The sequence below is a fragment of the Sipha flava genome, unplaced genomic scaffold, assembly GCF_003268045.1.
Source record: "Sipha flava isolate LNK unplaced genomic scaffold, YSA_version1 271_pilon_pilon, whole genome shotgun sequence".
Taxonomy (NCBI): domain Eukaryota; kingdom Metazoa; phylum Arthropoda; class Insecta; order Hemiptera; family Aphididae; genus Sipha; species Sipha flava.
In genome coordinates this window covers 331,790-475,968 of record NW_020272935.1, presented here as the reverse complement: position 1 = coordinate 475,968, position 144,179 = coordinate 331,790, and the positions used below count along the sequence as shown (strand labels likewise).

The following is a 144,179-nucleotide window of genomic DNA, read 5'->3' as shown; positions in this document are numbered from 1 at the left end:
CATCTTATCATTCAGTGTAATTCAGGTAAATATAACAATGAATATCTAACATGATTTAATAATCGCTGTATTTGATGAATTTTATTTTTTTTAAATTTAGGACTCTGGGAATAGATCCAGTATAGAACAGCTTCATTATCAAAAGAAAAATACAAATAAAATAAAAAAAAAATTTGTTTCTATAATTATTAATTATGTTTTTAAATACATCTTTTATAAAATAATAAATGCATATTATACCGCATATTTTGGTTTTTTTTAGTGCATACGTATGCACATATTTCATGGTTTTTTAGCGCATAAAGTTCTGAGCTCTGCTGATAAGTAACAAGACGGGCTAAATCATTAATCGTAGATACGTGTAATAATATTTAATATTAGTATGCCCGTCGCAGTCGTTTCGATTGGTTTACGTCGCGTCGCGGAATATTTCATTTTATAATGGATAAATTTGTAATTCATTCTACTGGCACCACTTCGGTGAATGAACAACCAAAGAAAAAATCTAAATTAAATATCAGACGTTTATATCATGAAGATTATTTAAACATAGGATTTTCTTGGTCTGGTAATGTAGATGATCCACGTCCATGGTGTGTAGTATGTGGCGAAAAACTATCCAATGAATCAATGGTTCCAAGTAAACTAAAACGTCATTTTTCCACCAAGCATTCTCATTTGGTCGACAAAAATGCTTCATATTTTTAACGTTTACTAAAATCAGAAACACGACAATCTGAAAAAATGACAAAAATTGTGACCATTTCTGATAAAACTCAAGAAGCTAGTTATCTAGTAGCAGAACTTGTAGCTAAACAAATGAAACCACACACTATAGCAGAAAAACTTATTTTACCTGCTTGTCGTGAAATCGTAAAAGTACTTTTTGGTGAAGAAGCTGAAAAAGAAGTATTAAAAATTCCAATATCTGACAACACCATTAGTAGGCGTATTGAACACATGTCTGAAGATATTGAAGAACAAGTATTGCTACAATCCCGTGACTCTCCATTATTTGCATTACAACTGGACGAGTCAACTGATATAAGTCGACAAGCACAACTTTTGGTATTTATACGTATAGTTTCCGACGAAGACATAGTGGAAAATTTTTTGTGTTGTAAAACACTTCCTGAGACAACTAAAGGTGAAGACATTTTCGAAATCGTCGACAATTATCTGAAATTTGCAAATTTACCATGAGATAAATGCATTGGAGTATGTACCGACGGAACTCCCGCGATGACTGGCTCAGTCAAAGATTTTACTTCTTTTGCCAAGAAAAAAAATGAAAATATAATTTTCACCTATTGTTTTCTACATAGAGAAGTCCTTATGACAAAAACATTGGTAGGTGATTTAAGGGAAGTTTTGGATCAAGTTGTGAAAGTGATAAATCATATTAAAAGTAGTTCACTAAAGTCAAGGTTGTTCGAAAAAATGTGTAAAGGTATGGATTCAGATAACTCAAAGTTACTTTTTCACAGTGCAATAAGATGGTTATCAAGAGGCCGAGTATTATCACGTTTTTATGATTTGAGTGAAGAAATAATTGTATTTTTAACAATAGAAGAATCGTAATACGAATTTCTTGGAGATGAAAAGTGGCGGGCAAAAGTTTCTTTTTTAACTGATATTTTTGAACTTTTGAATAAATTAAATACAAGCATGCAAGGTTGTAACGAAAATATCCTAACATCAACTGATAAAATTATTGCTTTTAATGAAAAATTAACTCTGTGGAAAACTCAAGTTAACCAAAAAAAATTGACAATGTTCCCACGAACTGCAGAGTGAGATGTTGACGCCAACCTAGTATCGTTAATAAGCGAATCTATCATGTTACTGAAAGACAAATTGACAAAATACTTTCCCAGCATAAATGTTGAAGACCATGACTGGGTGTGGAATCCATTCAGTGTATCAGTTAATGAGGTGATTGGTTTGACATTTGCCGAAGAAGATAATCTTATCTCTTTGAAAAATGATCGTACATTGAAGTTAAAATTTAAGGAAATGACCCTTAACAAATTTTGGATCTATGCTCAAGCAGAATTTCCTGAAATATCTTTAAAAGCAATAACAATTTTACTACCATTTTCCACATCGTATGTATGCGAACAAGGATTCTCAGCAGTCACAACAATAAAAAGTAAAAAAAGAGAACGACTTCGATCCGTAGAAGAAGAACTGAGAGTGAGCTTGTCGACTGTTCGTCCTCGAATAAAACACTTGTGCAACACACGTCAAGCACAAATATCTCATTAATCGATGTATTCTTATTTCATTGTACAACAATATTATCTTAAAAAATAAATATTTCTGCTTACACATTTTTTCATCGTTTATTTTTTCATTTGTTTATTTATTTCACAATAATTAACCCTCTCATAAAGTATATCGTAAACAGTGTACCTATTCATGTATATATTAAATGGATATATATTTTATAAATAAAATATGCTTCACGTTTTATAATTATATGGATTGGTGTGCCGCGAAAATTTTGTAGGAGATGGAGTGTGCCGCATTGTGAAAAAGGTTGAAAATCACTGATATAAGTACTTAATACAATCTACTTATTCTACGAAATTGTCTAAGGATAACTTGTAACATGAATACAACCTGATCGTTAATATGTGCAGAGCCGGATTAAGGGGGGGGGCTAATCGGGCTATAGCCCAGGGCCCCCAAAAAAATAATATGGACTTGCAGCTTTTATACAGTTATAGATTTATAATTAGAAAAATATGATTTTAACAATATTTAAAGATACAATCATATTAATCATTTAAAATAATTGTCTGTGACAACTTGCATGTTATTGAATTAGATAGGTACATACACAACAAGCAATATACTGTGTTATTTAGTTTTATTTTATTGCTTTCAAAAAAACTTTTGAAGTTGATACTTTCTTTGTTATTATAGATAAATTGATTTCTGAACTTGACCGAATATTAAATTCTTATAATCTTTTTCTTTCTCAATTCAAATTTTTAGTTAACTTTAAAACTAACAATGATCCAAACATTGATTCATTAAATAACTATATTCTGTTTTACCATAATGATCTCAATGATAACTTGAAAACTTAAATATCACATTTTTATCATTATATCAAAACAGTTTCTTCAGATATTGACAATTGTGTTGCTATAGCAAAACTTCTATATGAATGACAACTTATTGTTTTTTCAAATGTATATATTGCACTGAGATTATACCTGACAATACTGTTGACAAATTGTGAAATAGAACATTTATTCTCAAAGTTGGCTCTAATTAAAAATCAACTAAGATCTACACATTGAAGATAGGTTGAACGCATTAACAATTATGTCAATTGAAAATGACATATGTAAAAAACTTTTATTTGATGACGTTTTAGATATTTTTGCATGAAGTAAATCTAGAAAAAAATATTTTAAATAATCACTTGCTTGTATTTTTGTGTTATTACCATATATTTTATATTTTAAAATTTAACTAAATTGTATTTTTTAATAAATTAACTGTGTAATGTAAATTTGCTGTCTGAGAAAAAATATTTTTCTTATTTAACTAATAAATATCAATTGGCATATTATTATAAAAATACTTTTTTTGTAAAATTAGGGCCCCGAAAATAAATTAGCCCAGGGCCACTAATTTCATTAATCTGGCTCTGGATGTGTGCATTATACTCATGTTATATATGAGTCGTCCAGTTCCAAAGGTAGTATGTCCATATTTTAGTTGCAAAAGGGAATATGTCCAATTTTAAATATAAATTATTTAAAAAACTACTTATCCACGATTTCTATAGTCTAAAAAAAGTAAAATGTTTTTTTTTACATATATTTATGAAAAAAAATGGTGACGTTTTATAAAATATTAATGGAAATATCAGTTTTTTGCTGTTTGTGAAAACTTTATTTGTTTGGACATACTACCTTTTGCAACTGGACGACTCATATATACAATATTAATTACCCATTTGTGTTTTATGCGTGTATTTTAGAGCGGTGAGCTCTAAAACTCCAAAATTGTCACTAGAGGGTAACAGAGTTTATTGTACCAACATTAACTCGACGATGGATGACGAAAAATTCGATATCGTATTGTTTTGTCAAATTTCCATCGCCTTTCTGGATTTGCAGCTGAAGGAAGCACCAGTCTATGGCAACATTGTCCTTTACGACCTACGATACGTCCAACTATCTCAATTTCTAGCTTTTACTCCTACCTTAATCAAACACTTATTAAAATGTTGAATAGTAAATATACTTTGTATAAAAAATATTTTATCACCTCTCAATAGTATCTGTTGTTGAACGATTCTTAAGTACTTAAGTACTCTTAAGACTATATGATTATATTGATACGAGTCATTACGCAGAGGGGATGAAACTACCAAACTCTTCTCTTTTTTTCATTTATTTCGTACACCCATATTCACTCCTTTTCTTTTTTTTTTTTTTTTTTCATTGCAAGGAGTAACATACCTACACCACTTTTGAATTATGTCATTGTTAATGTCCAACACGTTTTATAGATTTTCATCCATGATTCATTAGAAGAACTGTACCAATATATCCCGAAAAATGTTTTGCCTGGCATGTATGGTGGTGCCAGTGGAAGCATTGAAAAATTTGAAGACAAGTAACTTACCTTATGTATTGATTCATGTACACACACACACATATATATATATATATAATTTTTCACTAAAACATATTTCTAACAAAATTTTATTTTTGTTTTTATTGTGGTGGAACTAGAAGATAAAGTATTTAATCAGTATTATTATTTATACTGTTTTGAAATGAGTATCAGTAAATAATTATTGTGGTACTAAACTGGAGAGTAGTAATTTTGTATTTTTATAACTTTGGTGTTAAGGACCTTATTTGAACTATTTGCCAATAAAATAATAAAAGTAACTATGGTAATAGTTGAGTATATATAGTATATATACTATAAATAATATGAGATTTGAGGGAGTTGAAACTTTCAACTAGTTACCAAGCAAAATCAGCCAAGCAGTCAACCACGGAAAAATCAAAATGTGGAACATGTGGTCGATCAAACCACACACAAAAGGAATGCCGATACAAGGACTACAGCTGTAATATTTGCAACATCAAAGGTCATTTGGCTCCTATGTGTAAAAGTAAGAATAATAAACCAAAGTACGGTAACCGCTCACATAATAAACTTTTAACAGAAAATTCAGCTGATAGCTCGAATGAAAATATTCATGATGACGCAATCACGTACAATTTATCTGACACTTTTTTTAATATGATTGAAAATAACTTTCAAAATAAAGTAAAACCACATATTATCAATCTATCAATTGAAAAAAAAGATTTAAAATTTTAAATAGACACTGGAGCTGTACATAGTGTAATTTCAAAACAATTATATGATACAAGTTTTAATAATATAACTTTATTACCAAACGATATTTCACTACGTGATTACGTCGGAAATGATATAAGCCCAACAGGAAAAATAATAGTAAATGCTAAATATTTGAAAAAGTCTTTTAAAATGTGTATTTACGTAATAAAATACGGAGGACCGCCATTAATTGGTAGAAATGATTTAAAAACAATAAACTATTATCCCATTTATAACACTGTAAATGTAGACGAAAATTTAGAGAACATATTAAAAAATTTCGAGCATTTATTCAAAGATGAAATTGGCACCTTTAATAAATACCAAATATCGCTAAACATTAAAAAGGGGACTATACCCAAGTTTCTCAAGCCAAGGTCAATCCCTTCAGCACTAAAATCTAAGGTAGCGTCAGAAATTGATCGTTTAATAGATAAGAATATTTTAACTCCCGTGAACTACAGCGAATGTCCAATTGTTCCAATTCTTAAACCCGACGGTACAGTTAGAATTTGTGGAGGTTTCAAAATTACAATCAACCCCGTATTAGAAGGAACTGAATATCCCTTACCAAAAATAGAACATCTATATGCGAATATAAATGGCTCAAAATATTTCTCAAAAATAGATCTTAAAGATGCATATCAACAAATGGTAATTAAAGAAAATGATCGCAAATGCACCACAATAAATACTCACAAAGGCCTATTCAGTTATACTCGAAATCGATTCGGAATAAAAAGCTCAGCTGGGGAATTCCCAGCTATGGAAATATCAACCACAGGCTTAGAAGGAATCGGTATATTTCAAGATGACATAATAGTTGTGGGAAAAACGGTAGCACAACACAACAATAGATTAAAAAAATTACTTAACGTTTTATCCGAAGTTGGTTTAAGGGTTAAACAAAACAAATGTTGTTTTTTCAAAAATTCAATTGAATATTTAGGCCATAAAATTGATGAGCATGGTTTGCACACTTTAACTAAACACATAAATACAATACAATCTGCCTTAATTCCAGAAAATAAATGTTAAAATATGTTAAAATCATTTTTAGGTTTAGTAACATATTATATTAAATTTGTTCCAAGAGCAGCGGACATTCTTAAACCGTTATACTCATTATTGAAACAAGAAAAAAATGGCTATGGTCACCAGAATGTGATCAAGCATATAATAACATAAAAAATTATCTCAAGTCCTGTGTTAGCACATTATGACCGAAAACTTCCCATAAAACTCACGGTCGATTCTTCGTCATACGCACTAGGTGCAATTATATCGCACACTTAGCCTGACCACTCAGAAAGACCAATTGCATATGGATCACGAGTATTATCAGACAGTGAATGCAAATTTTCACAAATCAAAAAAAAAAGGTCTAACTATAATTTTTGGCGTTCAACAATTTTACGGTTATTTATACGATAGAAAATTTACATTAGTCATTGATCACAAACCGTTAATCTACATATTTAGAGAAAAAAAAAGAAATATCAGTTTATGCGGCAAATCGCTTACAACGGTGGGCATACGTTCTTTCTTCATTTGATTTTGAAATTAAGTATATTAAATCAGAAGGAAATACTGCCGATTTTTTTATCACGCATTAAAACACACCAATGTAACAATAATATTAATGAATATGATAACGCTCACATTAATTTTATTCACGAACAGTCACCATTTCCGATAGATTGGCACAAAATTAAAATTGAAACGAAAAGAGATCCAATTACCTCTAGAGTATTACTCGCCATAAAAACAGGTTCATGGAGTAATGATTTTTCAATAAATTCCGAATTAAACTCGTATAATACACTCAAAATAGAAATTACAGCTGAACAAGATTGTTTATTTTGGGGCTATAGAGTAATCATACCAACCAAATTTCGTAAGTCAATTCTAACTGAACTGCATTCTTTTCATATTGACATGTCAAGTATGAAAAGCATAGCGCGATCGTATATCTGGTGGCCTAATATAGATAAAGAAATTGAGGATATGGCCTGAAACTGTAATGAATGCATAAATACGAAACCTAATCCTCCTAAGTCAGTACTAACTCCGTGGAAATGGCCACTAAGACAATGGACGAGAGTGCATTGCGATTTCTTAGGTTCATACAAAAACAAAACATTCTTAATTATTGTCGATGCAACCACAAAGTGGTTAGAAGTTTTTCAAGTGAGTTCGATGACAGCACAAACAGTCATAAAAAAATTGTCAGAGTTAATTGCATGTTTCGGCATTCCCAGAACAATAAAAACTGACAATGTAAAATGTTTTAATGGCTTTGAATTCCAATCATATTGCAAAACACTAGGTATCAGACATTTGACAGGAGCACCTTTCCACCCGGCCTCAAATGGATTTGTCGAGTCAAGAGTAAAAATAGTTAAGCAATTTTTTAATAAATGTTCAACATCATTACACCATTTGAATAAATTTTTATTGATTTATAGAAATACTGTACACTCAGCTACAAATGAAACGCCAGCAAAACTTATGTTTGGCCGCTCAACAAGTACTATTTTTGATTTATTAATCCCAAATACGAATGAAGTAGTTATTAATAACCAAATTACACGAATAAAAAATTCTGGAAAAAGAAATATTAATGTAAAAGAGGGTGATATGGTATTAGTTGTATTAGTTAAGGATTATCGAAATAAAATTGAAAATTGGCAAAAAGGAAAAATAACAGAAAATATTAGTCAAAACACTCATAAAGTCACACTAGACGAGGGTTCAGAATGGATAAGACACACTGATCAGATATGGCCACACAACCAAATAAATAACCCACTGTCCCCTGTAACCAACATAATAAATTTACCCAATAATGATTCCACTTAATCTGATCTGAACAAACACATAATATTGCATCGATTGATACACAAACAACTAGACCATCCAGGATTAGAAAGCTCCCTCAACGTTATTCTCCTTCCAATTATAAATAATGAATAAGTTAACGCATTTGCAGATAAAAATAATAATTATAATTAATTATTTAATGTTTATTCCTTATTATGAAATATATATAATATATTAGGTAACATTATTATGATTATATAATTATTAGGATACATTGTAAATTTCAATTATAAATTGAAACATTCAGAATTGTATAATATCAATTATCAAAATATTTTTATAGGTGTTACGTATTAAATAATGTTTATATATATAAACGGTGGGGGATTGTCCTACCATACACGACGTGTGTGCCTCGCACGACATTCAGTTTACTTATGCCGTTTATACAATAAACAAGTTATTATAATTCATGTCTATAAATTGTAATTATACTGATTAACGTTTGATCATTGCATTTATATTAATGCAACGACACAACATATATCTAGAGAAATACATTTTTATCTTCATTTTAAATTTTCTTACGTTTATTTGTATGAATAATTACTAGTACTTACATTTTTTTTCAAGTTTTTAGAAGTATATTTTTAATTTAAGTTCGTAATATAAGATAGATGGTAACACTAATTCTAAATGATCAGCATTAAGATATCACTAAATATGAAATAAAGCACCAAAAAATATAATATAGTTAATTTATTTATTTATATATTTTTTATAGAACTAAATGTGGAATAAGCAATTATTTTATTAACTAGGTACACAGTGAATTATAATTTCAAAAATGTTGTTTCATTAATACTTTAAAATAATAACGACCTATACTTACAAATATAAGTAAAAATGAATATTATTTATTGATAAATCATAACACACTTTTATGAATATTTTAAACTACTACTATTTTAACTACTTAATTAAATACCTATATTAAAATAACCAACAGTTAATTGTATAAATTAATATAAAAACTACCAGACTTATGGTTTTCAAGCCTTTTATTTTTATAAAACTGATAATAATTTATTTAATTAGGTGTACCTACTAAAAATAATACATATTATTTACTTATTGATAGATAAACTATGACACAAAGTATACATAAAATAGTCAAAATAATTGAAACTTCAGTTTGTAAATATTTTTGAGTTCATATCATGCAGGAGAAATTTAAATAATAACATATAACAAGACTTAGTAAACGAAGAATGATTTCGGAGATTATATCTAAAAAAATCAATTTTTATAACAACAAAATTATTATCACTATGATAGTTCACAGCCTTGATCATACTACTATATATTTATATCATATGACCTAAGTTTACAAAAAAATGTTTCTGAACTTTATCAAAGATAGTATACAAATTACTTTGAAAATATTGGTCCTAATATTTCATCAGTACATAGATTTCGTAGAAAGATATTTTAGTATCCGAAAGACGACTACTCATTTTAAGGACATTCCCCTACTCAAATTATATTTATATTTTCGGTCATATTTACTTAATAATTTATAAAAAAAAATAATAATAATACTAATCTTAGATAAATAATACCAGGCAAAAAAACCAAACTGTATAATATTTATAACCTAACCTTTATATTAATTGTTTATTGAGGTGAATATTGATTTGGTAGTGGGTTCTGTGATATAGTTGGTATATAGTTAAATGTTAAGATTTGAATCCTAATTGGGTATTGCATTATCCATTTCAGTTTTTACTTTATTATATTTTGGTTTTTGCAGACGATGTGTTAGAATTTTTGATGACTAACAAAGAAAAAAAAAAGGTTGGAAAGTCGTCCAAATACTGACTTTTCAAGACTACCCAAGTATACAAAAATCAATAAATTGAATATGAATGGCACATTCAAAAAGCTGTAAATCGACTAACTAATTTGTATCATATAATGTCCACAGTATATAATAAACCTATGTAGTATTTATGTGTATACTACATGGCCAATAGACCAAATAAATTCTAGTTTGTATAAAAAGAAAAAACAATAATAATAAACTAAATTATTAAAAAAGAATAGTTGTATATAATTTAAAATATAAGTCAAAACTATTATCTATAATTTATAAATGCATATTTATATGCCAGCAATTCACAACATTTTTCAGCTGTGCATCCTTTTTTTGTGAAGCTTCAAAAAATGTTTAATATTAAGTTTTATTTTTCAGTGCTTAATGAAGTATATTATACATATGTATTAATATAGTTAGATTACACGGATTAGAATTACACGGCTTTGCCAGTGCGTAGTTTTTGCTTTCTCTAAATGCAGGGTTAGGAACAAGTCACTTTTTCAACTTAAAGTCACTTATTTTTAGTCACGTTACTAAAAGTAACTATTTATATATTAAAACAACTAAAGTCACATTTTAAAATTATTTCATTAGATCGTGCATACATTTTTTGGTCTATATGTATATTTATTTTTTTTATACTTGGATTATCTAATATTTATAATAACATATTTGAGTTGTAAAGATACATCATATAGGTATACTGAGTCCATGGTTGTTATAACAATTTTTATAATACACAAAATCATTTTATCGTGGGTATTACCTATTAACAGCTGCTACTAACTTGCTAACATAATATGTATGATAAAATTATTAGAATTGGTGAAAACTGATTATTTGAATGAATTAATCTTTGTTAAGGAAGTTGGTACCATTGTAATATTTGTAATATTTACTGGTGATAGTGAAATGGAAGTTGAAATTTGAAAATGTTTCTTATCATTATTTTTCATTTATATTTTTTATAATATATTATTATTATTTTTATATTTATTTTATATTTTATTATTTTCTAGTCTATTTTTATTATTTGTTTGTTATTTTGTTGGGTAATTCGCCTATATTTGTTATTTTATTAATTGTTATTATATATTTATTGTTATTTCATACCTAAAAATGGGAAAGTGTTCATTTAAAAAATCATGGTTACTTAAAACTGATGAAAGTGGCCATCAAATATCAGAATGGGCTATTAAACATGAAAATGGAGCATATTGTAAAGTCTGTATGACTACAATTAATGTTTCCAAAGGTTTTCAAGCTCTTACTAAACATTCCAAGACTAAAAATTACATGGAAATGTGTAAAATCAAATTAAGTACTCTACAACCAAGACTGACTAAAAGTAGTTCTGATTCAACAGTATCTAACAAACAGAATTCAGATATAAAAATATACTGTCTACGAGATTCAGCCATCAAAGCTGAATTGATGTGGTGTATGAAAATGATAAGCTGTAATTTCTCTGCTAATTCTTGCCTGGGAATAGCTGATTTGTTCAAGAGTATGTTTTCTGATGCCGTACCAACTAAATTTTCTATATGTCCTAAAAAGTTCAGGTATGAAAAATTCTAAATGAAAAATGTATTCTTTTAACTACCTCGGTAATTATGCTAATATTTCTAAAAATGTCTGTTATTTATATTTTATTACAGATATTTAGTATCTGATGCTTTATTTCCATTTTTTCAAGAACAACATTTAAATGATATGAATGGTCAATATTATTCACTATTGTACGATGAAACAACAAATAATGCTGGAACTAAAGAACTTCAAACAACTGTTCGATATCGGTCTCCGAGTCAAAGTCAAATTGTCAGTCATCATCTACGAAGTTTTTTTATTGGTTCAGCAACTGGTGATATTTTATTTATAAAAATTAAAATTGCTATAGATGATGCAGGTTTGTCTCTTTCTCATCTTGTTATGTTAGGCAGTGATGGACCAAATACTAATAAGAAGGTAATGCGTCTAATGAATGGAGAATTAACTATTGTTCGTAAAAAAAAAACTTATTGACATTGGATATTGCAACATACACCTTTTACACAATGCATTTTGTAAAAGTCTCTCTTTACTTGGTGAAGATGTTTCTAATTTGATAGTTTTAGTTCATTAATATTTTTATGGGTGGCCTTCAAGATGTGAAGATTTTAAAAATGCTCAGAAAAAATTAAATATACCACAGTTGTATTTTATTAAACATTCATCTGTTAGATGGTTGACAATAGAAAATGCAGCTGAACGTCTTTTGCAACAATGGGATGCATTAGAATACTATTTTTTTTAAATTTGTTCCGCAGCATAAAAATTTACTTTCGAAATCTGCAAGTTTTAAAAGAATTGTAAATATATTGAAAGAACCAACAGTGAGAGCCGAACTTTTATTTGTGTGTTCTAGTATTTACTAGATTTACTGGTACATTTCAAAAAGATAAACCTTTAATACATATAATTTTTGATGAAATAACAACATTACTCTTAACTTTACTTGGACGAATATGTAAGCCAGAATTACTTGGAAATGACAAAAATATAACTGAAACTGTTTTAAACCAGGAAAATCTTTTACCATTAAATCAAATATCAGTTGGAACTAATGTTGATGTAGCATTAGAAAGACTACAGGAACGTACACGTTTAGAATTTTATAAATTGGTACAAAAGCATTATGTTGCTGCATGCAATCATATTTTCAAGAAAGCACCCATCTATGGATCCCTTAAATATTTTCGTTATTTGAAACCTGATGAAAGGAAATCTAAAAGTTCATCTGATATTATTAAAAGTGCTAATTTATTTCCTTTTGATCAAAATAATAATTTTATGGTGGATAGACAGGTAGATGAACGGAAACTAATACAATATGAAAAATATCCAATTTATAATGCTGAATTTCGAATTGATACATTTTGGAATGATTTATAAAATAAAAAACCATCATCAGGGGAATATAAGTATCTTATGTATCAAAATTAGTTTATGCTTATCTTTATTAATTAAAGAATTACTTTTTAATACTAATTAAAATAATTACTTTATCTGTGTCACATGGTAATGCAATAGTGAAAAGACAGTTTTCTTCATCAGATAAGATAAGAATCAGGTAACTATTTGACAGAAGACAAAAGTAGAATGTCTGAAAGAGTTCTTAATGCTGTTCTGGTTGTAAAAGATACATTAAAGTATTACCACAACAAACCTGAACTAGTTCCGATTAGTAATAAACTTATAGCATTAGGTCAAACCGCTTATCGTAGCTATCAAAATTATGTAGACAATGAAAGAATGAAAAAAGAAGAAATAAAAAAAAAAATAAAGTAGAAGATATTAAAATTCAAGAAAAGGCCACTGAGAGTAATAGAGAAAACAAGAACAAAAATTTGAAAATTTGAACTTAGAATTAAAATTAAAAAGAAAAAATGAAGATTTATTAGATAGAAAATCTAAAAAATTGTTTATTGAAGCTAATGAAATATTAAAAAGGGCAATTGAAAAAAAAAATTTTGAAGAAGTTGACTTAGCTCATTCTATGCTGGCAGTAGTTTATACCATTGAAGATGATTAAGAGAAATCAAAGAAAGAAGGTGATAAAATACAGAACCAAATAAATTTTATGAAAATATAAGACTTTTATAATAAGAATTGTTTTTTTGTTGTGTTATTCAGGTTTACAATAGTTATGTTTTTATTTATTTTACTCAGTTTATTTTAGAAAAAAGGTTAGTGTAGTGTTATAAAGTCAGTTATAGTGTTATAAAAAGATCTCTGTTATTTAAATTTATTCTATTGTTATATTATATTATTTATGTTTTACTTTATAAATGTATGCTCATAGTACAGAAACAAATTAAGTTAATAGAAGATTATGATTTTTTTTTTTTTTTGTTACTTATTATATTTTACTTACTTTAAGACTTAATTATTATATAATAAAAATATTAATTAAATAATTAACTATATGATGTTACCTAGGTATCTATTTATATGTCATATTATTATTTCAAAGTTTTAAAAGTACAAGACATTCTGGTTAACCAATTTTTCAAAATAATTGGTCACTATTTTCAGATTATTGTCACTTGTTTCACTATTTTTTTATACTTTGTCTGTTCCTAACCCTATAAATGAAATCCTTAAATCAACAAACATTTTTATGTTTTAAGAATGAAAAAAATTGATTTTACTTAATTTAATCATGTGCTAAATAGTAGTAGTAGCTGGATTATAAATAATGAAAATTTTCACAAATGATTCTTATTATATAGATTTTATATACATATTTTTAAATATAATTCTCTAATCTTTATCCTTATATATAAAAGAACAGGCCTTTTTTATCTTCCAATTTTTTGATAATACTATTTAACATTTTTCCAATTTTATTTTTCACAGAGTGGCGCTAAAACACTTCTGAGTGTCACCACTTTGCCTGATTTTTTTTGTCTAAGGGGAGAGGGGATCATTTATCAGCAACATTTTATTTTGTTCCTATTACAGCCATTATCATTCAAATTTAATATCAAACAAAAAAATAATTAATCAAATATTTACCGCTCAATCAAGATCGCAGGGTTTTGTACAGGATACAAATTTAAACCTTCCTATAAAGTTATTTCAAAATATTAGCATATTTTTCTATATTTTTGCCTTTATATAAGGTAAAACATAACATTATATATCTTAATTTTAATAACTGTAGACTTTGATCAGCAACCTTTTTGCTCACTCGATATTCAAGCTTACCGTGGAATTTCAATCAAATATTAAATTATAATAATTTAATTACAATTATTCGATACACTCTATGGTTATATAAAGCTTTTCCTAAAAAATGTAATTAATTGCATTCTTGAAAAAAAAAGGCAAAAATATTGTAAATAACATTCAAGGATATTCAAATAAGTATTGTGTAAGTAATATTACACAATAATGAAATATACAAAAATACTAGTATATTTAATTGAAATGCAGTTAATTATAAAATTTATTTTTTCCATATTTAAAACATTAATTTGAAAAATATTAACACTAAAACACTATTAAAATACACTTATATTTAAATAATATTTGTTAATATTAAACAGATAAATATTATATAATAGGTATAATGAAGCAGAAACATCAGGATTCAAATTTAAAATAATATGATTTATGTCAGTTTTAGATAGTTTGTTAGACTGAGAAAAAGTGAAATTGGTCACATTATGAAGTAAACAAGATAAATTCTTTTTCAGGCAAAAAACCACAAAGGAATATTAAGATGCAAGAGCAAATTTCGCTTAGGACTAATGTTGAGATTTTTATTTAGAATTGAAAAAGAAAGTTAGTTATACTTGCCAATGAACATTTTTTTAATGCAGTCATTGGTAACTTTATTAAATTTAAATTGGATATAATAATATTCATTTCTATCAAACAAATAAGCAATTTGTCAAAATATTTATTGGTTAGCAAAAATGAAAACACTTATATTAGTTAATATTTGTAACAAATAAATTATATGTTTATGAAAAATGAAAAATAATAACCTAATATTTTAATTACATAGAAAAGGAACACAAAATTAAATATTTAAAAAAGTATAATAAAATAAAAATGTGTTATGTAAAAACAATATAGCTTGTATACCTTTTGTATAAATATCTCTTATATCTATATTTTTTTTAAAAAATAATAATATAGAGTGCAGTTACTTTTTAATACTTATATTAAGCTACCATAATTTTCAACTTCTATAATTGGATTAATTTTTAGTTGATTATTTTCTTTATTTGATTCATAACTGTTAGATTCACTTTTTCCATTGACTGATTTATTACTGTAAATAACCAAATTTGGGTTTTAGTAGATAGAATCATTATAAAACTCAATTGATTTTTTAAGAAAGTTTTAAATATTGTAAGATATTAATCTTTTTTTGAAAAGTTGTTTAGCTTAATAAAAACTTATAATAATATACTTTTAAACTATGAATATATATTTAATATTGGTTATTTAATAAATTGATTTAACTAATGTATACAATTTACAAAATGTATTAAAGTGAAAACAAAGTATAGTAGTATATTTACCTTTCACTGTCAATATCACGATTTCTCCGATAAGCAAATCGTCTGCGCATAGAAGGTGGTGTATCAATAGCAAAAGGACTGTACAGTTTAGTTGGCGTTCTGCCCAGGAGACATTTAGACCTGGTCTTAGGTGTATTGGGAGTCAAGGGTGACTCGTCCAATTTGAAACGACGCCTAGTAGGCGGCCGTAATTTCTGAAAGAAATTGTATAGGTCAATCTCAAAGGATTAGCAGCAATGCGGAAAAGCAACTTGCAACAGATAAATATTGTTGTAACTTTACAATATATTTCACTATACCTGAGTTGCCATTTTAAAGCCGGTCCTAAGCTTGTTCATGGACTTAAACACAGTGCTGACGCCGCGTCTGAGTGTCTCGCGTTTTTTGGCAACTGTGTTGATGGCCACTTGCCACACTTGTGAGTTACAATTAGTAGTCTTCCTTCTCGGACTTCTGACCACTGCTGACTTTCTGGTCAATGCGTAAGGGCATTCTTCGTCAAATCTGTCTCGTATTTGTCGTTGTATGTCAGACTCGACGAAGCACTCAGTAAGCGCAACTGGCTTGCAAAGGTCGCTACCAACGAAACTTAGCTTTCGACGCATCATCGTTGACGGAGTATGGATACTCAAAAACGACTTCACCTATAACTTACCGTTAATTTCAACTACAACAGTACAGTATTGCAGATAGGCGATGTACTCGACGTGAAAAAACGATGGCCGATGCTGTTCAAGGAAGAATACAAATTGAAATTGTTTTCAAAAGACCTAGATTGCTAAAGAACAAACAGTATGGCGGAAGAATTATGTAATGATGTTCATGTAATGGCCGGACGTAAGAATAATTGAAAATTTGGTACAGCACTGCACTAGCACAACTGCCCGTACAATGCGATGTGCCATTTGTTGTCGGGCACGTCGTAAACCGTTAAAATTCAAAACAATCAACATAGACGTGAAGAAGGATGGTGCCTCCTGCCGATGTTGATCAGTGTGATCAGATACACAACACGAAAACACCGTAGGACCCGATCGGTTTTTCTTGCAACATCCATTGCAGAACCAACGCCATGCAGTTTTCATGTTCTTGTCACGAGTGATGTGCATAATCAGTGGCGTCGAACCCAATATCCAAGTATGGCGATTGTCATAGTGAATTATGTGGTGGGTGGGTACTGGGTGCTGGGTAAATAATTTGTTTACTGCATAAATGCATAATAATGCCTATTACATTGCCTACAACTGATTAGTATGAACGTGATACATTTTAATATTAATAGAAATAATGGTGTAGACATAGGACTTATTGGTGAAGAGAGAGGCAGCAGCTCAATCGTCACCCTTACTGCCGAAGAGCATAGGAGTCGTCACTACTGAAAGTGTGAGCCGTCGCCGTCGGAGTTGAACGAGCCACCATCCGTACAGTGTACGTCGAGTGCATTATTCAACGTTGCTGCTCAGACCTCCACGTCCATCGTTTGCGATACCGAATCATCATCCACTCTTCACCCGTGTATTAGTAAGTACTAGGAGTCATTCGACGCGACCATAGGCTACGTTGCTATAACAGCGTAGCATACTATGGTCAGGACGGTTGACCTTCTTGTAAATTTCCTAGTACGAACGCTAATATCGCGGCATAGTGAGTAATACCCCGTAATATAAATATATATCGTGTGAAGATTTGTAAACTCGACAACGAGTATTATTATTATATATATATATTAATTGTACACCTGATTGTAAAACAACAATAATTATTATTATTCATTATTATTATTATTATTATTATTATTATTATTATTATTATGATTAAAAGTTAACAAAATAAAAAAGCTATACGGACTTTACGTTTTGTTACATAAGTGATTGGAACGCATAGACCAGACACATCGTGACGTTGCGGTTGGTAATTCTATTTTTACGGGAAATACGGGACATTTTTACGATATTTGATCTATTACGGGGACACCGGGACACTGTCATGAATTACGGGACATTGCCGTATAATACGGGACGTACGTAAAATAAATATTATTTAATATATAAAGTGAACACCTATATCGGCTATATCATAAATTATTGATGTCATAATATGAAAATAAATATAATGTTTATGTTTTAATATCAATTTTGAATACAATATTATGGTAGGGTTTCAACCCCTACCGTTTACATCAATTGGTAGGCGGGTAGGTACTATAAAAATTTAATATTTGCCATACTGCATTTTTTGTAGTTCGGCGCCACTGGGCATAATCAAATGATTTCAATAATTGAAATACCATTCGAGACATTTTTATAATCGAGAGATGTCTCGAAATAATCATTCGAAATATTAATAATCGAGATACGTGATTAGTGATAGGCATAATCGAATTATTTCAATAATCGAAGTATTAGTAATCGAGACAGTTTTATAATCACGGGATGTCTCGAAATAATCATTCGAAATATTCCATTGAAATATAATGTATAAATATAAATATAATTTTATTTATAAATGTTCTGAGAAATTGTTATTGTTTTGTGGTTGAGTAAATCAAAAATTATAGTTATATATTTATGTCAAACTTTAAAATATAAATAACTAAGAATAACCGTATACCCATAGGCGTGTTTACGGCTATGGGCAGACCTGCAAAATCCAGCTCAGTTTTAAATTTATACTTAAATCATTAAAAATAATTACTAAAAAGTAAAAAGAATGATTAAATAAAACAGAACTAAATAATAAATATTTTCACATAAATTATTATATAATATAATACAGGGTCCGGCAAAAAAACTCCCATATTTCAAAAAGTAATTGCAAATTAATAAACAAAGATACAGAACAAATTCTTTTATTTTTGAATTACACATAATATGCCATTTTACATTAAATACAATTATTACTTTGTTTTGAACATAACTTCTGTCAATACCGTCCGAATTAACCGTTACTTATAGTCCATTTTCTTCAAAAAAATACGGACCTAACACACCAAAATCAGATACTGCACACCAAACTGTCACATATGGGCTGTGAAGTGGCCGTTGATTAAGTTCTTGAGGATTTTCTACTGCCCAGTAACGGTAATTTTATTTATTAACAATACCAGACAAGTAGAAGTGGGCCTCATCAGACGAAATCAAAACTACCAGCGGGAATGTTCTGAAGAATGTCTTCATACACTGCTCTACGAGTTTCAAAATCTCTCTCACTTAGTGCTTGTGTAATCATCATTTTGTATGGGTGCATATGAAGATCTCTGTATAAGATTCTTCTTACACTCCTATTAGAAAGTCCCAGGGCAGCTGCATGTTTAACTGCTGAACGCCTTGGAGATTTCTGGATGGACGCCCTCACACGTGCGACATTTTCCGGTTTTGTTATGGTCAAAGGTCGGCCAGGCGTTTTTTTCTTCAGTGCAGAACCCGTTGCTCTAAAGTTGGACACCTAAACGAGCATTGTTTTTCTATCCCGAACAGAATCATGTCGGCCAAGTTTGAACCGGATACGAAATGCTCGCTGAGTAGAAATCGCAGAACCACCATTACGGATATACTCCTTTACAACAAAAGCACGATATTAACCAGTTCACGCCATTGCGCCTACTAAAAATGGCACGTACACCGCTATCGATCGATACCCTTTTCATAGTTGTACCAACACCACAACTCACACAGCGTAAGCTCTAAATACGGGAGGTTTTTTTGCCGGACCCGGCATTTTTGCCGGATTTTATTAACATAAAATACTTTAACCAATTTGAAATTTTTGATCAATTTTTATCATATTTAATTTTAAGTTCCAATTTTTCAATTTGTCTGTACCAAGCTTATGCTAGGTGAAACCGGCAACATTTAATTTGTGCATATGGAAAAATACACAAAATTATAAACATTTATAATCATTATGAGCAGATAATTCAAAATCCATAAGTATATTTTGAGGTTTTAATTCGTTAGGTTAGGTTAGGTTTTTATTAAATGCCACATTTAGGCATAAATATCAGTTGTTTTGGATGGCAACATACAATACACCACTTAAACATATATTTATTTATGTAGAACATAAACTGTATATAAAATTGCTCTTGGTTATGAAAATTACAATTTTTGATTCTTCATCTACATGACAAAATGTTTCATTTCGATTTGTAGTAATTATTAACAATCTTAAAATGAAACTTATAGTGTAACGGGTGCAATATTTCTTTTTACGCTTTTATCACACTACTAAGGTACAAAAGTGCAAAATTAATTTGCGCTTTTGGTCCATCGAAAAAAATAGACCATTTGCGCTTTTGGGTTTCACCGTCCGATAAGATAACGGATTCAAAAGACGATTAACGACTGTAATATGAGCATGTCCCGTTTCCCCCAAAAATCCGGTTCCCTGATTAACGCATAGTCCAATTTTGCTAGAAATGAATAAGGTATGATTTCCGTTTCCGCCAAAATGTATTTTTGTGAAAAGACGTTTGAAAACTATGTACAATTGTTACTATGTACAATTTATTACATATTCTTTTATTATACATTTTAATACAAGTAGACAATAATAATATATTAGTCGAATATGGGCACAATTACGAGTACATTAGAGTTTTTAAAATATTACATATTTTCATATTATAATATGTCCATTCTATTAAACTATTTATAAAGTATAAAACAAGCATAGATCAAATATTGTCTCGATAGAGTTTTGAAAAAACACATATCATCATTTTTAAACATTTAAAAATTTCACAAAAAATATAAATTATTATACAAGTATATGTCAAGTTTTAAAAAAATTACATTCGTAAGTATAGGTCAGGTTTTAAAAAATCTTATAATTAAAAGAAACAGTTTTGACAAAAATATATCTACTAATTTCATTTGAATTTTTCTTTTTTTGGAATTTTTTTATATTATTTTGAGCATTGTTAATTTTGATATAAGGGCGTACCTAAGGGGTGGTGTTCGGATCTAGACCTCCCCATTGAAATTTCTACATACTCAACTATTTAACAGTAAATAGCATAATAATAGTATATTGTGTATTTTAATTTCCCATTATCTTCAATATACAAAGTATATAGACATAGGCGCCGGCAGGAATTTTGTCAAGGGGGTGCATCGTGCATAGTATATGCCGATTTTTAAATAATGTATAAATAATTTTAGTTAAATACGTAGAAATATTTTTTCAAATTAAAGGACGATACAAAGTTATTTTTGTTTTATTCGTCAGAAGTAATGTCAAAGTAATGCGGGATATTGGCTGCGATTAGAAAATCCGATAATGATCGACAACTCGTAAGCTTATCGCATGCGATAAAAATGACCGATTTATATATTGAATATACAGACATACAGTGTATATTATACACGTGACAACTGACATGTCCTATACATCCATCGACACTATACGATAAAATCGGAATCATTATTAGTCGACAGTCGTGTGTCCGTGTGTGTATATCTCAACGTGCTTATTATTTTAGTTCTTACGTAAAATTATTAATATATAAAAATGATTGACATACGAAATTTTTTGCAAAAGAAACGCAAGATAGAATTAAGTCCATCAAGTATAAATGAAGGCAATCATGACATAGGTAATTTAAGTAATTTAAGTACTAATAGTTCTAATAGTAGCCAACAAAAAGAAGTGCCACAACTCCTTCATCAGTTGACTGTTGGTGCTAATAAATTAGATATTGGACTGTATTTGAATTCCTACGTTGATGACGAATTACGTTTAAAGTTATTGAAGGACCTCTGGGTTCCATCAAAAATATATGACTTCAAAAAAGATTTTACCAACGGCTCTACGAGAGTATTTCGTATAGAATGGTTTGCACTTTATCCATGGCTAAGTTACTCAGCTGTTTCTAAAGGCCACTATGTCGCGTTTGTGTATTATTTCGACCTCGAGTACATAGAGGTGTTCAAGGAGCATTCATTGTTTCACCATGCATAAAATATCAAAAATTTAACGAGGTTTCAAAAGCTCATGAAATTAGTATTTGGCATAAAGACGCAATTAATGCGTCACAACATTTTTTAAACTCAAAAGAGAGAAAACAATTGAGTGTTCATGAGCAAATAGATTCGGCATTTAATAGAGAAATAGAAGAAAACAGGGTGAAACTTCGTTCTATCATATCGTCAATCTTATTTTGTGCAAAGCACGATCTTCCACTAAGAGGTAAAAATGACGAAGGTTCAGTTTATACAGATTTATTACAATTCCGTGTCGAATCGGGGGATGAAGTTTTGAATAAGCATTTAAAGTCTGGAGCTAAAAATGCGTTATATATCTCACATGAAGTTCAAAATGAACTAATTAAAACTTGTGCTAATGTACTTCGACAAAACATTATTGAAGAAGTGAAACTTTCATCTGTTTTTTCGGTCTTAGCTGACGAGACTGCCGATATAAGTGGCACCGAACAATTGTCAATAGGTGTTCGGTATTTGTTTTACGACGTTAAGTTTCAAAAACACAAAATTTGTGAAGAATTTCTTGGTTACTCGCCTCTTACAAAACTAGATTCTAAATCCATTGCCAAAACCATCATTGAATTTTTAGAAAGTTGTAATTTAGATTTGAATCGACTTGTGGGCCAAGAATATGATGGAAGCGCTACAATGGCTGGCATATAAGTGGCGTTCAAAAATTAATTAATGAAGCTTATCCTATGGCGCTATTCTTCCATTGTGCTAGTCACGTATTGAATCTTGTATTTAATGATTTAAATAACGTAAGTGAAGTAAGAAATACAACCGGGATCATAAAAGAAATAATAAATTTTTTTAGAGAGAGCACATTGCGTAGACAAATTATTCCCAATATTCCTTTACTCTGTGAAACTCGTTGGTCAGCAAAATATAAGAGTATTAGCATTTTTGCTGACAATTTTATTGTTATTGTCAAAGCTTTGGAAGAACTATCAAAAAGTACAGCAAATTCAAAAACCAAAATTAAATCTTATCAACTCTTTACTGCTGCTACTACACCAGTTTTTATTGTTACATTGCAAGTAATAGCTGTTTATTCCGCTAAATTTGAACCAGTATGCAATCTACTTCAACAAGTTAATATAAATTTGAAAACGGTGAACAATCACATAACCAAACTAGTTGATACTTTGCAGTTGTATAGAAATTGTGCGTCCACTGAATTTACCGTATTATTTGCAAAATCTAAAGAAATCGCTGAAGAACTTGATGTTGAAATACGTCCACCTCGAGTTCCACCTCAAAGATCAAATCTTACATTATCTACAAACCATGAAGAGTTTTTCAGAATATCCATTTTCGTTCCTTATCTAGATTCAGTTATATCATCATTAAAAGATCGCTTTTCTAAAATTCACAATCAATCATTTTCTCTAATGGATCTTCATCCTTATGCTATGAAAATCATGAGTAAAGTACAGTTTATTTGCACATCAAATGATATTGTAAAACTCTATGGAAATATTTTGTCATCAAATTTTGTAACCGAAGCCACAACATGGTATGAAATGTGGAATAATGGTGAAAAACCATTAGATTCTATTGAATACTTAGATTTGATCGAAATGTCAAAAGATTTTTATCCAGCTGTAGCCAACGCAATCAAGATCGGAGCAACTCTTCCAACAACAACTTGCAGCATTGAACGTTCATTCAGTACTTTAAGACGAGTCAAAACATGGAACAGAGCCACTATGGGTGATAACCGATTGTCCGGATTGTGTATGATGAGTGTACATAGAAAAAGACTAGGAGAGGATACCAAATTCATTGAAAATTCAATTGAAGAATTTGGAAAAAAACCTAGGCGTTTACAATTATTATTTAAAAAATAATTATTATATTACATAATATAAATAATATATTATATGGACAATATTGTAAAATAAGTATAAATGTATAATAATAAATAATAGAAATAATGTAGATAATTATGCAAAATAAAATAGTTTTAATACCATTCAATTTTTTTAATTTAATTTTTTAATTTTTTTTTTTTTTTGTCAAGCCAAGGGGGTGCAAATGCACCCCCTTGCACCCCCCTCACGGCGCCCATGTATATAGATCATTTAGTATATCTATTATGTATAAACCATATTATAGTATATTAACAGTAATTTGTTAATATTGAGATAAACTATAATTATAATTAGAAAACAGATAAAATAAAAATTTTGGACACCCCCATAAAAAATTCCTTTGTACGCACCTGTTTTGATATATATATATATATATTTTGATAATATAATATTTAAACCCATCAAAAATCAACTTTGTTTTACCTTTTTTGCCATAAGTAAATGATTTTACATATTTCTTAATAATTCCATTTTTCCTACATATTTCAACAAATTAAATGCTTTTCCTCCAAAATAATCCATTTAACGTGTTTAGTACGGAATAGCAGAAACCATACGATCAAAATTGATAAAAGTAGGTAAATTAATATCTACAGTCAAAAAGATATTTTTAAAAGCTCCTAGCCAAATAGAAATATTTAAAAATATGTACCCCGATTTAAACCTCCTAGCAAATTCCAAAAATGCCCTAGCAAAATCTAGCAAATTCAGTTGAATAATTTGACATATTTTTTTTTGAAATCGAACATAGTGCCGGTGCGCCCACAAAGATAGCACCGGCATATTTGTTTGCGGATTATCAAAGTTTAGGGGCCCTAGCAAAATCTAGCAAATTCAGTTGATTGATTTAATATATTTTTTTTTAAAATCGGACAACGTGCCGGTGCTGATGCCAAATTTGGAACCTCCCCCTTGGACGACAGGAGCCCTAGCAAATTCCAAAAATGCCCTAGCAAAATTTAGCTAATTCCTAGCAAATTTTTGATACTATTTACATAACTCTAGCATAATGTGCCGGTGCTAACTTGACGAACATATGAAACTCCTCACAATAGTAGCCGTAACTAGCATTAGTCCTGGTATAATTACAAACAAATTTATTAAAAAAGTTGAAAAAAGTATGACTTATCAAAAAAACGATGATTAAATTTTAAAAAACCTACGTAAAATGTTTTATAACTACGAAAAAATTGATATTTTATTACTAAATCTTATTATTTATAGGTTTACACTGAAAAAATAAAAGTTGTTTTGTGGGCTTGATGATGATTACGGAGTTGTTGAAATGGGTTGTAAAATAATTGATATGCCTCATGATGAAAAGCAAAAAAAAAAAAATATATTTTTGAAAAAAATTATTTTAACTCCTGAAAATATTAAAGTGATTTAACGAAATACAGTTGGACAACAAGACAATGATATGTGCAGTGGTGTATATAGGGGGAGCCTAGTGGGCTACAGAAATGTTTTAAAAAACTTAAAAATTATTTTAAACGTTTGTTATATTTTAATGGTGCTTTATGCTTATTTAGAATTTGCATCCAGTGTCAAATTGTTTTGATTTGATCGTTGGTAATTTTAAATAATTTTAGAATTATTATTCTGTCGTCTATTTCGTCTATTCTGTCATATATTATTCAGCTAGTTCAGACTATACCAGTAATTTAGTCGAGTGGTAAGTGATTTACTAACTACTAAACAGTTTAGTAACTGAACATTTTTCAGACACAACTAGGGCTTAAAACTGTTTAAGTACTTTAGTAGTCGTTTTGGTACTATGAAAAGTGATTGTCAAAATGAATAATAGTTATCAGTCGGAAAAGAGGGAGGTGCAACTTTTCACTTTTTAATTTAGCAATTTTTTTATATTGGTCACCACTTAACCGATTTCTATTCGTACTCATATTCACAAAATAAATATGATATTTAAAAAAAAACCAACAACGATATAATAAGTAGACAAATAAAAGCGACGCAGCTACAGCGGTAAGAACTTTACACTACGCAATATGACCGGTACGCACAAATTGAATTATAATTAATTATTATCACTTCTCCAGAAATAAAATAAAAGAGCGTCAACAAAATATTCGTATAGAACCGGCGTGCATCTTGATATTATTAGATTATACTATTATCATTGATTATAGAATAGATAGATAGTCCATGGTATAGAGATATTAGGCTACTAAAATTATGTTTGTTCTAGCTGCCGATAGAATGCGTTGTATAATAGAAAAAATAATTATTTTACAATCTGTATAGATAAATACAGAATGAGTGTTAAGCGCTGCCGCACTGGGCGGGGCGGGCCACGGGTGCTCATAACTCAGTATTGTATTGCGCCATTGTGGTCAGAGTTATTTATACATTTTATTGATATTTAATTCCTAGCACTCGTACCTAATGATTTACTATTTTAAATGATATGATTAAATTGATAATTAAATATGATTAAATCCGTTTACGGCGGAATTTTACAGATTTTACCGAAATTACTCAGTTTTTCAACAGTTTCTCACAATTTGTTCTAGTAGATGTGCATAAAGAAAAAATACAATTACTTCTTATCGAAGTCCTAATCGTTCTGGCTGTTGGATTCTTGTTATAACCACCCTTTTGTCGAAAAATACTAAAAAGATTTTCTAATACATCCTGATTCAAACGGTAGGTCATTAAAAATACTATATAATTAGATTTTTCTTCTTCAAAAAATTGCAATACACCATGGTCTGCTTAAAACCTTTAAAACAGGGTGATTGTGTTAATTTTCCTTTTTTTAATTTATGTAAATCTGTGAAGTATTGCGAAACTTCTAATAAAAAATGTTTTACAGTACCTGAATCAGTTAATGCACAGAGATATGGATTATGGCTATATAAAGACCGGCTATTTAAACAATCAAATAAATTATTAATAAACTCAATAAAATCTGCTGTGTTTGAAGCAGTGCTATTTAGAAGTTGTCCTGTTTGTATGCAAGTTCGGATTGTTGCTGACATTGAATTGCTTAGTAATTGTGTGGCTAATTTAACACGCATTTTTTGAAAAGAATTTGGATAAATATGAGCATCTGTTATTTTAATGAGAGACCTACTTTTGTGATTTTTTATGTCTAACTCATAAGTTTTTTTATGTCATCAAAGGAGATTATATTATCACCTTTAATAAAACGGGCTTCAATTAAATTATTTCTTACACTTTTAATTAAATGTGGAACGTCAAATATAGAAAATATTTTATTATTATCAACATAAAAATATGGGCTATCTTCTGAAATATTTAATGATTTTAAAGTACTTTGATTATTTGTGCCTTGATTGCATACAACAACTTTTGAACACAATCCTACTTCAAATAAATTTTTAAGGACGTCAATTATTAAATTTTTTAAATTGATTTTGTCAAAACCAGAATGAGAAAGAAAATAGGCGACTGGAAATTTCCACGGTGAATAAATACCTCGAGCCATAAACACCAGAACACAGTTAGCACTTTTATTTGTCCTGCCATATTGACCTAAGTCTTCAAAACCTTCAATGAAATCAAATTCTTTGGAATATTCTATAAATTCTGTTATATACATCTAATCGAAACAAACAGTGCATACTTTTTCTTTATAATCAGTTGATTCAATTTTTTTTTTTAAGATGACTGAAAAATATTTGATTAAAACCTGGTAAGAATTTTGATTGACCTATCCAATGACGAATTGTTGAAAGTCCTGGTAAATTTACTTTTTGGGAACGTAAAAATTTATATGCACTGGGTGATTTATAATATAAATTTAAAGCCAATTTTTTTTTATTTAATGTCTATGGACGTTGTCTATCTTTTAATTGCATAGTCACAATTGCTTTGGAGTTAATTGATGAAAATTTATGTAAATTTATTGAATTTTTTAAATTATTATAGCGATTAAAACATCTACCTCTTTTTTTTTAATTTTGAAATATGTGTGATTTTATTATGAATAATTTTATTTTTTTGTTTTAAAATTAATTTTCTAGGAGTATCTTTTTCTAACAAATCACATTTCCTTTTTAAATTTGAGTCTGGCATTTGGATTATATCTGTAATTTTAGTTTTATTAGGAATAGATAACGATGAAGAGGAGCTAGAAAAAACTAACTCTACCATGTCTGATTTTGTGTGTGTATAAGTATTTACTGGAGTTGAAATTGTAAGACATTCTTGTTCAGATGCATCATTTTGGTTAAAACCTAATAATGTAGATGGTTGTTGTTTTTGCTCAGATTTATATTTATATGGAAGAGCAGTGCTTACTAAACGGATTTTATTAAATATATTTGTAAAGCTCTCGGGGGGAAATGCTCTTGACAAATGTACCTATTGTGAAGTTTTTCCTGTTCAATTGAGAACAAACTTGAGTTTCCTGTAGACGTAGAGATAAACCAAATATAATAATTGTTTGAAAATAATCATACATAGGTATTATGAAAATTTATTGGTGTAATGACCATACTAATTATACAATGTTTTGATAATTAAGCAAGAAAAAAAAATAAAGTATCCAACTATTATTACTCCAGTGTAATAAATAATACTTTTTTTGTTATGTATTAAAGCATTATTAAAATACTTTTATAAAAATATTTAAAACAAATTTTAAATAGGTATTATTTGTTTTTTATAATTAATTAATTAGTACTTAACATGAACTTTGTGATATAGTTTTTTTATATAGATTTACCTATATTGTTCATTATAGGTACCTAAACCAAAACTCCAAAACAAAAAATCAGTTTATATGTGTTTGATAAATAATATACAAATAACAAAATAAGTTGCTAATAATGTTGTAATAATGTTCACAGAGTAAATCGTAAAATATTGACGAAATAGTGATAATAAAATAATAATCACTAATTTTATCGATTATAATGGGAATAAATATAATGGTACTTCAATTTTTCATTATACATGAAAAATAATTCTATAAATAGAAAGACGGTATTTTTCGCCGACCCCACGTAATTGCCTTCCCGTCTTCATGACTATCTATGATAGAGGTACCACCACCTTGCATCTAGCACCCACCGCGTTCGTCGTTCATCTACCTATGATAGAGGTACCACCACCTTGCATCCTAGCTCCCACCGCGTTCGTCGTTCATCTACCTATGAGAGAGGTACCACCTCCTTGCATCACAGCGACGCCAGCGCTCCATAGCGGTTGCATCTTACGAGTAGTCGCCAAATATTAACATTGCGTTGACTATTTATCTATTCTATAATCAATGCTATTATTGTCAATAATTATTGTGAATATTCCCAAAAGAAGGCGCGCGGCGATAAGAAACTATAAAAATAGTAAATTCGAATTCTATTTTAATTCAATGCCATTGTTTTCAATAATTTAAAATAATCTTGTAGGCTGTTGTGGATATTAGAGCATTTTACAATAACAGAAAACGATATAATAAGTCTCACAAAGTCAATATACAATACCATAATTATCGAAAAAAAAATCCCTTAAAAATATGCCGCTCCTCAAAATTTGCCGCTGTAGGTACGTGCTTATAGTGCCTGCATATAAATACGTCACTGAGTATAATACAGAAGTGTTAAATATGTTGCTCGTTGACGCCGTTCCTGCGAATATGGCGGTTGGCGGCGACGACTCGTGAGGTGTTGGGTTTAAGTTGGCCAGTCGTAATTGTATATAATAAAATAAATAAGTTTTTGTTGTTATTAAATGACAGCACCAAATAGCACCGCCTTACTATTCAAGAACAATTAAATAATACAAAAAAGACAGGGACGGGCGCCCAAGGAGGGGAAAATATTAATAATAATAACAATAATAATAATCATGGTAATACAAAATATATAACTATACCAACAAAACGATGTGCCGTATGGGCAATAATACAATAATGAACAATAAACTATCCAAAATGCAATATTGGCAATAACGCACATAAATCGTATTATGTATATATATATAAAAAGGCACCACCTGATCGGTTGACCACTGCAAAGCACTCGAGCCGAAGTTGCCCTTTGGATCACTGGAACGTTCAATCGTGCACGCACGGTGAAGAAACGTCCACTCCTATAAACACGGCACTACGCAATCACTTTTTCATGTGCCCACTGTAGTTCCGGCGTATCGATCATAACTAAATTTCGTTACCAAAAAGAAACAGGAAAAACTCGCACAGAACTGTGGCACGACAGCCGCGAGCCGGTCCTCGCCCCGCGATCACGTGACTTTCCACGACAGCGGCCTAAAACGTCCGCACAAAAACCAACCATGACGCCGCAACGATCGAGAAAAGACAACCGGGCTGATTTCACCAACGGCTTTTGCCTGCCGTTGCTTTAGGCCGTATGTACAAAGGGGGGAAAGTTGAACCGCAAGGCATTATCTCCAGTTGAGCGGGTTAAGCCAGCGGGAATTTAACTGTGTTCGAATATCCTCCCCCCGTGTGCCTTGCCTCACATAGCGAGAGAACCGGATCACCTTGGAGACCAGCGTGGTAGAATTGAAGTAATGGTGTCTTGATACGTTTGTCAAAATGGTATATGCCGATCATGTGGTGAGTGCTATAATTTTATAAAAAAAATTACATAAGACAGAACAAAAGAAGTGAACATATGGTTCGTATAAAACAAAGTACATGTATAAAGGCAAATATCATTAAGTTAATAAGGTGACTGATCCCACCACTCACATGTCGTGCACCCCAAGTTAACAACGCGGATACCAAGTAGTGACGAAATTGTGAGTATGTGGGAGTGATGTGTTGATCGCGTCCTAAAGTTGCTACAGTGTTTATAACTATATCAAGGACGTGAAAAGAGCCATGGTTAGGTTAATCGGTGAATAATGGTACAAGTTTGACCACTGAGCGGGTGGACACTCCAGCACGCGTTAACACCCGAGCGACTCGGACCTGACCGTCAGTCCTCGGAGCCAATTCAATTACACGGCCGAGTCGCCATAAAAGTGGCGGGTTTTGGGTTTCCATAACCACAACCATGTCGCCTATTTTAATATTTTTGGTTTTAGCGGTCTACTTTGATCGCTCCTGCAACGACGTCAAAAACTCGACTGACCATTGGCGCCAGATCGCCTGATGGCATTGGTCCATTAGTTTCCACCGGTTGAACAAATTGCGCTTCGTATCTGAGGTGGATCTCGGCGGAACGGCGAGCATCGGTTGCCCGATTAGAAAATGTCCCGGAGTTAAACAATCCAAATCGTGTGGATCGGTGGACGCGGGCGTGATCGGGCGCGAGTTTAAAACAGCTTCTACGCGCGCTAAGATCGTAGTAAATTATTCGTAAGAAAAAATGTACGTGCCTATTACACGTAATGATAGTGTGGTATTAACCGCGCGACACACAGTCGGCAGGATTATTCAATGAATCAATGTACTGCCAGCCACAGTCGGGCAACAGCGTACGGATTTGGTGCACACGATTCGACATGTACACTTTGAATGATTCGTGCGGGACAGTTAACCAGGACAACACTATCGTTGAGTCAGTCCATGTACGCACTCCGACAATGTTGAGCAACGGTGCTACTATATTCCGAATACGGCCTAACCATCGAGCTAATAACACCGCAACGTTTAACTTTAGCCGAGGGATGGTTAGTTGTTTTACGGGAGCTAATTTTGTTTTAGTTCCGATTAAGAACACCGTTGTATCAGCAGATACATCGGCCATACGCGCTTATACAACCGCGGCGTAACCGAGATGAGATGTATCACAAAACCCCAGCAGGTAGCACGGCGCACCTTTTCTCGCATTTATGTAACGGGGTACACGGATCGTTAATAACGCCGGCAGGTCTGAAATAAAAGCGGACCATTCGATATGTATGTCGGCATCCCACGACAGACTGTGTTTCCCCGTCCGTTGCATTATCGTTTTGGCCAAAAACATCACGGGTCCGAACACCACTAACGGATCGAATATCCGCGCGACCAGAGATAAAATGCCGCGTTTTGTAAATACTTGTGACGGTTCAAGACTTAGTGTGCAACTCAAATAATCGCCATCGAGGTGCCATTCTAAACCAAGAACCTTTGTACCGTAACTTTCGGAATTTTTAAAAGACATAGGTGCCCCCACCTTAAACGCTAAATAATGTGACCATTCTTAATTTATTTAGTGTTGAGTAATAATAAGTTATGAATTTTATTGTATGTAAAATTAAGAGTGTTAATTTTACTTATTTTTAAAAAATATATTTCGTTACTCGTTGTTTACTTAATACTAGCTATCACGAACTCTCGTACAGGGTTATTAAATGTCTGTTCTACTTATGGCAGAAAAAGAGACAAATTAAACACAACTAATTGGTAAAGGCATGTAGAAAAATGTAAAAATAAAAAAATGAAAAGCTCTAAAGGCAGAAATTGTGACATTTCGAAATTACTTGCTTCATATGTCTTAAAATCTACGGAAAATTCAGGTATTTAAATGCATTATTATTAAATATTATTTACCAAAATTACCCAGATCACTATGTTATAGATGAAGAATCTTTTCAAACCCTAAAATCTGGTAATTTTTATTTAGTTTTATTTTCTTAAGTACTTCAAATTGGTTGAAATTAACATAATATTATATTTTAATGAATAAAAATAGTAAATATTATATTTACTTTTAAGTTTTAAAATATTTAAATTATAAATTACCACCTATTATAGTTTTTAACCATCATATCTAATTAATATTACAAAATAAAATTTAATATGTTGATTTTATTTTCAGTAGTACCAAATAATGATCAAATGATAATAGTGAACCAAACTAATATTAAAATTTATGTTGATCAAGAATACCTTTCATTACTAAGTACAGGTAAGTACCTACTACTTTTTGCTGATTTGCTATAACTTATTCAGATCATTTTATTAATTATATGTATTATATTATTTTTTAGCGAACCCAGATCACACAGAGTACACAGAGAACAATGTTGCTACTGATGAAGAATCTCTTCAAACTTTAAAATCTGGTAATTTTTATTTAGTTTTATTTCCTTAAAATGTGTACCAAATTGGTTGTAATGAGAATGATTTGTTTTTAAGTTAATCAAAGATTGACAAAAATTAATTTTATAATTTATTACCATCATAAATATTATTATCTAATTGTTATTTTAATTTTATTTTCAGTTTTAACAATTAACGATCCAATTTAAAATGGAAAAATGACCCGGCTAAAATTAAGGTCATTAAATTTAACTCCGAATTGATAAATGTAGTATTGGGTTGGAGTTCATGTCAGCCGTCTAGTAAAGATATACCCAATGGTAATTTCCCCAAGGATCAAAAGAATAAGTAATTTTTGCTATAAGTGGGAAGGGATTTTCATGATGTATTGTGAGTGACATGTGTTACGGACATACATAAATGTAGGTCCTTATAACTACCAATACATAGGGGGATCACATAAATAGTAGAAATCGGTGAACAATATAGAAAGGAATGATTAAGACCCCAGGGTAACACGAATATGAGCTGTCAGGCTACATTTCAAAGTATTATAATAAATGCAATTAATAAAAGCGCATAACAAAATATGAGAAATGTGCGAATAGTAATATTACCGAGATCAACCATTTAAATTACAATTTAGCACCTCAGGGTAGTAACAATAATTGGAAATAATTTATTACATAGAAATGCGCGGCCAATTCCCACGAGACCTAAGTATATAAGGGGGTTGGGAATAGACCAATATTCAGATGTGGTTTATACGTGTATTAGTGAGCACCTCCACGCCAGATCATTTGTTAAATTAATTATCCTTAGAGAAATTTCAAATAAACAGTTTAACTTAGATTGAGTATTTTATTTGGAATATTTCCCTAAATCATCACCATCTTTACGATTGAACGACGGCAAGCAACACATGCATAATTAAATAATGATTTCATGACATCCGTATATATATATTAATCGACTGGACGATTTAACGTTGATTAAGTATATTAACGGTTTGAGATTTTGTCACGTTACATACTTCACTGAATGGAATAAATAGATTTACTCATGCCATTGCGAACACGATGATCGGAATCGTATGGTGATTTTATTATCATCAGATATAGATATTATTGCCCCAGTGTTGCAGCATTCTGTATTTATGGTATTTTTTAAAGATATTCTTATTTTATATACATTAATTATTAGTGATCGGTATGTATTGTTAAATTTCATCTTTCATCCTAAGTTATCCTAAGAACAAACCCTAGGATCGTCCAAGGATATATTGTTAGTACGAGGCGCGTAAATGTAAGCACATCATGCAACAGGCTATAACATAGAACGGACAGTCGTGTGTTGTGATGGTTGCGGGAGCAACGGGGACAGCCGTCGTGTCCGTCACCAACGTCAACGGTGCGTCTCGCGTTCGAGGTCGCTCAGTGTGGCGTCCATATCGATCCACGCCTGGGCGGAGCCGCCGCGGCCGCGCTCAGATATCACGCGTCACTATTATCGGTCCGGGTCGCTACCGTGGCTACAGCATCTCGGGTCATACGCGTGCGCATGCTCGTACACACACACACTGGCATGCGACACGGTCGCATACACGAATAGAGGGACACGCGTACGCACACATACAGTGTACAAATAGTGATACGCGCGGGTACAGTGCGAACGCGGCCGTTGACGACCAAATCTTGTGCGAGCCGTCCGCGCTCACGTAATATCATTTCTTTTGTTCTCGTCGGCGTTGTCATTGTTGGTAAAAGTAGTGGTTGTCGTCCTCGTAAAGATATACACGCAATCACTACGCTGCCGTTGCCGAGCGTCAAACGCCGAGCGTGTTATGTGACGCTCGAGCGTAGTAGATAGCATTCGTCTCGCGGACCCAGCGAACTCCTGCCGTCAGTGATGGGTTCGCTACCCAACTTGCACGAGCTTTGCAAGCAGCAATTGGTGTGTTCGGCCGTGCCGTCTAGGCTGTCCCCTAATCCCGACCGCGGTGGCAGCAACTCTAGTAGTCGCATTCAGCACAGACGGCTGCGGCAGACCAACAGCCTGTGCACAGGAAATTTTTACGGTGTCATCGATCGGCAAGTCGACATGCAGATCAACGAGGTAATAATAATACAAGATATACGAACAAATTTGAGCGTTACACGATATTATTTTAACTTCCTGTATTTCACCATATTGATGATGGAGTCAAATTTGTGTTATCCGCCGTCTGCTCATGGTTCTGTGTAGATTTTCGTTATTATCGGTTACTTACATTTCGGTAAACATTGATATGATAATAAATCTTTTTCTTGGTTCTTTTGAAATTTAAGTTTATTCACTGCAGTAGGTATATGCACGTATGTACATATGACTAATATTTAAATCGAGATTTTGAAAGTTTGAGTGTAAATACATTTTTCTCAGTTATAGTAATACATTTTTTGTTATTAGTTTTAGTTAGTTTTGTTTTTTTTTTAAACTCTAAATTTGGGAATCATAAAATACCTCCAAAAATAAGTCAAATTCGATAGTACCTAATCTGCAACAAGCAGACAAGCATTATACATATACAAATGTGTTTGAGTGTCTTATATCACGTGATGTGACAAACTTTACTGATTAGATATTTAACAGCTATTTATTTGATGATTCACAATTTTCACTTCTTATTATTGCAGAAGAGCAATTTTCATACCCAACAAAAATTAATGACCTGCAATCAGGACCTAGTTTAATAAAATTAGGGCCAAGTGCACAATTTTTTTTGGGGCTCTCCAAGTCGAAAAAATGTTATAGAAAAAATCTACATAGATGTATATATAAATAAAATCTATGTTTATATGTTAAAAGTGTTAAATACCTATCTCAAAACTTATAAAATTTCAAAATTTAATGAAATATAAATCAGTGGTTCTAAAAATAATAATTCTGTGAATGAAATACTCATAGCGTCTGTAAATACTGGGATCGAAATTCGAGTCTTGAATAAATTTATAAATAGTTATTAGGTATCAAATATTTCCGATGTTTAAACAATTTTCTATTACTATTATTGTAATATTTTGTGATGGTAAATGATTATAACTGGGGTGTGAAATGACAAAAATAATCAATATTCAACTGACAATTTAATGATAAAAATATACTGAACTCTGAACATTAACAGTTGGTATTACATATTAAAAAATAAATGTTTGTGGAATTAATTTAAAAATACTATTTTCTACAACTTAAGGAGATCGGGGAATCCCAGAAATTGGGGACCAAATACAAGTACTCCATCTGCACTTGCGTAAATCAGGGCCTGTCTGCAATCTTCGGAATTCCATTCAAATTATAACCAATAATTTTATGAAGAACATCCAAATCATTAACATTTTCTCCATGTATAGATGGAAAAATCAAACGAAAATCATTTTAAAATCAATATCGAAATCGCAAAATTTGAAGTCCGATATTGGAAACCCAATAGGAAATCAAAAAAATGTATACTTAACCGATATTTTAAATCAAAATCGCAACCAAAAAATATGAAAACCGGTGTTCGAAACCAAAATCAAATTTATAAATATGTATAACCGACTTTCTAAATCAAAAATATGAAAATCGGTATTTGAAACCAATATAAAAATCAAAATGATTTTCAAAACCGAAATCGGAAGCAATATATTTAGGTTAGGTTTAGAATATATATTAAAATCGTTAACCAATATAATTAAAAAGTGAGAATCGGTATAATATTTTGGTGTGTATTTTAGCTATATTTTGCACCGCCATAATAGTCGTCGTCGACGATAAACGATATTCATAACTATTTTCTTAATAAATAGTACTTATAATTTTCGTATAATAAAATTACGAAAATAAAATATATTTGATAACGTCCCAACTATGCCGAATGGTGTTAATCGACAATGTCGGTGGACATGTAAATTTTCAACTTGTCCAAATTAACTTATGTGCAGGGCTTGCACCCGAATTAATCGGAACCCGTAACACCCCTACCCTTAAAAATCAAACACCCAAAACCCATATAACCCGAATAATTTTTTTTTTAAACACCCGAATCAACCAAAACCTGAATAAAATATTGGTTTTAACCCGAAACCCGAATAATTTTTTATTTTACAATCTTTATGTGACATATCACTTTGTATGTATTTTTTGTGGTTATTTGAATTTTATCTTTAGTTGTTTAGTAGTAAAATTATTATTCACAGGAATAATTTCACAAATATACAAAATTGTTAATTAATCTAAATGTATCTAAATAAAGACAAAAGCAATATATCATATTGACAGGTGTGCATAATATGGTGTGTATGATATGTTGAATGTTCAAGTGTAAACAACTGAGATACTATTTTTAAAATTATCCCGAACGGATACGTCGTATTATTATAAAATAATAGGTAATAGGTCTTCTACGAATCAGAGTCGTTATTTATTGCAATACTGTAAGTCTGAAATATAATTGATACCTCGTTTATGATTACCTAAATTGTTGTTCGCGTTATTTGTATTTGTTCAGTGTATGGTGTGTAATACACATGTCTATGGCGTGAATTGTCAATTTTTGTTGGTGTAATAATTTCATCGTAACATTCATAAGTATAAATTATTATTATTTTTGTATTACGCTATGTCCTAGCTATTGCGTTTTTAGTGTGTGCACGCTCCACAAACCATAAGCGGAAAAATTATTTATTTCAACAAGGCAATTTACGAAGTTTGACAATTTGACATTTTTAATCAACAATTTAAACAAAAAACAATTACGTGCCTTATCTTAAACATTTTTGGAGTAGGTATTCTAAACAGAAATTATTAATTAATTAAATTAAATAACCTATACGGGTATTATTACATATTATTAATATTACATTGATTGCGATCGTTCCAAGTCATGACAAGAAGTTTGTAAGATCTTACGAATTTGATTTAATTTTTATCACAGAATATTTTTTTTTTAATTCAGTTATTAAAAATACATTTTACAATTATATTAATTTTTGTATTTTAGTCACATAACAATTTTTAGGGCTAAGAGGACTAAGACCTGTACTTTATATTTCTGGGGGACTTAGTCCCCTCAAGCCCCCTCCCCCCGATTTCCGCCTATACCACAAACACAAACGCAGAATACAAAATAGTTTATTTTTTGTCGAATGCGATATGCCCGCATTAACTAGAAGTAGAACATAGTGTTTGTATTTTTAATTTTAATAGATATCACAATTTATAAGCTTCATACTCATGTAAAATAACACCCTCTTCTCCGAAAATAAATCATAGCTACACAATTGCTTGAAATTAACATAGTGATAGTTTGGTCTAAAAAACTGTTGCACAGTTGTATAAGAAATTAATATTTATTACATAGGCGGGTAACGAAAAATATAAATGTTTCATTAGTGGAGGGGGGGCTCAGCCTCCCCACCACCAGTGAAAAATAATATTTTTCCTTGACTACTTAACACCCGTATTAACCAATATTAACCCGAATAATAACGGTTATTAACACCCAAACGTTTGTTTAAATGTTGTATTGTGTTGTTTGAACACCCGAATATATTCAAAAATTATTCAGGTGCAAAGTCTTGCTTATGTGTGTTAATTAATCGACGGACACAAGTGCACCGACATGATATTGAGTGTATTTTATGGAACGTTTTTTTTCTTTATATTAAAATCATAGTATTTATATGACAATTTATACATAAATAAGTTATTCAGAAGATTATCATAAGAGATTATAAATTAACAGGTTCATCGTCGCCGAGCAGGTTTTGTGGAGCCTTGTCCGAGGCAAAAAGAAATATAGTACGGATGGATTTATAAAAAAATTATTACTTGATGAGGTTGATTAGTTGAGCCTAGATACAGATGTGACTTGAGCATTCGAAACTTTTCAAATTAATAATTCCTATTTTAAAAATATATTAAGACACGTCATTCAGACAAGTTATTCTAGTGAGCCAGAGTCTTGCAGTTTTGTATTGCGTTTTTTGGCAACTGGAGATTTCATTAGGGTATTTCTTAAAGATATCAAAACAAAAACTCAATATCAAAACTCCGAGTTTTTCCGACTCGTTCTTCTTTTTATTTTTTAAATTGTTTTTGCAAATTTTTATTTTTTTTTCTACATTAACTTTTTCAATGCCAAAAGAAACCGCCATTTTAATTAGTCTATAATACCTTTTGTTTTTATTTTTGTATTGTAGATCAATTGGATTCCACAATAAACTAAGTTCACGATACATTTCAATAAAATAAATGGTTTGTCATTTCAATTCATCATGAATTAATGGTAAACGACAATTAATAAAATGCAAAACCAAATAAATGCACCCAGCAAAACAAAACTATATACGAGTTTTTATCAGTTTTTGAAGTTGATACAATTCTGTGACAAATCAGTTGTAGCTTAAAAGTCGAGCAACATGCTTCATACGTCCATACTACTGTTGTCGATTCGATTGTCTTTGATCCGTACCAACTTGATTCGGCCCAACATGTTTCAACAAAGCCGTGTGACACACACATTTTTTCGAAATTGTCGATCAACACCATTCGACATAATGTGGACGCAGCTTTATAAATTATGGTATTGGTGCCAACTATCATATCTCTGTCATCGTCAATCGATAAACCGCATCCTGAGAAAAATAGTATATAATTTAGCTATATTTAAATATACGGGAATCAGGGATGGACTGAGGCTTAAAAGGCCCAGGTGGGTATAAGTTTTACAAACTAACAAACAAGCGACTCGTGTTACATGGGAAATTTTTAGTTGAGGCTTAAACCTAATATTTTTGGAGAATCTGGGTGGGTATGGTCTATGGTGACCACCTACCCACCCTGCCGGACTGCCCACGACGGGAACCGACATTTCATTTACTATTATCAAGGAGTACAAATAAAAACAAATTTAAAATCTAAAGGTTCGTTCTTAATTTTAAAAACTCTAATTTTGTATTTTTTTTATTTTATGGATTAATTAAATTAAATAAATATTTAAATTATTTAAAATTAACGATTTAATTCATATGAATAAAATGTTTGTATAAATGATGTCAGTATTGTAGTAATACAGAAAAGGATAAAATATTGGATGAACTTTAATAGTCCTAAAAGTAATTCTTACCTTTATTTCACTTCTCGTATAATATACAGATCTTGAATTGAAAAATATTTTATAATAATTGAACACACTTATGAATATTTAAAACTCAGATATGATTGACAAGTCTCGTCAATACTCCGCAGGCGTACAATAAAAAACGTGTTAATCTTCTTTGTATGGTGACCAGTAACCGATCGACGCTCTTGCTGGCAAGACAGGCCTATTTATGCCCTTTGGAGTATTAACAAGATTGCCCTTCATACCGTCATTTATTGATAATTATTATAATTGTTTTTACAATTTTAGAAAATGTCTTAATATTAATAGTGTAATATTTATGTTGTTATCTTTTGACATTTATTTGATTATATTGTGTGATGCTAGCCGACATCAATTGGGAATATGGAGGTGATTTTGATATAAATGAAATGTGTTCATTAAATAATTATAATGTAACTATCCGATGGTTTATTGTTGCCGCTTTAGACAATTATTTATTTTTGATAGATTTGTTATTATATTAAATGTCAAAAGATATTATTATATAGTTAAAATTAATTTAATTTACTAATTATTAATACTATTATACATATGAGTAATATCACTAATGTTATGTTTTACAATATTATAACAGTATAAACTCATATTATATTCTTACATAATTTTGACGATTAGGAAGTCATCGTCTCCATTAAAATAAATTAATTTGAGGGTCGTGGATTAAAAAAGGTTACGCACCACTGTTCTACATTAAAGGAAGCCGAACCGACTTGTTTAGTGAAGACACGTTTCGGCTCAATTACAGTCGGCATTTGGTGTATTCAAAACTTTTATTATAGTCCACTTATTTCGTTTTGTTTTTATTAAATTCATATTTAAAATATTTTTTGAAAAAAATGGAAAGGAGTGATGATAAAACTAAATTTAATAAAAATGTACCGCAAGCGTCTTTCAGTTTGGAATAGTCGTCTGACGGATTACAATTATAAAAATAAATGTCATCATGCTTTGATTGAAATAAGAATTTCTTTTGAAATTGATAAATATGAAATTAAAAAAAAGATTATAATGTATTGTTAAATAGGTATCTTCAATTTACTCAAAATTAATTTCAATCAGGCTTGGCAAAATACCCAAATTTGCTACTTGGTATATAGCAGGGGCGGCCAAACGGTTGATCGCGGATGATTTCAGAGTCGATCATGTGTGAATTTATTTTTAGGCCACGTACACGAAAATTAATCGTGGTGGTTATAAACAAATTGTCGATACATTTTATCTGTATAGTTTTTATCTTTTATTTTGTTTTATAAAAAAATTTTCCAAGAAAGTCGATCTTCAAAGGTTAAGTGTATTTTTAGTAGATCGTGGCCGAAAAAAGTTTGGCTAGCCCTGGTATATAGGGCTATAATAATGTTTCTATCACACCTATGGTTTCATAAACAGCATTTAACTAGGTCTTGCATCATTCGGGTTTCTAGGCTTAGATTAGGATACTATTTATTTTCTACTTATGTCTTAATTCTTTCTTTAATTGATTCTCCTCTTTGTATACGCCATACCGAGAAAGTTAACAGTGAATTTAGATTTCTTTCACATTTTCTTCAATTGTCTATACTTACTAATTCACGTATAAAACTATTTAAATTTTTACATAATTACAATATGATATAGTTATGGAGTTATAGTACAGGAATTTTTTTTTTGTATTTTATTTACTAAATTTTTCATAATTTGTTCTTGGTTTATTATTTAATTAATTTTTTTTCTTTCTTTTGGCTCTTTTTTTTTATTTATATAGTTTATATAGTTGTAATTTTTGAGCTGTAATAATTGTAAAATTGAAAACGTATAAAAATAAAAAAAATGTATTGTTGTACTACGCGTATTGTAAGCATATGATAATAGTACGGGCGCCCGGAACATCTAATTGCTAACACCATAAACACCTAGGTCTTAAATATATGGAGGACTAGCTGGGTGTATGGTAGTATAATAGCATGAACAGCAGCGGTCGAGATCGCCGGGCAAAAACTGTCGAGCTATGTGGGACGTGTTGTGGAATATATGTATTAGGGTCTAAATGTATACGTGTGTGGGTGTGTTTACAAATAACTAATAATAAAAAATGGTAACACGTTGGTAAACTAACGTTTCAGATAAAAATGAGTGCTGTATTATATACATATTAAATAATATTTACGGATACAAAGAATATATAAAAATCACAGTAATGTCAAGGTATAAAAAATATAGTAATAATAAATCATCCTCTTATGGCTGAACAGGATAAATATCTGATTATAAATGTACAGTCCTTGTGACCGACAAAATAACAGTATAATACATTATGGCCTTTCTGGCCTTACAGAGGAAAGGTATAAATGTATAATAATAATATAATAGCTATTAGAGCTGTAGCCGTATAGCTTTATTATTAATATAAAAAGCAGCCGGGCGAGTCCGTTTTCGACCAAATATAAAATAATAATGTACAATGTTTGATTATGATGGAAACTACTATAATATATTTATGACCATGAGATTTTAGGTTCACTTACTAAATAATTGTAAACAAAAAATATAATAATAACTCACAGTTTGTGGAACGCAGACTGGCCAGCTAGTCCTCCTGTAGCTATACAATAAATTATACTAAAAAAAAAATATATATATAACTAAATAAATAATTGTGTGATTATCACAATGACGGTCTGCATATACGAATCGCGAATATAATGGTTATAATATAGTAATTAAATGGCTCTTGTGGTTCTTACAGAGAATTATAAATTAACAACACTAACGTTTTATACAAGTATAGAAAAAACGAATATGATAAAATTATAATAATTTGCACACGCACGTCGGTCTTTACACAATGACGTATGGTAAAAGACAAAAAGTCACAGCGGCCGTGTTAAATAATATTCATGTAGCCGGCGTAGTGGCATACGATAATAAGCCTTGATTATCTATAAAATGTTATATAATTCACACGGGACACAATTAAAATCATACAAAAATAAAACAATATAATAACAACAAGTGATTGTGTGAATGTGACCAGCTAATCTCCATGCCCAATATTAAATAAACTTTATTATTATGTTGCGGCGGCAACACGTATATGATATCACAGATTTGTATAATTAGATACCCAACTCGGCTGACTCCTATATACAACAACAATATTAAATTATGATGCTCGACGCCATTTGCAACTTTGGCAAAGTTTACAAATTCTTATAATTTTTTAATCGTTTTGATATCATGCATCGTGATACAAATATTTCATAATATAGGTACTCAAAATATAATTATTTTTTCATAAACTTAATTTTATTACAAGTATACTTATACAGTTATACATTATTATCCCTTGATTGAATTTCGAATTTCGAAGGGATAAATTCTTTTCGACCTACTGCCTTTATCCATAACTCATTTATAACTGTATCTATAAATGGAAATCTATTAAAAATACAAATTAAATAAGCAAATACCTATAATATCTAATAATAATAAATTAATTTTATAGTAGGTACATAATGTTAATAAATAATATATTGATCCTTAGTTTAAGAAAATTTAAAAAATGTTAATTATAATGGTTTAATATAATACTTTCGAGAAAAAGTGTATTTTTCTAACTTCATTTGTTGAATGTCTATTCGTGCACAAATGTACACTACATGAGGTCTCCACCTTAAATTATTAATTATACAAAATATACAATAATCGCCGAAAAAGGGTTAGTAGCCAGTAAGTTGGGCAATAATTGTATTGTTATTCATTGTTATCATATTATTATTTGTAAACATTGCCAAAGTTGTAAATGGTTACCAGCGTCATTGCTAAGAAGTCGGGTATCTAGTCATTATTCATATCTGTGTATAATATACATAAGATAAGATAATATTTATTGGCTAAAAAGATAGATATAAGAATAATTAATTACATTACATACCGTTTGGCCCAATGCATCACTAAGGTAGTACCGTAGTACGTATTGGTGATACTGGAGTTTCTAGATAATACATAATACATTTAATTAGGAGAAGGTTTACCAGTTTATATGTTTGGTATTTAATAATTAAGCTAGAATATATTCTAAACATATTCAAAATATTAAAATATGCGTATTTTTAAAAATAAGCAATTATTAAAATATTTAATATAAAATAATTTAATAATAATTATATTTTAATTAATCTATCTTATTTTAATTTTAAGCATTTTGCTTTTTTTTCGATTGGGAGGTCAACTTCAAGCAGCCCTCACACTTTTTTGTCCTATCGACTTCAAGCTTTCACCAATATTTTGGATCTATTTTAGAACTATTTGGAGCTAGGTTTTCAAAACTTGGAACTTCACCATTTTCCTGGAAAAAAAGAATTCAGTTGGTGGAGAACAACTTCACGCATCCCCCTCTCTTAAAGTTTGAAGTCGATAAGATAAAGTGGGGCTCCATATTTTTTATGATAAATTTCATGAATAAATATTAAGAAGATATAGTGGAATATGAATTAATGAATTTACATATATGTACTTGAGTGCTTTTTCGTAAATCCATATATTGTTACATAACCAGATTTATAGTATCCATTGAATTTAAAAGGTTTTGATTGTTTTAATGAAACATTTTATCAAAAGGGACATCGTTTTCATTATTAATCTCACATGAAATGATGTGATCTTATGCAGTGGCGCCGAACACGTACTCTAGGTATTTCAATTGAACTGCCTAGAAAATTGGAATGTTAAAAAAAAAAAAAAAATAATTATTACAAATTTTAAATTAATTTTTTTATATGTTAGGTACAGTGATGGGACTTATCTAGATAAATTTTTTGTTATCTTTTATCTTATCTAGATAAATAATGCTAAGTTATCTTATTACTTATCTAAGATAAAATTTTTACTTATCTAGATAATTGTCTGTATTCTTGCCAAGATTAGAGTTATTTTTATTCTTGTATGAAGACGAATCCAACAAATCAGAGATCATTAAAATCGGTCGAGCCGTTCTTGAGTTATAAATTCTGTAAATAACCTGACTTTATTTTATACATATAGATTTTGTATTCATAATCATAATTCGTGTATTATTAATAAGTAATAATTATTTCTTGGTACCTATGTCATTTTGTTTGTATTTTCATGTCGGGAAAATATTTTTGGTATTTTTAAACTTAATTTCTTATTTTTCCATGGAAGTTCCAAATATAGTATGTATTTGATTTTAGTATATATACGTAACTCATACGCTGAATAGTCATTACTTCACTCTTGGAACTCGTTAAGTCATAACTACTTATAAAATAATGAAAATCATCAAATTAATGTTATATGGAAAACAATATTGTTAACTTAAAATATTTTTTTATGTATTCTGTATTCATCATGATACGTACAGAGTAATTTTCATTTTTTTTTTTTTTTTTGTGTAACATTTTAGTGATTAACTGTCATTAAATATTATACATTATTTATAAATACTGCTTAATGGTACACTACATTACTACAATAAACATTAAACACCTAGGTACCTATTGATAATAATGTTTGTAATTAGGGACGTATTTAAGGGGTAGGCCCATGGGGCCCATGCCCCCCATTCACCGTATTTTATACTTTATTTATTATTGTAGGCCCTCTTATTTTTCAAGCACGGGCACACGGTGAAATACTGGAATATCAATATATCATGATCAGCGGCAGACTGGCTCACCGGGATAACGGGAAAGTTCCCGGTGGGCCGGTAGTCGTATTATAACACTGGGCCGATGTACTTGGATTAAAAATTATTTTATAAAAATAATGTATTTAAGTATATTGTATGTATAATAATATAATTGTATGATTGTGATAAAAACCCAGTGTAAACGTGATGTAAACAATTCTAGGAGCATTTAATCTATGAATAAAGGAGACTTTTATGGACAATTATTATTGTTGAATGGTGAGCCGGTCATATGGTGATTTCCTGGGCCGAAATTTTTAGCCAATTCGCTGCTGATCATGATAATATGATACCATCGAATACACCCTGAAATATTATTCAACTTTAAGAAGTAGTTGATGCATATGTTAATAGACACCCCAGACGTCTTCTGTTAATGTAATTACAAAAATTATATTTAAAACTATGTTTTATTATAAATTTGTGTAATAAAATGTTATGTTTCTATCAAACACATGTATTTTAATTATTTGGTTATGAATAACGACAGTTTTTTGAGATGGAAAAGGTATAACTATGTGTACTTTGAACTTTTTGTTTGTGCCCCCCTCTACTATAAGACATTTTTAAATACGCCCCTGATTATAATTGAGTCTTCATAGATATTATTAGAATTTGAAATATTTTTAAAAAATGTTATTTTTTGAATATATCTTTTTGTTTATCTAGATAAAAATGAAATTATCTTTTATCTTTAACTAGATAATTTTAATTTTTTTTATCTATTATCTTTATCTAGATGAATTTGGACATATTATCTTTCATTTTTATCCTTGAACAATTTTGAATATCCAATCCTAGAACAAATCCTAAAATGTAAAACGTCATTGCGTCTAATTGAAAACTTATTGTCAGATAGAAAATTTAAAGTCCATCTAAACGGGAAAGAAAGCAAGTACAAGTTCCTTCAAAATGGTCTACACCAAATGAGCTCAGTACTCTCCCCTATTTTGTTTAACATATACAGTATACACATTGGACTTCATAAAAATCTCTTCACGTAAATTTATGTACGTGGATGACGTGTGGTTTGCAGCTAAAGCAAAATCAATCGAAGAAATGACTGATATATTAAACGAAGATCTAGCAAGAGCCCAAAAAAATATTTCAAATCTTGGTTTCTCACTCTTAACCCCAAACATAATGACAGCCATAGTTTTCCACCTGAACAACAGAGAAGCTAGTAGAAAACTTAATTTTACAGTTTAGGGCACTAAAATAATGAGTGTAGATGCCCCAAAATATCTAGGGATCAAATTGGATGAATTGAAAACCAGAAATAATATCATAAGTAAACTAGTGGGAACAAGTTGGGGTTGTCGAGCAAATGTCTTCCGCATATCGGCCTTAGCCTTGGTATACAGCGTTGTGGAGTGTTGTGCCCCAGTCTAGGAGAGAAGCGCGCATACAAAAAAGGTCGACACTCAGCTGAATAACATTATGCGAATTATTACAGGATGCGTCCGAACTATCAACCTACAATAGCTCCCAGTCATCTTGAATATAGTCCCACCGGTGGCTTGAAGGCATCTTGCAACCGTTAAACTGTTAGAGAAAATCAATAGATCTGTAAGTCTCCTAGTATACAACGACATAAATAACGCACCCTCAAAAAGATTAAGATCGAGGCATCCGATCTGGTCGATAAAACATAACACTGACAGAATAGAGGACATGTGGAAACGCTGCTGGGAAGATGGTAATGTAAAAAACAGATCTGATAAGTGATCCCACTAAAAGAGTCCCAGGTTTTGAATATTCAAGAGCCACGAGGACCAATTTAAACAGAATATGAACTGAGCAGGGCAAGCCTACCTATTACACAAATAGTAAATATAGATTTCGCCTCATTGCGACTGCAGGCAGATAAAATCCATTAGACACATCGTGAAGGAATGCCCTCAAACTAGATACAAGGATGGAATTGAAAGACTTCACAAATTTGATGACGAAGCAATGAATTTGCTATCAAACACTTTCGTTCGCTTTTAGATAAATTACGTATTATAATTGTTGTTATTGTTAAACTATAAGTTTATATACGTATATTTTAAATTGTTTCTATGCCATTATCTATATTTAAGTTCTTATAAAATCTTTATATTTTGTTATATTAATGTTTAATAAGGTTTGTTTTTCATCAATATACAAACGCCATATGCATTAAAAAAAAATGATGATTAGCTATATAAATGCACATCGAATTCAGTTGACACTGCTCTAGTGTATGAAAATAAATACGTTCATATAAACTTTTGTACACATCGTATACGTCGTATAATATTGCTATTTGTTATTGTATGTAGATATTCATTCATATTAAAGTCTTTTTATGTCTGCTAACATTAAAGTATAAGCTTAATGTACATATATATATATATTCTAGCTGATCCGACAAACGTTGTTTTGTTATATAAATTATTTCTAGAGAATATTTTGTTAGAAAAAAATAACTAATTTAATATAAGTGTGTAAGGATGTGGTATATAAGTGGAAGAAATATGGAGTGCTGTGAACGGTGACGAAGTATAAAAAGGAAAAAACATCAAACATTTTTTTTTTTTTAATAATTTATTAAAATTAATCCTTTAAAATTATATAAATCGCTAATTATGATAATATTAGTAAAAAATAATATAAATCCCTTAATGCAACAGAGTGTACAATATTTTTTGCTATCCCATTTTTCGCCAACACAAACAAACTGGATGGTTCAAGAGCACGCCACGTATAATTGACCTTGTGAAACACATGATATGCTCAAATCCAAGCCACAAACAGACATCGTTTGGCCTTAAGACTTATTGATAGTCATTGCAAATACCAATCTAAATGGAAATTGAAGGAGTTTAAATTGTATAGGCACATTTGTGGGTATAATAGGAATTCGCGGTAATAATATATTTTCACCTCGGAATTTGCCATTTAAAATGATGGCTTCAATAACATTTTTCATTAATTTTTTAATAACTAATCGCGTGCTATTGCACAACCGTGGTGGGTTCAAATTACGAAGCAAAATAATCGGAGATCCATCCTTCAGTTGTAAATTATGCGGTGGCATGCCTGGTAAATCCAATGTGTTTAAAAACTCTGATAATTTACAGCTTCAGTAGGATCGCAAACTGTATCAATAGATTTGTATGACACCAAGTTGCCTGGTAAAAAATGTTGTATCTTGAAATTTAACAATTGTTTTAAGAATCTTCCACACGCAGCTTTTTTTGATTGAATCGCAAGTATCGTAATCGTTCGCTCTCTATCTTTACTTACATGTTGACCATATATTGTTGACAAAGCTCACGACATCGTAGAATAACGTTCTTATCACATCTAATCATCAACCGGTATGCATAATAATCCTTCGAACTACCATTCTGGTTTGTTTTGGCACCTGTTGCGGGATCTTATTGTTTAATATTTATGCAATACCCGTCATTTAATACCAAAAATAAAATTAATAGTTTTTTAATAGTTTCATTTAATAATTCATTTTCAATTGCGCAGTCAAAAATTATTAAATTAAACTATGATTTATTAAACAATAGCAGTTTTCCAAAAAAAAAAAATTTCATAGAAATCTTCCTGGCAAATAACCTGGCAATTATGAACAATTGAAAAAAATTTGAGCCAAATCGGCTCAGCCGTTCTCAATTGATGAAATGTTAGACATTTTTGGCTCCATTTTTATATACGAGGTGTGTTCAATAAATACCCAGACTAAAATTATTGCAGAAAAATATTTAATGATATCGATAATGTTGTTACACCAAAATAAACTAGAGATAATGACCATTATTTCAGTATATAATAATAATCATTATCTCAAATCAGTTATCGACAATGAGCGTTTAAAGTTGGTCGTTTTGTATAAAATCGCGATTTCACGATGGATAATATTTCGAAGCAATACGTGTGTATTAAATTGTGTTTCAAAATTGGGAAAAATGCGACGGAAACTTTTGAAATGATAAAATTGGATTTTGGAGATGTTGCACTAAGCTGTTGTGTTACTTTTGACTGGTTCAAACGAAGGTCGTATATCCATTGAAGATGACCATCGTCCTGGGCGTCCATTAACATCAAAAACAATTGATACCATTACTTTAGTTCGAGACAAAATTAGATACGACCAAAGATTAACTGTCAGAGAATTAGCCAATGAAGTTGGCATATCAATTGGTACTTGTTATTCGATTTTATCAGATGTATTGGGTATGAAAAGAGTGTCCGCAAAATTAGTGTCAAAATTGTTAACCGAGGAGCAAATGGAACATCGCGTTGAAGTGTGCTTGGATCTAAAAAATCGGGTTTCTAATGGCCAAGTTTTATAAAATCAATAATTACGGGCGATGAAACATGGGTATATGGATATGATCCCGAAACCAAATTCCAATCATTGCAATGGAAGACTGCAAATTCGCCTTGTCCAAAAAAATTTCGTCAGGTCCGGTCAAACATCAAAGCAACGCTCAGGTTTTTTTTTTGAGTTTTATGGTTTAGTCCATTATGAGTTTGTACATACAGGTTAGACAATAAATCAAGTGTTCTATAAACAAGTTGTCGCTGATATCAGCTCTTACACTATAAAGCATAAGGGTGCCTTAACAGCTGTATAAAAAGAAAAAGGAGGAAACTATTATGCTGTGTAAATAAAAACAAATAATTTTTGAATAAATAATGAATATAATGTTATAGGGCTTGAACCAACAAATATAATAAAAATACGATATTATATGTGGCCCACGTGGCACACAATATTAATGATAATTAATGCCCTATAGCGGCTACAATACAAATGATTTAAATAAATAATAAAAATAATATAACAATGTGGCCCACACAGCGCATACGAAATAATAAATGTTTCATAATAATTTGCCTACGACGGCTAGTACAAAAATAATAATAATATAAATAATATGCCTACGTCGGCCAATGCAAAATAATACAATAATGTGGTAGATGCCTATGTCGACCAATGCAATAAAAAATAACAATATAATGTGGTAGATGCCTATGTCGGCTAATGCAAAATATAATATAAATAATGTGCCTACGACGGCTGAGGCCCGTCGGCCTTTAACACAATGAAACAAATATGGTCGACCAATACTCACATGTGATGACTGTAATTGGTGGCGGATTTTATCCCGACGTGACCGCACCAGAACTATGACTACAATTGCCTTAGACGGCACACCGCAGTGTTTAAAATTATACAAAATAAAAATGTCACAGTCTGGTACGTGCGACCACCGAATCACAATCACCAACGACGACAGCAACAAACGTAAAAATGAAACAAAACGTGAATTTAACGGAAACAAAAAATGAATGAATTTTGGTGTGCACACTACGAAGACACGGAAAAGACGAGACAGATGGGGCCGACGACATTTCCCACGAAAGCTAAGGCCGCCGGACACCACAATGAAGATAAAATGCCCCAGTGCCACCACACAAAATAGAAAAACACTCGAAATTAATGAACTTTGTGGCACTGAGAGCATGATTTGAAACTTTTACAAAACATAACCGACAATTTTTGAAAACGTGGAATAACAATCATTAACGTGCAACGATAACAGCGCGATAACGTATCCGGCCGGTCGCACACGGAGGCTTATCACCGCCGCCGACGAGGGCTGCGAATACGCAACGCACCGCTACGCATCGCACGAAAATGATGACATGAACAAATTTTACAACAAATATACAGCGCGAACACAAGTACTAGAAAGATTAAGAAAGAAAGTACGCCGTAAAAGGCCAGAAGCGTGAAAATCAAAGTCGTGGTTTTTGCACCATGATGCAAAAATGATGCATCGGCGCATTCTGCACTTTCCGTACGTGAATTTTTGACATCTAAAAATATTCCAATGGTACCTCACCCACCATATTCACCTGACTTAGCTCCCTGTGATTTTTTTTTTTGTTTCCGAGACTAAAAAGCACCCTCAAAGGCCACAGATTTGAAGACGTTAACGAAACTATCCATAACGTGACACAAGAGCTAAAGGCTATAACTATAGAAGAAATTCAAAGGTGTTTCAAAAAGTGGCTGGGACCGTTGGGAGTACTGTATTGAAGCTAAAGGACACTATTTTGAAGGTGATCCATTTAAATAATTTGTAAGTTTGAAATATAATTTTTAATAATTTTAGTCTGGGTATTTATTGAAAAAACCTCGTATATCCATTAGCGAGCTTAAATCTAAATTTATAAAACTGTTATGGTAACTCGATTTGAAATCATTAGACCGTAATATAAATATACCATATTATGTACCATAGAACGATAAACAAAGATTTACATTTATAAAGCATATATTTATTTTCGTTATAAATGTTAATGGCTTATTTTGTGTAATAAGAAAAATTATTTATTCAAAAATAATGTACAAGTTATACATTATTACCGTACTCTGACAATTATTTTAACTTAATCTTAAATTATTTGAGATAATAATGGTATTGGTTGCAGTCAAAAAAAAAAAAAAAAACTGTACCAAAATGTTTTCATAAAAATTACTTATCTATTATTATACTGTACAAATTGATTCCCGGTTAATAAATAGTCAATAAGTATTACACAAATTAGTTTCGACCGACAATTTTTGCTTAGAATTATTGACCAACATTAGTAATTTCCTTCCTATTTTATAATTTTTTTTTTTAAATTCTCGCCATAGCTGGCAAGTTATTTATAAATATTTGAAAGTCTATTTTTAGAATTCACAAGTACAAACTTTGACCGTCAATACAATAAAACAAAATTTTTGGGCTTAAATCGCGTTGTTCATAGGATAATTTTAAGTTGTCCTAAAATTTTGAAATCCGTATCAATCAAAAGTTAATGATTAGCAAGTATTTAAAAATCCCTTTTTTAGCCGTTATAAGGAAAATAACTTCTGCATTTTTAATATTTGGTAAAATTGAAAAATACAGAATTACTAAATTCATCAAAATAAATATAATGTGGCACAAAAATTTAAATTATATTGTTCATGTTTTCAGTATTTAGTCTTTTCCAGTATGCTTAGAAAAGTAAACATAAATTTTTACGTTTATTTCCATATAAAATATATGATCCGTAAAACTCTTTATATACATTTTCTATCTGAAAATGTACTTAAAAAGAAGATGTAAAAGGAATGTATGTAAGACTAATAGAGTCCTAATCAATGGTCACAATATGAAACAATATGTTTATCTAATTTGTAAATAACGTTCATTATATCTTTATATTTATAATATGAAAAGTAATTATTTAAAAAAGTATTAAATAGATACTTTATGGGATTTAAAACCATACATTTACAACAATAACATTAAATGAAGACTACGGTTTAGGGTTAGGTAAATAAATTGAGTATTAATTTTTTGTCATTATTGCTTTAAGATAACAAAATCTAGTAAGATAAGTGGAAGTTCATTTTTTGTCATTTTTGCTTTTGGACTGTATAATGATAATGGGTGTTTTGAATTTTAATGAGATTATAACTCATTTATTTAATAAAACAATTTTAAGCAAAGCTTCAGTATAAAAATAACCATTTATACATTTTACTATTTTTACTCTAATAGTCTGTAGATTTTTTTTTTTAATTAACCTGTTTAAAATGTTCTTGTTTGATGAAGGAGAAATTTTTTTTTAACCAAATATTAAAAATAGGTTTTATATCTGTATTCAAAATTTAATTTTGATTGAATGGATCAAATCTTTTTAATAAAAATTTAAAGTTTAAAATGTATGTAAAAATAGTTGATTCCGTAATAATTGTATACATATTTAATTAATGTTTATAAAAAGTATATTGTCTTAAAATGTTTGCATTTTTTAAATTTAAAATTTAGATTCAATAAATTCAAGTAAAAGAAAATTGTTCAAGAAAAAAACACAATCAATGCCAATTGAAGCAATCGCATTAGTAAAATCACCCGATGTCCGGGTCTCTATTCAATTTGTCAAATATAGTGATGTTGATGATGACGATGAAGATGATAATGATGATGATGATAACGATGATTATATTGACAATGATGACGATAATTTTAAAATTAAAATAATAGATTTTTCTTATTTTGTTAATAAATTTAATAGTTATTTCTGTATGACTTTTTATGTGTCTGATGGACAAAAATAAAAATAATATTAATTTTAGGAATACATTTTTTTGTTTTATGATTTAATGCCTACTTTTAAATCTCATTGCATTACTTTGCGACCTCTATATTTTTATACAGCGCGAAATTCAATTAGTGTGTGTGTGTGTGTGTGTGTGTGTGTGTGTGTGTGTGTGACCCACTTACAATTGCTTGTTCAAAAACACTTACCATCCATCCGAGAAGCCGTGAATTGCATTGTAAACATTATAAAAAAAAGAAAAAAAACATAACTGAAACAGGATTATTTTGCGAACACCAGAAGTAACATCAATAGTAATAGACTTAATACCGTGAACATCAACAATTCGCTGACAATCTCAAAGATATGACTGAAACCAAGACAACAATAGCTTACCAAACCCAGAATTAGCAAAACCTCAATAAGTAATGTATGATCAAAGAGATCAAACGATTTGGAAAAATCTATATATATATAACATCTACCTGGGAACGTTTATTAAATGCATCAAATACATAATTAAAAAAAGCAATGTTAGCCTACAAGAGTTAGTTTACCGGCCAGGATGAAAACCGTGATGCTCATCGATTAGAATTGAATTGACTGTAGGTTTAATTGATTTCAAGACTAATGAATCAAATAATTTAGCTATATGATTTAATAAGGAAATTGGACGATAGTTGGCTACATTAGATTTATCCCTCATTATATAAATAGGTTTAACAGTATTAAGTTTTAAAATAACAGGATAGACACCTTCACGTAAGGATTTACGAAATAAACGTGACAATGGGTAGGAAAATACTGGTTGCAGCATATACAAAAATTCACCAGAAAGTCCATCAAGACCAAATTACTTGTCACCTTTCAATTTAGATAAACCAGATTCAATATAAGATATATCAAAACAGCAATTACCAGATAAATTATAGAATAAATGTAGTATAGGTGAATTATTATTAATACTGGGTTCAGTGTAAACAGAACTAAACTGCTTAGCGAATAAATCTGAAACTTTTTTATCATTAGAACTACTCGTAATTGTACCATTAAAATAAACTGCTTTTGGTAAATTGTTGCATGATTTATTTTTCTTTATACGTTTTCAAATATCTTTAGAGTTAGCACAAAGTTGAGATTCAGTAAGTTCTATAAAGTTTTTATGGGGATATAAACTTGAATTATCACAGTATCTATTGGTTTGGTATCTAACTTGACTAGAATTATTCTATCGCTATATTGCACATAGCCTTTTACCTTGTGTCCCATATTTTTTTGAAGAACTATTCTTACTCCTTTTGTACCCAACCTTCCATCTTCTGTTCCCGAATAAATCATTCTATATTCTCCTGACCAAAAATCACCCGATTTAAGCCATCTTATTTCCGAGACGCCCAGAATATCTATTTTCTTCATTTCAACTTTTAGATTCTCTAATTTCTCTGTCTGCAGAAGTGTTCTGACATTCCATGTACCAACTCTCTTGATATCATGACCTTTTATCTTCATTCTTAAAGAATTAACTTCTTGAGTAGTCCCCACCCGGAGATCCGATTGGGGGACTATTTTACCTCCGGAATTTTTTACTGTCGAAGCATTCATACTTTTAAATTGCTGATACTCAGGATATCTATTAAGATCTTTAATGCGATAGTTTCCTCTTGCTTTTCGCATTCTATGCCGTTGACTAGAAAATTGACTCGTTCGTCCGCCTTTAAGAGCAATTTCTTACCCTAAGGACAAGAGAGTACCCTTCCATTTACTAGCGTAAAGATTTGCTCCTTATACCGGGAGTAGTCCGGTTTAATCCCACTGGAATCTCCTGCCTGAGGATTTCCGCCAGTGGAGCTCGGGGCCCCGGGTGTGCTAAGTCCGTAGTATATGTCATATACTTCCCCTGGGGGAATTATTTAGATATATTGAATTATTATATATGTCACAGTAAAAGCCCACTTGGTAAACCTAGGTTTTAATTTTTGTACTCAGTAAATGCTAAAATTCTTAATTTTATTCAAGCTTTTACTAAACACGTAGTGTACATCTTAGGATGTTCAAATTGACTTAGTAAAAGCTGATAAATACATGACATATGGTATTTAAGTGATAAGCTGTGTAAAAATTATTATTATATATTATTAAAACAAAATACTGACAGTTATTTAAATTCTTTATACGAAAAAACAAAATTATTATTTATTTGTACATAAAAATTAGTAAAATTAGTAGGTAATTAGAAATATTTATTTAAATTTTTATTATTTATTTGCACTTGTTATATTATTATAGCACTTGCTATTATATAATACATTTGACTGGTGGCATTTGCATTTTTTAGTTGCATAGCTATTCTGGCAATCACACCTCAAAAATCCTTGCCAGCTTGATAGTGAAATTTGAACAACAGCTTGGCGTATGATTGTTATTGTATTTGGAACACCCCATATTCATTGCCGTATTTCCGAGTAAACACTATAAGCTAGTGCATAGGGCGGCAATTTCTTAAGGGTGATAAATAATTTTTAAATTTTTTTTTTTGGGGGGGGGGGGGTTTAATTGGGTCTTTAAGACCATCCCGTCTCACAAACAAGCTTCCATCCTTCTCTATCCAATGCTAGATTTCTCCAATCGGAAACACCTCCTTACTGTTCAACATCCTTTTTTATAATATCTTCCCATCGCATTCTTGGTCTTCCCAGAGGCCTTTTACCTACAGGATTTTATTCAATCACTGCATGTCATAGTGGATTTTGGCTCCTTCTAGCAAGGCCAGCCCACCGCAGTCTTCTGTTTCTGGTAACTTCCAATATGTCCGAACTACCATATAATGTTCCCAGCTTTATGTTCTTTCTTCGTCTCCACTCCACAGTTTTTTCGTCTTTAACAGGACCATATATTTTCCGCTATAGACCATGAATCTATGTTCGTCCATTTTTCTAAGTGGCCATGTTTCCGAACCATATAATACAACCGGTCATATTAACGATGTATATATTTGTTTCTTCATTTAACACGATATTGCTCGTGAATTTAATACCTTAGTCAGTCCATAGTAACATTTATTCCCAGCTTGAATTCTTGCAGCTACCTCGTTTGCTATATTTTTTTTTTCAATCAAAATAGAACCTAGGTATTTGAACTGTTCTACCCTTTTAAATGCACAGTGATCTATTTTTATGGAATAGCAAATAGGTAGTCCCCGTCTATTCATAAGCATATACTCTGTTTTTCCTTCGTTTACACAAAGTCCTACTTTTGATGCTGCTTTATTCAACCTATTAAATAAAGTCTTCAACCTATCCTGAGACTCTTCCATCAATATTATATCGTTATAAGTATTATCAGCATAAGCAAGTATGCCTATCGATGTTTCTTTGACACGGCCTCAGATCGTCGATAGATTTTTCCCTCGATGAGGTGGCCGGTCACTGTTGAGTGAAGTGGATCGTGTGTAAAAAAGAAAAAGAAAAAAAAGAAAAACCACGAAACCAAACAGAATATGTTTATCACAAGTCTTACTGCCAAAGTGGATAAAAAAACAAGTATGAAGTGTGGTCCTCTGGTGACGGTGGTGGAGAGACGAAAAGAAAGACGTACGAGGACAATGTACTTCGACGACGGTCATAAGCAAAAAGTTGGTCACTTGAGGCGAACGGTCGGTACGTTGCCACCGGTTCCGATAACTTTTCCCACCTCTGCCCGGTTTTTCGAGGTAGGTGGGTAATATTGGAAACGGTGTTGTCGTTGCCTTGGTTGAGGCTGGGTAGAGAGCGGGCGCGGCTCCGCGATAGTGGTGTACTTATTGTACCTGCACCACAGTGGGACCGCGTCATCTTGTAGCCTAATACCCCATTAGGCCCAATTTATTTATTTTTATTATTTTTATTATTTTTATTATATTCATTATCCTAACCTAACCAGAACTAAAATAAACGCAACTAGTTATAAAATGTTTTATTTTATTAAAGCTGATGGGTATTAAGCACTAAGTATTTCATTTTGAATATAATTTAAAAATAAACTGCATTTTTTACTCCATGTTTTTCTATCATTATATTTGATGTCATATTTTTATAATTAAGTTTTTCATATGAATGCATGAATGCATTTTTATAACAGCTGTATATTTTTATTTTACATTTTTAAATTTTTAAGTAATAAAGGAAACAACTATAATTGTATGCTTTAAAAACATTTAGTAGACTAGAAAAATATTTATATTAAAAGGCGGCGATTTGTTTAGTGCTTAAAGCGGCACAATGGTTAAATGCCCGGTGCCAGTGTAGCGTGCGATCTACCAGTTCGTTTCTAGTGTAGCGTGCAATGTACCAGCCTGTTTTTGGTGAACGCGATTTGTGAGCCGCTTAGGATTACCCTTACTAAATACACCACGAGGAGGTGGGCTCACACGTATTTTAAAAATCACAACTTCAAAATCACATCCACATAATATAAGTTTCGTTGAATAAATATTTCAAATAAAAGTTTCGTTTCAAAAATCACAATTTCAAAATCACATCCACATAATATAAGTTTCTTAAAATAAAAGGGACTACGTCGTCTTATGCGTTTTAACTACGTCTTATGTGTCTACGAAATCGGAAAGCACACTAAATTGTTATCAGCTATCGGAGACGAAATATATTGTTTACGTCTTTAACGATAAATTACCGATAAAAAACTGGATAGTAATGGGTAGATCATAGGTAGAGCACATGTAAGCAGTAGATTGCACGCTGCATTGGCACCAAATGCCAATATTGGAATACATTTTTGTTTGCAAAAATTAAATTGATTAATTAATCAATGTCCCAGACTTAGATCCTTATTGATAAAATTCTTCGTCAATAATTTCAACAACTACAGCTAATTATATGCTAGAATCAGTTTTACATTAAAATTAAATTAAATCGTCAACGGAACGTGAGACTCGCTTCAACTAGCTTTGGATAAGTATAAAGAGAGCCAGAGATTCGTCTGTAGAGCGTGAGGTTCACCTCGGCTAGAATAGGGATAAACATAGAATACAGAGGGCCAGAGAATCGTCCGCACAGACACATAGTAACACCGAACAAAATGGATAACCGAACAGCCTTTTAGCTTGCTACCACATCGATCCGTTGATCACAAATTTCTACAAATTTATTTTATTGCAGATCCAAATAATACCCGTGCAGATCCAGGGTGTGTAATTAGTACTAAAATATAGCATAATATTTAATATAATGTTTATTAAAATAACCTTGTATAATACAGGGTTATTCAAAATGATTCATCCGATTTCAAATAGCTATAAAATGATTAAAATAAATTGTATCTTATCAAAGTATATACCAATTAATAGAGGGTATACTCAAGTTTTAGAATGTCATTAATTGTGTGCTTTACAATTATTGCTTTTAAGCAATAAGTTATTTTGTACAAATATGTCGACCGAACATCAGATAGCGTTTTGTGTGTTGTGATTTTCTAAATGTGAATAGGTAATAATCGCAAAACACGATTTTCGCCGTCGTTACGGGATCGATGCATCGACTTCTCAAAGCATACGTCGATGGTATAAGCAGTTTAATAAACAAGGTGTTTGGGCAAAAGAAAAAGTACAGGCTGACTTCATGTATCCGTATATCTCTTGGAATCAATTACAAAAGATATGCTATAAGAAGTATGGAATGAGATTGACTATCGGCTAGATGGTGTTCGTAATACCAAAGGAACTCATATATAACATAAAAGGTAAAATAGGGTAAAATATACATAGGTTAAATTAATTAAACTTTACATATTTCTTTTATTTAATGTATAAAATATTGTTCTAAGACTAAAAAATAAAATTATCTAATCATTTGAAATCAGATGAATTATTTTGAATAACCATGTATAACAACAAAATATCAACAAAATAAATTAGTTACCCTAATATAACTGTTTAGATTTTGACTAATAGTATTTAAATAAATAACGTTAAAGTGACTGCAAGTTTTTTCATTGGTAATAGTCCTATAATAATAGAAAACTTCATACTAGTTGTTGGAGCTTTAAAAATATGTTGTGCGATGGCAGATAAAAAAAACAAAATAAACATTTTGTCAATCTAAAATATTTTTGAAATTTGCATTCATCATCGATGAGGTGTTTCGTAATAACTTTTCCATACGTCCCTTCATTACGCCTAGCGGTAAACTATTTGTGAACTTTTTTCCTTTTATTTTTCTTTGTGAACAACAGATTTATGATTGTTTTATCTTGTTCTTCGTCCTCGAGAATATGTACGAGAAAAATCCTAATAATAAAGTCATCCATGGTTGAAAGTTAGTAATAAACTAAATGTTTATTTGATTTCATGCAGTCAACTACATTCACAAAATCAAATAATTTTGTACGGACTTAGTAGCAACTGCATGCCGTCACTTTTGCAGTCGGCTGCAGGAACGAAACCATATCTCAATACAACGTGAAAAAACAATTAAATTATTTAATAGCAGTATTGTGCAATTGTTTAGTTAGTAGGGGAACCATGACAAAAAATGATTTTTTTGTTTTAAACGAATATTTTTGATCCTGCATTTGTATAGTTTGTTACTCTTCTTGATATAATAAATCGTTAAATAATTTTAATATAACGACTATGAAAATATCTTGGTAATATGTAAATAATTTTTAAATATTTAAACAAGTATAAAAATTACAGACACATAAGTCAACGGATAGGAAGTTGTATATAAATATGGCTATAATATTTTTCGATGTTCATCAAAACATATTATGTGATTATATTTTCTCAATGTAAATTTTTTCGTAAATATTATTTATTTTCCAATTTTTTTAGTTTAGTATGATCTTAAATTAGAGATTATATAAAAAACCTAATTTCAAATTCGTATTTTCAACTCTCAATTCTAAAAAAAACTTAAGATTTTTTATTTCTATTACATCCTATAATAGTCATAATATGATATAAGTTGTTATGGAAAATTCAGAACATATATTAACTACTTTTATGAAATAATTTATTGTATTTTCAAATGCGATATTTTATAAAATGTTTGAAAAAACATGATTCATAAAACGAAAAGTTGTATAATAATATAAAATTCAAAATTTATTTTTCTTAACTATCTAAATGATAAAAAAATTAATTTGATTAATTTACAAATCAAATTTAATTACAAATGGTCCCTACAATGAAATCTTATTGAGAAAAAAAATTCGAAGGAAAATAACATGCCCGCTATAATATAATTGTGGACAGTGTTGTACATAGATAACCAAAATAGTATCTAGATAAAATAACGGATAATACATTAAAATTTCATCTAGATAAGATAAAAGATAACTATTTAAAAATTTATCTGGATAATAGATAAAAGATAACTACATTTATCAAGATAAAAAACAGATAAAACTAGATAAAAACATAATTTTAAACAGTTTCATCATTCAAAACTTACATTTGTAAAATGGTAATTATCTATGAATAAAAAAATAAATTATTAACTATGATTTAATTGGTTTGAAATTATCTTAATTAATTTTGCTAATTTAGACAGAAAAGAGTACATAAACTTATTATTATTTTTCAGTACCCAATTTTTTTAAACAAATATTTTAAGATATTATAAATAAACTATTTTTATTTCTTTTTATTTTATGTTATTAATCAATTTATAGATCAAATTAATTTATTATTCACGGTACGACCGTTGATAATGAAACATCGTGTCTCGCTGTTTATCCTTCTTTTCGTAATAACTTACAAAGTTATAGTCCGTTTTTTAAAAAAAAACATTCTACAAGTTCAATAAAGTGTCATTCTTCTGACTTGCCAAACCAAACTTCAAGCCATTGAAAAGGAGCGCCTCCGGTCCATATTAGGTAACAAACTTAATTATTACAACCTAATTATTATCGTCACGGTTATATTAAAATAGCACGGCCGGCCGTCGTTGGGCGGCCGCAGTCCCGCACGATCAGCCTTATCAGGCTTCTCCGCTAACTACCGGCAAAACGTACCGTCGTCATACACCATGCCAGATAATCAACAATCTAAATCCGTCCCCCCATTAATAATACAGAAATCTCGTCTACAAAGTGTGTCAAATAATAATGTCATTTCTCAACAAATTTCCGACCAAACCGACGGGTTCACTGTGAAAATTAATAAAAATAGTAGAAATAGTAAACATTCGCTACCCCACTCACCTAACTCTCCTTCACAACAAAGTAAAACATTTGTTTCATCAAATCGATTCTCACTGTTTTCAAACTACACCGAGCCCTCGGAAAAACAAAGCGACAACCAATCAACCGAGATGGATTTAGAATCTAAAACAAGCACACCTGTTATCAAGCCACCTCCACCAATATTCATTCGCGTAGTTAATGACTTCAATGCTTCCTGTAACTCCATCAAAAAGTTAATTAAAGGTGAACATTTTTCATGCAAAAGCTCAACTAATGGCGTAGAACTTTCCACTACTTCAGCAGATTCGTACCGCTCGGTCATCAAATTTCTGCAAGATTCCAAAGTAGATTTCCATACATAACAACTGAAACAAGATAGAGCGTATCGTGTAATACTGAGAAATCTCCACCACACTACACCAATAGAAGAAATTAAAAATGAATTACTTGCTCACGGTCATACAACCAGAAATATCAACAATGTTCTCCAACGTAACACAAAACTTCCTCTCCCGATCTTTTTTATTGACTTGGAGCCATTCATCAACAATAAAGACATATTTTCGATCAGTTTTTTGTACTACACAAAAATAAAAATCGAAGAACCTCGTGTTAACAAATTAACAATACAATGTCTCCGCTGTCAAGAGTTTGGACACACCAAATCTTATTGTAACCACCCCCCAAGATGTGTTCGTTGTGGTGATAACCACCTGTCCACTTCATGCAATAAATCCCAGAGTCTTCCAGCAAAATGTGCCCTTTGCTGTGGCGATCATCTTGGAAATTACCGAGGTTGCCCAACTCATAAGGAATTCCAATCTTCTCTACAATAAAAAAAAAACACTTTCTCTTAATCAACTTATGTAAAACCAAATGTTGTAAACGATACTTCAAACTCATCTACAGGTCCCTCTAAATCATATGCCCAAGCTACCACTGAAAATTAAAACAACCACTCAAAATTCACCTCATACACAGATCCAGACATATCTCTAAAATTGTCATAATTTTTCGAAGAATTAAAAAACCTGATTTGTTCTCTAATCTCTTTACTAACTACAGTTATCAATAAAATTATTATATCCAATGATGGTAAATAATCACCATGTTATCCTTCATCAAATATCCATCCTTCTTTGGAATACAAATGGTTTATTGCAACAAATAAATGAACTAAAAGCCTTTATCATATCTATCCCAATTACTAGCAGTAAAATGTCGTGCTAGAAATCGTTGGCAACGTACTCATCTCCCCAGCGATAAAAGATACTACAACAACATTACCTATTCTTTAAAAAATCTCCTTCGCAAACATAACAGTGAGAATTATCAACACTATATTAACTCATTAACAAAAAACGAACTCGCTTTGGAGAGCTACAAAAAAAAATTCTAAACCAAAAAAATACAATTCCTTCCATCAAATACAACGATAGAACTTTTGCTATTACAAACCTGGAAAAAGCAAATTTATTTGCCTCTCACCTAGAAAATAACTTTTCGCCTCATCCTGATATAAATGACATTAATCACACATCCTTCATAGAAAAATCGTTAACCAATGCTCTTCCGATGTCTCTACCTACAAAACATACCTCCCCCTCAGAAATTCAATTCATTATTAAACACTTACCAAATAAAAATTCACCTGGTCACGATCTTATCGCTAATAGTATTATTAAACATCTTCCCAAGAAAGCCCTCTTACTCCTAACTTACATTTTTAATTCAATTCTTCGTCTTTCCCAAACGTGGAAACACTCAATAATAATCCTAATTCATAAGCCTGGTAAGCCACCTGACTCACCTTCCTCTATCGTCCCATCAGTCTATTACCCTCCCTCTCAAAAATTCTCGAAAAAATTATACTAAAAAAAATTCTTCCAATCATCGCAGAAAATAAAACAATTCTCAACACTCAGTTTGGCTTTAGAAAGAACCACTCAGCCCTTCACCAAGTGCACAGAATTGTAGGTAACATTGCCTCTTCTCTAGAAAAAAAACATTTTTACCCATCTGTATTCCTTGACGTAGCCCAGGCGTTTGACCACATTTGGCACAAAGGTCTTCTCTACAAAATGAGATTTTTTCCCGCTCCTCTATACTTAACCCTAAACTCCTTCTTATCACTCCGCACTTTCCAAGTGAGATGTGAAGACGAACTATCCGATAATTATCATATAAAAGCAGGTGTCTCTCAAGGTAGCATTCTCGCCCCAACACTGTACAATCTCTATATCGCTGACATACCTCATTCCACCCTCACCAATCTAGCCACTTTTGCAGATGATACTTGCATAAGTTCTTCTGACTGAGACATTAATGTTGCCATCGACAATCTTCAAAATCACTTAAATTTATTACAAATGTGGTTCAATCAATGGAGAATAAAAATAAATGAAAACAAATCATCACACATCACATTCACTTTGCGCCCTAATATCAGCCCTCCACTAACTTTAAATAACAATATAATTCTTTTTGTCAACTCCGTCAAATACTTAGGTATTCATCTTGACAAACGACTAACTTGAGCTACCCACATCAAAACTAAAAAAATATCCCTAAAATTAAAACTCCATAGCCTAAGACACCTTTTTCGCTCCAAAATCCCACTCAACAATAAAACTCTCATCTACAAACAACTTATTCGTCCTGCAATAACTTATGGCATCCAAATATGGGGATCAACCAAAGTTTCAAATCTAAAATTGTTACAATCCTTCCAATCAATAAATTTACGTTTGTTGACCCAAGCTCCATGGTACGTTAGCAACAACACCCTTCACAACGACCTCAAAATTCCCTATCTCTCTGCTTTTGCTTCCATTCACTATAAAAAATTTCACGCCAACACATTAGCTTATTCAAATCCACTTATATCTAATCTATCTTCTCTAACTATCCCGTATAATCCACCCCGACGCTTAAAGCGTAATTGGCCACGCGACCTCCTAAACAAATAAAAAAATACTTAAAAAAAAAAAGTTGAAGTAGTGTTACTGGACGCCCCCTTCATTCAAGCCATCAAGCCCTGTACATTTTTGTTATTATTATTACTTATTGTATTGTCTATACAGATTGTATATATTCGTTTTCTAAAAAAAAAAAAAAAATAATTTATTATAATTTAAACAATGTATAAATAATAATATATGTAGTTTTATGATTTTTATGATTTAAACATATACCTATAATGTCAAAATCATCTTCATGAATCCGTTTCCTCTCTTGAGAAATAAATTTATCCATGTTAAATTGAGAAATAAGGACAACTAGTTACTTAAGTCAAAATGCTGAAAATACCTAATAACAATGATGGTCGATGGAATGTTAACGTAGCAAAGTATGAATGTAGGATACTAAAAATGTAATTATTAATGTTATTAATACTGGTCTCTGATGGTCAATTTATAATTTTTAATGCATATCTGTATTTATGTATGTATGTTATATTTATGGAACTCAAGTTTGATTACAGTCGTTGCCAGATAAATTGAGACGGCGGCGGCGGCGCGATAACGGAAAACCAGTGGTCCTCCGTATTTCAATATTATTACTGAAAATATATCAGTAAACCAACTATTGTTACAAAAAATATTTTACGATATTAATTTCAAATCATATATTCCGATAATAATTTTTTATTTAAGAACAAAAAGTAGAAATTGTAAAATAATATAATTAATATAATAATAACACATAATATTAATAATATGATGAAATAATAACAACATCTATATGCATTATTATAAACAAATATTGTTGATACGACTGGAGTGCTTGCGCGGTCAAAACACACCGGGTTAGGTTAGTTGTTTTTAGCAGTGTAGGGCAACCAGAACGGGAGAGAGAACAGAAAATTCTGCAGACAATTTTTTGCACTAAGCCGGGTTCGAACTGGTAACTGCACGCGTCGTAGCTAACTGTGAGACCTTTGCACCACACTATCAGCAACTATTATGGCTACACTTAATGAAAAGCGCCGCCGCCGCCGTCTCAATTTATCTGGCAACGACTGTAAATATATTAGCATTATAAAACTATTCAATAGAAATCGGTATACTTATTTTATTTAACCGTACGTATTTACCAATAACTAATAATTGATTACTGTTACCTCGTTGCTATTCTCAGTATTCACTAACATGATTGATTTAAGATCTATATACACTAATTCTATTTAACCGTGGCCACTATTAAGTGGTTGGTTGGCTTTATTATTATTTCTTACATTAATCTAAGTTTATACATTGTTATTTATGGAACGTTCCAGCCAAAGATTTACGTTTTATATCCATGTGTTCACACAATTATTAAATGAGTTTAATATTAGCTTTTATGTATACGTCCAGTATACGTCAGTAATTCCAGGCGTAAGTATTGAGCAGCGGGTATCGCCCAGTCGTCGATTATATATAGAAAAAAAAGTTAATCGTTATAAAATGTAATGGTATTATTAATAATACGTATTAATTTAATACGTATTCATTTTTATATGTTTTCTGTGTAAATAATTATATAATACCTTTTCTTCTTTTATAGAATATGAATATTTAAAATTTAAAACATACATACGGTAATACTAAAGGTCCGGTCAAACAGAAAGCGGACTGTCCGTGCCGCCAGGCCGCCGGTCTGCTACGGACTGTGTACTCCATTTAAATGCATCACTCTGGTTAAACAGACAGCGGCCTACCACGGCGGACTACTATAGTCTGCCACGAACAAACGGGTTGTTGTATTTTTCCACAAAGTTCGCGGCGGACTCAAATAAAATGTATACATAAATAGAATAGAAAAGATATATATTATATTTTATAATATATTATACTAATATAGATAACATAATATTACTACTATGCGTTTATGGTATACTCTAATAATAATAACTTGAAATCTAATCGTAATTTCGAAAACGTAATCTCCAATTAGTAGACAATACACTGAATATTCTGACTTAAAGCAAGCAGAAGAAGCAATTCTTCTTCGTCCGAAGAACTGCTTGACATTTTGTAATATGAAAACAGAAAACTGAAAAAGTAGAAATAAAAAATAACCAACAGTACACTTTGTGCAGTTTTCAAACGGGTTCGTTCAAACTTGTCCGCATTTTGTTTGACTATCAGCGAACGGGCCGCAGCGGATCGGCGGTCTGGCCGCGCGGACAGTCCGCTTTCAGTTTGACCGAACCTTAAGTGTTTATTATTCCTCGTTTCACTTCCCACAACAAAAAAAAAAACTATATTTTTCAAAATTATCTAGATAATTTATCTTAGATAACCATTTTATTTAAAAAGATGGATAAAAAGATACTTCAAATTATTATTATCCTGATAAGATAAAAATATAAATGTTTTTATTTAGATAAATCATCTAGATAATGCACAATACTGATTGTGGGTAATTCATTTTTAAAAATTATATACAGAAAATATGAAAAGTTTTTTTACTATTATCACATGTGACTGGGGTTGTTAGGTGTCTCGTTTAATACAGATGTCTTTTTTTAACTAAGTGTCCCGTTATTTCGACAACTCTTTTTGAGACTCTAAAATGTCCCAATTCTAAAAATTTAACGATATAATAAATTTTATATCATTTTTGTATTGAGGTGATAAAATAAACGTATTTTATCATTTGTTTCAATTTTTATTTTTTGGAATCAAAACATTTATTAATATTTCACTTAATATTATAAGTTATTATTCTTTATTACTACCCGTCAGCTATCCTACCGCATACCGATTTCGTTTCTATTAATTGGTTGTTATAATTTAATAACATATTTACTTGGGTATAAAATAGATTAGTTGAATAGAAAATAATATTCTTATTTGGTCTATCATTATTCATATTTTGAAAATATTGTGTTTATTTATACTTTAATAAGTATTATCCTATAGTTTAATTCAAGATACTTTAATTTCATAAAATAAAACGTCTAGTTGTGACATTCGGAATAGAAATTTTTTTACTCATTTTAGTTACAACGGTATACATTTTAATACATTTTTATGAGTACAAATATTGTCAATAAACATTATCTTATTATTATTTAATATTATTAATATTGTTATTTCAAATGGGAAACATTTCTTAGATGTATGATAATTGAGAGGTATTTTTAACTACAGAGGCTCTCTTTAAAGTAAAGGTACACCCTGCAATGAATTCCTAGATTCACTTATGACAGCGGTTCCCAAACTGTGCTCCACGGAGCCCTTGGTGCTCTTCAATGGCTTACCAAGAACTCCGTTCGTAACACCATAAAACATTTAAAAAAATGTTCGTTATTAAAATGAATACATTTTATGAAGACTTGAATGCCATAATTCACCGATATGTAGGTATACTGCATAAAATCCTGATTAGAAAATTGTATATAATTATTTAATTTTAGAATTTTTGATAATACGAAACGACCCTAACGACTCGGTCCATTGTTTATTATGTGTATGTAAATGACCAAGTGTATTTTTACTGAAGTGGAACGGTGGTTTAAAACGGGCTCCATAAGACCTGAAAATCAGCCAACAACTACTGCTCAGTCGAAGACAGATAACAATAGTTATAGTAAAAATAATTCCTTGGAATTACATTCGGATCATATTGTACATGGTTCTACTTTATAATCTACTACAACTAATGTAGATAATCGGAAAGGAAGCAAAAAACGAAAATATTACCATTCATATTTGGATATGGGATTTACTAAATTTGCTGATGGACATCCTCAGTGTGTGATATGTAACAAAGTTTTGCCTAATAGCTCAATATTCCCTGCTAATTTTAAACGAAATTTTAAAACACATCTTGATTTCATAAATAAAACTGCAAACTATTTAAAAGAAAAAGTAATGAGCACCATGCAACTCAGAAAATGTTTGTATCTCATGTAAAGACACATTCCGAAAAAGCACTGAAAGCATCGTACTTAATAAGTTATGAACTGGTTATTGGTGGCAAACCACAAATCTTCTCTGAAACTCTTATAACACCACTAGTGAATTTAGTGAAGTGCATGGCGGAGGAAAAAACTGCGAAATATCGGCAATAAAGTCATGAAATGTTTTTCAACGACTTCAAACTTTTTACAATTTAACAATTTAACAATAAATGAATCATTATTAGAAATAATTAAAGAACACCTAAATTATTTGCTTAAACATTTGAATTTATACTTTCCAAAAGATGCTCAAGAATGAATTCGAAAAAACTTTGAGAGGATTATAAATTCATTTTTAGTGACATTAAAACCAGCAACTCTCAATGCAACAGAATACGAGGTTCTCATTAATATGATTTCCGATAGCTATTATCAGACATTATTTATATGTAAACCATTATCTGAATTTGAGCTCAGTTAGGGAAAGATCATTCAATATTAAGTTTAAAAGCTAAACTGCTTTTACTGCCTTTTAGTACTACGTATCTTCGTGAATTTCGCGGCTTTTTGTTTACAGCTATAAAAACAAAATGTAGAGCACGTTTGAATGCGTCTGTAACTGATTTCTATGACACCGGATATTGACAAACTTAGTAGTAAAAAGTAGGCCCATTGCTCACACTAAAACTCACACATCAAGACTTGCATATGTAACGTTGTATTACTTTTAAATATTTTCGTTCTGTAGATTTAAATAATAAATAATATTTTTTCCAGTAATTTTAATACTATTGTTTCACTTTATTTATAAATATAATTTTATTTTGACTCCCGCGGGAGTATGCATACGGGACTATCCCGCGGGATCCCGTATGTATACAATTCGTGTTTATTATACTTCATAGAAGATAGAACACAAGTAGATAAAAATTAAAGTTAAATATTTCTTGAGCTCCATGAGAAACTTCTAATTAAAAAAAGCTCCGAGGCTGAGAAAGTTTGGGAACCGTTGACCTATAAGTAACACTTCGTTGTAGCCGTTTTAGTTATAGGGGCAGGGGCAAACTTTATATGTGTATTCGCATCTATGTTTTATTCTTACTATCTGTTTATGTTTAGACTCGGTGAATCGTGAAACACACAAATAAAAAGAAAAATAATTATTTAAATTGTGTTTGATTTTATTTTATAATAATTAGAATTGTGCTCAGAGAGCTTAATAACACTAATTAATAAATAGTAATAATATATTTATGCTCGGAGAGCTTACAACGAATAAAGGTCGGAATCACGGGTCGCGTTGACGGGAAAAGAGACCGCGAGCGAACGATAATGCAATCGGTGCAATGCCGGAATTACTCTATTGCCCCATAGATCGATGGTTATGTTGATCGATGCAATGCCAGAATAACTCCGACTATTACACCACTGACCAACATAAATACATCGTTCGTCGAGGTCGGGGGGCGGGAATACTGTCTTCCAATGCTGCGTAAGTCTGCCCGGGAAAGTTACTTACTAACCTAACCTTACTACAACACTGAGAGACAGTAAATGGTGACTTTCGATCACGCCACCGTGCCTTTTATAGGTAGGTGCACTGATAACAGCAACCGGTGGCGCGATGGATAAAGTTTTTGTGACGGACCGGGATCCTATTTACAAAGTTTGATATAATGAAAATAGTACATTAATTAACCACGTAACATGCGTGGACAAACTCGATATTTCAATAAATAATAATAACCCTCATCAATGAATATTAATATAAAAATCACAATAAGATAAGATACCGAGTGTCCGCAAATGTTACGTAATTATTGCATAAACACTATTATATAAATATTAAATAACAAAAATTTGAAGAAATAAAGGCCACTGCTCCATTCGCCGCCATCCTCCCCTGAGGACGATTTTATTTCATACATCATATATAGTATATTCCAGATTTAAAATTGTTTTGTCACATCATAATAGAAAATCAGTGGCGAGATCGATCAGTTGAATTTTTACCGGTTGATAAAACCGAAGACGTGTATTCGGAAAAAAATCCAATGCGTGCTCACTTCTTATAATATAACAATATGATTGTATGATACAATAACACGCATTTGCGCATTGCATGCGTTACGTTACAGAAACCGTTTTCGCCGACTTCTCTGAGGTCCACGCTGTCCACCACGCACCGTCATGTGTCTGTAGCCAACGCGTCCTCAGTGGGTGGCAAGAGACGTGACTCGCTGTCCAGCTCGGCAGGCGCGTCGTCTGTACGCCGTCTCATTGAAGTGGTCCGCACTACGCCATCTAACATGGGTCCAGTGTACAGCCGGCGTCTATTATGCCGTAACTACGTCACTCTTTGTCTGGGCCACGGGGCGGCAGCCGCCGCTCTTATACCGTTCATGGCATTACAGGTACTTATTAAACAGTTTTAGTTTTAAATAAACCGTAAAGCACTGAGTTGAAAATTAGCGAACTGAAAAATAACGAACTTTATAATTAGGAAATACGAAAATAATGTAACGTTAATTTACATTTTTTCTTTCTTTAATTATTCGATACAACACCGTGTGCCTATTATATTCTGACCATCTTTTTAACTTATCATATTTTGTAATTTTTATTTATAAGCAGTACGCCCTATAAAAAGTTTAATAAAATGTCATTGTAATATGATTCCTTGAATAGTTTTTTAGTTCCCTCTTTGTATATATTTTATTTATAATTAGGTTTTGACCCTTATCAAATACTAGAGTTCCTGACAGCAAAATCATATTCAATATTAGCGGTTTAATAGTTTTTACAACTTTGGATCATTTACCCCTTAAATCAATATTGCAGATTAAATTAGAAATTTTAATAGAACTAGAATGTTATAAAATTAAAATAACATACTAAGTATTATATTTAATCATCGTTGATTTGCGTTTTATTGCATTATTTGAACTCGATAATTTCTGAATTTTACATATTGTGGTTAAAGTATTGGTAAATTACTAGAGCTCGGAAGTTGATGCATTTTGCATTTTTTTTTTGCATTTTTTGATTTTTATAACTTTTTAAGTCATTTTTTGAAATTTTATTAATTTTTACTGATCTTACACTAGTTCCCTAGTTATCGTTTCTTGTCGACCATTATGCCGATAACTTAAGACTTGTCCGATTTTATCTCACTGATTACATTTGTAGTTGTGGTATTGTAATGAATATTATTATACCTACGTTTTATTATTTTTTCTTAATATTCGATTAGTATCCGATTTTATCTCGTCGATTAGTCGTTGCCTCGTCGTTATAATGAATAATACCTATTATATCTAAATTTAGGCGGGTCCATTTTTCTCCAAAAATGAGATACCGCTTTCTTCCACAGTCCATTTTCCTCAAAAAAAAAAATAAAAAAAATATTGACTATTTTCCTCCACTTTCCATTTTCTACCAAAAAATAAAATAAGAAAATTGCCATTCGTTGTCGAATGATAAATTAGAAATAAAAGAACAAATTAATTATTTTAAATATAATTATAATATAATAATAAACTGTACGCGCCGAACTTGGCGGGTGGTTAAAAAGAGAATGAATATAATAAACAAGTACGCACGTCGATAAAGATGCATCAATCAATAAATAAAATAATAATAAAAAATTAGATAATAATAAGAGGTTGGTGTTAACGCAACCAGACAATATGTAATATATAAGATATAAAATATAAATATAGTAAAATCACTACAGTTTATAATATTATATTATTTTATAATTATAGGGCATTTCAGCAATAAATGAATACCTGTTTAAATAAAATAAAAATTAGACATAATATGAATAATTATTTTAATTTTTGTAATTACCTACCTAGACATTTTTCCGTTTTCCAATTTAATAATTGTATTGTCGATTGCTCCACGACGTTTGTTTAATGTATAACAATATAACAATATAAATATATACGTATATGCCCATATATTATATGTAAGTATCTTTATTAATCATAATCAAAGTTATAAAGTTATCGACTGATAAAAATTGTGAGTGCTGTTGAACACTTGAACTAGCGTTTTTTTCTAACCGATAAGAACGCGATCAGAACTTAATCAACAGATACGCGCAAAATGTGATCCTACAACACTGGCTATAACATTGGAGGATAATAGACATATTTTTAGTGTAATTATGTGGAGGAAAATGGAAGACAATCTTTTTTTTTTTTTTTGGAAGAAAATGGCTACGGCCCAAAATTTTATTATTTTTTTCGTAATATTTTTGAAATGACGAAAATTAAAACGTCGGTTAGTGCTCGTCTGTGTCTCTCAATCACTTCAGTGGACGTGTAGAGAAGTTTTTCCAAATATAAATATTTATAAACAAATAATTGTAATTTTTTAATTTCATATTTTAAGAACATTTGTTGTAATTTTAAGCCATATATTGAGTAATTTGTAAGTTTTGATAAATTTATTTAGAATGCTTCAGTAAAATAGAGTAAAATATTTAAAAAAATGTATTTCTATTAATTTAAACAAATATTTCTAAATTTTTAGATCATTTTTTGTCATTTTTATGTTATATTTGCATCTTTCTTTAGGTCATTTTTTAATATTTTTTAAATTCGTCAACTCTCGAGCCCTAGTAATTACTGTAGCTCATTACACGTCTCATATCGTTTTCAAGTGATGAGATACAGTAATTACTAGAGCTCGGGAAGGAAGGCTATAATAATCCGGAAAGTATATTTCTGGACCGTATCTAGCCGGAATCTAAAGTATATAAATCGTATTTTCCCGGAATATGTAGTTACGGAACGTATTTATCCGGACTGTATCTCTCCGGAATCAAAACTTCGAAACCCGTATTTGCCCGGAACGTATTCATCCGGACCGTATTATTCTGGAATATATTTTAAATTGCCTATATTGAACAGTTTTTAGGCGCTGGTGAGTCGTCTTTAACTTAGATAACTAAAGGTAACTTAAATATCCTTGTTTGATATATTTGTCTGTTGAAATTGTTATACAATATAGTAAAATCTTCTTGTAGTAGCCCATTGCATTCATAGACCGAAAACGAGGTTAAAAAATGTACTTATAAATAATTTTTTTGCTGTAAATACTAAAAGATTAATTTGTTTGAAAAAATTATACTTCACGATGATAGGGAACGATATTATTCTATTTGTGTAGGTGCATTAAAATAGTGAATTAATTCTTTCATTTGGAATTCATTTAACGTGAAGAATGGCAAACTTAAAAATAAAATTACTGATTTGCAAATGGATATAATTGAACCAAGTGTCGGAGAACTAGGAAATCATCAATATATTAGGTTTATTAAATTTGAGAAAAAATGCGATTTATACGGTAAATTAATAATGTAATTATATAGAATATAAGATTAAACTTTAAAAAAAGTATTTAAAATCTCTATACTGTACTTAGAATACATGTAAAAGTTATTTAAAATACTGTAATGTATTCGGATCATCAAAGTCTGCTATTTGACAATAATTCAAATGGATTATATAAAGCTTCTTCTGGCCCCTTCCTTAAATCCGCCACTGGTGTTACTACTTAGGGCTTAAATTTTACGGTTAAATAAATATATATATATTATAAAATTATAATATATTTACAGAGAATGTATTTTTTTTAAAACAAAATACTTATTATTTATCACTTACTTTCCTTACATAAATGTACATAGTATAAATATTTTTTGTTCATTATTTATATTGGAGGTACCTATTAGATCAAAGTTAAGTTAATTTTGATTAAATTAAATTATTAAAGTATAAATTTATAAAAAAAATAGTGTAAATTAATTAATGAAATAAAAATAATTTAATTTTTTTTATCCAAATAAATAGTATTTTATCTTTTATCTTTATCTAGATAATTTAGATTTGAACTATCTTTTATTTATATCTAGATAAATTGTATCCAATTATTTTTTGTCTTTATCTAGATACATTTTTAGTTATCTTTGCACATTACTGGCTAATAGTGTCTTGTGGTGTAGATAGAAGTTGTTCAAGTATAAACCTATGTTATGTGACAACCGTAAGGGCTTCCATTTTAATAATCTGAAATCATATTCAGTAACTCGAAGAAAAGTTATATATATTTACGAAAAATATATATTTATTATGCAAGAAATATAATAAGAATAAAAATAAACTATTTAGAATGGCAATGCGATATAAGTGTCTTAATTCAAATATGCCTTTGGAATCTACGACGATTGTAATCTTTTGTGGTTTTATCTGCATTGTGCTTGATCTAAATAGTAATATTGACCAAATGTCAATTGACAATCATAGTTATAAAAGAATATAACTGCCTAGGTACCTATAAAAAATGTAATTATTAGTTGAGTGAACATCCATTTGAATTCTAGGAAATAATTGAATAATTATATTTATAATTATACATTTTAGGAAGTTTAGTTAAGTTTTAGAAGGTTAAGCCACAAAAGTCCCTACCCCTAGTTAGATTTATAATAGTTGTATTTTTATTCCATAATAAAATAATTATATAAATAAATTAATAGTGTATACATAAACATAAATAAGTAAATACATAGCCTGGAGTATTATAATATTTGTACAATACGACTAATTTTGAATTAAAAATTCATCGTCAAGTTACAAAGTCCATAAAATTGGCGACTTTTGTTGAATTTAAATTTTTATGTAACTGCGTTTGACGTCACTAATTAAAATATCATTCATTATGACATTTTCTTATTGGAAATATATTATTAAATTAAAATAAGAATCAAACAAACTATAATAATACGTTTACAAAAATGAATAATCAAAACACAGCAAAAACTGGTTTAATCGGTTTCAGAACTATTAACTATAACTTTAAATACACTTAATATCAGACGGCATACATTAATTAAAAAAAAAAAAAAACATGAAATTAAAAATAGCCGTGTATGGTTGTGTAAACACGACTTTAACTGTCCTAGGGCAGTATAAATATTGAAATGTAATAATAATTATAATTTGATGGTATGTACATGTGATTGATCAAAATGTTACATGTTATATTTATTTTCATAACTTGACTGCATATTGTTACATTTACAACATTTATATGTATAAAGTTGTATGTAAACGTGAACATATACTTAATTTTGATTTCCACGGGTTCTATTATGAATACTTATCGGTTAAATAATTTCCGTCTATATAAAAAAAAAGAAGAAAAAATTCATAACTACGAAATAAAATATTCAATATATCTAGTTAATACGTGTACTAAACTCCAAGAATGAATATTTATATTTAGCTTAATATTTTAGTAATCGGTACCCTAGATCACAAACCCAGGGGCATGTTTAAGATAAAACTAATTGATACACAAATAGTGAACAAAAAATAGTAAACAATAAATACATTACATTTTTTTGTAACGATTATTTTTAAACAGTATATTCAATTTTAATATACAGGTACTATTTAAAAATAATTGTTATATTATCTTTTTAATATTATTATTATTATTTTTTTTTAGAAAAGTTTTTGAATATTTAATATGTTATTATAATTATTTATACCTTTTCAAATTTAAAATAATACGATTTTTGTTATATTTTACAGTCATGATTTACAGTCTATTTATAAAAAGTACCTATTATTCGATTTTTATTATTTTGTCATCTTATAGTATAGCATAACTATACACATCTTTTTTTTATAGTGTAGGAACTTACATATATACTTTTTTATCATGTAGGAACCAACATATGTTTTTTTACCTGCTAGGTCTCGTGTAGGAATTTAAATTCGTCCTCGTCAATATAGTACCAGAAAAACATCTCGTGAGCAAACCACAGAAGATTTAACATACTTATCCTTTTAGTATCATTGGACTCGGTGATCACATCATTGCTATCAATTATCCAAACTATAAAACAAAAATGATATGTACAGACATTGGAACTTTTCAATATTGAAAAAACTTATGTGTAAATATAGAAGGGAGTGGGAGGGGCAAGGAGCTCCATTGCTTTTAGTGTTTGTAATTAGTAGTTACTAAACACCCAAAAATCATGATACTCTGACGTATAATAAAGTTGTTCATTTATCTAAATCGATGTGTTTATGATTTATTCAAAAGTATTGTGATTAATAAATGAATATAAATATGAAGATGATGAAGACTATTATGATAGTTATGAAAACAATCCATAACTTTGTAAAGATTATTTAAATATGTATAACATAAAAATAAATAACAATTAAATATGTCAATTGGAAATTGTTTGTTTTGTACATATTATTAGTAAATATTACTACATTTTCATTTAAAAAATAGTTTTAAACATTAATTACATAATAAAAAGTTGATTTAAAGAAAAAAAATGTTATCCAGCTAAAATTGAATTTGGGATCACTTTGTGACTAGGTAATTAGGTTATGGTTTATAAAATTGCACTCAATATAATAATGGTGCAAAATAAAAATGACAACGTGTCGTGATTATGATTTATGACGGCTAGCCGTACAGTATTTATATTATTTTGAAAATGAGTTATTTTGGTAAAGTTGTGTCGTTTAAAATATACAGATTATAAAGATTTTGTACTAAGTAAACAAATACTTAAATGATTTACAAAAATATAAAAATATAATTAAAATTAATATTACTATGAATATTGGTGATCTTTATCCTTGTGAGCCATATTTCAGTGGTCATATCTTCATGGAACACTCTTCATGTACAAAGTTTTCGTCTATTGGACTACTTTGCTCAATCATGCCACATTCAGTGGTATCCACCCACCAAAAATAAGTGTGATATACAATTTTATATTGACACCCACCTACCAAAATATAATTATTTATTTAATAGACGACCACTGCGGTGCATGATAATTTTATAAAATTTTTGTTGTTTCCGGTTTTTTAGGGTTCCATATCTGCGTGGTGGTGGCCGAACAAGCTGAAACAGAACGGCGGTTTTGCCACAGTGACCACGGACATTGGGTCTATACTTTTGTCGGCCATGTTCGGTTTGGCAGCGGTAAGCGCGTTGCTTGGGCCCACGGCCGTCAACAAGTTAGGCACCCGGACGTGTCTGGTGGCCGGTTACTTGGTGTCAGTAGTGTTCGTCACCGTGCACCTGTACCCCAAGGTATCCGTGTTATTGCCTGGTTACATCCTGATGGGTGCGTGGCTGGGCTGCTGGACGGCATCCCGAACAGCGGTACTTATGATGCTCGCATCCAAAATGGCATATGTACTGTCCGACCGGGAGGAGTGCGAACTCGAGGGCAACGGCCGTCGGGAGGCGGTGGCCAGAAACCTGGCCAGAGGACTTCAGGTGAAAAGCCGTCATGTTCGGTATACGGCTGAACCGCCATGCAATGTTTGAGTATTTTATTTATTGTCTTTGTCCGTTTTTAATTCCCTTTCAATTCGAGGGAGTGGTGTGAATAATATGTGATCTCTCGTGCAGGGACGAAGCTACTTATGAGACAAAAGGATGATGACGAACTAATTTTTGATTGCATTATAATGTATATTGTAAATACACTGGCATTTTACATTTAAATTTTCATAATACTATATTTAAATTACGTTTATAATTTCTATATATATATATATATATGACCAAAATTAAGGTCATAGGTATTTTTATTGTAACTTGAAAGTCTGACGAGTTATAAGTGAAAACAGTGGAAGAAGTGTGCCACCCTTTGAAGAGGGGTAGAGAGCTACGCACAAGGGGTAGGTGTCAGGAATTTTAGTATGTTTATAAGTGAGGTATAAACTAAAAAAAAAAAAATCGAAATGCAGCTTTCGTGGAATTAATTGCGAACTTTTTGCTAATTTGACTGGGCTATTGAAACTATTAAGTTAATAGTTTTGTATACGAGTATTAACATGTAATATATATTTTTTAATTTTCTTACATTTATCCGACTCTTGCAATAAAATAATTAATGCAATGCAATTTATACTTATTATCTTATAACGGACATACACATACATAAGATGGATATAGTATTTATTGTTGTCTTATGAGCACGTTATTAATAATAATTAATATAATGGTTATTTCTATATATACAAGAAAATACAATAAAATAATAATATTTAACAAAAATTGAACACTCCCAAAAGTGTACATATGCATATAACAAATAATAAGTGTTCACTATCACAAAAAAGAATAAATAAGTTGATGTGATTGTACCTTATAATAATAGTGATCTCCTATAATGGACTGACTATTGGGCAGCAGCAATGGCTCTTCTTCAAATCCGTAAGTAGAGCGAGCTTCACTGGGGATGCAGCACGGGCAGAACTCCTCCTAGTGGCTGGCTGATTGGCTTACAGATAGACGACTGAATATACTTCTAAATATCCTTCTTGCTGAATGCTGATTTATTACTTATTACGGATCTCGTAGGTTTGGTGTAATTTTCCAGGGGCCAATGTGTGGACATGTGCCGGAATATCAACCTCACGGGAAATCGGGAAAAATATTAGGGTGGAGAGTATATCAGTATACAGGTCAATAATGAAATGCCGTATATACACTACCACACTGGTATCGGGAATGATGATGCTCGGTGTGTCATTTTGCCTTTTTATATAATTTTGTTGTTATTATGGTGGGTAGTGTTAAAAATATTATTGTTTTGACTTGAGATTCTGTATGGAATCACTAATCCAAAGTTTGTGGTGACATGGACCATTAGGTGTTGAGTCCGATTTACTGTTAATATTTACTTTTTTAATGATATTATTTATTTTTAATATAAAAATAAAATCACATTTAAAACACTATAGAGGACTAACGCCATCTATTGTACATTTATAGGCATTCCCTAGTATCTTTACCGTGATTGCTCCACTAGAGGCGCAAAGGTCAACAGGGAAGATACTCGGGTTGCCAATATTGTAGGGGTATGTACCTATATTGTTACAATCTTTTTTAGAAAATTTATTTTTTTATCATTCTCTTATATAAGTTATTGTGTTGTATCATCAACCGTAATTCTAATATACTGAAAAAAAAAAAAAAACAGGAAAAAATTCAGTTTTTTTAAACAAATGTACTATTCGATAATTTACGAGTATAATTTTTCTTAGAAAATATTAAACAAAATATCATGATAAAATTTAACTTAAATTACTTTGTTATTATAATGAATAAAATGAGTGGATGAGAAATTAAAAGTTCAGAAGTTCAGAAATAAGGTCCATAATATATATATATATAGTAAAATGAACACGTAAATTTCAGTTTGTTATTTTGATATTTTATCAGTTTTGATTGTTTCTATAAAATTAATATAAATTAATTTAATTTATAATATATATATGAGATACATAAGAATATAAGAAACAATGCAATATTATCAATATTTTTTCAGTAGTTTAAACTATTTACTTACAATGAAGTTGAATAATTTTCTAACAAAAATATAATTAATAATAATCAGAATTATTTAGCTAAGTTTTTTTTTTTTACCTATTAATTAAGAACTTCCAGTATAAACTATTATAGTTCGACAATTAAAATATTGATAGATAACGTGATACAATAGTTGAATTGGTAATTAAACATAATGAGTATAATGATTTAATAATAAATATGAATATAGTGTCAGATAAAAAGTAAACAAAACGGAATATTAGTTTGTAAAATCTTACGAATTTGATTTAATTTTTATCACAGAATATTTTTTTTTTAATTCAGTTATTAAAAATACATTTTATAATTACATTAATTTTTGTATTTTAGTCACATAACAATTTTTAGGGCTAAGAGGACTAAGACCTGTACTTTATATTTCTGGGGGGCTTAGTCCCCTCAAGCCCCCTCCCCCCGATTTCCGCCTATGCCACAAACACAAACGCAGAATACAAAATAGTTTGTTTTTTGTCGAATGCGATATGCCCACATTAACTAGAAGTAGAACATAGTGTTTGTATTTTTAATTTTAATAGATATCACAATTTATAAGCTTCATACTCATGTAAAATAACACCCTCTTCCCCGAAAATAAATCATAGTTACACAATTGCTTGAAATTAACATAGTGATAGTTTGGTCTAAAAAACTGTTGCACAGTTGTATAAGAAATTAATATTTATTACATAGGCGGGTAACGAAAAATATAAATGTTTTATTAGTGGAGGGGGGGGTTCAGCCTCTCCACCACAAATGAAAAATAATATTTTTCCTTGACTACTTAACACCCGTATTAACTAATATTAACCCGAATAATAACGGTTATTAACACCCAAACGTTTGTTTAAATGTTGTATTGCGGTGTTTGAACACCCGAATATATTTAACACCCGAAACCCGAAATCCGAAAAAATTATTGGGATGTAAAGCATTGCCCTTATGTGATATTAAGAATTATATCGAATTAACTAATTAATTAATTAATTAAAATCGATTTTAAGATTAACCTAACCTGGTCTACGGATATTTGTGGATTAATAAGAGAGCGCCGTTAATCTATAGAAGAATTTAAAAAATGTACTATTGTTCCTAGGCTTTAAATTTTTATTTTTTAATTTCACTAATGATATGCAAAATTTGAGAAAATTTAAAATTGTATGTGCAGTGCACTCATAAATAATACAATCTTAAATATATGTTCCACGTACTATTTCCACAGACTATATGAAAATAGATAGCTCACTCGGGATGTAAACAAAACTATGAATATTATCTCCGCGATGAAATCACTGTGACCACAGTGCTGGTATGAAGATTCTATTGAAACATGACAAAAAAAATGTCTTGATTCCTACCTGGCGCCAACATTGAAATCATACTAACTACCCATTCATGCCTTGTGACGTGGGGGTTGTATTATTTAGATTTTGACCTTTCACATCCCTTAAGAGTTAGGTTATCCTAGCCTCTAGTTGCTGTTTTTGTGATTTTCATGTGGCTTATTAGTTGACCATTGACTGAGTGTGTAAGTTTCAAAATATTTATTTTTTTTTGTATACAATTTTGTATTGTGCTCTTGAGTTACAAAATTAAAAAATGAGCATTAAAAAAACAGGAATGTGATGTTCTGTACAATTTTGCAAAAATAAACAAGTAATAGGAATGTAAGTTTTTTTCAATATCCAAAAGACGATTGTCTAGCAACATGAATAATAAATTGTGGTACAGAAAATTTGACCAAAGAACTAAAAAAAAAAATAGTTACAAAGTATGTGGTGATCACTTTATAGATTCAATGTTTTTGAACTCTAAAACAAAAAACAGACTAGTTTTCAATGCTATTCCATCAGTATTTAATGGTAAGTAAATAACAAAATTATTAAAATATGTTTAAAAATAATTTAAATAATTTCAAAAACTAATTTTAATATTAATACACTAATTCTTGGTTAAATAATTAAATTTTAATTATTTTTTTAAATGAAATAATTTTTGAAAGATCTAAATTGGCTAAATTACAGTCAAAAATCCATGAAGACCCACAGAATTTTGATAATAGTTCAAAAGGTCAGAGTAGCTGTAGTAGTTCAATTCCAGGTACTGAAGAATTAAGAACTCATGTAAGTGGATTCATGAATATTTCTGGTGCTTCAAATAAATCTTAGAGCTCAATAACTATTAATTCTTCAAATAAAATACTTGGATATTTATCGGCAAACACACCAAGAAAACAAAAACTGGTTATGGAGATTTATTCTGGAAAACAAGAAATAAAAAATGTAAAGAAAAATATAGTAAGTTTAAATTTACAGTTATCTAATTATGATACAGTTGAACATTTTTTAAGATTAAGTGAAAAATATTTATCACCTGGATTATGTACTGTTGCCAATTCCCTAATTAATTTAAAAAAAAAAAAAAACAAAAAAAAAGATTTTAGATAAAATAATGAAATTAAACAATTAGCATTAACTATTTATTTTTTAGGACCTAGAGTCTATAAATTTTTATTGAATATTCTTTCATTATCATCAATTTCTACTTTAAAAAGATTAACTCATTTATTTGAAAGGATACCAGGCTTAAATTATATTCTTTTTAATATTATTGAATAAAACAGAAAGTTAGAAATTTTACAGCATTTGTAAAATACATTTTTGTAACTGTACTAATATTATAATTATTTTGATGTATTATAGTTTAATAAATACCTTTTTTTATTAGAATTTAATATGAGCTAATTACTATGTAATTGAATTGTTTAATACTACATTTGTTCCATTTATGTTTGAATATCTGTAACTAAATTATAAATTAAACATTAGTTATGTATTATATGACTTGTATAATAATATAATGCGTCCAATGTTGTAAATAAAGTATAGTTAAGTTATGAAGAAAATAATGACCTTTGTAATCGTTTAGAATACTTACCTATAATTACCTATTATAGATTTATCTAGATTACCTACCTATTGTATGTAATTTTTATGTTTTAATATGTACTTACCTTTGTTGTTCTTGTGGATAATGTTCAAATATTGAAATAAATATTTTTACTATGTTAAGTATGATTTCATCATCATCATTGTTAAAAGCTTGTGTTAACTGATAAAATAATTAATAAACAACTATAACTATTGCCTTTAACGAATTCAAACAGCACTAACTTACTGATCAATTATCATTTAACATAATTAAATAGCTTTTATTATTAAATATGCTTGTATTAATACTTGATTTACGATCTTTATTAAATGAAAATAGATTTTAAAATGGTTAATTTCAAATGGTATTAAATGATAGACACAAATATACAATAATATTGTATAACATCTGAACAATAATTTAGTTAAATGCATTCAGCTACACTGATTTGGTCGCACCCAATTAGAGAATCTTATTTTTTTTCCATTGTTTTCGGCCGAGTGAGCTATCTGTTTTCTTATAGTCTGTGCTATTATCCTGCAAATTACCGTTTGACGTAAATATAAATATAATAAATATACAATGCGTAAATATACACGTGAATATATTAAATTTAAATATTTCGAAACCATGAAATGTCCTTAACTAATATTATTATTTTATTTAAGTAATTAATATTGAAAATTTGATGATTTTTTTTATGCTTATAAATCATTTTATATTTATAAAATTATATTTTATAAATCATCTAGTATATTTTTTTATTGCTTATAAAAAAAAAAAAAAAAATGATATGAAAAAGGCTGTATTAAATTTCTAAACCTAAAGTAAAAAATTGAAAAGTTGATGAAATTTGAGTTAAAAAAATGTAGCGGATCCTTTCAATTTTTAATGTTTTGTCAACATTTAATATTAAAACACTCTAATTATTATTTAACAACTAATTATTTTTGATATTAAACTCATTTTTTTTTTATTAATCGATATTTATCATACATTTATTGTTTGGAGGAACCAAAATTATTTTATCGATATTTTTTTAAAAAAGCTATAAAAAAAAAGTCTTTTGAAAATTATACCATTGATAGCAAACTGTGACATGAGCATTCATGAAAATTACATTTTTTACAGTTATTATTTTTAAAATTACGACGAAAAAACATTAGATTTTGTAGAAAATCAGTATGTCTTAAATGTAGTTGTTTTTTTAGCTTTTCGTTAGTTTTTGCAATTATTATAAAAACTGTTGGAAATTTGTAAAATTACTAAATATACACTATCAAAAACCTTTTATAATTGTGCTCATCTAAGCTATCATTGTGGTCGAAACTTACATCATGGTAAAACCAATATTTCTATTTTTACAGAGGATTAAAAATTAAAAATACATCACTCATACGTTAGTTGGCATGAAAAATTATTATATTTCAAGTGGGTTGAACATAAACTCTGTTAGGAAACCCAACCAGAATGTTTATTATTTTTTACCAATAATCAGCAGTCTTGCGATACATTATCATGCACATGTATGTGTTGTAGGCATATAGTAAAATCAGATAAAGTTAAATGCCTAGTCATTTAATTAAATGATTGGCATTTGATTAAATACCTATTTCATGTTAGGCAAATAATAAAAAAAACATTTTGTATTATTTTAAAAATTTAAATATATTTTCTATCAGTTATTTATTGCTATTTTATATATAGAAAAGCCATGTATTATTTATTAATATGTAAAACACGTTGGTATATGAAATTAAACAAATGTTTATAACTGTTTATAAACGTTAAAACAATAGTAATAATTTATTACTATTGTTTTAAAAGTGAAATCATAAATATATACAGGTAATAACTAATTAGATGTGATAAACGTAGATGATAGTACGAGTACATTGTACACCCTATAGTCAGTATGATTTGACTATATGCCTGATTTTATTATATAACTACGATATGTGTCTTAATCAAATATTGTTATGTAATGATTTCGCCTTATGGTCGCAGGTGGCGCACGACGTGGGCTTGATTGCCGGAAATGCGTTCGTTGCGTTCATGATAAGTGGAACACGAACTGGCGACATACTCGGGACCATGTTTGCCAGGGATGGCGGTCAGGAAACGGACCGGACTTGTGGTAGTGTCGCTTGTCCACTGATCAAGACAGTGGAGATGAAACTCGGACCCATGGCGAATTTTACGTCTAACCAAACGGTTGCGTTGGTTGATGTCCGCAACCACATGGTCCTGCCGTGTAAGTACCTGCGTTTAGAATAATTTTATTAAACTAAATAATTTTGTATAAGTATTATACATTTATACCTGATTTGAGTGGTTAAAAAAGAGAAAAATGTTAAAAATCAAATTACATTTATCTAGATCAAACTGGTTACTTATTACTTATCTATTTATTTAATTCTCAAAAATGTCCTTTAAAAAGTGCAAAAATGCAATAAAAACTACAAAAAATTACCTTAAAAATTACATAAAAAACTAATTAAGTAGGTAAGTGAAAAAAATGTATTTATAAATAATAATTTTTATAAGAGATATGGGTATGGTAATGTGTGTAGTAGTAATTTAAAATATGAATTAGAAATAATAAAATTAATAAACAATAGTTTACATTTTAAGCATTATATAAAATTATATCGGAACGTGATAAATTTAATCACAACAATAAATTTAATTTGTTTCCAAACTTGGGTTAAAATTAAATATTTGAGAAAAATCCCCCACTTTGTACAAAAACTACAAAAAATTACCTAAAAGATGAAAAAATGATTTAAAAATGTTGAAAAATAACGTTAAAAAATCAAAAAAATGCGTTATTGCTAAAAATGTCTAAAAATTAAAAAAAAAAAAAAAAATGCAAAATAAAATTAGAATATTCTGCATCAAGGGAACATGAAACCAATTTTTAGCTAGGATAGCATTGTATAGAGTCAAAGAGAAAGAAATGCAAGAGTCATCAACATCCTAACTCTAGTTATTATTCAACTGTATTAATCTGTGTTAAAAGAGTTTTTGATATGCGATTATGTACGTATTGTCACAAGTAACAGTTACACTAATATAATCATTAGTCTCTTTGTCTTTTTACCAGAAACTGTAGTCGGGTTTTTGCATTTTTATGCCCAAAAAAATTATTACAAGTTTGCGTAATGACTGTTGTCTGTGTAAAGTCAGTCTGTATAAAATTTTTCTATAAGTGCAGTTTTCTTTTTCTACAAAAAGTGAAGGTTAGAAATTAAGATAATTATTTATAAGAAATTAATTATATTTATTATATCTTATTGATATTTGTTACTCATTTACATACATATGCTGTAGCACACGATTGTGTTATTATTTGCGTTATTTTTATTTCGTTCATGTCATATGTCAAGGCCACTCCAACTATGTTATCATTTGTTCTGGATATAGACTACTATTCTTTAACTAATTATTAAATGTGTGGATCTTACTATTTACCTTCCATCTTCTGCCCTTTAAGGAGTTATTTCTGCTATAAATCCTACTGTCTACTACTAATCTTAATTCACCAAATGTCTCTGATCAGCATTAATAAAACTCATATCTATAATACCATCAATACATCTACCAAGCCTTCGATTATTCCACCTACGTCCACCCCACTATCATCTGATGAGTTAAATGGAGTAATTTTGGTAATGCGTAAAACTCAGGATGCCACTCTTGCTCAACGTAAGGCTTTAATCCTTACATTTAACAAAAAGTTTAGTGTAAACTTCAATCTAGTATTGATTCACTAGCTTCTCAAATTGTTGATGAATGAGCATATAATACCACTTTTTGTAACACAATTTCTACCCTCAACGATATGATTTGTGTCATTGAATCTAGAGTGAATAAATCACCCGCTTTATCTGACGACAACTTTCATCAGATTCTTCAAGAATTGTCAGAGAGAAAAAAATGCTCATATAATGTTATTTTCCATGGACTTCCTGAATCTTCTGCTACTATACCAACTGGACGTATAGCTAATGATATACAGCATCTGTTTGTATCTATTTTACTACTTTTTATGTCTCTGCTTTTGAATTTGAAAATAATCAGGTTGGGCCGCAAAATTGGCAAGAACTCTCATGTGTTAAAAGTTATATTTACAACAAAAGTAATTTCCCTCTAGTTAGTGAGCGACTTTGTAAACGGTATATGCGCTCGTGCTGTTACGAACCCTCCCCCAACCTTATTGTTGGTTAAGACGAATGTTCGTGATCGTACATTAATGGAGAGACAGCCAGTGATGGAACTTATCTTGATAAATTTTTTGTTATCTTTTATCTTATCTAGATAAATAATGCTAAGTTATCTAATTACTTATCTAAGATAAAATTTTTACTTATCTAGATAATTGTCTGTATTCTTGCCAAGATTAGAGTTATTTTTATTCTTGTATGAAGACGAATCTAACAAATCAGAAATCATTAAAATCGGTCGAGCCGTTCTTGAGTTATAAATTCTGTAAATAACCTGACTTTATTTTATACATATAGATTTTGTATTCATAATCATAATTCGTGTATTATTAATAAGTAATAATTATTTCTTGGTATGTCATTTTGTTTATATTTTCAAGTCGGGAAAATATTTTTGGTATTTTTAAACTTAATTTCTTATTTTTCCATGGAAGTTCCAAATATAGTATGTATTTGATTTTAGTATACATACGTAACTTATACGCTGAATAGTCATTACTTCACTCTTGGAACCCGTAAAGTCATAACTACTTATAAAATAATGAAAATCATCAAATTAATGTTATATGGAAAACAATATTGTTAACTTAAAATATTTTTTTATGTATTCTGTATTCATCATGATACGTACAGAGTAATTTTCATTTTTTTTTTTTTTTTTTTTTGTGTAACATTTTAGTGATTAACTGTCATTAAATATTATACATTATTTATAAATACTGCTTAATGGTACACTACATTACTACAATAAACATTAAACACCTAGGTACCTATTGATAATAATGATTGTAATTAGGGACGTATTTAAGGGGTAGGCCCATGGGACCCATGCCCCCCATTCACCGTATTTTATACTTTATTTATTATTGTAGGCCCTCTTATTTTTCAAGCACGGGTACACGGTGAAATACTGGAATATCAATATATCATGATCAGCGGCAGACTGGCTCACCGAGATAACGGGAAAGTTCCCGGTGGGCCGGTAGTCGTATTATAACACTGGGCCGATGTACTTGGATTAAAAATTATTTTATAAAAATAATGTATTTAAGTATATTGTATTTAATTGTATGATTGTGATAAAAACCCAGTGTAAACGTGATGTAAACAATTCTAGGAGCATTTAATCTATGAATAAAGGAGACTTTTATGGACAATTATTATTGTTGAATGGTGAGCCGGTCATATGGTGATTTCCCGGGCCGAAATTTTTAGCCAATTCGCTGCTGATCATGATAATATGATACCATCGAATACACCCTGAAATATTATTCAACTTTAAGAAGTAGTTGATGCATATGCTAATAGACACCCCAGACGTCTTCAGTTAATGTAATTACAAAAATTATATTTAAAACTATGTTTTATTATAAATTTGTGTAATAAAATGTTATGTTTCTTTCAAACACTTGTATTTTGATTATTTGGTTATGAAAAATGACAGTTTTTTGAGATGGAAAAGGTACAACTATGTATACTTTGAACTTTTTGTTTGTGCCCCCTCCCCCCATAAGAAATTTTTAAATACGCCTCTGATTATAATTGAGTCTTCATAGATATTATTAGAATATGAAATATTGACCAAAAAATAACATTTTTTGAAAATATCTTTTTTTTTTATCTAGATAAAAATGAAATTATCTTTTATCTTTATCTAGATATTTTAATTTTTGTAATCTATTATCTTTATCTAGATGAATTTGGACATATTATCTTTCATCTTTATTTAGATCAATTTTGCATTATCTATTCCCAACACTAGAGATAGCAAATACCTACGTTAAGTTTATGCCGATTCAAAATAGCATAGGAAGAACGGTAAACACAATATAGTTGTCAGGCATCCCATTGTTCAGGCAGATGAAGATTATTCTTTATATTATAATATCCATTGTCACGTCACTAGTTAAGATTAACTAGTTTGGATGATAAACTAAATACTTATTTTGAAGTCGGATTACCATCATACTTTATCGATTTTAATTGTTTTCATGTTGTCCCCCTATCTTCGTGCTATTTTTACAAGGTATAAATTGATATAACTATACATTTTTTTGATTTTGAAAACCAATATAAAAATAATTCTCCTTTTATTTCTAAATTATGTAGTTTAAAAATGTTCTATCAAAGTGTTTCATGGGTTAAAAATTAAATTAAGTAATTTTAGAAGTTCTAATTCTATTTTTAATTGTTATGATATCATCATCCTTAAATAAACACGACTCTTTCCTGATGTTCACGACTCTAACCTTGTCCTTTCTGACTATTAAATCTTTAGAGTTTATAGAAACCTAAATAACAGTAGCTATTCACGAGGAGGCGATGTTCTCATAGTTATTATAATATCTACTCATATCAATGCCAATATTAATATGCTCGAGCAACTATATGCTTTTCTGTCATTAATTCATTCAAAGTCCTCATAGGTGCAATTTACTTATCATCTGTGACTCCGATTCCAGTTTTTTAAATCTAAACCTCTTCTATTGAACACTTCATATTATCTATCAACCCTTCTTCTATCCTTCTCTATGTTGACTATAATCTATTCCTTATTAAATGGTTTAAAAGCAACCTTGGTCTATCTGTCACTATGTCTAACATTTCTATCTATCTTATCGATTCTTCTTCATACTTTAATTTTTACCAGCTCAATCAAGTGCCTAATGCCCATGGATGCCTTCTAAATTTTCTTTTTTCTAGTTTTGATACACCTTCTGTCAAACTTGCTAACACTTCTACCGATTTCACAGATTTATACCACCCTCCTCTGTTTATATGTTTACATGTTTATATGTTTATATGTTGAAGTGTTGATGTTTTTTGATGATCCTGAAGAAATTTCTTGCGTTACCATAGGAACAGTTTCTTTCTGCTTCTTCTAATATTCCATTAAGAAATTTCATTTTTTCCCTTTGAATTATATGTTTGCACTTTCTACGTTCTATTTCGTATTTCTCCTTTGTGTCCTGATCTTGCGAAGTCAGAAAACTATCTCTCGATAATTTCCGCTCCTGAACCGCTTTCCTACACACTTCGTTAAACCATTTATTATTTTTTTTCTTCATTAAACCAATTTCTTGTTCTGCAGTCTCCATAAGAATTGTATTGACTTTGTTCCAGTCCGCGTCTATATCTTGTAAGTTGAGGTTGAGGTCCTTTATATTTTTGTCCATTTTTTTCATGAAATTTCGTTGGTTTTCTGGGTCCTTAATTGCCTCTACGTTGATGTTTGTCCTTCTTTTTTCCCTCAGTTTCTTATGACCCAATAAGTTAATTCTTAGAGTTGCTAGTACCAGGAAGTGATCAGTATCACAGTCAGCCCCTCTAAAGCTTCTTACATCAATGATATAGGACCTGAAGCGCTTTTGTATTAGTACATGGTCAATCTGGTTGGCTGTTTTACCATCTGGTGACTTCCAAGTTGTTTTGTGTATATCTTTGTGGGGGAAGGTTGTACTACTTATAATCATATCCTTGGATGCTGCGAATGATATAACTCTCAGCCCATTTTCATTGCTAGTATTATGAACGCTTTCACTACCTATAATTGGTAGAAAGTGTTCTTCCTTTCCACACTTTGCGTTCAGATCTCCTAGCAAAATTTTTATAACATTTCCTGGCAGCCTTTCATATGTTGTATCCAGGTCTTCATAGAAAGCATCCTTAATGTGGTCTTCACTTGTGTCCGTGGGGGCATGTACACATATTAGTATAAGATCTATCGGTCTGCTTTTTATTCTCATCACTGCTATCCTTTCCGAAACTGGTCTAAATTCTTTAACATGTGGTACCATCGACCTGTGCACAGCGAATCCGCTCCCAAAACTGTGTCTGTCTACCATTCCTGAGAAGTATATTTCATAATCTTTTACTGTTACTTGTCCTGCTCCCTTCCACCTTATTTCCTGTAAGGCTGCTATTTTAACTTTATATGTCCCTAGCACCTCCACCAGGTTCTGGCATGCACCGCTTCTATAGAGGCTTAATATATTCCAAGTCGCTATCTTAAAATCAACCTTCCGATTTCCGTGTCCAAAATTAAAACCATTTCTCTGTGTCCGAGGTTTATTATGTGTTGGTAACATAACAATAAGATTTTTCTAAGACAGGGTTGTCAACCCTGTGCTAAGCCCCCAACCTGGAGGACCAGACTTCCCCCAGCCAGTTAAGGCCAGGGAAGGGCTACTGCAATGTACTGTTGTACATTGGGCGATGGGCGCGCCACATTCCCTACGCCGATAGGATTGTACTACTACTTTAATAAAAAAGTTACATGAAAAAATTTTTTCTTGTGCGCGTACCAAGTGTGAATCAATTATTCTAAATGTATTGGTTCTTTTTGCAATGGATCAAATAATAGACGAATTAAAGGCTGTTAATTTTTCGACAATTATGATTGACACTTCAAATCATAAGAATTTAAAAATTGTCCCCATTCTTATTCGATATTTTGATCCTAAAACGGGAGTTCAAATAAAAGTGTTAGAATTCACAAATTTGAAAAGAGAAACTTCAGATATTTTGTCATCTTATATTATGGAAATTTTAACAAAATTTAAATTATCTCACAAAATTATTGCATTTACCGGTGACAACTGTAATACCAATTTTGGAGGTGCTGCAAGGAGGGGAACAAAAATGTATTTACGATTTTGAACAATAATTTGAAGACTAACATTTCTGGAATTGGATGTGCAGCTCATATTCTGCACAACGCTATGCAAACTAGTACAGATATCTTACCTATTGATATCGAATGTATCGTTAATAAAATATTTCAATACTTTTATATTTATACTGTGAGAGTGGAAAAAATTAAAAGAATTTTGTGATTTTACAAATACACAATACAAAAACGTACTTAGAATAGTAAAGACAAGATGGTTATCCTTACAATCAGCAGTCTCCAGAATTATTGAAATGTATACAGCTTTAAAATTGTACTTTAACACTCAGGATAAATACCCAACCATTTTAAAATCATTTTTTAGTGATCTCGTTGTAATAATATGGTTTCACTTTATACAAAGTCAATTAAAAGTCGTTTGTGACACTATAAAAAGAATAGAAGGGGATAACATATCTGCATGCGAAGTATCAGAAGAATTAGAAATATTATGTGGAAAAATAAAAAATAGAAAAGTACAAAACTTTTTAACTTCCAGTTTAAATTCGATGCTTTTAGAACTAGAAACAAAAAATAAATACACAAAAAACCAATTTATAGAGCAAACTAACCAGTTTTATGACACATTTTTGTTGTACATTGTAAAGTGGGGAAATTCATTTGAAGAACTAAAAATATTTCGTTGGACTCAACTGATAAATTGTCCAACATGGAATGATTTTCAAAAAAGCTTAACATTTATTTTGAAAAATAATAAAAAAACAAACCGGTTGGAATGTGGATGAAGATATTCTTTTTGATGAATATAATCATGTAGTTAATGTTATAAATGAAAATTTAAAAGAATGGCAGAATAATTATGTTCGTGTTGAAGAAAGATGGTGTGCTATCTATACAATTTTAAATAGTAAAAGAATATCGATAAATAATTTTTGAAAGATTGTAGAATATTCTCTAGCAATGCCTGGAACAAATGCTGCAATGAAAGAGTATTTTCTATCACTAATGTGTTATGGACGGACGAAAAAAATCGCTTTCTCGTTCCTACCATCAAATCAATTATAATTCTGAAAAATCATTTCAAAAAATATTCGTGTAATGATTTTTATGATTTTTTATTAAAACAACCAAAATTATTAAACGCAATCAGTTCATCACAAAAGTACAGTAACGGCACTGCAATAGATAATAAAAGACATGATGAGCAATCGACATCAACCCAATAAAAGTAAACAAGTTTTTTTTATCAAAATATTAAACAAGGTAGTTAAAAAATATTTTAATTGTAACTATAAAATATAAATTTTTTTAAAAAAATGTGTATATTTTTATTGAGTATTTAAACCAAAAAATGCTTGTCCCGTTTTTTTTTTTTTTTGTAAAACTGGTCGCCCTACTCTAACGGATCAATATACACAGAGTTATATTCTCATAATAGCAGTGGTGTATTAGAGGGTATACAATGGTATACGGTGTATACCCAATACGCTAATTTTATCCATGGCGTATAGCTTACGAGAAATTTATGATACGCAGGTACACGGTCATATTTAACATATTGCTTGATTTTAAAATAACTATGTAATACCTTGACTAACCTAACTTGTGGTTATATTTATGACGTGATTCGGTATCGGATATATTATTATTATTTTTTTATTTTGATAAAAAATTCAAATTTTTTATCATTTAACATCAAGTTTTTGTTATCAAACAGTCATGAATAAGGATATGTAGTTCATGAGTGAGTTTTGTTGGCTCCTGTCATATGATAGTTACTACATGAAATAACGCATATACCCATGAATTAAATTAGCAATACATCACTGCCAATTTTAGAAGGCAATTTTTTTAAATTTTTTTTAAGCATTGACGAGTTAATAAGTTAAAAGTTAAGTTAATCTAAATAATTACATTAGTGGTAAATTCATTTAACTCATTTCTTTACAGAATATCTTGAAATTAACGTTTTATTTTTTCATTTATCCTAATTAAGCTAATTTTGATTTTCAAGACCAGAAAATATTTTTGTATAATACCGCGTTCGATAACAAGTTCATAGAATTTAGAAAAATATAAAAATAAAAATGTCGAAGAATTTTTAGATAAGAACGTAATATTTATCACAGTATTAACTAATAATGGGGTCCCGTCGGTTTCGGGAAGATGAGTTAACGGCTATCAGGCCCGGTGCTAAGTATTTTGCCGCCCATGCAAATAAAAAAATGCCGTCCCTCACAATAAATTTTTGTCCTATAATTTGTGCATAGTTATTTATACAAAATTAACTAAATTAATTACAAACTGTGTTATATTGTAGGAGATCAAACTATAAAATTTCGTCTTCCGAAAATTTAAAAAAATCTTAAGGAAATTTAATTAATTATAAGTAGATTGATTTAAGACACAATAATATCTTTATTTAATAAAATTAGAAAAAATACAAATTATCTATTTATTTATTTTAGTATTATAATTTTTTGAAATAAGTTTAAGGAACTCTGACACCCATTATCACACTTACATCTCCTATATAGTAAATTTTTTGGTCATTTTTTTATATATATTTTTTAGAATGTTTAGGGAATTTTAGTTCTTTTTTAGCGTATTTTTATGTTGTTTTAAAGGTCATCAATATCGTAACTGTGATTATTATTATTATTATGAACATAATTAATTTATTTATTTATTTATTTATTAAGGAAACCTTTTGAATGTATGTTATAATATGTATAAATTATGTACTGCACTTTAAACCGAATTATAGAAATACAAATACTATTAAAATTATTTATATTTAATTAAAAAGAAAAATTGCTGGTGGCTTGAACTCCTCTTAAATTTTTTTTCTATTTGCACCATCAAACACAATGTATGAAAATAATACATTTTTACAAGACAATAATAATGATGAAATGGCCAAAACAATATATAGCATTAAACAACAAAAAAACGTTTTGGCACAGACCAAAAAAGCTTTGAGTCTGATACAAATTAATGCAATAATTACATGGAATTTTAAAAATAAATCGTTAATTTAAAAGTTTTGTATATTGAAAATTAAGAATCCGCTTTGTTAATATCCTATATAAAATATCAATGAATTCACACATAGGTTACGTACATTCAAAAGTTGAAGCCAGGCATCGGTAAGTATTTTTAATTTTCTATTGTACTGAAATAATTTACCCGCTTTATAATAAAAATAATTATACAATTATTTAAAATAGAAAAACACTCACCAAATAAGAAAATGATGTGTAGATATACCAAAAAATTTGCGTAGCACCCTATGATCGTTGTCTTTAACAATTCTCTGATGAATAGTTAAAAGAAAATATTTTAAATTGCATGTACAAATTTATACGTACAGTAAAAAAATGAACCTACAGTCAATTGACAACGTATTGTCGTCACTCGTCACAAGAAAACTATTTTTATTGCTGATAAAAATGATTATGTACAATATTCATTATTGTACATACTAGAAAACTTTATCCGGAAACCGTAAAGATAATCATAAATTGCGCGGAGCAACAATGCTAGTGGCTATCGCATATTATATTGTTTATAAATAGGTACTTTTTTAATACTACATGATATAATATGATACAATACCAGTCAAAATAATATAATACGCATTATTTTTGATTTACAATGAGTAAATATAATGAGTAATGATAAAAAATAAATATTTTTATTTATAAACGATGCTGCCCCCAAAATTCCAAAAAAATTGCCGGCTTGTGCGATCGCACAGGTCGCATGTGTCTTCCGCCGGCCTTGACCGCTATTGAGAAATAATAGCCACACCTATCATAAATGACATTACTATTGGCATGAAAAGTGGCCGTATATAATATTAAATAAATAGGTACATGTTATCATTGATTTTAGAATACAATTATTATAAGAATTATTCCATAATCAATAATATTATTAAATAATATTGAATAAGAGAAGAAATTCAATAGCTGATCAAAATTTTGAGATTTATTGAGATTCATTAAGTATTTTGAATAACTTGTCCATTGTATTGTTTTATTTGTTTTGATTTTAATAAAGTTAAAATAATATATATATATTTATTTTTATATATTGTATCTACTGTATACATTTATTGTTTGCATAATTTTATAGTTACACTTTCAGCTACAATAATTATTTTTTATTTTCATACTGTTATTGGACATTGATAGAATAATTCTAGTCAAATTAGAAACTAATTCCATAGATACTGTGATAATTCAAGTTTATATGCACACATCAGAAGACGAGAAAAATGAAGTAAAAAGTATACATAAAGAACTAAATGATTTAATAAAGACTATCAAAAGAGAAGAAAATCTTATAATTCTAGGAGACTTTAATGCCATAGTGGGGCAAAGGAAAGAAAAGAATATTGTCGGAAAATATGGAACTTGGTATTATAAACCCAAGAGGAGAAATATTACTAGAGTTCTGTGTACGAAATAATCTAATAATAATATACACACACTTCCAACATCGCAAAAGAAAACGATATACATGGAAAGCTCCTGGCAGTATAAAAAGAGCACAAATAGACTATATTACACTTCGACGACTATAATGACGCAAGTCAAAAATTTGGCTTTTTGAGATAATACCATCATATAAATTATTTTTTTGTTTTATATACGGTTAAAGCGACACAACTCTAAACAGTATTTATGTATGTCTTTTGATGACTTGTGTTATTATGGAATATATTAAACCAAAATTAAATTTGTTGTTAAAACTGAAATAACTCTAATTTCAACCATAAGATACCTGCTTTTTATTTTAGAAATTAAATTACCGGCGGTCATCAGAACTGCACACTTACCGTTCATAACCGCTCATTTTACATTGCTCAATACCGCACATATTTATTATAATGTTAAAAAGGGAAATTTGAAAGGTCGATAATTCATAACCGCACACATTTGGTTAACAGTTTCTTTCTTCTACACAGTTTGTATGTACAGTTCACGTTACCGGTTTCGTATGACTCCCACATAAAATCTTTTTTTTATCCTGAGACCTACTTGGGGTAATGTTACATAGCAAATCGTGGGATATTTTCGTTTTTATCTGTCCGAGCGAGCGAGTGATCGGTCTCGAGGTGCACTCATTTTATTTTAGATAAATGTATACGTAATTGATATATATATGTATATACATTTGTGCACTATTGAACGGTTTAATTTGGCGAAAATATGTGGGATTAAGATATAAAAGTGTGCCGTTTTGAACGATGACCTGTTTTTAAACGTGTGCGGTCATGAATGACGCCCGAAATTCCTTATCTTAACTTTATTTCGTTAGTATTGAATGTTATCTATATTAACTTGAACATACTGTGCCACGTGCCATGTTTATTAGGTTTTACTTTATTTATCTACTTCTCCAACATCTACTGATTAATTTTATTTTCATGCGTTTTAACTATATTATTATTAATATTATTATTATTGATAATATAGGTGGGTACTATAAAGGCTATAATCTATAATTATTTTATAACGAAAGTATCAATAGTTAGTTTCGACCGTGTGGAAAGTCGTCGCTTGTACCTAATAGTCGTGTTACTTACGTTCGTTTTTATTTTTTTTTGTGATTTGTAATTTAATTAAAACATTATAAATTAATTTTTTGACTAAAAAATGGCATCTAAAAATTTTAATGAGTATCTTGAAGAAGAAATGGTTAGTAGTGATTTTGAGGGCAGCGGTAGTTCTGATTGGGAACCATATAAAATACAAGGTAATATTTTTGTATGTGATACGGATGACGAGGAAAATAATCATAATATTATTACAAGTAGTCACAACAATATTAAGGTAAACCATAATAATATCAATACAGACATAAGTGTAATTTCTAATGCGTCATCTTTATCTTCGGATTCTGAAGTAGAGGTTCAGAAACGAAAAAAAAAAGAATCAAGAAACATGGGAAAAAAATAAAAGACAGAAATTCTATGGCACAATATAATTGTATCAATAGAAAAATTATTGAAGGTAAAAATATAAAAGAACCTTGTAATTCAAAATGTCGATCTAAATGTACAAAAAAATATCCGAAAACGAGAGAACTTTAATTTTTACGAAATATTGGAAGTTAAGAAACTTATCATGACAACGGGAATTTATAAGTCGGCATATCTCCGAAATTAATCCTAAACAAGATAGTAACCGATCGTTAAATTACGGATATAGTTTTAATATTAAAGGTCTTCTAGTATAAGTATGTAATACCTATTTTAAAAATACTTTAAATATTACAGATTGTACAATTCGAACTGTTAGAAGTAAACTTCAAAATGGCTTTTTGGCTGAAGATTTTCGAGGAAAACACAAAAATCATACAACTATTAACCCGTTAATTAAGGATTCCGTCTGCAATCATATAAAACTTTATCCGACCATTGAATCGCATTATTTAAGGAAACAAACCTCGCGTATATTTATGTCTGGAGAGTTAAATATTTCAAAAATGTATCGCATGTATGAACAATATTGTAAAGAAAATGGTATGTTAAAGTGGTCAAATTTAACTGCAAATCAGCGTATTTTTAATTATGATTTTAATATCGTTTTTCATATTCCAACAAAAGACAAGTGCAGTGAATGCGAAACCTATAAAAATACAATACAGAAAACACAAGCAATAGAAAAAATAAAGTTAAAGCATGATTTAGAAAAAAATTCTTCGTGAAAAAAAAAAGAAATGGATAAACAATTCATAAATGGAACGATATTTTCTACATTTTTTGATTTGCAAGCAATATTGACTACACGTTTTGACGAGATTTCAAACTTTTATTATAAAAGAAGACTAGCTACGTACAACTAAACAATTTACAACATGAAAAATGGTGATGGGGCATGCTATGTTTGGAACGGAAATATTGCCAAGCGAGGTGCAAACGAAATCGGATCATGCCTATTGAACTTTTTACACACTTATTTTAATGGTACTGCAGAATCACCATCTAAAATGATTTTTTATACTGACAACTGCGCCGGACAAAATAAAAATAAGTTTATTACTAGTTTGTATATTTGTATTGACTATGAATATTCAATCAATCCATCACGAATTTCTTATAGTTGGACACACTCAAAATGAGGGTGATTGTATGCACTCTGTCATCGAAATATAAAAAAAAAAGTGTTGAGAATTAGTCAAATATACATCCCAGCACAATGAATAACACTTATTAAGATAGCAAAACAACACTGTAAAGCGTATGACGTAAAAGAATTATCAACGGAAGATTTCTATGATGCATTGTGAACTTCAATTTAAAAAAATACAAAAGAAACAAGAAGAAATGCTTACAACTGGCAAACTTGAAAGTGGAAGAAATCAAAAACTCATACAAAGAAAAGACAGATAGAACTATGATGGAGACTTTTGACATACAGAGTAGTTCAAACATCGAGGAAAAATGGGGAAATATCAAACGATGCATAATAGACCATGCGAATGAAATTTTAGGGAAATCTAAAAGAACTAATAGAAAATAATGGATAAACGAGGAAATTCTTGAAATGATTAATAAAAGGAGAAGATATAAAAATGATACAGACCAAAGAAGGATGAAAAAATACGAGAAACTAAAAAATGCAATAAATAGAGAATGCAAAAAAAGCAAGGAAGTATTCTTAAATAACATTTGCCAGGATATTAATGAAGCGTTAAAAGTTGGACTAAATGATAAGGCGTATGGGATGGTTAGAAGATTTTTTAAGGAAAGAAAAACCAAAACGGCGAGTATTAAAGAAGCAAATGACAATAATATATATAAAGAAGCAGAGGTTGCAAAATATTGGAAAAAGTACTTAGAACAACTATATTGCGAAGAAAATACGACAATAGACACAGAGATAGTAGAAAAAAGTCAGAGTGATACAGAAGAAGTAGACCAAAGTATAATGAGAAAAGATTTTGGATAAGGTATAATTGTAGCTAAAGAACAAAAAAGCACCAGGAATTGATGAAATTCCGACAGACCTTTTAAAAGATTGTGGAGAAAATAGCAAGGTTAATAGCATAGATAAAATGGAAGAAAAAGACTGCGAGCATCATGGAAGTTTCTTAGTAAAATGGGGCGATCGCCCCCCCCCCTAAATCCGTATTTAAGAAATTATATATTAAGGAATTTATATGTGAGATACACATTTCAAATTTTTTTAATGTAAATAATTTTATTACGAAATAAAATTACGCTTGGCTGTGAAAATTGAATTGGGCTTTTTGTCGGATACACATACTTAGTGAAAAATCTAATAAAACACAAGCGTAACTTTTAAAACACAGACAGGTGTTAAAAAAGACCTACACTGAAGTCAATTCTAAGTGGATCCGGCATTAGATTGAAAAAAAAACAGGCATATTAAGTATTCATCTGATTTAAATATTACCAAACATTTTAATTATACATTTTGAGCCTGAATAAAAGAAAACATTTCAGTCACTCCCCCCCCCCCCCCCCATAGAAGTAAGTCTAAGTCCCTGTCTAGCGTTCGAAACTTGGTGTTACAGAAGGCTACTAAGAATAAGTTGGACAGAAAACATAACAAATGAAGAAGTATATCGAAGAGCAGGTGAAACAAGGAGTTTTTAAAAGACATTAAGAACAAGAAGAGCCAATTTAATTAGACTAATTGGACACGTACTGCGTTATAACAGTCTACTAAGCAGAATAATAGAAGATGCCATTGAAGGGAACTACAGCAGAGGGAGACTAACACTGGACTACATTAGTCAAATAGTTTGAGATAAGGACTGTAGATCTTATTGCGAATTGAAAAGGAAAACTGAGAAGCGTCAGGAGTGGAAAATTGCTGTCAACCAGCCTCACGGCCATTATCAAAAGAAGATTGAAAATTAAAAAGAATACTTTTTTTTTAATTATATTTATCATATGCAATTTTATGAAAACTGAATAAAAAAAAATCATATATAAATTACAGTAAATCTGACATTTAAGTGCATAAAAACAATCCCAATGAAAAAATATATATACTCTAATTAGGGTTAAATGGAAAATATTCTTAAATAAGATTTTATATATTTTCATAATCAATAATGTTAATTAAGATATGTTATAAATTATTAGTATATATGTATATATATATATATGTATATATATATTAGTATATATATATATCTCACTTATATTATCGCTTAATGTAAATATTATTTTTTTTTGTAATTAATTTAACTCATTAATTGAAGTTAAGTTAAGTTAAAGATATTTTTAACTTAATTTTTAACTAAATTGATGTGATTATCATGTGAATTAACTTAATTGAATATGAGCTCAATTAATTTAATTTAACTGAGTTAAAAAATATCATTACCTTGCCCAGCCTTGATTTTTTTTAAGAAGTTTTTTCTTTTCTTATTCTCTATAATATTATGTTAACAGGCAAAACCACTCAACTGCTGGCTAGCGTATTCGCTGGATGCTGTTTTGTCGGCGTAGCCGTCACCGCAACGTTTATGACGCGCATTCGTCTGTTTGTGTACGCGTCTGCATCCGAGAAACGCAAATCGAATAATGCTCGATCGTTTGCAGCAGTTTGCGATTCCTTTCGCAACACCAAGCTTCAGCTAATCGCTCCGCTTTCTGTGTTCATCGGACTGGAACAGGGATTTATCTATTCCGATTTTTCCAAGGTATACCACATATTACTTATCTGAATTGTAAAGTGCGTACAGACCACTGTATAGACGGTTTATATAAATATTATATAAATATAAATTGATTCGTAAGATATTGAAATGACCATTGTTTATTTAGGAGTCCTAGATTTTAATATACTTAATAATTTAATACGTTCTCAAATATAAACTTATATAAGTTTACAGCACATTCCGTTACAATTATAAAATAAGTAAGCTATTTCGAGAAAACCCTCTTTTAGAGTTGATATATTATTCTTTGAGTATTTAATAAAATGGATTTTCTAACTTTGAAACAGTATGTTCTATGATAAAAGATTCAAAAGAATCATAACTAGTTACAAGATTCACTTCGATAATATAATCATTTATAAGGATTTTAATAAGATTTGAAATTCTTGAGGTTGGAGTTTCAAAAATTAATTCACAAAATAATAATTTATATTATCTTTAAAAGAAAATATTAATATAGCCTTTTGGATTTAGCGTAATACACTTTTTTATGGAATAAAGTCATATGAATCTATATAAATATATATAATATCATTAAACTGCTAATTGGATTCTTCGAAACCTATATATTTGGTACATATTTGAATTCTTAGCAGTATTTTTGTTATTTTTCAAGAAATTATTTTTTTTTTTTTTTTATTGTTAAAGCATCAACATCATGGTTATTAGCTTACAAGATTATATAGTTATGTACATAAGGGGGTTTTTACAGTGGTGTTTAAGGGGAAAAAGAGAAAATATAAAAATACATAGTACAAAATAAATTATAGAAATTGGTTAAATTAAGTTGTACATTTCAATTTTTTTAACAAAAGAGATTATTTTTGGTATGTCTGCATAAGGTCCTATAGCTTCATAAAGATTGTCAGGTATTTTGCATTCTTTTCTGGCTTCCGTGAAGATTTGGCAGTGGATAATGATATGTTTGACTGTCATGGGAGAATTGCAAGAGCGGCATATAGGAGGTTCGGTCTTTTCCATTAGGTATCCATGAGTTACTCTCGTGTGGCCAATTCTAAGTCGGTTAATGATAACATTTTCTTTTCGATTTGGAAGATTGAGTTTTGGCCAAGGTTCGACTGAGTGTTTGATTTCTCTTAATTTGTTATCGGTAACTTGACGCCAATCTGAGTCCCATAATTGCATGCAGTATTTGTCGACGTTTCTGATTATATCAACTGGAGACATAAGAGAAAGTGTTAAGGAGTTGGGTTACTTATAGCATTTCGGGCTGCTTTGTCAGCTTCTTCGTTTCCTCTGATATTGCTGTGACCCGGAGTCCATATGAAACGTATGTATTTATTGGATAAATGTATTATATTTTTTATCTTTGTGACTAAGGGATTGATCTGAGTATTATATTTTATATTTGACAGGACACTGAGTGAGTCGGAACAAATGTCGATTCTTTCATAATTTGTTTTAACAGCTGTTTGAACACCTTATAAGAGTGCTATGTATTCAGCCGTATAAATACTGCTATGACTATTTAATTGGAATACTTGAGTAGAACTTTTATGTATAACTGCCAGACCTATGCCCAGAGGTGGATTTATCTTTTTTACGACTATAGGCACCAACAATTTGCCGCCCCTATATAGGCGAAGAAGTTATAGTACCCCTTCCGAAACACCTAATCTAAATATTAAATATACAAACGTATGAACATTCGTTTGAATTTTTAGACTATTTTTTTCGTTTTAATTAATTAGTCTACTTTGAAAAAATGCCATTGGATGTTCCCCAAATTTTAATAAAAACAGATTTTCATAATAACAGCATAGGATTATTAACATACATTCGAATTAGTATTATAGTGTGGCAGTGGGTATATTTATTTTTCCCCGAAATTCTGACGATAACATATTAACAAAATGCACCCATTATTATACAATTATTTTTCGTAAATATAAAATAAATCATTTTCCAATTTTTTTAGCATACGTTTAATGTTTTCTAATAAAACATTACAGAATTAGCCGCCCCTAAACTTTGCCGCCCTAGGCAGATGCCTACAGTGCCTAATGGGAAATCCGCCTCTGCCTATGCCTGTTAAAGTTTTGGATGCATCTGTATAGATTTGTGTATTATTATGTTTATCCGTATCCGTATGAATTAGTTCATTAAATAAGTTCCGATAGACTATTTCGGGTGTTTCTTTTTTTACATGGGTACTAAGACTGGTATCAATTTCGTATTGATTTAAACTCCATGGGGGAGTAAGGCAGGTCTCATATTGAAGGATTGTATCTGGGGAGATATTGTTGTCGGACATTTCTTTACGAAATCTTGTGCTTAGTGGTTTTCTAAGATTTGTGTTTAAATCATGTATAGATGGAGATTGGTTTATATTTAGATAATGAATAGTTGAATTATCAGGAGTGGACAAAATTCTGATTATATATTTGAGTGATAGTCTTAGTCTGCGATATTGAAGTGGAGGCTCCCCAGTGATGGCTAATAGGCTGGAGATAGGGCTACTTCTGAAGGCTCCAATCGCACATCTTATACCGGTGTTATGGGCTGGGTCAAGAATTTTGGATAAATTACAATTAGAATTTCCATAGCAGATTGAGCCGTAATCTAGTTTTGATCTAACTAGTGTTCTATATACATTTAATAAAATGGAATACTCGGCACCCCATTCTAGATGACTAAGTGTTTTAATTACTCTTAGGTTTTTGTAGGCTGATTTTTTGGTTTTCAAAATGTGAGGTTTCCATGTTAATTTAGAATCGAAGGTAAGACCAAGAATAGTGATGTTTTCAGTAAAAGGCAAGCAGATGGAATTTAAGTAGATTTTGGGTATGGTTATGTTTCTTTTTTTGGAAAAAAGGATACATTTGGTTTTGTGTGGAGAAAAAATAAAGTCTGAATTATGGCACCATTTTGACACTTCATTGAGACAGTCTTGTAGTACTTTAGTTATTGAAGAGATTGAATTCCCTCTAACGAAGATGTGTATATCGTCAGCAAAAATAATTGATTGAATTGGTTTAGATATGAAGTCGGGGAGATTGTTGATGGCAGTTTGAAATAGGAAATCACTGAGCGGAGATCCTTGAGGTACTCCATTTTCTAGTACAAAGGTATTAGAGGTGTAATCTCTGATTTTTAATTGAAAGGTTCTTTGGCTTAGGAAGTTAGTTAGGTATTTTATCATATTACCGTGAATATTCCATTTTTTCAGCAATTCGGTTACTATGTAACGCCAAACAGTGTCATAAGCTTTTTGTAAATCTAAGCTTATAAGAATCATTATTTGTTTATTAGCAAATGTCTCCAGTATTTCTGATTCATTTTTACGTGGCAGTCAGTGGTGGAATGGTGCTTTTTGAATCCATGTTGGAAAGGTGATAGAAGATTATGTTTATTCGCAAACCAATATAGTCTGTTGTATACTATTTTCTCTAATAGTTTACTCATGCTACACAGGACAGAAATTGATCGGTAACCGGTTGGTTTGAATCTATCATTGTTTTTTTTTGGGTATAGGGGTTATAATAGCATTTTTCCATTTGATTGGTAATATCCCCAATCGCCAGATCTGGTTGAATAGTTTAAGTAGTAGGAGGTTGCCACTTGGGGGGAGGTTTTGTAAAAATATAAAAGGTATTTTGTCAGAACCACAACTGTTGCTCTTTTTACCTAGTAGACCTGTATTTAGTTCACTTAATGTTATCGGTTCATTTAGAATGTCCCCTAAGCTTTGGTTCTTATATATGAAAGGAGAATTATTAGTTTCTGTTTCTTGTTTATATTTTAGGAAGTCAGAATTTAAGTTGGCATTGCTACTATTTGAATAGAAGTGATGCCCAATTGACTGGGCTATTGTATGAGGGTCGGTATGAATTGCATTGTCTGTTAAAATGGTTTTAATTTGTACCGATGGGATCCCTTTTATGATTTTAACTTTGTTCCAAATTTTCGTAGCTGACTCTTTGGAATTTAGTGTTGAGGTGAAATGTATCCATGATTTTTTTTTTAATTTTTGATTAAAAATCTTACTTGTGCTCTGTTTTTTTTTTTGAAATCAATAAAGTCCTGGATTTGTTTAGTGCGTTTGTATTTATTAAACGATGTTTTTTTATTTCTTATAGCGTTTTTAATATCTTTATTCCACCAAGGGACCGGGGGGCGTTTTCCAGAGTAGCTATGTTGTTCAAAATTATTTGCGGCTGTATCATAAATTAGTTTACTAAATTGTTCAATATTTTCATCAACAGTATTTTCATTAGGAAAAAATGAATTTATTAGATTTTTTTCGATTTCCGTTTGGAACTTGTTCCAATCAGCATTTGATAAATTCCATTTAGGGTTACGGGTGTGTATTTCATATGGGTTGGTATAACATACGGTTATTTTAATTGGGAAGTGATCACTACTAGAAAGCTCCGGAATAACGTCCCATTCTAAATTGGGTGATATTGTTGCAGAGGAGAAAGATAGATCAATAGCGGAAAGGTTGCCATTACTGGAGTTCACTCTTGTTGCTTGGCCGTTATTGAGAATGTTGATGTTATTGGTATTAAGAATTGTTTCAATTTTGGTTCCTCTTGGATCGGTGTCATTACAACCCCACAGAGTGTTGTGGCTATTGAAGTCACCCAGGACGATAAATGGGGTGGGTAGTTGATCAATAATATTTTGGATATCTAAAGCGTTGAAGTCTTGAGAGTTAGGTAAGTAAATATTGCAAATGGTTAATTTGCTTTTAGCTGTAATGTTTACAGCTATTACCTCGAGATGTGACGTTATGGGAATTTCTTTCGAAGGGACAGTATTGTTTATAAAAATGGCAACTCCACCGCTGGCCCTTCCTGCGTGGTTTCTGTTTTTAATATAGCTTGAATAATTATTTAAATGTATTGATTTGTTGTTGTTGAAGTTTGTTTCTTGGATGCACAGTGCTATTGGAGAGAATTTGTTGAGTAATAGTTTAATTTCATCGATTTTTGAATAAAATCCATTTGGATTCCATTGAATGATGTGGAATTTGTTTAAGTTTATATTCTGCATAATATTAGAAATAAGGTTTTTTTTTTTTTTTATATATCCGTTGATTTTTGGTTGGTTAATTAATATCCTGTGGGATCAGGATCTTCGGATACAGTTGAGTCTGATATAATCTGATATAGTTTAGAAATCCTGTTTTTAATACTTGAAATCTTGATTTTCGGACGGATTGTGTCAATGATTTCCATAATTTCCTTGGGTGATAAGTTAAAGGGTTGTATGATACTCATAGGGTTGGGTACACCTATTGAGTTTTCGATGATAAATTTTAGTTATTTGAAGTTTATTTTTAAATTTGGTATTGTTTCAAATACGATTTTTGTTGGTTCAAGTGTTCCAACTTTAATATGATCTGTTCCAATGAATTTGATCGTTTTGGTTTTTTTTGTTGTGGTTGGGTGGTTTTCGCGGAATCTAGTAGTTTGTTTGTGAGTGTTACCTTTTTTGATTGTTGAATTTGCGTGTTGATTTGAGATGTAGAACTATTAATTTGGTTATTAACGTTTGATGGATTAATAGAGGGGGAGATGCTGGAGGTAGATGAGGCTGGTCTTTTTGGTGTTTGGGATGATTTTAGAGTGGAGGGAGGATTGTTGGATGCTTGTTCGGAAAAGTTTTCGATGTTGGTTTCCATTTGCTTATCAACACTATTTGTACTTAGATCTATTAGAACATTATTATCTGTTTCAGTAATGTTAGAGATAGGAATCGAGTTGTTGTAAAAGGTTGTTTGAGATTCACTGTTTGAATTTGAGTAGATTTGCATACTATTATCTGTGTTCATATTATTGGAGATATGACTCGGGTTTTCATCGAGCATGGTTTGGGATTTATTTACAAATTCCTTTTTGTAATAATTAGATGTGTGGCCCGTTTGTTTACAGAGATAACACATCACTGTGTCATCCGAGAGAAAGATGCGATAATCTTATCTAGATAATTATCTGTATTTTTGCCAAGATTAGAGTTATTTTTATTCTTGTACGGAGATGAATCCAACAAATCAGAGATCATCGAAATCGGTCCAGCCGTTCTTGAATTATAAATTCTGTAAATAACCCTTCTGTAAATAAATTCTGTATAATAATTCTGTAAATTCTGTATTTTCATGTCGGGAAAATATTTTTGGTATTTTTAAACTTAATTTCTTATTTTTCCATGGAAGTTCCAAATATAGTAGGTATTTGATTTTAGTATATACATGTCAAGCCTGTGCGCAGGATTTCATAATGTGGGGTGTTTTGAAAAAATAATGTATAACGTAGACACATCAATAATTAGCAAATAGTATTATAAAATATTTATATTTATTATTAATTTTGTGTTAATTAAAGTGTGTTTAACAATACTATAAAATACAAATCATTTTTTTAATAAATTTACTCGACGAGGAACAGAAAAGAATTCATTCAATGCTTGGTTTATGTCCACGTTTATATCTCGATGTATATTCAATGATGCCAATCCATTTAAGCGATCTTCACCCATTGTTGATCGAAGGTAAGTTTTCAGCCAACGTAATGTTGAAAATGACCTTTCATTAGTCATTGTAGTTACAGGCAAAACTGACATTACACGTAAAATTTTATAAAAATTTGGAAATGCATCTGCATTACAAATATCGAGGGCATCAAGGGCGTTTCGAATATTTTTACCAACTATTCGTCGTCGCCAAATTTCTACCTCACTTATCCAAATTTCTGGAGAATCGTCGTGTAAAATTGAACTGTATGTTTCAAACAACGTTATACAAGTAACTTTGTCTAAAGATTTAGTTTCAATAGGAAAAAGGCATGAGAAGTTGCCCAAAATATTCCGATGTTTAAGGAAGCGATCCTCAAGATGAGTGATAAATAAATCATGATAGGGTATGTAAATAGTAATTTTATAATAATCTGCTACGGAGTCTGTTGTAATATTAGAACGGTTAGTTTGACGTGATGCAAGTCTTGATTTAGTCACAGGTATATTGTACTTTTTACAAATATCTTCTACAGTCACAAAAATTTTGTCGAAGTTATCTGTAGAATATTGTCTTCTTTGTTCAAGTTGGTATTTTGCTGCATCTGCTAACTTAACAGCCTCAACCAAATCTTGATTTTCTGTTTGTAAAACTCTACTTAATGATAAAGCCAATGCATGTACTGAATGCAAAATGTGAATTGAAACTTGAAACTGTAAGGTTTTTATAGCTGAAAGGAGTTGAAAAGATCCGGATGTTGTTTTTGAATCTGTCCAAGTACTTGAAATGTTTTCCAAGGCGTCAATAATAGCTGGTTGTAAATCTATATAGGTTCCAACTGATTCATGCTGTTGCACCCACCTTGTTGCGCAGTATTTTTTAAGTTTTTTTTTCTTTTCTTGTAACAAAGTGTCATTATTTTGTATTGCATCATGAAGTGCTATTTGTCGTTTTGGTGTATTGAAGAAGTTGTAAATAGATTGGACTGTACTGAGACAGTTTCTTATTTGGGGGATACTACATGCGGCACTAACTGCCAAATTGAAATTATGGGCAGCACAGTGTGAGTAGAGTGCTAAATGGTACTTTTCTCTGATATACGATTGAACTCCGTGAAATTCACCACTCACAGTACTAGCCCCGTCATACCTTTGTCCAAATAAATAAGCACAGTCAATTCCAGATTGTTCAAGGAAATCCAAAATAACATTTGATAAACCTTTCCCTGTTAAATCTGCTACAGGTACAAAGCTTAAAAAATCTTCACATATTTTTAATTTACTGTCATCATAATTTAAATACCTTACACATATTGAGACTTGTTCTATGCCGGCAATATCGGCAATTTCATCTGCTGTTATTGAAAATGCTTGAGATTTATTGACTCGTTCAGTAATTTGTTTTTGAATTAAATTATGAAAGATGACAATAAATTCGTTTTGTATACGGTTACTGATATACATGGCATTTTTTGAGGAATTTTGCAAAAAAGTATTAAGCTGTTCGTCAGTTTTTGCTCGATATCTTAAAAGAGTCCGAAAATTACCATCGTTAGTTAAAGGTTCTTTGGAGGTTATTCTCCCTGAATCATTTGAACCACGAAGCGCCAAACCCTGCCGGCCACATAATATTAATGTTTCGATTATAGGAATCAAACATTTTTTACTTTCATTAATGAAATCTAATTGTTGTTCCGAAATTTGTAAATCAACAGGTAAAATGTTTTGGTTATCAATTTCTGCTCTCATATTTGATTTTAATAATGAAGTTTTATGATACTCTAGTGAGTTATGGTAACTAAATGATTCTAAAGCTTTTTTCCAGTTTGTAAACGGTTTTTTAACTAACAGTCCCAACAGTCCAATTCCTCCACCTCCGACAGAAAACAGCACACAATACTTACAAAATACGCCATTCATAATTGCTGAATAAGCCAACCATTTATATTTGAGCAACCAACTTCTTTGATGTTTTAAATTTCTTTTTACGGAAACAGGAAATTTATAGTTTTCTGGAGGTGTCCAAATCAAATTTTGAAGTCCCGGAAACAAGTCAATAGTTTCAGTTGCAGGTTTATTCACATATAATCCTATGTCATGTTGGTGCACAATCTCTGGATGTGACACTGATACATTTGTTTCAGGAGATGCATTTTCCGCTGGTTCAGTTGGTTGTGACTGGTTATTAAAACTATTTTCCTGTAAATAAAATGTGAAAACTAATCAGATTAATTGAATAATTCATAATTGTGTTTATAGATTTAAATATTGCATTTAATAAAATGTGGTATACAAAATATTTCAACAACAATTAATAATAGATTTCAAATCACTAACGGGATGACTATATTATGTTCTATAGCACGCGCGAAAAATAAACATATCTCTATACTGACTATAATATAATAATAGTCCAATTTAATTTTTAAAAATGATTTGGATTATTAGTATCGAATTAATAGTAATTATAATTAATTTTAATGTACTTACTATTTAATCATTTTCTAGACGTGGTTTTTTGAAAAAATGTCCAATGTCCATTTTGATCATCAAAATTTAATGTTATTTCTAACGGCGTGTTTGTTTAACGAACGTGAACGTCTCACTGTGAGCTTACAATCGTTGTGTATGAACACTATGAACTAGATTATAAACAACTTTTAAAATACCTGAAATCCGTTATCGTATAACCTCGTGTTCTACTAATTGCAGTCGAATAAAATATTATTGTGCGACGTGTATGCTCTATACTTATGTTCAAACATTTTATTGTCATTATATTTTATCGATAACAGCAACGATGACGAAAGTCGATAAACAGTAAACGTGAAGACAACACTACATTATATTATTATAGGTAGTATTATTGTACTATTATATTATTATAGCATTATGTTTTGCATTATTATTTATTACAAATATGATTAGAAAATATTACATATAGGTAACAGATCAAAAATGAAAAAGACGATTTTTTCGGCCATGGGGGGGGGGTTTGAACCCCAAAACCCCTCCCCCCTTGCGCACGGGCCTGATACATGTAACTCGTATGCTGAATAGTTATTATTTTACTCTTGGAACTCGTAAAGTCGTAACTACTTATAGAATAATGAGTATCATCAAATTAATATTATATGGAAAACAATATTGTTAACTTAAAATAATTTTTTATGTATTTTGTATTCATCCTGATACGTACAGAGCAATTTTCATTTTTTTTTTTTTTATGTAACATTTTAGTGATTAACTATCATATAGTAACTATCATATCATATTGTACATTATATATAAATACTGCTTAATGGTACACTACATTAATACAATAAACATTAAAACCTAGGTAGCTATTGATAATAATGATTTTAATTGAGTCTTCATAGATATTATTAGAATATGAAATATTGACCAAAAAATAACATTTTTTGAAAATATCTTTTTTTTTATCTAGATAAAAATGAAATTATATTTTATCTTTATCTAGATCAATTTTGCATTATCTATTCCTAACACTGATTACGAAGTAATAAAAATTGTGTTTTGTTTATTGCAAATGTAGTTTTATGTCGTATGTTCAGTGGGCGTGTCCAATGTGCCCACAGTGCTTCTCAGCTTAGGATTGCTTCAGCTGGTGGCCGGTTTCACCGTAAGTCTAATCCTGCAACACATCCGCAGATATCACATAATAGGTGAGAACTGAAATTAACGCTCGGCATTTTGTTGTGTGGTAGCAATAGCTGACCGTCAACGTGGTAGCTTTGCGACAAAAATATTATATTATTTTCATTAATTTTCATGGTAATTACCATTGTAATTGTCATTTTTTTTATTTTTTAACAGTGATTGGATTCGCGTTTCATTCATGTTTGCTAATGGTACTGATGAAGTGGAAACCATCGGGCGATGATGCTGCGCTACTATATGTAATAGCTGCTGCTTGGGGCGTATGCAATGCCATTTGGAACACATTGTATTTCAGTAAGTATATTATTTTCATGCTATTTTATCACATATATCGTATATTATAATCATATTTGTAATAATATTATTTTTAGATTCTGAGTGAAATGAGGACTATATTGATTTTACAATAATGTGTTTTTTGTGTCTATGATTTTGACTTGAAGGATTACTCCAATCATTACAATTATGAAAGGTTATAAATATGAAAGCATGTTTTGTTGGTACTTGGGATTATTTTCAATTCTCCTTATAGTTTTCTTTATAATTGTGAAGAATTAATAAGAATTTACAAAAAACGATAAAATTTAAGGCATATTGGTTTTAAAAAATAAATAATTAATGTTATATTTACTTAAAAGATAATAATCGTAGAAACTTAAAATATTCATAGGTTTTCATATACTTTCTATATGTAATAGATATTATAGCATGAAATAGGTCAACGTGTTTATCAAGAAACTATACTTATATATACTTATGTAATGACAGTTTTTGGAAAGCTCTTAGTCTAGTAACATTGAAATATTCAGTTTTGCAACCTTATGTTTATTTTCCTTAATATATTTGTGGGGAGATAAATACGAGTATTCGAAATACTGTATTCAGAATACTCGTTATAAGTATTCAAAATACTTTATTGAATACTTTCAAAAAAATTATTTAAAAAGTATTTGAAATACTCAAAAAGTATTCTGAATACATATAATATTGTATTCGGAATACTACCCAAGTCTGATAGTAACATATATAGTAGTATCTATAGAAACGTATTAAAGTATTGTGTATATCTAATGGTTTTAGGTCTATCTAATCTACTAAAATATACAAAATTATTTTATCAAGAAAAATAACCGGAATGTTTGTGTTATTATAGTATTAGATTATTTTAATTTTTATATTAATTTTACGTATAAACTAAAAATGTCAACATTTTTTAATTTTATTGATAATTTTTAAATCAATTGTAAAAAGCTAAGTTATTTCAACTACTAATTAAACTAAATTTAAAAGTTTATTAGAAAATAAACTAACTAATTAATAAATAAATTAATCAAGTTAAAAAGTTAAAAAAAAATTTTTAACTGAACTTTAACATTTTAGCTAGGTTATGTCCACCTTTGGGTAAAAAGTAACTCAAAATAATGTAAAAATGATAACTACGTATTGTTGGTACAAAAATTACTATTAATAACAAATAAATAGTTCACAGCAGTAGAATAAATTAACAATAATATAATAATTCAGCTCTTTTGACTCAATAATAAATAAATAATCAAAAAAAAATCTCACAATTAGTGGAACGAAAGTTGGCCAGTTGTAACTACATTAAATATACAAATTATAACTAACTTTGCAATTATAAATATCACACTCTCACAAATATAATATAATAATTATTGCTTGTGACAATTAGCGCCTACATTTTACAATAAAATAAATACCTATATAAAAATAAAAACAACGATTAGCACTCGTATATAAAAGTAATAATAAATCATAATAAAAATATACATAACAATAAACTTAAAACCCAAAACCGTTCTCATACAGTGGTTGACACGAGACAAGGAAGAAATTACACGTAAATATTACCTTAATACATACACTCACTAGACTTTTTGATTACATAACACGCGATATGAAGAACAACAATAATCAGATATTAAAATTAACTTATGATTACGTAATATATATGTGTATATGTGTGTGTGTTAACTGGTTTATATGTAGTGAATCCAAGTGAATCATTGACCGTGATATGCGGTCTCGGCAGTACTTGATTATGTAAAAATCTATATAATAATAACTTTGTTCACGAAGTTTCAGTGCGAATAACTTTATTATTAAAAATAATTTTTTAAAAGAATGAGTATAGAGTGTTTATTATTCATCAGAATGATAGCATAGATATTAAAGAAAAAAATCATTAATCCATTAATACGTTACGACGTAATTATATCTATTTTAATGTATTAGTATAATTAATTATATAAATTATATGTGGAAAATATCTCTAAATATTTTATAGTTCAAAGGAAAATGCTTTTTATTTTTAAGCTTAATCTTATTTTATTAAATTTAAATGTATTTAATGGTTGAAAGGATTTATTTATATAAGTACATTATTTAAATACTTAAAAAAGCATTAATAATCCTTAAATGTAAGTCGAACAACATTAACATTGTATTTTTTTCAAATTCTTTTTGGGTTTATTAGCCTTTAAAACCATCCCGTTTCACAACCAAGCTTCCATTCTTCTCTATCTAGTGCTAGATTTCTTCAGTTGGAACCACCTTCCATCTATTTAACATCCTTTTTTATAACATCTTCCCAACGCATTCTTGGTCTTGCCAGAGGCCTTTTACCTACAGGATTTTGTTCACTGCATATAGCAGTGGATCTATTCATGTAACAGTCCTCCAAGCATGGCCCGCCCACCGTAGTTTTCTTCTTCCGATAACCTCCAATGTACCCAAACTATGTTCTTTCTTTTTTTTTTCACTTCCCAGCTATTTTGTCTTTGATCGGGCCTAGTGATGGGCAAATTCCCGGGAATATAATAAGTTTTTAAATATTGATCATAGGTTTCAGTTTTAAATTAATCTTATGGCTGTAAATGATCCAAATTACAGTTTTTTACTGATATTATTACAGTATAGATTTTTATTCTTTTAAAAAAAGTTACTAAGTAACTATAATTTAATTTTTTAATTAAAATCTGTAGTATGATCACAAAATAAATGATCAAACTTTTATTTTTATATGTTAAAAATAAAAATTAACATACTGAAATATTGAATAACTTTTACTTATACATATAATGAACAATATATATATATATAACTATAGATAACTCAGTATCTTTATTAATAAAATTAAAAACATGCACTACTCTTAAATCTTAATTAATAATTTTATAATAAAAATATTATGAACTAAAAAAAAAATAAAACAATTCATAACTACTACTTTGTATTTAAATAGGTTTTAAAAATAAACATAATTACTAATAAATTATCCACATAATCGTTATCTTCTATGGTATGTAATTGTAATATATGTGTATTTTTAGCTGGTTTAATTTTAACTTCAGAGGGGCAATTTTTACAGATTTTTATTAAATACATCGTCATTTTAGTAGCATTTTTACAAGAATATTGAAATTTGCAATAACAGCATTCAAATATATTTTTGCCATTTACAGTTTTTTCTTAGTGATGTAAACAAAACGCCAAATTTTTTTTACCACCAGTCATTTCAACAGAAAATTTGATTAGCACCAAACAAATAACGTACGTAATATACAAATACGTACACTAGATTTAAACACAAAAAGTTATTTACAGAAATGTTAAGAAGTTTGTGAAGTGTGAAACTAAAAATTTAACTTACTTGGTACTATAGTACCAGAAATTAAATGTATAAAACTAATAATTATGTAAATGGAAAATACTAAAATGAAATATCGATAATTCTATAATCAATTATAATCTAATATATTGCTTATCAATACTCAGTTGTTTGTCGGTCAACAAATCAGTTTAGCTAATTGATGTGAACAAAATACACTAATGAATACTGATAATTTAGTACAGAGTACAAATGTACAGTAGTATAGACTGTCATTCTATTTCCACTAAATTTTTTTATTTATTTTTTTTATTTTTTCAAGAAATTTCTCGAGATGCTGGGGAATATTTCGGAAATATTACCTGTTCATGGGAATATACCTAGTGGCACATGACTATTCGAGCCATATATTTTTTGCAACAATTTTTTTTAAAGACAATGGCCATTTCTTTGATCAACATAATATAACCGGTCGTATCGGGGATAGTTGTTCTTTTATTCTTTGCGATACTGCTCGTGAGCTTAGTACCTTAGTAAGTTCATAGTAACATTTATTCTTAGCCAGGGACGGCTCAAGCAATAATAGTGAACTAGACAAAATCAAATTTTATATCTCTAAAAAAAAATTTAGCTCTAATTTTAACATGGCTCCTCCCTCTATTTTTCATGTGACATCGTAAATGAAAAATATTTAAACATTTTTTATTTTAAAGAAATAACAAGTAATGTTGGACCATAGGGATTTTTTTTATATTTTTTATTTTAATGTCAAAATTTAAAGTTATTAATTTATTAAAAATTCATTAGGTGCATGTATTTAGACGTTAGGAATTCATATAATCAAATATTTATTGCTTTTTAAAATATTTTTCACTGTTAACATTACAAAGAACTAAACCTTTGTCATAATTTTAAAAAATTAAACAAATTATTATTATAATAATATTGAAAAAATAAAATAGAAGAAACTTAATTTTATTTTTAATTGAATTTTCTTGCTTTTAGTAAAACAAAACTCTGTATACTATGTCCATGTATATCCATGTCTAATTCTTCAGCGCTTTCGCTTTCAGTAGAAAGATTGACTAATCGGTCTTGAGATATATTGATCACAAATAAGTTTTTAATATTTTAAGTTTGTGAAACTCCTCTCGACTGTTACAGAAGTTACGAGTTAATTCGATATAATTCTTAATATTACATAAGGGCAAGGCTTTACATCCGAATAATTTTTTCGGATTTCGGGTTTCGGGTATTGAATATATTCGGGTGTTCAAACAACACAATACAACATTTAAATAAACGTTTGGGTGTTAATAACCGTTATTATTCGGGTTAATATTGGTTAATACGAGTGTTAAGTAGTCAAGGAAAAATATTATTTTTCATTGTTGGTGGGGAGGCTGAGCCCCCCTCCACTAATGAAACATTTATATTTTTCGTTACCCGCCTATGTAATAAATATTAATTTCTCATACAACTGTGCAACAGTTTTTTAGACCAAACTATCACTATGTTAATTTCAAGCAATTGTGTAGCTATGATTTATTTTCGGAGAAGAGGGTGTTATTTTACATGAGTATGAAGCTTATAAATTGTGATATCTATTAAAATTAAAAATACAAACACTATGTTCTACTTCTAGTTAATGCGGGCATATCGCATTCGACAAAAAATAAACTATTTTGTATTCTGCGTTTGTGTTTGTGGCATAGGCGGAAATCGGGGGGGGAGGGGGCTTGAGGGGACTAAGCCCCCCAGAAATATAAAGTACAGGTCTTAGTCCTCTTAGCCCTAAAAATTGTTATGTGACTAAAATACAAAAATTAATGTAATTGTAAAATGTATTTTTAATAACTGAATTAAAAAAAAATATTCTGTGATAAAAATTAAATCAAATTCGTAAGATTTTACAAACTTCTTGTCATGACTTGGAATGATCGCAATTAATGTAATATTAATAATATATAATAATACCCGTATAGGTTGTTTAATTTAATTAATTAATAATTTCTGTTTAGAATACCTACTCCAAAAATGTTTAAGATAAGGTATCTAATTGTATTTTGTTTAAATTGTTGATTAAAAATGTCAAATTGTCAAACTTCGTAAATTGCCTTGTTGAAATAAATAATTGCGCACAGTGGTATCTATAGGTGTAATAAGCAAATAATGCTTAACCCCCCCACTAATTTCACCAAATTTCCGCTTATGGTTTGTGGAGTGTGCACACACTAAAAACGCATTAGCTAGGACATAGCGTAATACAAAAATAATAATAATTTATGCTTATGAATGTTACGATGAAATTATTACACCAACAAAAATTGACAATTCACGCCATAGACATGTTTATTACACGCCATACACTGAACAAATTCGAATAACGCGAACAATAATTTAGGTAATCATACGCGAGACATAAATTCTATTTCAGATTTACAGTATTGCAATAAATAACGACTCAGTGATTCGTAGAAGACTTTTACCTATTATTTTATAATAATACGACGTATCCGTTTGGGATAATTTTAAAAATAGTATCCCAGTTGTTTAAACTTGAACATCCAACATACCATACCATTCATGCACACCTGTCAATATGATATATTGCTATTGTCTTTATTTAGATACATTTAGATTAATTAACAATTTTGTATATTATTTGTGAAATTATTCCTGTGAATAATAATTTTACTACTAAACAACTAATGACAAAATTCAAATAACTACAAAAAATACATACAAAGTGATATGTCACTTAAAGATTGTAAAATAAAATTTTTTTCGGGTTTCAGGTTAAAACCAATATTTTATTCGGGTTTTGGTTGATTCGGGTGTTAAAAAAAAAAATCATTCGGGTTATGTGGGTTTTGGGTGTTTGATTTTTAAGGGTTTTTAGGGGTGCTACGGGTTCGGGTTAATTCGGGTGCAAAGCTCTGCATAAGGATATAGTTCTATCATTTTGTTTCTACATATGTACTCAAGAACTGATTTCGATAACACTAGAAATAAAAATAATATAAGAGTCAATTTTGAAAATGTCGCCCCTACTAAAGTGCCGCTCTAAGCAAGTGCCTAGCTCGCCTGTATCTTGAGCCGGCTCTGTTCTCAGATTTAACTCTTGCTGCTACCTCGATTGCTATATTATTTTTTTCAGTCAAAATAGTACCGAGGTATTTGAACTATTCTACCTTTTTAATTTCATAGTGATCTATTTTTATGGACTGATAATGCGGTAGCCCACGTCTACTCAAAAACATATAATTCATTTTACCTTCATTTACAGGAGCGAGGAAAAATGTTTCTACAATTATATTTAATAAAAGGTGAAACCTCTAGGTTGGGTGACTCCACGGTCGAGTAAGATACAGCGATGGATGAATGATATTGTTGTTTTGATTTTATACACTTGAAATAAATGTACCATTCTTGAAAAAGAACCAAGAAAAAGAGATCAATATAAATACATTTTTATAACTAGGATATAATGTTTTGTCTTAAAACACGATGTCGGTGCACAGAATGGAATGATCTCTTCCACCAACACAAAAACTAAGAAAATAATACTGTATAAAAATAATAATAATAATAACAAATAATAAATCACTTATACGGTTGGCTCTACAATGGCACAACTGTAAATTTAAAATAAAATGGGTGGCTCATAGGGCATACACTAAATACAATATAATAATAATAATAATTAATGGTCTTAGCGCCTTAGACTCGTCGACATTTAACATTTAACGAAATCGTGGTCAACCAATAATCAAGTACAAATGTAACACACGAGGTGCGCCGAGACTTATAATTAATAAAACTAATACAATTAAAATCACAAGTTGACTTCACACTTACGCAATCGTATGCCGACAGTTGTTAACGGACACAATATAAAACAATGATGAAAATCCGCAATATTCACAAATACCGACAGGAAATGACCAATCTGGAAAAAAAAATGTGTATAAAATACACATGTTAGACGGATAAAGCATATGATTTAGTTAAATCGGTATTATTCAAAAACAGGACAAAAAGTAGTGTAATTAGGAATAAAGACCGGAAATTATTAATAAATGAGAAAAAGATAGATAGAAAAAATACGTGGAAGAATTTTACAATGAAGAATGTACTTATCACAGAAAAATTTCACTACATTAAACAAGAAAGTGAAGTAGAAATAGATTCCAAAGAACCATCGATTATAAGGAGCGAGTTTGACAACGCATTGGAGCAGCTTAAAAACAAGGAAGCAGCAGGGTCAGATTTAATGAAAAGTGAATTATTGAAGAATATTGACAAAGGAGTGAAGAAGATTCTCTATAACAAGATACAAAATTTTTATATGACAGGATGTATATATTCAGGATATACAGGATATATTCCAAGTGACTTTACGATTAGATAATTAATTATTTATCTACATAATTTATTTAAATAATTTATCTAGATAATGCTCAACATTATCTAACGCCTTTCATTTATTTCCAAGCATTAAAAACTTATATAAAATTACTAATTTCATTAAACGAAACACAAATATTTGATTACCAAGATTAAGTATTTAGTTTTTTTTTCAATGTTTCATTACCATAAGAAAATTGAAAAATTATCTGTTTTAAAAATCTATCTGCTATATTTTTTTTCCAAGAACTCTACTTTAATTAAATTATACCAAGGATTAGATAAAAAATAAAGTCAAATTCAAAAAATACATTTTTTGCTCGAAATTCTAACGAATCTATAAATAAATGAATAAATCAATATAAAATAAGTGCACGCCGAGATAGCGTTTATTATATGACGTTATTTGAATGTTTTAGTTCTAAGAACATCGAACATTTAGGGATTTTAAAGTTTTATTTATGTATTGGTGCTATGTTATGATTATAAAAATCTGGGTAATAATATGAGCAGTAAAAATGGGCATTAAACCAGAACATATTCAGAAACTAAGTATTTTTCATAATTGTAATAAAAAGAAAAGTAAAAATAAAGATGAAATTCGTTTTTTTAATAAATAGATTGTAATAAATAATCTAAAGGGTCACTTTTTGTTAATGTTTCATAATATTTCACACACTAACAAAATTATAGATAAACGTAAGTGCTATGGACAACAAGTTACAATATCGATTAATACACGGATAAAATAAGATAAAATAGTAGCATCCGATTAAATATGGAGTTACTTTTATAGCAATGTATATTATATATAAGCAAGACAGTGGCGTATTTACGGGGGGGGTCCAGGGGTACTGGACCCCCCCCAGAACCTCTCCAAAAAATAAAAAATAAAAAATTAACAACAATTCTTACATATTTGCAGAATTGGGTACGTTAAACATTCACAGGGAAGTTGAAATTACTGTTGATGAAGTGATAGAGGAGTTGGCCAAAAAATCGAGACAACTGGAATTTATTTTATAACAATACTTTATAATATATAATGCTAAATACAATATATAGGTACATATATATAATATTACATAAGACTATACGATTATTACATTATATATTTAATTCAACTTCTTCCAAAAACTGTATAAGGACGTAACTATTACAATATAATATATAGTTTATATTAATTATATATAAACTGTGGACCCCCCCCCCAGAAAAAATTGAAAATACGCCACTGAAGCAAGAAATATTATACCGGCAATGATAAAATACGATTAAGGTAAAAAGTAAGAACACACGTCTAACCTCTGCCGTATTTGAAACAAAAATTGCTGTATTTATCTTTAAAATTTGAAACCAATAATATTAGAAGAATGATTATGAGTGAAAGTGGTATGGTATATTAGTTTATATTTTTAAAAAAATTGTTGATATAGTAGAAGCAGTGTTGAGATTATCTAGATAAAAATGTTAGTTATTTTTATCTTATTTAGATAATAAAAAAATGAACCGTTGAAAATTATTGAAAAAATTATCCGAGATAAAAAAATTATTCATCTAGATCAGTGGTTTTCAACCTGGGGGTCGCGATTCATAGGTTTGGTGGTTGCCAAAAATAAAATTTCCATATCATTTAAAAAAACCAAAGTAAATTATTTATTTTGTAAAATTTTTAAGTGTTAATTAATCACAATTGTTTATCATGTAAATATTTTATTGATAATTAAATCAAATTTTGATGAATAAAACAACATTTTTTATTTTTTTGAAGGGGTCGTATTACACAAAAATAAAAAATGGAGGGTTGCGATTCGAAAATGGTTAAAAACCACTAATCTTGATGATTAGATAAATTATTCATGATCGCTAAGATATTTTTCAGTTTTCCAAAAATTGTCCATACTAGTGCTAGACAGTAGACATATTTGTTGTTATTATTTTATTTGTTTTATACAGTAATCACTATTCGCTAATCGGTATAATTCGTGGTATGTAATATAATATTATCAAAAATAATGTTTATTTCAGTACCTATTCTCATTTATCTTTGATGTGTTTACTATTACTTGTGCAGAAGAATAGCTTACCAATAGTTGGCGATTGTTGTTCTAAAAATAAAATATTTGTTCCAATAAAACATGGAAATAATCAAATAACACGATATTATGAAATATGATACTGATAAATACTCCCTGTCCACTGCACTACTAAAGTCTAAAGTACTATCTGCAGTCCCGTGGACATTACCACTCAATTTGATAAATTTTTCGATAAAAGACTATTTATATTACAATATACATGGCGGAGCAATAATGCAATCGGAAAAACATAATAAATATTTTAGTCCCCAAAATATAATAATATAATAAGTATATAACAACGTATATACACCTTTCGACCAATCTATGGAAATTAACTGTGACTGTCTTACAATATATTTTGGCATTTTGTTAATACTAAGAACACGTCTATATAATATAATTGATGTTCACAAATTTAATGAATGTGGTATTAATGCTTAAACATTTAAATAGGTAAAACTAGTTTCAAAATTAAATAAATGAAATAATTGTTATTAAATGGCACAATAGTGCTAACTGTTAAATCATAGCTTTTTTGCACTAAGTACCAACATTGTTTCAATTTTCGAATTACGTTGAATGTTGATATGGACAAGTTCTTTGTAAAATATAATGCAAGTACTCGTAAACGTCATATTGTAACCAATTAGGACTAAAAATCCTGGTAGTACTCCCTTTTCATATTTATTTTTCTCTTTCTACTGCATGGGTATTACTTGGAGAATGCAAAGAAGATATCATGTAGACTGATTAATCCAACCAACTGAATAGTTCTATGTTATTATTACTAATATAATAATTTATTTATTTATAATTTTAGTAAAATAATTATTAAATATAGGTAGTATCAATAGTCTGTAGTTATTATGTTCACTATTTATTGTATTATTGTAAAATTGTTGAATTATAACAATTTGTACCAATTAATTGATTATTACAGTTACCTACTCAATCTGTAATACTTCTACTGTAGTTTATTGTAACTATGTCGATTTTTAAAATATCCCAACCATATTGCTGATTGATATTATGGTAATAAATATAAAATTTATCTCGAATTTATCTAGATAAAAAGTTAACTTTATTATCTTTATCTTCACATAGATAAAATATTTTTAGTTCATCTTTATTTTTATCTAGATAAAATTTTAGTTATCTGGGCTCAACACTGAGTAGAAGAACCGAATTTCCTAAAAAGGAAATTTAAATTTTTAATATTCTCACTTTCACACAAAAAAGGTACCTATCTGAAATTAGGGGAAATAAATAATTTTAAGCACTCATAAGCAAGCATAAATTTTATTAAAATTTTTCAAAACTATAAAATCTTTTTAACTAAATAGTTAATATTATTTAATGAAAATTCGTTATAATATTTAATTTTTACATTTCATTTAGTATTGCCTTACTTTTCAGTAAAATATTTTTTTATTTTGCTATAAATAAAACTTATTAAAATCTTTTACCTAATTTTCAATTTTTTACCTTCAAAATTGACATTTTGGTTAAGTTGTAACTATAAAAATGATTAAATTCTTAAATGTTTCGAAAAAAAATATTACAAAAATTCGCACGTATCAGGTAATTATAATTATTACATTTCTATTATAAATCGAATTTTTTAACATTTATACAGCAGATAGTAACTAAAACTATTATACCATTATCTTAAAGAGACACATTTTTTATTCGTCCGTTTTTCAGGCCATTTGTATGGAATACATCTTCTTAACCCTGCCAAATGTTAACAGTCATATTTTGGTGTAGTTAAACTATGTAGTGAATAAGTTTATGGTTGTAGAAAATGGTTAGGACACGTTTACTTAACTGCCAAAATATAAAATCGTGAATACGGTCGTAACTGATCTTTAATATTTTTATTTTTATTTTTTATCAAATGTAGCGTATATTTAGCAGGCGTATACCCAAAGCATTTGATTTTCTTATCAGAATTAAAATTTTATAACCCAACCTAACCACGTAAACTCTGTTGCTGAATTTTTAACCGTTATTGAAATCGCTAAACGCGTTCAGAAAATCGATTATAGAAAACGTGTTATTAGAAATATTTAATTAAAGGTTACTTCACCAATCATGTATTTATATGTAATATGGTATAATAATTGTAAGATGTTAACATTGCAGACTTTGTAATATCGTTGTATCCTGACTACTGGCACGGGCCGATGGCACACGGCTATTTTTTCCAGTATGCTGGCATGGCGCTGGCGTTTGGACTACACAGCGCCGTATGCAATACCATCAAGCTGTATTGCATGTCCGCCGCACTGGTGGTGGCCGTGTTGCTGTACGGCTGGCTGGAATGGCGTCTGCAGCTAACGGTTAAGCGACGGCGAATCACGAACCATTCATGACGTCAAGGTGAAACCGCATCTTCCTGCAAGTAGTGATAAATCCCCGACGTGACGACCCTTCTGTCTAATTTCGGTTTTGTGGCGTTAGTCATTCCAACGCCCTCGGCTCCGACTTACCTTCGGTCTGGATAGTATGATGATTGTGGCTCAAACGCAAACGATTCTAACGTGAACACAGTATATTATGCGAGACGTCATCTTGTCACCTCTGCAGTTAAACAATTAAAATATGTATTTATAGCGTACCACTGCGATATTTCACCGAATTAAATACACTTATATAGATACAATGAATGAAGACGATGCAAACAACGGACAACGCAGTTGTCTGTGTGGATCATATATATTAAATAATAACAATAATAATAATCTTATGTTAACAAGTGATTTTTTATATAATTGAACCATTTATCTTTTCTAGTGTTCTACTCATTATTTCAAGATCTTATTTCAGGTTTTTGTGTTTTTACATAAATAAAGTATTAATTTAGTAGCTGCTATACCCAAAAACAATAAATGAAAAATCATGTAATTATGGAGGTATTTGATATTTATTAAAAATGCCTATCCCCGTAACAGAATTTTGTTTTAATATTCTAGATAAAAATTTAACATTCCCTTTCACTTTTTTGTTCGACCGCAATCTTTATTCATATTATAAATTGGGCTTAGATTAGATTATCAAATCACAAATATTAATATATTAATTTTGAATTAACGAATTATATGAGCACCAATTTAAATTTTTTTACTAATCGGGTTTATACATTATCTGAATGAGTGATTTTCAAAATGAGGATAAACTAATAAAATGTTTATCTAGTTACTACATTAGTTACACATTATTACACAGTTAACACATTAGCCTATGTTCGCGATACTTTAAAGTATATATATAATAATAATATAATATTATAGTACTTAGTATAGTATTGTTTTACATGCATATTTATTATAAAATAAAATTAATGAATGGTTCATTGTAAAAATGAATAATAAGATCCATTTCCATATCCATTTCACTCTTTTCGATGTCGATGGCGAAAAATTATCAGAGAATTACTTCAATTTATTAGTAAAAATTAAAGTGAATCTTGTCCCCCTTAAGAAAAAAAAATCAAAGTGTAATTTGCTTTCGTTAAGTTTAGTTCGAACTTTAACGGGTGTCATTTTCGTCAACAGGCTTGTAAAAATTTGTGTTTCATATTTTTTATTGTAAAATTTCCTTATGTGAAAATAAAAATTCTTTATCCACTTCTATCACAGATGAGTTATTTTAAAAATCCGAGTGAAAAAAAATACCGATAAATATTGGTGAGGTATGAATTATTTTAAACATTTGAAGTTTTTAATTTTTTTTTTTTTTTATTATCTACGATTGATTTATCAAAATGCTATATTTGAACTGTGTTGATTTGTATTGTATGTTTAATTTTATAATAATAATTTTATAATTCGTTTGAGTTATGACATATGTATAATATACATTGTATATATATAATTATTCTGAAAAGTTTATTTTGTTAGGTATGTGATTTTTAAATATCCTATTTAAAATTCTGCGTATTTCTACTGAAACTTGACCGAGTTCACAATCCTTTTTCAAGCAATATTTTATGTTTAAACGTAGAATAAATATAATTGATTGGAAAATCTATCTTTAAACTGAATTTTTTATAATTTATAATGATTTAAAATAGATAGTGAAAAAATCAACAATATCTATATAGTCTATATTTTTGTTTTTCAATTGTATTGCAATACCTAGTTTTATATAGTTAAACCCATGTAATCAAAACACATTTTAATGGGTATAAAATTCTCGTTTTATTTTACAGTTCAATAGTACTATTGTCAAATACCGATTGGCGCAAATATGTAAAAAATAAAAATAAAATAGTTTCAGGAATTTCTTTGATCTCTTAAAGCAAATATTTGACTGATTTTCAAGTTATAATAATAATTGCAGATTTGAATTTCGGATAAAATTAATTTCATAAATTAATATAACATTAGTTATCCTAAATACGGGAAATTTCAGTGGAAACTGAATAAATGTTAATTTGTTTCACATGATTTTATTTATATACGGTGTCTGTTAACCATTCATTATACGATATAAGATAATTAAAATTTAAACCAAAATCTTACTAGGTGAATAGAAAAAAGTGTTGTTCGTACAAATAGATTGATTTATCACTAATAATAGTTCTATTATAATGGGGTAATTTTTTCGGATTGAAATTAATTGTTTATAGATTTTCGTGTTAGAAAACATATACCTGTTAGAAATTCACAAACAGAACTATACGACTCCTACGTTAAATCAGGCTAATTAGAGTATACATTAAAGTATAACCCATTCCATGGTCTAACCAATATTTATTACCTATATTATAGATATTATATGGTCCTATAGAATAACTGTCTTATATATTAATATTGTAAATTTATTTTATCAAATTCTATGTGTCTACAAGTTTGTTGCGATTAAGTTATAGTCTTGATGTGGAAAATGTACGTTTACTGTTTAATAAGGGAGTGTATCTACACATTTGAAGTATGCATTTTAATAAGTATATGCGTGTACATAGAAAGTGCAGATTTGTATGATGTTTAATTAATATTAGTATCGGTAATTCAGTGTCTCACTGAATATACCGTTAAATATGTTGAGATATTTTTAAAGATCGTTTGGTTGATTTCATATATTATTATTTTTACCTAAACACAAATGATTCATAACAAAATTTATGGGACCAGTGAAAATGGTGTTCTTATCCTATATGTCGCACCAACTACTAACCAATCTTAACTATGTGACCAACGATCTTCCAAGACCATAAGATGTTATTATTGATAACAATAGATACGTCTTAAGACGTTGTGTATAACAATGTCGTTTTATACGGTTTCTAATTTAAAATATATGTTTGTGGTGAAAGTGAATACCCAAACTCACCCTATTCCTTATAATGTCGCTCAATAATCGATTATCGAAAACAATAATTATCATGTCGAATTGAATATGTACCTGTTATTATTGTTGTGGATTGCGTTAAAAAAATAAGGATCACTTGATATACGCGTCGTGAGGTGTTATGAATAATAATAATTTGGATTACAACCATAGTCAAATTGTATGGATAAGACAGACATTACAAGTAACTCATTTTTTCAAAATAATAGTGATGGTTTAATATTATATTAATATCATTGATGTATTTAGTTAAAAATAATTTTTTTTTAAGACCATTTGAATTATAATTAAATTATAATTACAGTTAAATTTATTTATAATATTGTGAAGTTATTTAAGGCACCATTTTGGTGAGATGTTTTGTTAGTAAATAACGATTGTCCGTTTTCGGTTTGATTAAATAAAAACGAGTTTCATAAATATCTATTTCTGATGAATTTTTATTATAATTTACTATACCATATTTATGTGGTGTATACTTTTAATAAAACAATATAATGTTAAATGTTTGTAAATATTTGTTTTATTTTTTAATAAGAAACTCAATATAATTACAATATTATAGTATCATTAAGGTTATGGATATAAAATAGTTACGGAATTATAAAAGCTGTTTCTGAAGGATATATTATATTATATGTTTTTCTTGCAAGTAATTGCCAAATATGAAGCAATATAAAGAGTAGTATTTTATGTATGCACTTATATAATAACGGCCTTAGTAAAGCCGTGGGATACTTTTTTTCTTGTAATTTAATAAATTAAAATAATAAATAATTTATTTTAATCAAAATGTCTATAATTTTAAGGGAAAAGGGAAAAACTGTTTTAATGGTCGATGGTTATAAATATGGATCTTAAAAACACCTTGCTAATAAAATTAAGAGATGGACATGCAACAAAAAAATATGTAGAGCCTACTTAAAAACTAATTTAATCGATGAAATTCAGTTTGATATTTCAAACATAATTCATACATGTACGAAGGACTCAGAAAAAAAAATTACTACAAATACTAGGACACATACTAGTTGCGGACGAAATTATTTAGGTTAATATTGTAACATAACAATTGCGGACTCGTTTTTCGTTATCGTAATACTAGTTGCTTACAAAGGTTTTTTTTAATAAAAATATTTTTAGATTGCTGTGATTATTTATTTATTTTTTGTAATAGGTTTTATAGTTTTTGTGGCAAACATTTTTTTGAGACAGCCTATATAAATGATAATCTACTGATTTCACCATTTGAATATTGCAACATTTGTTTGCTAATAATATCCTCCTTTTTGACAGTTCTTTTGGCTCGTTTTAAATTTCTTATAGCAGTACAGTCAATTTTAGTATAACTACCAATTTGTACTTCATTTAAGGCCTCAATAAATTGATATATATTAGGGTGACTGAGATTAAACATACCATTAAGTTTAGCATGGAAACTTTCGCAAACATTGGTGGTTCGTGAAATAGATGATGAAAATTCTGCCCATATTTCTGGAGGAAACATTGTAGAATCTGTATTTATACAGTTCAAAAAAAACATAATCTGTAAAATTGTATACAGCAGTACAGCCAGCTGGTAGCGTAGACATAAAGTCATCTTTAAAGCAGTCATCCACTTCGTTAGGTGACAAAAACGGTAGACCAAAAAATGATTTTAAAAAGTTCCCATTTTCACCCTCAGTACTATATACTTTAAATAGACCTAATGACTGTATTTTTCGATACCAAACTTGTCCGAGATGGAACCAAAATCCTTTTATTTTGCTCATTAGCCATACTAGACGAACAGCTGAGTGAATAGATTGTTCAAAATCAATATGAAAAGTGGTTGGTAGTATTGATGAACGTTTTTTCAAAAATTCGAGTGCTGTACAATAATCAGTAACTGATTTGCCTACTAACCAACAAAAAAATAATGGTACGTAAATACTATTTTTTACACCATGGATCACTAATAATTGATTAAATAGAGATGGACAACTTGAAAAAGTACCATTAACTAACCTTTTTAGATTTCGTCCGCAACTCGCTTTTTCATGAACACATTCTACAACATAATGTAAGTACAAATACATTAAAAACTACAGATGTGATTTATATAAAGAGTAACATGCTTCATGCTTAGAGTTTACAATATCCAAAATCGCCACAAAATTTAAATTAAGTGCGTACAGTTTTTGCATCTATTGAGATTAATTATCTCACAAGCGATAAGTTTTTGTTAGTAAACGATATATCAAATGGTTTAATAACGTTTTCGTGTGAAAAAAAATAAAAAGTTTTTAAGTAAATTAAATACTTTATACGTGGATGGAAATTTTAAATACTATACAAAATATTTTTGTCAATTATTTATAATCCATGGATTACTTAATGATCATGCCTTTAGTATTATTTTTGCTCAAAGATAAAAATCAAAAAATACATTAACGAGATTTTATGAAACTACTAAATAAGTTTATACAATATACTTAAATATTTGAACTAGAAACTATATTTGTTGAATTTTAAATTGCTATTCTTAATGCAATTTCCAAAATTTGAGCGGACGTTAAATTTATGGGTTGTCGATCGGTGGCGCAAAATACAGCAAATTGGATTAACTACTGAGTATTCAAAAAGTAATTATATTGGATAATATCTTAGTTACGTATTTGGCTAATTGGCCTTCCATTTTTGAATCTAGAACAAGTAATTCAATAACTCAATTAAGAATAAAGTATCAATTTAGTAATTTCATAACTTTATGTTGTAGATGTGTGACGTATTTACTGTAGATATTGTTGAACTTCAACCAAATTATGATAAAGTAACTAAATTTTCCAATTATTCGACAGAAAATTAAATATTGACAAAAACTTCACTTTTTCACCAGGTATGTAGGCTGCAATATGTGAGCTGGTTCACAAAGATCAACCAATGATTGTGAATTAATTCATGGGAAATTTAATTCTTATTTCATGCTAAAACATTCAAATATTTATACATTTTTAGAAGAATTAAAATCCATTTAAATTGACACCAATATTTTTATACACTCTTCCACAATATAAATTGAAAAAGTGAAAAAAGAAACAAGAGATAAAATACACTTCATTGATAACTTAATCCATCAATTAAATTATGTAAAAATATTAGCATCTAACTTTAAACCGAGAAAACAATAATTAATTTTTATTTTTGAAAAGCTGGTATACCTCAGGGAAGTATATTAGTTGCCATTCTTAACAATATATTTACACAACTTAAGAAAAGAAGTGCAATTCAGTAATAGAAACATCACCTGAATTATTAAAAGCTGTACTTATGGGTACGGATCTAGATTCAAACCTATTCCTAAAGTCTATTTATACATTTAATTCATCTTTTCAAATTACATCGTTCGGAGCAACTTGATATGGTAAATGTAAAAAGTGTTTTTCGAAAGACTTCACTAACGATTAGATCACAAATATCAACGATTATGCAATACTACGTTTAAAAGGTACCAATAATAGTGGGCATAATTTACAAAAAATATTAACAACGCAGACATTGTCATTGACAATCGTTGGGTGCAGGGGTGGATCTAAGAATGAAATAAGGAGGGAGGGCGGGTCTTATATTTCAAATACATATAAGAAATAGTGATGGGTGATTCTCGAAAGTGAATCGATATGAAAAAATCGGAAATTTTTTAATATCTAGATGTTACATGAAATTCTAACTCTCCCTTGTCACACCCGAGGTGATAACGATAAATATATAAAGGTTTTTCATACTCATTAATGTCGGTGCGAGTACTAACTAGTCCCTCTTGATTTCGGAGCGAGTATACACTGGAAAGTGTTGTATGCCTATGATCTATAGTGCCCACATCAATCACAACGGAACTCACCATTTCAATGGACTTCCGACGGTATCCAATTGGTCATAGGAGAGATGAATACACCTTAATTTTTTAAGTGTTTTTAGTAAATAAAAGTACATAAATTTGAAGTCATCAGGTTATTTATTGTATTTTTAATATTTAACAGACCTAGGTCCGTTATATACATATTATATTTTTATATATGTATATAATCGTACATGAACATTAAAAAAAAAAAAAAACAATAAAAGATAAATAAAAATTATTACGATAGATTAATTTACAAAAAATATCAGTCTAAAATGTAGTAAAATATAATATACAAAAAACCAAAATTTTAAGATTTTTATTTTAAGTGCCAATCATCTACGCTTAAAGAATTTAAAAATAAAAGTTGTTGTAATTTTTCCCCTTTCAACCTATTCCGTTTAGCAGTCATTATTTTATCTGCTTTAGAAAATAACCTTTCCGATGGAACTGATGTGGCTACAAGTGATAAATATGGCTCAGCTATTTTGGCTATATGAAGGTACATAATTCTGTGTACCTTCCAAAATTGAAAAATATTTTCATGTAAGGGTATAGTAGGTTGATTCAAAAAATGTTTTAAATCTGTTGGCAAAGGCTCATTGTACTCTTCAGAATTCTCCGAGGCTTTTTTTGACACCAATTCATTATGAAATGATCATAAATTATCGGCCTGTTCGGCCAATGTATCATCATCACTAGAGTCTTTATTAGAACCACTAGAATTAATTTTTAAATCTAAAATTTTAAGGCGAATTGTACGGATTGCTTTAGAAACTGCTACTGGATTATTGGAATGTAATGTTTTGAATTTAGGGTACATTAATGTGGCAATTGAGAGTATATGGATTTCTTCCATCCTACCGAACCGTCGCTGCTAACAAGGCAGACTTTAATTGTACAACAATAGGATTATTGACAACAATTTTTTCACAGTTTTTAATAAGACAATGAATCAACGGAATTATTTTGCTACCAGTTATGTAGTTTTCCCCACATAACTCTTTAGTTGCCGCTTCGAAAGGCTTAAGTACCAAACTAATTTCTTTGACAATATCTATTTCATCAACAGATAACATAGGGAGTCCTCGACGAATACTTACTAATATTGACTCAATATGGTTAGAACATAATAAAAACCGATTGATCATATAATATATAGAGTTCCACGTGGTAGGTACCGATTGTTTTAGTTTTAAGTCACATATCTTTTTAAGTTGATCATTAGCGGAGACTGATTGTTTAAAAAATGTTACAATAGTTTTGATTTTAGAAATTATGTTCTGAATATCCGGAAGTTCATTTAACGGTCTTTGGGTAACGAGATTAAATGTATGAGTGAATCATGGCAAATGATAATCAATATCAAATGTTTTTTAACAGCTAACAATATGTTGGCACCACTATTAGTAACAACAGTTAATACTTGCTGCTTCTGAATACCCCATTCTTTAAGAATTTGTTTAAACCATTCAGAAATGTTGTTTGAATTGTGATTATCAGCTAATTCTAAAACTCCAATAGTCACATTATCTAAACTGAGTTTTGAGGTACTTAAAAAATGAACGGTCATGCCCAAAAAACTAATGGTATTAATTATATCAGTCCAAATGTCCACTGTTATGGTCATATACTCTACATTAGATAATCTAGACTTAACTAAAGAAGACATCACTTGATACTTACTTAACACTTAATTTGTAACAACTTTTCTTGATGGAATTTTGTACAGTAGCGCTGTTTTACGCATAAAGTAAATAAAACCAGGTTTCTTTGTAGTTGATAGAGGCATGTTGTCTTTAGGTATCATATAAATTAATGCATCGGTGATTGCTTGGGTTTTAGAACTTTCTTCTAAAACAATTAAAGAAATTATGAATCATTTTTATATTTTTAATTCAAAAAAAATTATGCTTACGCTCATATGATTTAATATCTGACAGTGTTTCGTAAATTTTGGGATGCTTCAGGTTTAAGCTGTTTATACTCTGGGTAGAGCTATATGCTGAAGATGAAGGTATTGATTTAATTAAAAGTGAATCAATATCAGAACACTCAGAATCAATGTCACCAAATTTAGAAATAGATTGAGTAGATCTGCTACTGAGAGAATAATTAGACTGAGGACGAGAAAAATTGCGCAGTGTTGTTTGAAATTTGTTAGCCTATTGTTACAAATTTATAGTTACATATTTTAGTTCTGATTTATCTTAGTAATTATTAGTTAATTAAACTTACAGTATCGACAACTTGATTTGCCAAAACAGCAAAATTGGTCTCTGCTGGCTCATTAACATTTTCTTCGCTTTCATCAATAATTAAAGACATAGAATTTCAGGCTACCTTTGATATGCTGTTGATATTAACAAATGGATGTTTCCGTTTCATATGATTTTTCAAATTTGTTGTGTTGCCACTGGTTTTAACGGCACATTTACATAATTTGCATACGCTATCGTAAGTGGATTTATCGTTAAAATTCCAAAGAACGCTTTTTCTGGACGACATTGTAAATCACATTGGACATTGGTTACTAATAAACTCGAATAAAAAGTTAAAATGTTGTGGATAGCGCAATGCACGAAGACGAAAAGATGAAAAGTCGAAAAGTAAAAAGTTAGGTTAAGTGAAAAATGTCGAATTATCCAATAAATAATTTAAACAGCTGCTCAGCGCTACAGTGGAGGGGGGGGCAGCTCGGAGACTTCGAAGTGACGAAGTTTACAATGTTACCAATCTCGAGGCTCGCGCTATAGGAGTCGAAAACATTGTGGTGACACTGGCGTTTCAACTCGGAAATCGTTCAGTACTTTAGTATAAAAGATCGGGTTGGATCAACGATTCGATTCGATCTTCACAAAATAAATCGTTTCACTTAAAAGATCGGAACAACGATTTGATTCGATCTTCCCAAAAATGAATCGATCTTTTAAAAGATCGGGTTCTGGAGATCGATTAATCGCATGAAAAAGATCGATCTTTCAAAAGATTGATTCAGATCGCCCATCAATAATAAGAAAGTGTTAAAATTTAGATAATAAAAAAATCATATTCTAATTGAACATTAAAATTTAAATATATTACTGTTGTGACCCGATCCGATTCCCATCACGCAGAGTGGTTGGTGACACTGATAAGGCGCTGTCTATCGCAACGAGAGTGTGTGTGTGCGCATGCGCAAATGTTGTGCCGGTCGTTATACAAACCACCACGAAGTCGCACACATTTTTTTTTTTGTCGTCGCCGTTCCTTTTCTAAGTTTTTACAATTACCATTGCGGGCGTTACGTGTTAATTAAATTTACCGTTCGCCGCATGTAGCTGATTTTGTAATATAGGCGATCGACATTGTGCGGATCTTGACGATGCGGCAACATATTACGTGTATATTTGCCATTCATCGTATTATGTAATACCGAGTCTGGATCGTCGCTATTTGTTGTTTACGCGTCGATTACGCCGTGTATCGGTTGTCGGCTTTCCGTTGCCTATATGCTCGAGTCTTGAATGCTCGCGTTGTCGGCTAACCCGTGTTCATCGTTTATAACAAGTCGGGACATCTACTCATTAACCGTGTACGAGTAGTGGCATAATTTATTATTTGAGTGTCAATCGTATGCAGGGCAGCCTGGTGCAGATAGATCGACCCCGGCCAGAGTGCAGATAATCAAATGGTTCACATTGATGTCAATAACAATCCACTCCCACGATATTACCAGATCAGACGTATCAGAAATATTGTTGTCACTGTTTTTATCAGTATTATTCATTAATTTGTTTACTAGTAATATTATTTACAGTATTAATTGTATTTGTTAGGACTAACATATGTTAAGTTATTCTCTTGTACAAAATGTATTTGACGATATTATATATCAATAAATCTTACAGTCCACTATTACATGTTTTTATGAATTTAAAATTAATTGCATAGCACCCAGCCCAAAAAAAGGTCGAGTTATCAATCGTGTTCATTGAACCGAATTTCGCGACCAAACAATTACTAATAAATAAAGTATTAAAATAAGTCAAATTATATATTAATCGGACCAATCATCCGACTTCATCCTTTTAGATGTTTTTGAAAATATTTCTATAACCTCACTGATATTCACAAAAATTTAATTGTGAATATTTAAAACTGTTAAACCATTTAAGTGCTCTTGACCCATTGTTTACATCATATAATTTTTCAAGTGCCTTAATGTTGAAAAACTTCTTTCAGGACTAGCTGTGGTGACCGGTATAGTTGCAAATATTTGTAATAATATTCGTAAGATAGGAAAAAACTCATCGCAATATTTTAATATTTCCATAACTGTATCTGGTTTTATATTTTTTTTCTCTGCCACTTAGCTTTCCAAATTGAAATTTTTGATTTTATATCAATTTCTTGACTAGGCCAATCTTCAAAGTACACCATTGCTGCTTTAACTAAATCTTCTTCATCATATTTATCAATGCTTGATGGAATAAAACCTTCTAAAGGTATAACTTCGCTAAGTATTTCGTTGAACCTTGTATTTAGTTGAGAAATCAAATAATCGGTAAAAAGTAAAAAAAAATTTATCCTATATATACTATTCTATTGAACTATTGGTGTCAATATTGCATCTTTTCGTTCGATGGCCGCATAAACGAGGTATTCTTATTTCTTCACCAACTAGAGCTGACTTATCAAAAGCATTTTTAAAATATTTTTCAAACTCAGGTACAGAATTTTCTCTAATATTTCCAATAACATCAATCACATCTTTTACATATGAAAAAGCTTTAGACAACTCTAACTTTGAACTTTGTAATACTATGCTTAGCATTTTAGTATAAGAGAATAGTTCACAATTTCTAAAGATATTGAAAATTCACTTTGTATTATATTTGCACTATAGCTAACAGCTTTACATACAGTCTCAGAGTCTAACATTTTTTCCAATTCTTCTAAAGTAATTGTAATATAAGAGTAAAGTTATTATAGAATCATGGCGTTAGACCCAGCGAGTAACACATAAAGCTTTTAGTTTTTTTTTTTTTTATTGGGACTGATAATGAATCATCTTTAAAAATTAAGTCTAAGATTTTTTTTGTTAAAAATGATATAATACTATTTTGTCTTTTCTTGCTCATTTTAAATTCTGGTAGTTATTATCGGTTGTAAAGAATTAAAAAATTATATTTATCAATTTATGACTTTAATAATAATTGATAATATCTCTATTGATTATAAGTCTGGGCCGATAATCTATCACCGAAAAGCTGTTATTCAATCGTGTAGCTGTAAGTTGTTGACAAGCGCTTTTCAACTACATATCTACTACTTATGGACCACGGTTAAAGATAAGAAAATCTATATTACAGGCCCGTAGCCAGACCAAATTTTCAGGAGGGGCAAAGCAAATTTTTGGGGGGGCATTATATATAAATGTATTAAATATTAATGCAATTTTTAATTTATTTACATTGACATCTAATTAAATTAACACAATGAATTACAAAATAAATTAACAATGAAACATATTTTACACACGTGTACTGCTGCAGTCGGCGATAAAATGAAAGAATATTTAGGTGTTCTATAATAAAATGTCAATTGATAGGAAAGTATTGAGCTACGATTACGATAACGTTAGCAATCAATTTGCCAACAGTCGTCGTGACACGTCAGTATCGTCGTCATGGCCCGGAATTTCCGAAATAAATACTACTATACGGCTAAAAAAACTTTTTTGATCTATTCTATTACCGATGAAAATGTTATAAGCAATAAAATACGTAACTACCTAAACATCTTTCTAATATTTTTAGAGGGGGCAATGACTGGGTATAGGGGGGGGGGGGAAACGCCCCCCTGCCCCCCCGTGGCTACGGGCCTGCTATATTATATTGACATTATTTTGATACACCAACTAAAAATTTTCAATTTTTCCAGAACTAACCCTAGAAAAGGTTAGTAATAGACCTAAAAGATTATTTAAAAAAAATTAAGTTTTTAAGGGGGGTCTTCAGCCCCTCTAGCCACCCCCTCGTATGCGTTTCTGGTTCGGTGATATTATATTCGCCTCTGATCAGTGGTGGATCCACGGAAAGGAGGGGGGGGGTTAAAACTCCCCAAAATTAGGAAAAATATATATATTAAAAATCAATAATTTTATGAATTCAAAAAAAGATTTTTTTTAAAGTATGAAGGAAAGTATATAATTTGTATTTTTATTCGTACAAGAAAACAGTAGCCTTAGATTTAAATTAGTGTATTATATTAATTACTATTATCTTAATTCATTATCAATCACTGACTGCAATGCTATAAAAAATATCCAAAGGGCAAACATTTTTCAAACCTCCCCCCCAAAAGAAAATCCTGGATCCTGATGAGAAAGAAACTAAAAAACAAAAAAAAATTATAAAAAACATTTTTAACCATACTTGTGGTTTAAATAGATTATAAACAATCCTAAGTCTGTTTAAATGGGAAGGAAAATATTAATATAATATATTACTTACCAAAAAATATTCAGGAACTAGTGTATACCTAAAATAATTCAGGACCCAACTAGTGTAGTACCTAAAATAATTCGGGACCCAATTCGGATGCAGCCAATTTTTCAAAATTATCAAGTGTACCAATACTTGTAACAGATTGTATTGTCATAGTGGTCGGACCGAACTAGTATAATATGGTTTTAATAATCGGAACCAATTAGTTGATTATCATAAATATTATCTAGGATCCAACTCGGATACGCCCGCATTTTCTTCACGCTATCGCTATGCCGCACTACGACCTTGCTCAATGAACTAGTTTCGCATGAGGAGCCCACCTAAAGTTTATATCATTTTCCTATCCCATTTTACCATCAGAATTTATCGGTCGATCTTCTCATTGATTGTTGCGTTCATACATTACAAACATGTACCTACATGTAAAATATATCGTATTAGTATTTATACAATTTATTAAAATTTATTACAATATTATATAATTTTATAATTATATAATAATAATATACTATGCACGTGCTTGCACGAGCGATACCTTAGATTAAACTGCACTGCTGCAGCCTTTATCACTATCTATTATTTTTTTTTTTTTTGTATATGTCATATCAATATCTATATATCACAACACAGTCACGTGATGCATATAATAAAACAATTTAATATTTAGTGTAATCTTTAATGCATTTAAAATGAATACATTGTATCATTATACAATAATATTATAATTTTCTATATATTCATATTTACTGGAAATATTCCAGAGCTGTATTCAGTACCTATTTCTCAAATACCCACCACCATATTTTATATACAATTTGTAAGATTTAAAAAAATCTAAAAATAAATTAATAAAAAAAAAAGTTAAAATAAAATAAAAGTTTCAATGAAATTAGTTAGCATATTTTCTAATATTAAGTGCTATTTATAGTCCTTATTTCGGTGTTTTTATATGCATATTAAAATGCTAAAAATTAAATTAATTAGTGCAATATATTCTAAGTACTGGTTATAAGTAAAAACTTTTTGTTTATAACTAATAAGTTATTTTTATTTCGGCTATATTTATTAGTTATTTCGGGAAATTTCAATAATGGAATGACAATTTGTAGTTATAGATCGGACAAGTTTAATATTGTTGACGATTTAAAATAAATCGTTATTTTATGAAAATGCTTAGAGCACAATGCTAACGTACTACCAAAGATTCACTTTCATGACATTCACCGAAGAGCGGCTTAACACAATAGACCATAATGTAATACATACTGCTGTGTTATACGAGTAGATGCTACCGGTGTATAGTAGACTGTACATCGAAATGGGTAATGAAACATCTTTATAAATAAAAATGAATGTCTTTTATGTCTTCCTAACTACTTAATCGATTTTGATAAAATTTGATATAGAGATAGATAGACCTCGGAGAAGAAAATAGGCTACCTTTGTTGTCAAAAAAAGAAGAGGGGAGCATTACTGTATTTGATAAAACTCGAACGAGTAGTTTTTATTTTTTTGATGTTATAAAACGAAAAAAACGAAAAAATACCTCACTATCACATACCTTAGTGTGCGCCTAGAAGACATTGAAAGTTTTTATTTTACTGAAAATTAATAACCAAAAGCAACAAACTCCTCCAAAAAGATAATGAAAACGCTGAATTCAAGAAAATATATGGAGGTGGTGTTAGTTTATTGATAATTTTATTATTACGTAGGTAACGATAAATTGTACTATCAAAGAAGCTTAAAAATGTTTAAGTATTATTTGTTTGTTTTTAATTTTATGACCCCTTTTTATTTTAATACCACCAAAAAAATAAAATCTCCATTATTGGAGTACCAGAGAGATACGACGCAAATATGTTGAAAGAGAATTTCAATCAAATCACTATATAATACTTAGTTCAAAGAATCAGGACAAGAGATACTTAGTATCTCAAAAAAGATTGATAAACGCCTGTGATAAGTAATATCGAATATAAGGGTATCGCTTGAACAGTAAATAGCCATATTTAGAGAATGAGATCGAGAGAGAATATGAACTAGCCAAGAATTAGCATGTGTATCTTGCGTTCGGTTACGTTTGAATATAAAAAAAATATTAATTACTCTGTGCGTTTGAAAATTGCTGCCTGCACAATAGACAATGTATGCCAACTTTGTCAGGTGCTAAAATTCAACAATGAAACACCCGACATGTGTTACGCATCAGTAAAAGTTGAACTCCCTCTTCCCATTTCGCCGGAACCTTTACAATCACTTCTTGCTGACTATTATGACTATTTGAAATTATTTTTGCGCAAGACACATCGATTAATTTCTTTAATAATAATTTCAAAAAATGTTTAACTAAAATAAACTACTAAATACTTTAAAATATTATATAAATCAATTTGTTTATTCAAATCAAATATATACTTTTTAAAAAAGAAATAAATAAATGAAAAAATAAAATAAAAAAACTTCATATACATAAAATATTAAACATAATATTATTTTATAGAAAAAGATAGAACTATTTTATCCGCTGATTTCTTCTTTATCATCACTCCAATCACTGTTATCTAGTAATATAGTAAAACTATTAGTTCTATTATGAAATTCCACATGGTTAAATTTTTGTTGTCTTCAGTCTGGATATTTCCTGTATGACAGACGTATTTCTTCCGATCTTCAATTATATCATATCTAATGCTTCATATGTAGAGGTTGGATTTTTATGATATTACATATTTGTTTCTACTCTGTGTAGTTAAATGGTAATGAGGTATCTTTATGATTCATGAAACACAAAATTTGCAGAAAAATTAATTTTGCATAAAAAATATTATTTCAGGGGTTAGAGAATATTCATATGTTAAAGAATATTTTAGAATATTTTATAAATATTTTTATTTTTGTAAATATTTGTTTTCGAAGAAAATTAATAATTATACTATCTGTTCTTTATGTGTATATTCATGTACTTATTACATACATCGACATTTTAATAATATTGATCAACAAGTACAGTATTCATTATGTGAGTTGTTTTTATATCCTTCTAGATTGTTTTAAAAATGAATCACTAGGTGTAATGTTTGTGTTCCATAAACATAATCTCTAAAATGTATATATATATATCATACACTGGACAGGACAGTCCCTCGGTGTCAGTACATGTTTGATTTATTTGTATGTAATATATTGAGTTTATAATAATACAATACAGTGTTATTTTCTTTGATATTAAATATACAAGTACATTTGTGCGTTAGTATTTATAAGTACAGTTAACAACATATGATACACTGATGATGAACTTTTTTATTTATTTTTATTTTTTTCAAAAATGTTATTGTAAATCAAGTTAATAATAATATATAACAAATGATAAATTTAAATCGAGTTATTCAAATAATGTTGTTTTACAGAATATTGAAAGAATATTTGTATTTTAAGGACATAAAATATCATATATTTGATATTTTTAATGAATATTCAGATAATATATTGCCATTTTTAAATGACATTTAAATATCATATTTTTAGGATTTTAAGAGGATATAAATCCGACCTCTACTTATTATTTGTTAGATGTTCAATGTCAGTTATTTTGAAAATATTGTTAATTTTCGTCACTTGGCCCTTCACTTGGGCCCAAATCAACTCGATTGGATTGTATTTACATGGTGGAAGGTAGATTACTTAATGACCTTTTTCTAATGTGATTTCATCCAGCTCGAAATTTTTCACATGATATTAGGTGTTTTATTTTTTAATGAAGTTCTGGTACCATTTCTAATGGATGAAATTTATATTTTCAATATTCATTCAATATTTTTTCCGTTAATTAATTTTGGATGTCAGATTTTTTAATTGATTTTGAGATATGTTTCTTTGAGAATTTATGATTAATAGATAGATTAAACAGTTCTGATCGCAATACTCAGGCAACAGTTTTCATGTTGCGGACTATAGATATTCCGTTATATACATATTTTATTATATTGTCCGGTTTCTAATACTTCAGTTGAACGATAATTTATTGTTCTGAAAAGAATGAAATCCTACTTATGGTTTTCAATGAAATTATGGTTAATTTATGATTTTTATTGTAAAATAATTATAATTAAACAACATTTATTTGAAATTCGATGAAAACCATCTTAATTAATCCACACAATATATTTTGATCTTGGCGGTTTGAGTGTAAAAAACGCACGACAAGTCAAAAATCAATCCCAAATTCGTGATACATTTCTAAAAAATATCTTACAAGTATTAATTTTTGGATTTGAAATAATTTTCTAAAGATATATAGATAAAATCTAGGTTTTGAAGATAAAAAATAATTTCAAAATTTCATTTGGCCACTCTAGAAAGTACGCGTATACTATTTTCCTCGACCATTCCAGAAACACTCTGAATGTTATTATTTTAAATTTTATTTATATTAATTGAAATACGACAATATGATGTTTTATTTAATTTTTTTTCAAAATATATTCTAGTTGTCGCTGCTGAAAAAGATGCGCCCACATTTACCTACATTTCTTCGTTAGCGCAAAAGTAGACCGAATTCGTGGTCACCGGCCAAACACACGCACAAACATATTCGTATAGTCTTACTATTGTATTAATTATGTTGTGAGTTATAGAGTATGTAGATTAAACTGATGCGTTATCAATCGTCGTTAGTTCAACGGATCTCTAATATTTTAACACGGCCGTCGCGATGACGATGTGTCTTCTTCTTGTTTCGTATGTTGTTGTGGCATGACCAACGTGCAAACATTTAAATGTCCTTAAGTTTTATATTAATTTTTTTTTTTTATTGTTTTTTCATTGTCTTTTTTTTATGGCGCTAATTGCTTCAAATCAATTATTATTTTGTTTGTTATTACATGTATGCGTTAATCACAACAGTATTAATTTTTTTAATATTTACTTTATTAAGTGTCCACGAATCGTCTCATTTTATTCATTATTATAATTTATGTTCATGAAACCACTTCGCAAATCGTTGTGTGATTATGATTATTGTTTCATGGACGTTATTTACCAACAGTCATTTTTGTTTTTATTTACACTTACATTTAGGTATAGGTAGCAGCTGGCCAGTAGAACATCAACCAAATTTGTGAGTAATTTATTTTTATTTATTTATTGTGCCAAATTATACTGAGGTACCAATTTATTATTTATTCTTTTATGTTGCTGTGGCTTATTTATTAATTGATTTTAATTTAGTTGTTGGGCCAAACGGACTAAAATTGTATCAAACAATACACAGCAACATAGTTACGAAAAACAACTATTACTATTTATTTATAGTCTTTAAACTTTTGTTCGTATTTTTAAACACACAAGAAACATAAACAAATACATACCTATAAACATCACCTGCACCCCATAGCTCATCAATATTTACGTGGCGTCCCCAACCACTTTTGACTGAGCTACAAAAACATATATATGCCGCATTCATTTCGTAAAATTGTTCATTTCATGAAAAGTTATCCAGTTCATGGAATGGAAACCATTTTTTTACACTTTGTGAAATACACAATTATTTCAATATATTCATAAATTGAATAACTTTTCATAAAATGGACACATTTTAAGACACATTTGTATTTTCCACCAGGAACTGATTAAATTATTTTTACTGGTAACATAAGATATATTATATATATTATGTATACTACACTAAAAGTTAAAACTAATAAATAAGAATTATTATTAAATGCCATACAATTCGTTACGTCATTTTTTATTATTAAATAACAAATATGTGCGAATAAGTTATTGATTTTCTAAATATTCATTGGATATATTGCTTCAATATGGAGTTATGTAATACATAGTTTAGTCCAGAAAAAAGACGCTCAACACTGACTTGGATAGTTGGAACACTAAAAACTACTTATAAACTAACTACTTATAAGTATTCAAATTTTACTTAGTACTAGAATAGCACCAAACTAAAACTTTAAAAGTCCATTTTTAGAAATTTATTGATTTTTACTTATGACTTTACTATTAAACTTTACTTATTTTTTTTATTTATTATATTTAATGAGCAGTGTTGGGACTTATCTAGATAAATTGTCTAGATAGATTTTTTGTCATCTCTTATCTTATCTAGATAAATAACGTTAAGTTATTTAG

At 29.7% G+C, this 144,179-nt stretch overlaps 10 protein-coding genes across 15 annotated transcripts in view; 9 read left to right on the top strand and 1 right to left on the bottom strand.

Moving 5' to 3' along the window:
* Positions 1–156, top strand: part of LOC112685254 — a 655-nt gene extending 499 nt beyond the window's left edge. Inside the window, exons 1-2 of the mRNA XM_025557085.1 lie at positions 1–25; positions 101–156. The exon at positions 1–25 is cut by the window's left edge and continues 499 nt beyond it. Of these exons, the coding sequence (XP_025412870.1) occupies positions 1–25; positions 101–114 (39 nt within the window). The 3' untranslated portion in view covers positions 115–156. The remainder of the gene's footprint in view (positions 26–100) is intronic.
* A 285-nt stretch (positions 157–441) lies between these two features.
* LOC112685275 (zinc finger BED domain-containing protein 5-like) lies at positions 442–1,203 on the top strand. Its single transcript, XM_025557110.1, has 2 exons — positions 442–640; positions 725–1,203. Exons 1-2 carry the CDS (start codon positions 442–444, stop codon positions 1,201–1,203), a joined length of 678 nt encoding a protein of 225 aa, XP_025412895.1.
* A 39-nt stretch (positions 1,204–1,242) lies between these two features.
* On the top strand, positions 1,243–1,581 carry LOC112685274 (protein FAM200B-like). Its single transcript, XM_025557109.1, has one exon. It carries the CDS (start codon positions 1,243–1,245, stop codon positions 1,579–1,581), a length of 339 nt encoding a protein of 112 aa, XP_025412894.1.
* A 258-nt stretch (positions 1,582–1,839) lies between these two features.
* LOC112685273 (zinc finger BED domain-containing protein 5-like) lies at positions 1,840–2,268 on the top strand. Its single transcript, XM_025557107.1, has one exon. It carries the CDS (start codon positions 1,840–1,842, stop codon positions 2,266–2,268), a length of 429 nt encoding a protein of 142 aa, XP_025412892.1.
* A 1,229-nt stretch (positions 2,269–3,497) lies between these two features.
* On the top strand, positions 3,498–10,277 carry LOC112685264 (uncharacterized protein K02A2.6-like). Of its 5 annotated transcripts, none has more exons than XR_003148776.1 (4): positions 3,498–5,155; positions 7,718–7,788; positions 7,857–7,918; positions 10,025–10,277. XR_003148776.1 is itself a non-coding variant. In XM_025557100.1 (4 exons), exons 2-4 carry the CDS (start codon positions 5,146–5,148, stop codon positions 10,090–10,092), a joined length of 279 nt encoding a protein of 92 aa, XP_025412885.1. In that variant the 5' UTR covers positions 3,498–3,718; positions 4,004–5,145; the 3' UTR covers positions 10,093–10,277. The 5 variants fall into 5 exon arrangements, 3 of the variants coding, with proteins under 3 accessions (XP_025412885.1, XP_025412883.1, XP_025412882.1); XM_025557100.1 differs by having other exon boundaries at positions 3,498–3,718; positions 4,004–5,155; positions 7,718–7,918; XM_025557098.1 differs by lacking the exon at positions 3,498–5,155 and having other exon boundaries at positions 5,166–7,788.
* Positions 10,278–11,130: 853 nt separating this feature from the next.
* On the top strand, positions 11,131–13,472 carry LOC112685263. Its single transcript, XM_025557096.1, has 2 exons — positions 11,131–11,652; positions 11,749–13,472. Exons 1-2 carry the CDS (start codon positions 11,210–11,212, stop codon positions 12,113–12,115), a joined length of 810 nt encoding a protein of 269 aa, XP_025412881.1. The 5' UTR covers positions 11,131–11,209; the 3' UTR covers positions 12,116–13,472.
* A 2,229-nt stretch (positions 13,473–15,701) lies between these two features.
* On the bottom strand, positions 15,702–17,080 carry LOC112685252. Its single transcript, XM_025557084.1, has 3 exons — positions 16,470–17,080; positions 16,171–16,364; positions 15,702–15,917 (listed from the first exon to the last, which is right to left on the bottom strand). Exons 1-3 carry the CDS (start codon positions 16,776–16,778, stop codon positions 15,803–15,805), a joined length of 618 nt encoding a protein of 205 aa, XP_025412869.1. The 5' UTR covers positions 16,779–17,080; the 3' UTR covers positions 15,702–15,802.
* A 4,601-nt stretch (positions 17,081–21,681) lies between these two features.
* Positions 21,682–22,817, top strand: LOC112685272 (zinc finger MYM-type protein 1-like). The gene is made up of 2 exons (XM_025557106.1): positions 21,682–22,095; positions 22,152–22,817. The coding sequence occupies exons 1-2, from the start codon at positions 21,682–21,684 to the stop codon at positions 22,815–22,817; spliced, it is 1,080 nt and encodes a 359-aa protein (XP_025412891.1).
* A 35-nt stretch (positions 22,818–22,852) lies between these two features.
* LOC112685271 lies at positions 22,853–24,007 on the top strand. The gene has a single exon (XM_025557105.1). It carries the CDS (start codon positions 22,853–22,855, stop codon positions 24,005–24,007), a length of 1,155 nt encoding a protein of 384 aa, XP_025412890.1.
* Positions 24,008–34,575: 10,568 nt separating this feature from the next.
* On the top strand, positions 34,576–125,071 carry LOC112685276 (protein unc-93 homolog A). Of its 2 annotated transcripts, none has more exons than XM_025557112.1 (8): positions 34,576–35,126; positions 71,225–71,500; positions 78,006–78,419; positions 85,458–85,704; positions 101,749–101,999; positions 112,051–112,180; positions 112,332–112,469; positions 112,547–112,644. In XM_025557112.1, the coding sequence occupies exons 1-8, from the start codon at positions 34,920–34,922 to the stop codon at positions 112,555–112,557; spliced, it is 1,674 nt and encodes a 557-aa protein (XP_025412897.1). In that variant the 5' UTR covers positions 34,576–34,919; the 3' UTR covers positions 112,558–112,644. The 2 variants fall into 2 exon arrangements, with proteins under 2 accessions (XP_025412897.1, XP_025412896.1); XM_025557111.1 differs by lacking the exon at positions 112,547–112,644 and adding an exon at positions 124,443–125,071 and having other exon boundaries at positions 34,577–35,126.
* Positions 125,072–144,179: the final 19,108 nt, after the last annotated feature.

Excerpts from the sequence above, each read along its gene's own strand:
- LOC112685275 (XM_025557110.1), top strand. The coding sequence starts at position 442 with ATGGATAAATTTGTAATTCATTCTACTGGCACCACTTCGGTGAATGAA. Across the intron at positions 641-724 it reads CAATGAATCAATGGTTCCAA|AAACACGACAATCTGAAAAA; the intron begins GTAAACTAAAAC and ends TACTAAAATCAG.
- LOC112685274 (XM_025557109.1), top strand. The coding sequence starts at position 1,243 with ATGACTGGCTCAGTCAAAGATTTTACTTCTTTTGCCAAGAAAAAAAAT.
- LOC112685273 (XM_025557107.1), top strand. The coding sequence starts at position 1,840 with ATGTTACTGAAAGACAAATTGACAAAATACTTTCCCAGCATAAATGTT.
- LOC112685264 (XM_025557098.1), top strand. The coding sequence starts at position 5,539 with ATGTGTATTTACGTAATAAAATACGGAGGACCGCCATTAATTGGTAGA.
- LOC112685263 (XM_025557096.1), top strand. The coding sequence starts at position 11,210 with ATGGGAAAGTGTTCATTTAAAAAATCATGGTTACTTAAAACTGATGAA. Across the intron at positions 11,653-11,748 it reads ATATGTCCTAAAAAGTTCAG|ATATTTAGTATCTGATGCTT; the intron begins GTATGAAAAATT and ends ATTTTATTACAG.
- LOC112685252 (XM_025557084.1), bottom strand. The coding sequence starts at position 16,778 with ATGATGCGTCGAAAGCTAAGTTTCGTTGGTAGCGACCTTTGCAAGCCA. Across the intron at positions 16,365-16,469 it reads GCTTTAAAATGGCAACTCAG|AAATTACGGCCGCCTACTAG; the intron begins GTATAGTGAAAT and ends AATTTCTTTCAG. Across the intron at positions 15,918-16,170 it reads CGTGATATTGACAGTGAAAG|TAATAAATCAGTCAATGGAA; the intron begins GTAAATATACTA and ends GGTTATTTACAG.
- LOC112685272 (XM_025557106.1), top strand. The coding sequence starts at position 21,682 with ATGATTGACATACGAAATTTTTTGCAAAAGAAACGCAAGATAGAATTA. Across the intron at positions 22,096-22,151 it reads TCGACCTCGAGTACATAGAG|GTTTCAAAAGCTCATGAAAT; the intron begins GTGTTCAAGGAG and ends AAATTTAACGAG.
- LOC112685271 (XM_025557105.1), top strand. The coding sequence starts at position 22,853 with ATGGCGCTATTCTTCCATTGTGCTAGTCACGTATTGAATCTTGTATTT.
- LOC112685276 (XM_025557111.1), top strand. The coding sequence starts at position 34,920 with ATGGGTTCGCTACCCAACTTGCACGAGCTTTGCAAGCAGCAATTGGTG. Across the intron at positions 78,420-85,457 it reads ACCTGGCCAGAGGACTTCAG|GTGGCGCACGACGTGGGCTT; the intron begins GTGAAAAGCCGT and ends TTATGGTCGCAG. Across the intron at positions 85,705-101,748 it reads CAACCACATGGTCCTGCCGT|GCAAAACCACTCAACTGCTG; the intron begins GTAAGTACCTGC and ends TTATGTTAACAG.